Source organism: Oncorhynchus masou, chromosome 7 (genome assembly GCF_036934945.1).
Source record: "Oncorhynchus masou masou isolate Uvic2021 chromosome 7, UVic_Omas_1.1, whole genome shotgun sequence".
NCBI lineage: Eukaryota > Metazoa > Chordata > Actinopteri > Salmoniformes > Salmonidae > Oncorhynchus > Oncorhynchus masou.
Window position 1 is genome coordinate 13,838,981 of NC_088218.1, and position 140,442 is coordinate 13,979,422.

The following is a 140,442-nucleotide window of genomic DNA, read 5'->3' on the forward strand; positions in this document are numbered from 1 at the left end:
TGGGAGCTGTCATAAGAGCTTTGTCACCGAGGAACACTGAACTGAAGGAATCTGATGAATGTGCCACGCAAAACCTTCCAGATCTCTAACTAGGTGATGTTGGGACAAAGCGTGAGTTTTTCCCCAGTTATGGTCTGCTTGGAAAAGACAATAAGTGACAAGGGAGAGAATATATCCAGACTGCAACAACATCACATGGTCAACAAATAACCACAGGAGCTTAGAAACTCTGTGTTGTCTATTGTTTGGCCCGGCCAGTGGACCTGATAAACTCAGTGAATTGTATTGTTTGGCCAGGATGGCCTGCTGTGAGTTCTGTCCCATTGTGCTCCCCTGTTCTCTGGGTCCAACCTCGGGAAAGACACAACTGTTAGGACAAACGTCATTAAGCCATTCAGAAAGTTCCCACACATTGTCATGGGACCTTTAGCGGGTGGGTAGAATTGTAGGCTTCTTTCTGACAAAAGGACAGTTCTTTGTTCATGGATGGAGTTTTTACTTCCCTACTTACTTACTTTCTCAAAGTGGAACTGACAGCATTTTAGCAAGATTACATTTTATTAAAATATGTTCATATACACGCCCAGAAAGAATATAACACTTTTTGAGGGGTTTTCTGACAAGCAAGTACTTAGATGGTAATTTTCAAATTTTCATAAATTCTTAGAATGTTTGGGAATTACATATACTAAGGCATTTGTGAAAAATCTATAGCATTATAGAGTGGGAAAGCGGCCGTGAAGTTTAGACAAATAGTAGACACTGCAGTAAATAAAACTGAATAAAAACAATTGGCAACGCACACCAGTGCGCCATAGCCAATCAGAGCTACAGTAGGTCTTTATGCAAACAAGCCATTTGCCACAACGGCCTGCCATCATTCACTTTGAACTGGACTGTGTGTTTACAGGCAGTAGAGGACCTGCCATCATTCACTTTGAACTGGACTGTGTGTTTACAGGCAGTAGGACCTGCCATCATTCACTTTGACCTGGACTGTGTGTTTACAGGCAGTAGGACCTGCCATCATTCACTTTGAACTGGACTGTGTGTTTACAGGCAGTAGGACCTGCCATCATTCACTTTGACCTGGACTGTGTGTTTACAGGCAGTAGGACCTGCCATCATTCACTTTGAACTGGACTGTGTGTTTACAGGCAGTAGGGCCTGCCATCATTCACTTTGAACTGGACTGTGTGTTTACAGGCAGTAGGGCCTGCCATCATTCACTTTGACCTGGACTGTGTGTTTACAGGCAGTAGGACCTGCCATCATTCACTTTGAACTGGACTGTGTGTTTACAGGCAGTAGGACCTGCCATCATTCACTTTGGACTGGACTGTGTGTTTACAGGCAGTAGGACCTGCCATCATTCACTTTGAACTGGACTGTGTGTTTACAGGCAGTAGGACCTGCCATCATTCACTTTGTGTTTAACTAGGGGCCATCATTCACTGTAGGGTGTTTCACTTTGACCTGGACTGTGTGTTTACAGGCAGGGACCTGCCATCATTCACTTTGAACTGGACTGTGTGTTTACAGGCAGTAGGGCCTGCCATCATTCACTTTGACCTGGACTGTGTGTTTACAGGCAGTAGGACCTGCCATCATTCACTTTGAACTGGACTGTGTGTTTACAGGCAGTAGGACCTGCCATCATTCACTTTGAACTGGACTGTGTGTTTACAGGCAGTAGGGCCTGCCATCGTTCACTTTGAACTGGACTGTGTTTACAGGCAGTAGGGCCTGCCATCATTCACTTTGAACTGGACTGTGTGTTTACAGGCAGTAGGGCCTGCTATCGTTCACTTTGAACTGGACTGTGTGTTTACAGGCAGTAGGGCCTGCCATCGTTCACTTTGAACTGGACTGTGTGTTTACAGGCAGTTGCAACAGCTCGACGTTAGATCATTAGAATGCATTTGACAAAAGCCACAAAATTCAATGGATTTCTGCAATTATGTAAATACCACAGGAGTCCTCTTATATTTGAGAACTTTACAGTCCTATTGATCAAACAACCATGAACAGGCAGTCTATCTTTCCCTATGTGCACATCAACAACAACAAGATCAACATCTAATGCTAGCAAGAGCAAGATGATGTCAAATCTAACAAAGGAAAATCAGATAAACCCTCTCAAACTTTTTCAGCTAGTTGACCTTCAAAATTGCACTGATAAACAATGGGGAATAGCCTGCCCTTCCTTCTGCAGCTTGCCTGCCAATGTATGCTTGTCCCAAACAAGCACCCAAGTTAACTGGCTAAAGTTGGCTAGCTTGCTAGCTAGCTACTTCCAGACACAAATGAGAGAACACCTCACTAAGCATTTTACTCGCCCTAGCAGAGCTGGTTAGGCTGTTGATATGATATCTAGAGCGTTCGCGGCAAACTCTAACTTTTTTGGCCTGCGTTTACTGACATATTCAACGGGTTTTGCATGTTTGTAAATGTACACATTCAGACAAGAGTGCTCTGACATTGGAGTAGATAGCTAGCCAGAGTTAATTTGCGAATGCAAGAGATATGTTAACTGGATAACAATCATTCAGCATAGCTAGCTATCTAACAAGGCGATTCACATTTCTTGCTAGCTAACCAATTGACACCTGGCTCTCTAGCTGTGTAGCCACCAGGCTCTCTAGCTGTGTAGCCTCACACCAAACGGTGTGAGGGGAAAAAAGTCAGTCACTCACCAACTTCTCCAATGAGGTCCTCCTAGAAGCTAGCTAAAGTCAGGGTCTGTGTTTTTAGCTTGTTATACACATAGATACACTAACATATTAGCCACATTATGACTGACTTGTGATCATTTCCCTTGCTAGTTTGATTGTATTGTCATTCCCAGCCTTAATTACAATTGTCAGTTTTTGACCAAAATATTAAGTCATTGAAACTGAAACAGTGCATCCCAAACGGAGGCAGGAAACAATGTACCAGGCCAGCTGTGATTTACAACATGATAGCAATGTCTTTTAGACTACCAAGAAATTTATTGGTGAATTATATTAATCATGTATTGAACTGCATCCATCTATTCTATTCTAGTCTGTACATCATGGAATGTTGAGTCAAATAGAACCTACTTTTAAAACCTCTTATGAGGTTGGTTTTGTAACATCAACTGGGAATTTGATATTTTTGACTGATATTATGATTTTCATATCTGCTAAGTAGTTAAAATGCTGTCGGGTCTACTTTCATTTCTTCATAATTACTTAATTACCTAATTACTTAATTACTTGCCTGCTTGATTACTTACTTACTTACTTACAACAGCAAGTAGCCATAGATGAATCCAAGGTGTTGACTGTAATGGAGGAAATGGGAAATGTCTTCCATGGAACCTGTCTGTTGAGTTTGGCCCAAGAGAGTGGACATAACCCATACCTGGGTGTTTTCCTTTTCTGAGGTTAACCAAGCATTTTCACCAAACTTTTCCATCCAGGGATGGAGAGTGAGTCATCCAAGAATCAGACTCCCCTGAAACTAGGACAATGTTCAATCATAAAGAACTCAAACAGTCTCAGCAACTGTCATTGGCAACGGGGATTCTTGTCAAAACAGTTCTTAGATTTGCTTTCAGGAGATCAAAGTATTAGATAATGAAATGTTGCTGTGCTACAACAAACCATGGTTCTGTTTTGAATCTTCTCTCTCCTCTACTCTGTGTTTAAAAGTTGTTGTTACTGTGTTCCTCTTCTCCAATCCTCCAGAGACATTGACTAATTCTCAGTTCGTTGGCAGCTCACCTGTTGAAAACAACCGTCCCAGCTGTGTTGCATTATGATGCACTGGTGGAAAAAGTACCGCATTGTCATACTTAAGTTCAAGTAAAGATAGAAAATGACTTAAAAGTGAAAGTCACCCAGTAAAATACTACTTGAGTAAAAGTCTTAAAGTATTTGATTGTAAATATACTTCAGTATCAAAAGTAAATGGAATTGCTAAAATGCATTTATTTAGTATCAAAGTAAAACTATATATATTTTTTTTAATGTACGGATAGCCAGGGGCACACTCAGACATAATTTACAAACTCAGCATTTGTGTTTGGTAAGTCCACCAGATCAGTGGCAGTAGGGATGACCAAGGATGTTCTCTTGATAAGTGTAATTCTCCTGTCCTGCTAAGAACTCAAAGTGTAACGAGTACTTTTGGGTGTCAGTGAAAATGTATGGAGTAAAAAGTACATTATTTTCTTTAGGAATGTAATGAAGTAAAAGTAAAAGTTGTCCAAAATATATATAGTAAAGTACAGATACCCCCCAAAACGACTTAATAAGTAGTACTTCAAAGTGTTTTTACAACATTATGATCACTTCACAGAGGAGGGGGTCAGTATATCAGGCCACACTGCTGGAATGGACAACCATGGTTGAATGGATGATGTCACTGTCCACGGAGCTGACCCATTAATCAGCTGACACCCCAAATCAGCAGGGCACAACCTATGTGTTGCACTTCCAAGCAGGAAGTGCAATCAGCTAGAAATAGCAGAGGTTAAATTCTGTAGGCGCTTTCCTGGTATAAGGCTCGCTTGTGTAACTAACACTGTCCTAACATAGTTAACAGGCTGGTAGAGCCCTTTCCATTTGCTCCTCCTATAAAAGCATATCCTGGATAATTATGGCGTTCACTTTAAAGTCTGTCATGTTAATCAATGAACCCTTCGTTGTGACAGTTATTTATTGTCTTTTGTTTTAAAATGTAACCAGAAACCAAAACCAAACGCTCTCAGTAATTACTGCTGTTCGCCAATGTCATACTTTGGGCCTGTTGGAGCTCGTATGACAGACGTGCCGTGTTCAGTGTGACAGTTAGTCTGCACAGTGCTCCAATGTCCTTCAGACGTCAAGATGACAGCCTAGCATGAGAAACTAACCTATTCTTATGTGTCCTGGCTACGGTATCTATGCCCTGTCACTGTTTCGCTTGAGTTGAGTTTATATTCATTTATTTTTTTAACCACAGGGGCTGGATACAGATCCTAATGGAACCTTGGAATACACAGCAAAACAAGGATAGTTTCAAAATGAACTTTACAATGGAATTCCCTTTGTGCAACTTTCAAGACTTGTCAAAAGTCCCCAATGACTCAAACATGACCCATTGCGTAAAATGACCTGATACAATACAAGTCACAAAGTATCTGTTCCCTCCGTTATTTCACCAAACATCTCTCTGCAGTGAAAATCAGCAGACCTGAACAGTATCTGGACGACGTCTGTCTCAGGTTTTAGGGAAGTATATCGTTGTGGACCTGTTTGACTTGGACAGGGCACAGAACTGTTTCGGAGGTGTTATTTCAAAAAGGATGGATGTGCAATTGGACTTTGGTGAGGCTTCACATGTGGGTCTTTGAAAAGCCTGGCTACTGAGACCGGCTGCCACACACATGAAAGACGTTTTCCTGCTCTCCCTCTCTCTGTCTTTTCTTTCCTTTCTCCCTCGTTCTTTTCCACAGGAGGGAATACTTGGACCCTGGCTCAAAGAGCTTCCCAGAGGGGATGGAGCCCACCCTGACGTGGAGCTCAGTTTACCCCTCTGACTCCAGCAGAACCTGGCCTGGGACTCTCCAGCAGAACCTGGCCTGGGACACAGCTCCTCCTTCCTCTGACTCCAGCAGAACCTGGCCTGGGACACAGCTCCTCCTTCCTCTGACTCCAGCAGAACCTGGCCTGGGACACAGCTCCTCCTTCCTCTGACTCCAGCAGAACCTGGCCTGGGACACAGCTCCTCCTTACTCTGACTCCAGCAGAACCTGGCCTGGGACACAGCTCCTCCTTCCTCTGACTCCAGCAGAACCAGGCCTGGGACACAGCTCCTCCTTCCTCTGATTTCGTCAGAATTTTTGCTTTTCCCCTCCTTGCAAGTTAGTTAGGAGGGTAAATGCTAGATCTATAAAATAGTCATTGTGGAGTCAGTGGAATCTACTGCAAATAAGTATCTACAATAGTTAATGCATATGGAATCTCCCCACGACCACAATAAATCTCTTCTTTTATACCCTATAATCAGTGCTATAAAATAATCAGGGTATAGAAGGCTCCTGGTAGTGGGTAGCATAGGTGCAGGGCTGAGAGAGAGAGAGAAATACTTGATTTGTGCTCATAGCCACCATCGTTGATATAGAGGATGGCAGCCATAACAGAGAAAACATGAATTCCGTATTCATTGGCCTGCTGAGGAGGATAGAATCTGCTGTGCTGGGTGCTGCGTTCCAGAACCTCTTTGGTGGGTTGTAAACCATGACGTTGTGATTTAATGTCTATGAAGTCTGTGCACATAAAACATTATAGGGTTTTCATTCCCCTCGCAACAGTATATACTAGAAGACATGAACAAAGACACATTCAGACCTACATCCAAGAGAAACATCTGCACCTCATCCAAATCCACAATGAAGCACCCAGAAAAAATTTGCTCTGACAGCAGTACATACTCTGGGGATGTTACAAGTATGATATTGTTTCCTGTCCTCTGCTGTTTTCCCCTCTCCTCTCCAACAGATCCATCGCTTTTCCAGGATGAAGTCAACAGATGGAGAACTCTCTTTCTTTCTCTCTGTCTCTCTCTCTCTGTCTCTATCTCTCTCTCTCTCTGTCTATCTCTCTCTCTCTCTCTCTCTGTCTATCTCTCTCTCTCTCTCTCTGTCTCTCTCTCTATCTCTCTCTCTCTCTCTCTGTCTCTCTCTCTCTCTCTCTCTCTCTCTGTCTCTATCTCGGTCTCTCTCTCTGTCTATCTCTCTCTCTCTCTCTCTGTCTCTCTCTCTCTCTCTCTCTCTCTGTCGATCTCGGTCTCTCTCCCTCTCTGTCTCTCTCTCTGTCTCTCTCTCTCTCTCTCCCTCTCTCTCTCTCTCTCTCTCTCTCTCTCTCTCTCTCTCCACAGACTTCTAAGGAGGAAGAGTAAGACATTAAGATGTCAGTACTAGTCAGAAAGAATTGAAGGAATTTTATTGAAATGATGTGGAAACAATGTTGATTCAACCAGTATGTGCCCAGTGGGAATGCTCTTCAGATTGATACATCGCCTACATAAGAACGCCTGAAATAATTCAACCATACAATAGACCGGGTGCTCCATCTCCAACTCTGTATCGGTTTGTCTTCCCTTCTTAACATGAGCCATACGTCTTGTCCCAACTGTTCTAATACGATTACTCCTCAGAACAGTGGACAGACAGATATATTTGCCCCCGTGTTGGGAATGAGAAGTGATGAACAGCAGCGAAAAGACAAATCCCGCGTACTTCAGATACACACATTGTTCCACCTCCGGGCTTTATTATCAGAGGAGTTATTAGCTCCCCAGTCGCCTAAGATTCTGCCGTGGCTTGTAATGTGTATTTTGATAGTGTTCCTGCAAGGCCAGCAGTGTGAGTCTCTCTGACAGGCCAGACTGCAGTAAGAACACAGTGTATCAGAACCAACCCTGCTTCCTTAAACACAGGAGCAACGGTCAGTGACAGCATGCTGATGGATGACAAAAATGTTTCAAGGAAAAGGGGGATGTGATGGGGAGCAATAGGGTGGGAGGGGGGAAGGAGATGTCGGACCGTGGAATCCCTCCCAAACCTTTGTCCGGTCTGCCCAGATGGACAACTGGAATTACATAAGAGTAGTGTTGCGGCCTGGGACCCTGGCCCATGGCTTAACAGAGGGGAACTGCTGCTGGGCTGTCCGGGGGGAGGGGGGGAGGGAGGGAAAATCCAGAAAGAGCCATCGTTTTTATTGTTTGATTTGCAAAAGTCCAGCAATCCCTTCTACTCCCTTCAGGTGTGTAAATCCTATTCAGCCCTCAAGCTGTAAAAACTATTTTGACAGACTCTTACAATGTTGCAATCCTGCAATCCTACCATTTCTCAACTGACAACTGCAATGGACAGACCACAGAGCAACGGTTTGAACCTGCATTCACAGAATATTTTTTTGCAAATGCTCTGAGTGATGCAAGTCGGTCTCCCTAGCCAAAGTCAACAACACGGACATTCTTCTCAGCAAAGCCTAAATGAGAAGAAAGATGGCCGCCCTGGGTGTTCCTGAAAGTCCCATTGAGCAAAACTGTGTGTCACACAACAACATCTTCAAGTCATACTGCACTGTTATTGCTTTTTCTGAACACAAACGTATGCTTGTTTTTGATTCACATGCACAGTTGCATACATTTGCTGTCCATGTCTGTCATCTACCGATCAGATCATGTTGAAACTGATTACGTACGTACTTGAAAACACACCGTAAAAAGGAGGGTTGCATGGCAACTCTTAGGGTCCAATAACATAAATACACTACCTTACGGTTAGACAAAGGGCAATACATGATTGGAGTAAAAATGTTGCTCTGTATGAAGGTGTCTGCCTGATGACAATATGATCATCAACTATGCAATTTTAAGTTCATGTCTACAGCTCTTCAAAAGGAGAACATTGCGCTCTCCCAGAAGTTTGGTTGTTGCATAAAATCTGTGAGTTCAGATAAGCAAAAAGGATATCGCATAAACTTAACTTTAAATATATATATTTTTTTTTCCACTGCGTCAGGGACAGCGTACACAGACGTTTCTGCGTTGCAGCCTTTTGCAGTGTGTTGGTACCTATCTTTTTCATTCAAAATAGCTCTGAAAAAGGCCTCAACAAACCTACAACTGAGAGAGACCCTCTAGAGAAGTGTACACAGAAACCTCACAGGGAGAGAGAGATGTACAGACTCAGTGAGCACAGCCTTGCTATTGAGAAAGGCCACCGTAGACAGACCTGGTTGTCAAGAGAAGACAGGCTATGTGCTCACTGGCCACAAAATGAGGTGGAAACTGATCTGCACTTCCTAACCTCCTGCCCAATGTATGACCATATTAGAGACACATATTTCCCTCAGATTACACAGATCCACAAAGAATTTGAAAACAAACCCAATTTTGATAAACTCCCATCTACTGGGTGAAATACCACAATGTGCCATCACAGCATCCTCAAGGTGTTTTTTCACATATCTCTTCATTGACATGCAGTTCTTGGAAGCTTGCTTCTCTCTCTCTGCAAGATTTGTGGCCTGTTGCCAACCATTGGCAAAACGATTTCTGAAAGAAAAGGTCAACCAGTGAAGAAGAAACACCAATAAATAAAATCATTTGTAAATACAACCCATATTTATGTTTATTTATCTTTCCGGATTTTTCCAAGGTGTTTTTTCACATATTTTTTTTGTACTTTAACCATTTGTACATCGTTACAACACTATATATAGACATAATATGACATTTGAAATGTCTTCATTCTTTTGGAACTTCTGTGAGTGTAATGTTAACTGTCATTTTTTATTTATTTTTTCACTTTTGCTTATTATCTACTTCACTTGCTTTGACAATGTAAACATATGTTTCCCATGCCAATAAAGCCCTTAAAATTGAAATTGAATTAAGAGAGAGTAGTACTCTTGAGGCAGTCCATCAGAGTGCTGTTGGAAGTGTGCACTAGGACTCTAACACAGGTTATGTTGGAGGCCAGTCCTTCAGAGTGCTGTTGGAAGCGTGCACTAGGACTTTAACACAGGCTATATTGGAGGCCAGTCCTTCAGAGTGCTGTTGGAAGTGTGCACTAGGACTTTAACGAAGGTGGACTTTAACACAGGCTATATTGGAGGCCAGTCCTTCAGAGTGCTGTTGGAAGTGTGCACTAGGACTTTAACGAAGGTTATGTTGGAGGCCAGTCCTTCAGAGTGCTGTTGGAAGTGTGCACTAGGACTTTAACACAGGTTATGTTGGAGGCTAGTCTTTCAGAGTGCTGTTGGAAGTGTGCAGCTGCAACGTTGCTCTCTGTTTGTGTTCCCTGGCGGGCCGTGCCGTTGCTCCTCACATAATTACATTGGTCTTACAGGACATCAATGGGCTGTAAAGCCTGGCATTGTTTAGGGAGTGGCCCTTGGCTTGGTTCTAGTCCGGCCCTCAGGGGCCAAGCCATGGAGATTCCAACCAAGTTGTATAATTTTGGAGGTGAAACGTCAGGAAATTTATCCTAGGTTGCGTCCCAAATTTCACCAAATTCCCTATGAAGTGCACTACTTCAAATTAGTGCACTATGAATTAAACAAGGTGCAATTTGATACTCGGGCCCTAACTTAATGGTATCATACCCTGGTTGTCAACACCTGCCTTCCAACGTCAGTACTGTACTTACGTGTTAACCAAACAGCTGCTTCCAGTCTATGGACGACAGTTGACTTTCCAAGTCTAAGACGAGGCATTAGCTACAGTGGGCCACCAATTGTGCAAGTTCTCCCACTTAAAAAGATGAGAGAGGCTTGTAATTTTCATCATAGGTACACTTCAACTATGACAGACAAAATGAGAAAAAAAATCCAGAAAATCCCATTGTAGAATTTTTTATGAATTTTGCAAATTATGGTGGAAAATAAGTATTTGGTCAATAACAAAAGTTTATCTCAATACTTTGTTATATACCCTTTGTTGGCAATGACAGAGGTCAAAAGTTTTATGTAAGTCTTCACAAGGTTTTCACACACTTTTGCTGGTATTTTGGCCCATTCCTCCATGCAGATCTCCTCTAGAACAGTGATGTTTTGGGGCTGTTGCTGGGCAACATGGACTTTCAACTCCCTCCAAAGATTTTCTATGGGGTTGAGATCTGGAGAATGGCTAGGCCACTCCAGGACCTTGAAATGCTTCTTATGAAGCCACTCCTTCGTTGCCCGGGCGATGTGTTTGGGATCATTGTCATGCTGAAAGACCCAGCCACGTGTCATCTTCAATGCCCTTGCTGATGGAAGGAGGTTTTCACTCAAAATCTCACGATACATGGCCCCATTAATTTCCAATAGATCAGTTGTCCTGGTCCCTTTGCAGAAAAACAGCCCCAAAGCATGATGTTTCCACCCCCATACTTCACAGTAGGTATGGTGTTCTTTGGATGCAACTCAGCATTCTTTGTCCTCCAAACACGATGAGTTGAGTTTTTACCAAAAAGTTATATTTTGGTTTCATCTATGACATTCTCCGAATCTTCTTCTGGATCATCCAAATGCTCTCTAGCAAACTTCAGACGGGCCTGGACATGTACTGACTTAAGCAGCGGGACACGTCTGGCACTGCAGGATTTGAGTCCCTGGCGATGTAGTGTGTTACTGATGGTATGCTTTGTTACTTTGGTCCAAGCTCTCTGCAGGTCATTCACTAGGTCCCCCCGTGTGGTTCTGGGATTTTTGCTCACCATTCTTGTGATCATTTTGACCCCACGGGGTGAGATCTTGCGTGGAGCCCCAGATCGAGGGAGATTATCAGTGGTCTTGTCTGTCTTCCATTTCCTAATAATTGCTCCCACAGTTGATTTCTTCAAACCAAGCTGCGCACCTATTGCAGATTCAGTCTTCCCAGCCTGGTGCAGGTCTACAATTTTGTTTCTGGTGTCCTTTGACAGCTCTTTGGTCTTGGCCATAGTGGAGTTTGGAGTGTGACTGTTTGAGATTGTGGACAGGTGTCTTTTATACTGATAACAAGTTCAAACAGATGCCATTAATACAGGTAACAAGTGGAGGAAAGAGGAGCCTCTTAAAGACGAAGTTACAGATCTGTGAGAGCCAGAAATCTTGCTTGTTTGTAGGTGACCAAATACTTATTTTCCACCATAATTTGCAAATAAATTCATTAAAAATCCTACAATGTGAATTTCTGGAGAAAAAAATTCTCATTTTGTCTGTCATAGTTGAAGTGTACCTATGATGAAAATTACAGGCCTCTCTCATCTTTTTAAGTGGGAGAACTTGCACAATTGGTGGCTGACTAAATACTTTTTTGCCCCACTGTATACTGTAAATGCACTTCCTCTGGTACAGAAACCAACTAAATGAAGCACTGGTAAAAACAAACAGCGAAAATGGAAGAGGATTTACAGTAGAAAGCGAAGTTCTGAGTTTGTTTTCAGAGCGTGAGGTTTTCCATGTTGATTCAGGAGACGTTGAACGGTAGTGCGACTAAAACCAACATTTAGACACGAGGTCTGAGGAGGGAGAGGAGAGGAGGAGAGTTGGGCTCAGTGGGATGAGAAGTGTTTGTTGCCGTTTCTGAGAGGCCAGATGTTTTGGCCACAGCAAATTTCAAGAAAGGAAGACAGGGTTTGCCTCTCCACCAGGGAGAGAAGATGATAAATTCCTGTGCGATGTGTGAGGTGGAAGGACACAGACAGGCCAGACAATTACACAAAGGTGAAAAACTTGTGTGTGTATGGGTGTTATGTCTTCCACACTAGGATGGACTAGAGTGCCCTGTTGATGGACGTGTACTGTAAGTAGTAAAGTACAGATAAACCCCAAAAACTACTTTAAGTAATACTTCAAAGTATTTTTACTTAGCAACTTTACATCACTGACCTTTCACATTTTCTACACACACACACACACACACACACACACACACACACACACACACACACACACACACACACACACACACACACACACACACACACACACACACACACACACACACACACACACACACACACACACACAGGATGTCCTTTTCTTTGGTTTGCAGTGAATGTTCCAGGTATAATGGTTATTTATAGGAAACCACAAGGCTGATGCTTATGGACAGTAATGTGTGGTCATTTAGGGCTGCCTTCCTCATGGGTTTTAAGCTGTAAATTGATGGTTTGGGCCATTGGAGGTCCGCTCGCTCTCACAGTCTCACATCAGAATTAGACAGTCATGCGTCGTTCTCAAATGTCAAATTTTGAAGTTGTTGCAAACATCAAATTTCAAAGTGTTTAAGGTTAAGCTTAGGCATTCACCCCTAAATCTTACGCTTAGGCATTAACTCTGAATGGTTAAGGTAAGGGTTAAGGTTTGGGATAGCAAAAGTCAAACTGAAATCTACTTGAAGGTAACAGCGTTCACTGTTGCCCCTAGTTGCCGAGTTCCACGTCATCTCCCGGGGTCCTCAAACATGGATGGACGTCACATACGGACTTTGTTGGAGGTATGTAGATATGTGTGTGATGGGAGCAAAAGACTGGTTGGATATGGACACCTGCTGCTAACGGTCATCCTTTCCAAACTTGTAAATTCACCACCTTGTTATAGAAATACAAACTTCATACACAAATCAGTATCTTGCACCACACCCAAATTTTCTGAAGAACCTCTACTCATTCCTTTTTCACCTTTATTTAACTAGGCAATCATACTAATAATAAGTCTCTCTCTGCCTTCTCTCTCTCTGCCTTCTCTCTCTCTCTGCCTTCTCTCTCTCTCTGCCTTCTCTCTCTCTCTGCCTTCTCTCTCTCTCTGCCTTCTCTCTCTCTCTGCCTCTCTCTCTCTCTGCCTTCTCTCTCTCTCTGCCTTCTGCCTCTCTCTCTGCCTTCTCTCTCTCTCTGCCTTTCTCTCTCTCTGCCTCTCTCTGCCTTCTCTCTCTCTCTCTCTCTCTCTCTCTCTCTGCCTTCTCTCTCTCTCTGCCTTCTCTCTCTCTCTGCCTTCTCTCTCTCTCTGCCTTCTCTCTCTCTCTGCCTTCTCTCTCTCTCTGCCTTCTCTCTCTCTCTGGCTCTCTCTGGCTCTCGCTCTCTCTCTGGCTCTTTCTCTCTGCCTTTCTCTCTCTCTTCTCTCTGCCTTCTCGCTCTCGCTCTCTCTCTGCCTCCCTCTCTCTCTCTTTCTCTCTCTGGGTCTCTCGAATGGGCCTGGATCTGGTATACAGTCAGGGCACCATTACTGCCAGTTCACTATTTGCTTTGGATACTACTGCTATGGAGTATCTCCCACAAAGGCTAATATTTCTTGGTAATTATTAGCAGCCACTGTTGTATTTGTCTCCAGATGATGTCCTGGAGAAAGGGTGAGGATGCAGGCTTCTTCACTCTTTTTAAATGTATCATTTGTACATTAGACACTTTATTTAGACAGTTGGAAACAGAGGGGGAAACAGTAAGGGGGGTGCAGGAATTGAACCGGGAGCTCTAACCCTAGATCACGGGCTCCTCACCTGAACACTCTGAAATTGTATTGTACGATACCGTACTGATGGACATTTTGGAACATTTGGCTACTTTAGTCCGGTTAGCATTTGCCCAATCGAGAGCACATTTAAAAAAAATGTTTTACCCCTTTTTCTCCCCAATTGGTAGTTCCAATCTTGTCCCATTGCTGCAACTCCCATATGGACTCAAAAGAGGCGAAGGTCGAGAGCCATGCGTCCACTGAAACACGACCCTGCCAAGCCGCACTGCTTCTTGTCACACTGCTCACTTAACCTGAAAGCCAACCGCACCAATGTGTTGGCGGAAACATCGTACAACTGGTGACCGAAGTCAGCGTGCACGCACTCTTCCCGCCACAAGGAGTCACTAGAGTGCAATGGGACAATGACATCCCGACTGGCCAAACCCTCTCCTAACCCGGACGACACTGGGCCAATTGTGTGCCGCATCATGGTTCTCCCTGTCATGGCCAGAGGCGACACATCCTGGGATCAAACCCAGGTCTGTAGTGACACCTCTAGCACTGTGATGCAGTCCCTAAGACCTCTGCGCCAATCGGGAGGCTCCAGGCCTAGCTAGTGATGTTAGTACATACAGTTTAAAGTCACCACTTCAATGCTCTACGTTCTCTACTCTGTGACAGCCCTGCCTTTGTAGTAACACGAAAGAAGCGATTATCCCTAGTATTATGTCTGTCTGTCCTGTGTGTGTGTGTGTGTGTGTGTGTGTGTGTGTGTGTGTGTGTGTGTGTGTGTGTGTGTGTGTGTGTGTGTGTGTGTGTGTGTGTGTGTGTGTGTGTGTGTGTGTGTGTGTGTGTGTGTGTGTGTGTGTGTGTGTGTGTCTGTGACCAGGTTCAATCTAACCCATAGTCACACTGACACAGCCTGGCACAGAACACTTGGTAAAGCCCTGCTAGGAGAAAAGACAGTTGGAGGGCTGAAGTTAGATGGAAATCCCAGGTAATAGGAACTGACATTCATGTTGGGTCAGGGGTTCATGGGAAGCATTAAGAAGTAGCACATGCAGTATTCCACTCAATAAAAGCTGCATTCATGGAGCACATCTTTGTTCAGAACCAAGTTAAGGTGTTTGCCAGCTTGCTGGGAGAAAATTGCCCGAATATCACCATGGAAACGCAAAAATGTGTTATCGCAACAGCAACATAACAGAAGTTGGAGTTAATGACATCATTGATGACTGCAGAGAGTGAAATAACAGTACAACACACATCATCTTTATTGAGACAGACAAGGTAGAGGCTGGCAGGCTGCACACTGTGAGGTCATTTTGTCTATAAACCAAGTAACTGGTTCACCACTCAACAAAGGAATGTTCAGTTACAATGCAATTCATATAGCCTTCAAGAAGGAGTTGTAGCAGTAGCCTACATCAATATCTCTACTGTGCAGAACAAACTATGTGAGAGAGGAGTGATATGCCAAGTGAGGAAACATTTTATGTCCTTCATGACAGATGGGCTTCCTCCTGCCAACTGGAAGGTCATACCAGGATGGCACAGTACTGTAGGTATACACTGTAGTGTGGAGAGATGATGAATCCATCCATAGACATGTTTAAAACATGATTAAAGGGACTGCGGGTCAAACTGAGGGAGGCAGGTAATACTAATTACAGGCAGTCTAAAAACACAACATGACAGGCTCCTGATCTTTGTTATGGTGTCCTATTCACAACACAACACTGACTCAGCAACAGCTGATAAGAGCCTCCTGTCTTCAGGTCATCATCATGTCTGTCTGTCTACCTGTACAATGTGTGTGTGTGTGTGTGTGTGTGTGTGTGTGTGTGTGTGTGTGTGTGTGTGTGTGTGTGTGTGTGTGTGTGTGTGTGTGTGTGTGTGTGTGTGTGTGTGTGTGTGTGTGTGTGTGTGTGTGTGTGTGTGTGTGTGTGTGTGTGTGTGTATAAGTGTGTGTGTGTTGTTGCAGAATGTCCGATGTGACACTAGCGTATCTATCCAATCTCCTTCATGTGTCTAAACTTGCAGAATCGGTCAGATACAGATCTGCCACATCAGTGGAAACTTCTCCTCTTGTCCCTCACTTTTCTCCTATTTTGTTTCTCTGTTTTCTCACTCTATACTTTCTCACAGCCAAGATAGAGAACTTTCAAGGTCACTGGCATAGTAGGAACTCTTAAAACGCTGAGATTTTGGCAACTGGCTCATTTGACATTGTTTGTACTGTTTGGAGGTAGTTAAATCTTCACATCCGGTATCCCTGATAGTTTGCTGACACTTTTCAATGTCAACCGAGCTCCAGAGGCTGTCACTGTCAGGTATTCATCTGAGCGGAACCTTCCAGCCCACCAACACCATGCAGAGGTCAATGTCACCAGCAGAGGTCACTCTAATGTCGGTGAGGTGTGTGTGTGTGTGTGTGTGTGTGTGTGTGTGTGTGTGTGTGTGTGTGTGTGTGTGTGTGTGTGTGTGTGTGTGTGTGTGTGTGTGTGTGTGTGTGTGTGTGTGTGTGTGTAGATGATTCTGGTGGGAGGACCTATAGCAGGACGGGCTCATTGTTAAGACTAATAGTATAAACGGAACGGTGTCAAACAAATCAAACACATGGAAACCACATGTTTGACTCCGTTCCATCGAGCCCATTGGAGCCATTACAATGAGCCTGTCCTCTTGTAGCTCCTCCCACCAGCCTCGTCTGGCGAACGGGCATTAGAAGGAGAAACAACAGCTCCTTGGATAAGACATTATCTCATGGATGAGACGATATCTCTTGGATAAGACTTTATCTCATGGATAAGACGATTTCTGTTGGATAAGACTTTATCTTATGGATAAGACAGTCTGTTGTACCATTGACTGATATTGGTATCAGTGAAACAGTAAACAGTCAACACACTATTATTTCTCCATAGTTCAATAGGTGACACCAGGACACGGTGTTGCATCTGTACACATCCCCCCTTTAATCACATACCTTTGGTTCCAGGCACATTCTTTCTGATGACAGAGGCCAAATGTCCTGAAGGAAGGTGATTCACCCTCAACATGATATATTATGCTGCAGTCAAATACCACTAAATAAGTAGTGTTACTTTATGAGATTTCTCCTCTGACATATTTATCCTTTTGATTAAATGCTGATTAAAGGGTGCAACCTGGTATACAATGGTTGCTTGTTTAACACATTTGATAGTATATGATTCAGTGCTTATGTGTAAACCAAGAAGTTACACGTGGTTTCATCAAGACAGGGTCAAACCTATCCAGAATAGGTTCATTACATTTTTATTGCAACGTCTTAGACTTTCAGTTATGCAAACAGATTCTTGTCAAAAAAATGAAGCTCCTGGCTATACCTAGTTGGAACCAGTGCTACCAACCAGTAACCAGTGAGGATGGTGTGGATGAGGGTTGAGAGACAGTAACCAGTGAGGATGGTGTGGAGGAGGATTGAGATAGACAGTAACCAGTGAGGATGGTGTGGAGGAGGGTTGAGAGAGACAGTAACCAGTGAGGATGGTCTGGAGGAGAGTTGAGAGAGACAGTAACCAGTGAGGATGGTGTGGGGAGGGTTGAGAGAGACAGTAACCAGTGTGGATGGTGTAGAGGGTTGAGAGAGACAGTTACCAGTGAGGATGGTGTGGGGGAGGGTTGAGAGTGACAGTTACCAGTGAGGAAGGTGTGGAGGAGGGTTGAGAGACAGTAACCAGTGAGGATGGTGTGGGGAGAGTTGAGAGACAGTAACCAGTGAGGATGGTGTGGAGGAGGGTTGAGAGAGACAGTAACCAGTGAGAATGGTGTGGAGGAGGGTAGAGAGAGACAGTAACCAGCGAGGATGAGGTGGGGAGAGTTGAGAGACAGTAACCAGTGAGGATGGTGTGGAGGAGGGTTGAGAGAGACAGTAACCAGTGAGAATGGTGTGGAGGAGGGTTGAGAGAGACAGTAACCAGTGAGAATGGTGTGGAGGAGGGTTGAGAGAGACAGTAACCAGTGAGGATGGTGTGGAGGAGGGTTGAGAGAGACAGTAACCAGTGAGGATGGTGTGGAGGAGGGTTGAGAGAGACAGTAACCAGTGTGGATGGTGTGGGGAGGGTTGAGAGAGACAGTAACCAGTGTGGATGGTGTGGAGGAGGGTTGAGAGAGACAGTAACCAGTGTGGATGGTGTGGAGGAGGGTTGAGATAGACAGTAACCAGTGTGGATGGTGTGGAGGAGGGTTGAGATAGACAGTAACCAGTGTGGATGGTGTGGAGGAGAGAGACAGTAACCAGTGAGGATGGTGTGGAGGAGGGTTGAGAGAGACAGTAACCAGTGAGGATGGTGTGGAGGAGGGTTGAGAGAGACAGTAACCAGTGAGGATGGTGTGGAGGAGGGTTGAGAGAGACAGTAACCAGTGTGGATGGTGTGGGGAGGGTTGAGAGAGACAGTAACCAGTGTGGATGGTGTGGAGGAGGGTTGAGAGAGACAGTAACCAGTGAGGATGGTGTGGAGGAGGGTTGAGAGAGACAGTAACCAGTGAGGATGGTGTGGAGGAGGGTTGAGATAGACAGTAACCAGTGAGGATGGTGTGGAGGAGGGTTGAGAGACAGGGAGAGAATGTAAAAGAGGAACACTGGAGAAAAAAATAATAACTCAGCATATTTTACACACACACACACACACACACATGCGCGCGCGCGTACACACACACACACGCACATGCACACACACACACACACACACGCGCACATGCACACACACACACACACGCGCACACACACACACACGCGCACATGCACACACACGCGCACACGCACACACACACACACACACTCTTGTATAACTAACCTTGTGGGGACACACAATCATGTCCCATTCAAACTCCTATTTTCCCTAACCCTAAACCTAACCCTAATCCTAAAACTAACCCCTAACGTAAATCTAACACTAATTCTAACTTTAACCCTAAACCCCATAGAAAGAGCATTTGACCTACACATACACACACACACACACACACACACACACACACACACACACACACACACACACACACACACACACACACACACACACACACACACACACACACACATACACAGGGTAGCTCTGAGCGGCAGGTTGAGTCAGCTGTAATTAGGGCATATCTGGCCCCAAAGCCATTTCATGGTGGTTGAAACCAAGTCACCCATGTTCTCATGCACTACCTTAGGGATTTTAATCAGCACAAAGTTTCCAGGGTTTTCTGCAGATGTAGGATCTTAATTTGAGCCAGTTTGCTACAGAAGGAAAATAATCCTGCAGCATCAGGAAATGTGGATTATAATTCATTTATATTTTTCGCAAGGGAAAAACAAATCTGAAACTTCAGATGCTGAAAGTGAAAGTTCTCTTGCAACAAGGTGATCAAATTAAGATTCTACATCTGTTATCTACAATAAATACTATGATGTTTTGTTCAATTTCCAGGATAACATTTCTTCAGGTATACAGCAGTAAAAGTATAAAATCCAGGTTTCTGTATGTTGAAACTTGTCATCAAACTACAGAACTCCAAAAAACAATAGTGTTCACTACATCCAGATGAAACTGGAGTTGTTGTTTGGGGGGTTAAAGGGTTCAGACAGCCTGACACAGATAGTATGAAATGAGACAATGTTTGGCTTTTCATGTATTAAAACCAAATCTCAAATGCAGCTATCAATCATCTCATCATGCACCGCCACCAAGGGGAATAGATGGGAGTTTAGGACAACTTGACCACAAGTTCAAAGTTCAGAAAGTGAAAGAAAGAACCAGCAGAGCAGTAAGTGATGGGCTCAGCCAAGAAGCTTGTCATATTTTCTTGGAAAATCTTGTGACATGTTGGAAAACTCTTTAGACATGCAGTACTGACTATTCTGAGAAAGCAGTCTTTTTTTTAAATAGGAAGTGAACGGAAATTCAATGTATTCCAAGTCTTTGCAGTTTCACACTTTGCAGTTTCAAGAAAGAGCCAAGTTTGGATACAAAGTATGCCACTTGCATTTTGTCTCTTTTCTTGTTAGATGTTCAAATAATTATCTCACCTCTCTCTTTCTCCTCTCCTCTCCTCTCTCTTCTCTCTCTCTCCTCTCTCTTCTCTCTCTCCTCTCTATCCTCTCTCTCTCCTCTCTTTCTCACTACCTCTCTCTCCCCTATCTCGCCTCTCTCTCTCCTCTCTGTCCTCTCTCTCCTCTTCTATCTCCTCTCCCCTCTTCTCCTCTCCTCTTCTCTACTCTCTTTCCTCTCCCCTCTTTTCTCCTCTCCTCTCTCTCCTCTCCTCTCCCCTCTCCTCTCTTCTCTTATCCCCTCTCTCTCTCTCTCTCTCTCTCTCTCTCTCTCTCTCTCTCTCTCTCTCCTGTTCAGATCTGATGTCTAGCTCTTCCCCTGCTGTGCTCTCCTTGGCTGTCCTGCCTGGGCCTTGCGTGCAGATCCCTGCCTTCCCCTGCTGATTTGAGGTTAGTGTTACTGGACTGGAGCTGCCATATTGGCCAATTTAGTACTGTCTCCGTACTATATTTTGACAAATACACTGCATCATGAGTAAAGTGGACCGTCATCCTAATGAGTTAGTGAATACACTCTCAGATTAGTTCCAGGCCATTCTATTCGCATGCACAGTATGAGTGAGTTGTGATACACCCACCAAATATGACTTTATTCTCTGAGAATCAGGAGGAAAAGTAAGTAACTATTGTCTCAGCACATTCTCAGTGGTTAGATCCCAGTAGTGCTGTTTACATTAAGTGCTGAGTGTGTCAGAGAGGAGAAATACAGCAGAAACCCCCCTCTGGGCTTGATAAAGAGGGGCCATGATGAACTCATTGACACACACTGAGGGGATACAGTAGGACATGAAAACACCACAGAGCAGCAAAACAAAGGTCCATATGAGAGAGAGAGAGAGAGAGAGAGAGAGAGAGAGAGAGAGAGAGAGAGAGAGACAGCAAGACAGACAGAAACAGAGTAAAGTCAAGGCATTTGAGAGAACTGAACCATATCAGGAGAGGGGGATGGTTAGTAGTGTGAGTGGTGGAGGAGGATGAGGCAGAGAGAAGACTTATTAGACCTGCGTCTTTCCTTACCTTCTACCTGAACACCTCACTGTGATCCCAGGACTAAGAGAGGTCCTGAACACCTCGCTGTGATCCCAGGATTAAGAGAGGTCCTGAACACCTCGCTGTGATCCCAGGACTAAGAGAGGTCCTGAACACCTCGCTGTGATCCCAGGACTAAGAGAGGTCCTGAACACCTCGCTGTGATCCCAGGACTAAGAGAGGTCCTGAACACCTGTGATCCCAGGACTAAGAGAGGTCCTGTGATCCCAGGACTAAGAGAGGTCCTGAACACCTCGCTGTGATCCCAGGACTAAGAGAGGTCCTGAACACCTCGCTGTGATCCCAGGACTAAGAGAGGTCCTGAACACCTCGCTGTGATCCCAGGACTAAGAGAGGTCCTGAACACCTCGCTGTGATCCCAGGACTAAGAGAAGCCCCAGAAACAACCAGTATCGGGTGGCATTTTAGCGCATAAACCTCACAACACACATGCTAGTACACACACATACACCTCACACACATACACACACACACACACACACACACACACACACACACACACACACACACACACACACACACACACACACACACACACACACACACACACACACACACACACACACACACACTCAGAAACATCATGCCTTCACTGAGCAGAGCTGAGTTGAGTTGTCAGAACAGCACCTCCATAGCCCCTATCCTCAGTCCATGTCTGTCAGAACAGCACCTCCATAGCCCCCTATCCTCAGTCCATGTCTGTCAGAACATTACTTCCATAGCCCCTATCCTCAGTCCATTTCTGTCAGAACAGCACCTCCATAGCCCCCTATCCTCAGTCCATGTCTGTCAGAACAGCACCTTCATAGCCCTTATCCTCAGTCCATGTCTGTCAGAACAGCACCTCCATAGCCCCTTTGCTCAGTCCATGTCTATCAGAACAGCACCTCCATAGCCTCTAGCTTCTGTCCATGTCTATCTGAACAGCACCTTCAAAGCCCCTCGCCTCAGTCCATGTCTGTCAGAACAGCACCTCCATAGCGCCTAGCCTCAGTCCATGTCTGTCAGAACAGCACCTCTATAGCCTCAACATTTTGACCAGCCAGGACCACCAGTGCAGAAGAGAACATCAATGGGTCTTGCTTAGTTCAACAAACATTAGAACATCGACACCAGTTTGACAGAATCTGAAATGGAATGCCAAGGGGCTCAATCTATACGTGTAATACTATCTCTCCTACACACTGAAGAAGGCTGCAAAGCCAAAACGTCTGTGTACGCTATCCCTGATTTTTACGTCGAAAAATAAAGGTAAGCTTTATGAGACATCTTTTTGAGTGCGGACCAATCACACCTTTTGTTTGTCTGAATTCCGGGGGTTTAAGCACCAGCCAAGCTTGTGGGAGAGTAGCTCTCCACTCTCATATCAACCTGCGCTATATTAGCCACCTCGTGTTTCAACTGACACGACACCAGGCGTGTCCACACTAACCCAATGAACACAACGACAGATTTGATCAATTTAATGTCCTCCACCAGCATTTAAATCTCATTCCTAATTTCAAATCCGGATGAAATGAATAGTGGGTTGGTTGACGTTGTATCACAGTGACATCCATGCACTCCGGGCCAGGAGCATATTCAAATCAAATCCCCCAAAAAGATTTTGTCAAATTCGCCGAATCCAACAGGTGTAGACTTTAACGTGAAATGCTTCCCAACGATCCAGAGTTTCAAAAACAATAGTAACACAAGAGGAATAAAATACACAAGAATGAAGCTACAGTGCCTTGCGAAAGTATTCGGCCCCCTTGAACTTTGAGGACCTTTTGCCACATTTCAGGCTTCAAACATAAAGATATAAAACTGTATTTTTTTGTGAAGAATCAACAACAAGTGGGACACAATCATGAAGTGGAACGACATTTAGTGGATATTTTAAACTTTTTTAACAAATCAAAAACGTAAAAATTGGGCGTGCAAAATTATTCAGCCCCCTTCAGTTAATACTTTGTAGCGCCACCTTTTGCTGCGATTACAGCTGTAAGTCGCTTGGGGTATGTCTCTATCAGTTTTGCACATCGAGAGACTGAAATTTTTTCCCATTCCTCCTTGCAAAACAGCTCGAGCTCAGTGAGGTTGGATGGAGAGCATTTGTGAACAGCAGTTTTCAGTTCTTTCCACAGATTCTCGATTGGATTCAGGTCTGGACTTTGACTTTGCCATTCTAACACCTGGATATGTTTATTTTTGAACCATTCCATTGTAGATTTTGCTTTATGTTTTGGATCATTGTCTTGTTGGAAGACAAATCTCCATCCCAGTCTCAGGTCTTTTGCAGACTCCATCAGGTTTTCTTCCAGAATGGTCCTGTATTTGGCTCCATCCATCTTCCCATCAATTTTAGCCATCTTCCCTGTCCCTGCTGAAGAAAAGCAGACCCAAACCATGATGCTGCCACCACTATGTTTGACAGTGGGGATGGTGTGTTCAGGGTGATGAGCTGTGTTGCTCATCTGAAGGCAGGGTAAAGTGACTAGGTATCAGGATAGATAATAATAAGGTATTTGAGGTAGATATGTACATGAAGGCAGGGTAAAGTGACTAGGCATCAGGATAGATAATACTAAGGTATTTGAGGTAGATATGTACATGAAGGCAGGGTAAAGTGACTAGGCATCAGGATAGATAATAATAAGGAATTTGAGGTAGAAATGGACATTAAGGCAGGGTCAAGTGACTCGGCATCAGGATAGATAATAATAAGGTATTTGGGGTAAATATGTACCTGAAGGCAGGGTCAAGTGACTAGGCATCAGGATAGATAATAATAAGGTGTTTGGGGTAGATATGTACCTGAAGGCAGGGTTAAGTGACTAGGCATCAGGATAGATAATAATAAGGTGTTTGGGGTAGATATGTACATGAAGGCAGGGTAAAGTGACTAGGCATCAGGATAGATAATAATAAGGCATTTGAGGTAGATATGTACCTAAAGTGAGTGTGAAAGTGTATGTGTGTATGTGTGAGTGCGCGTGTGTATGTGTTTGTGTGTGTTGTGTCGGTATGCGTGTGAGTGTGTTATGTCTGTGATGGGGTATGCCGAGAAAGAAGTAGAGAGAAAGAAAGGAAGAAAGAAAGAAACAAAGAGAGAGAGAGAGAAACAAAGAGAGAAAGAAAGAAAGAGAGAGTGAATGAAAGATAGAGAGAGATAGAAAGAATGAAAGAAAGAGCGAAAGAATGAGAGAAAGAAAGAGAGAAAGAGAGAAAGAAAGAGAGAAAGAAAGAGAGAAAGAGAGAAAGAAAGAGAGAAAGAGAGAAAGAAAGAGAGAAAGAGAGAAAGAAAGCAAGCAGAGAATGGGTTAATATTTCCTGGAGCTGAAAGGACCGGAGATTAAATTTGGCAACATCACACACGCATGCGCATGCGCACACACACACACACACACACACACACACACACACACACACACACACACACACACACACACACACACACACACACACACACACACACACACACACACACACACACACACACACAGACACACACAGACAGGCACAGGCAATGTTACAAATATTACACAGTAAGATGCCATAGCATCTTCTGGCTGAAGTACACTCTTGTCTACTTGTTATTATCTGACATTGTCAAATCAAGGTCACATCGACCTTGGTGAACTATACTGACCATAGGCTTATCTTGACCACATGCTGTCATATTACAGACAACCACAGCTCACAGTGACCCCAGTGTAGCTGGGAGAGCTTCCAGGAAACATGTTGCAGAGGTGGGGCTAACATCATCTGCCAAATATTTAACCTCAGTTGGTCAACTTTTTATCTCCTCAAAGAGTTGCAGATGTTGCTTTGAAGCAAATAACTTTATTTATTTATTTCACCTTTATTTAACCAGGTAGGCAAGTTGAGAACAAGTTCTCATTTGCAACTGCAACCTGGCCAAGATAACGTTTGTAATGTAGACACAGTCTCGTCCACTGGTCCTAAAATCAGTCCATACAACTCAAGGGTGGATCACTAGTGTTACTTTATTCATTAAAAAAAACACCTCCCCACCTGATTACAAAAAAACACCAGAAAAGAACACCAGAATAGTGTATTTCAAAGAGAAATTGTAGCCTACAAATAGATAGGCCTATTTATTCCCTGTCAATGTCCATGATTGATGCAGGGGTCATCCAGCACATGCAGATCCTCCCCAAAACATTGTGGTCCCAGTCAGTTGGTTTTATTTATTTGCCCTCAGCATCGCCTTGTACACAGCGGTAGAAGTCAGGGACTTGCCAGGACCCGCCCTGTTCAATCAACAGCACCGCATGGAGTTGACAAGTGCGCCCTCCCCCATCAACGTCGTTTGACATATAGCCATCGTTACAGGAATCGCCTCTGGCAGTTTTTAAAAAGGCAAGCTCAAAGCCACATATTATACTGTATGTTCAGAAAACGTGCGGAGAGGACAGCCTACAGAGATTGGTTCTTCTACAAGACAATCCCTGCTTTTTTCTTCTTCATTTGGAGACAATTGATGTGCATGCGTAAAAGGACATTTGAAAGCCCAAAAGGAGAAGACTCGGGTTATTACTCGGTAGACAATCTAAACTCGAATATAATTGGACATTTGACACAATAAAGACAACGCAGACACTTCGCCCGCGTGAAGAGTGGAACCTTAGCATCTGATACAGTGATTGAGGGACTTTTACGCACTCAGGCAGTGGCCACCTGTGGATGGTGACTCTTTCAAGGACTTTTGCCCCAAAACCCCAATGATCGAAAGCATTGCAAGCGTTCCATGCAGAACACATAGTAGTTGATTATAGTTGTTTTATGTTTGTAATCATTTTAATTTGAAACAATATGCTGGTTAGTTTTTCTGTCCTGGCAACGCTTCTCCTAAGCGAGTCGGGTTGTTTGGGCTCGTTCGTACCGTGCGAACCGTGTGACCAGAAGGTTATGTCGATGTGTCCGCCAGTGCCGGTGGGATGCCAGCTGGTGAAGGAGCCTGGCTGTGGTTGCTGCCTAACTTGCGCGCTCCCGGAGGGACAGTCGTGCGGGGTGTACACGGGGACTTGCACGCACGGGCTCCGATGTCTGCCTAAGAGCGGGGAGGAGAAACCGCTGCACGCGCTCCTCCACGGGAGAGGAGTGTGCGCCAACGAGAAGATGTACAAGCCGCTTCATCCAGGCAGGGGTAAATATGAGTCTTCATTTACTGATTTATCATATTTTACCATTTACCATTTGTATTTCTTTAAAATGTTCAATATGTAGACGCGCATATCTTTATTGGAACTACATCGGCAGATTATCCCATTTGTTAGACGTGGACACACACACACACACACACACACACACACACACACACACACACACACACACACACACACACACACACACACACACACACACACACACACACACACACACACACACACACACACACACACACACACACATAGTGTATTCCGAATCCACCACATGTATTGCCAAGATTGTTTGATTGATAACACACAGCTGAGAGCTGAAAATCAGGGGTTTTCAAGGGCATCATCTTGGCATGAGTGACCTAGTGCCTGGTACATGAAACAAGGTGAAGAAGATTACAAACATTTTAGAGCCTCCTGAGCTCTTTAGAGGGCCATTTGAAGGACAGTCACTGTGTCTGAATGCAGAATGTTGGCTGAGCGTGCCTCTCTGACTGCCAGCCTCCTGCTGGGTAAGATTTACCACCTCTTCTCATTTCCTGCAGGGTGTGAAAATTTAGAGAGGACAGAGGGCAAGGGGGAGGAAAGAGAGAAAGAGATTAAGACAGAGCAAGACAGACAGAGAGAGAGAGAGAGAGAGAGAGAGAGAGAGAGAGAGAGAGTAAAGAGGTAGATGGAGAGAAAAAGAGATAGACAGATGAAGACTGAGTGAGAGAGAGAGAGAGAGAGAGAGAGAGAGAGAGAGAGAGGGGGGGGGGTCAAGAGGGATACAGAGAGATAGACAGATACAGAGGGAGAGAGATCGACAGAGGAAGTGGAAGGTAGAAAGAGAGAGGAAGGGTCTTTTCGTTACAACTAAATCTGTGGCATTTCGAGAGCATCAAATTCGCCCAGATCAGGAAATACATCATAACCCACTGAATCCCTCAGTCAGCAGCACTGGCAAGATTAGAGAGGGCCAGATTAGGAAGTGAGGACCTGAATGGGTTCTATTCGCTGACTGGGCTATGCTGCCTACGCGCCAGCCTCGGGAGAGAAATAGTGTCAGCGGAACCGGTGGACAGAAGAGGGAATTCTCTTTTCTGAGAATAATCTAGGAAGGGTGCCGGGAGCGATGACGTCACAAGATATATTCTCAACCTAATGGATCCTCATTAGCTAATGCACATGCAGCAGCTACTCTTCCTTGAGTCCAAATGAAACATACAAGTACATGACAAAGTAAAGAACAGTAATAGACAAGAACAACAGAAGATATTACATTCAAATAAAAAAATAAAAAATATTTAATCATATTTAACTCATAACTCTTATATAATATATAACTACTCTATCTCTTATATAATATAAAACTCTTATAAATCATATGTTTTATGTAACTCTTACAACTATCATACAACTCTCATATATTATATAACTCTTGTAACTCTTATATATTATATAACTCTTATAACTTATATAATACATAACTCTGATATAAAATATAGAACTCTTATAACTCCTATATAATATATAACTCTTATAACTCTTATATAAATATAACTCTTATAACTCTTATAACTCTCATATAAAATATAACTCGTATATATTATACAACTCTTATAACTCTCATAAAATAAAATAAAAAGTTATATCATATTTAACTCATAACTCTTATATAATATATAACTACTCTATCTCTTATATAATATAAAACTCTTATAAATCTTATATTTTATGTAACTCTTACAACTATCATACAACTCTCATATATTATATAACTCTTATAAATCTTATATAATATATAACTCTTATATAATATGTAACTCTTATAACTCTTATATATTATATAAGTCTTATAACTGTTATATAATATATAACTCTTATCACGCTTATATAATATATAACTCTTATAACTCTTATGTAATATATAACTCTTATACCTCTTATATAATATGTAACTCTTATAACTCGTATGTAATATATTACTTTTATAACTCTTAAATTCTATTCATTTGATCCTATTCTATAACTCATAACTCTTCTATAATATGTAACTGTTATAACTCTTATGTATTATATAACTCATAACTTTGTTGTAATGAAACATTCCTTATGCTTATTGATCTGTCCCTGCTGCATATGGTCTATCTTTAGTCAGTGTTGATATCTTTATGGCAGATGAAGTGGGTTGCTGAAATATGCTTGTAGAGATGTGGACATTTGGATTTGGCAAGACCCAGAGATTCTTGGCAGTTTTATAGGAGCTGTTCGCATTTGTCATTCACAGCCAAGGGGTAGAGAGAGAGGAGAAAGGAAGATAGGGGAGGAGAATGAGAGAGAGTGAGAGAGAGAGACAGAGAGAGAGAGAGAGAGAGAGAGAGAGAGAGATACAGAGAGAGAGAGACAGACAGATAGAGAGAGAGAGAGAGAGAGAGAGAGAGAGAGAGAGACAGACAGATAGACAGAGAGAGAGAGAGAGAGAGAGAGAGAGAGAGAGAGACAGAGAGAGAGAGAGAGAGAGAGAGAGAGAGAGAGAGAGAGAGAGAGAGAGAGAGAGAGGTGTAGAATGCTGTATGTTCATTGGATGACCCAGTTTAAAAGTCATGTCTTCCATTGCATGTGCCTAGCATTGACTTGAGAGGTCTGTTGCAGTGTCATGTCATGATAGACCACACCACTCTCTTGGCCCTAATCCAGCTATGTCACAGTTTACATTTAGCTCCCTCTTAGCTCCAGCTACAAGCCAGGGACTCTGCAAAAGGAAATCTCCACCTCGCATGCAACAACTCCAGTGTACAACTCCAGTACAAATCTTGTATACATACAGTATTAAGTACTACTTAAGTAGTTTTTTGGGGCATTTGTACTTTACTTTACTATTGCTATTTTTGACCACTTTTGACTACTTCACTACATTCCTTAAGAAAATAATGTCCTTTTCACTCGATACCTTTTCCTTGACACCCAAAGGAAGTCGTTACATTTTGAATGCTTAGCAGGACAGGAAAATAGTCCAATTCACGCACTTATCAACCGAACATCCCTGGTCATCCCTACTGCCTCTGATCTGGCAGACTCACTAAACACAATTGCTTTGTTTGTAAATTATGTCTTAGTGTTGGAGTGTGACCCTGGCTTTCCGTAAATACATATATTTTTTTAAATGGTGCAATCTGCTTTGCTTAATATAAGGAATTTGAAATTATTTATACTTTTATTTTTGATACTTAAGTATATTTGAAACCAAATACTTTTAGATTTTTACTCAAGGAGAATTTTACTGGGTGACTTTTACGTTTATTTGAGTCATTTTCTATTAAGGTATCTTTACTTTTACTCAAGTATGACAGTTGGGTACTTTTTCCACCATTTCAATTCACTCACTTCTCAAGAGAACGTCCCTGGTCATCCCTACCTCCTCTGATCTGGAGGACTCACTAAACACACATGCTTTGTTTGCAAATGATGTCTGAGTGTTGGAGTGTGCCCCTGGCTATCCATACATAAAGAAATAAAAATGCAAATGGTGCCGTCTGGCTTGCTTAATATATGGAAATTGAAACAATTTACAGTTTTACTTTTGAAACCAAATACTTTTAGACTTTTACTCAAGTAGTATTTTACTGGGTCACATTTACTTAAGTCATTTTCTATTAAGGTATCTTTACTTTTACAACTGTATGACAGTTGGGTACTTTTTTCTCCAATGGGTGGGGCAAAGAGAGAAGAGGATCAGATTAAGAGAATGGAGAAATGCTTGTAAATGCACGGTGGCGAATAACTCCCTTAACCACTGACTGACCATGTGAGAAGTAGGCACACATTGTATGAGTCAGCTGGAGATTTTTTGATTGGGAAAAACCTCAAGGTCTCCCTCCAGTGTTAGGAGTGGCTCTGTCTAAACCCACTGCCTCTCTTCAACTCTTTTCCTTCATCTGCACCGATTTGGAAGACCTTGACAGTATCCCACTCTTCCTACTTCCTCCTCCTCTTCCTCTTCATATTCCTCCTCCTCTTCCTCGCCCTCCTCTCCCTCCCCCTCTTTTTCCTCCTCCCCTTCACCTCCTCCTCCTCTGCTTCCTCCTCCTCCTGCTCCTCTTCCTCACCACCATCATCATCCTCTCTGACTCTCTGTCTCCCCAGACGGTTATTCTCCAGAGGAAGCTATGTTAGCAGAGGTTCCAGAGTCCCTGCTGCCCCAGGCCAAGGTGCCTCTGTACGGGGGCAGAGACCACATCAGCAGCCGCAAGGCTCAGGCCATGAGACAGGCTAAAGACCGCAAGAGACAGCAGGCCAAGCTCCACTCTGTCAGCAGCCTTGACTACTCAACCCTCGCCCTGGACAAACTGCAGCCTGAGTTTGTAAGTTGAACATATATACAGTGTATATGCAGACAAACACGCAGACACACACACAAACACACACACCATTCTTGCCCTAAGCTATGACCCTGTATGTGTGTAGGGACCCTGCAGGAGAAAGCTGGACGGGATCATTCAGAGGATGAAAAACACATCTAGAGTCCTAGCTCTGTCCCTATACCTTCCCAACTGTGACAAGAAGGGATTCTTCAAGCACAAGCAGGTACCCATAGACTATTCTATCCTATACTATTGTATCCTATTCTATTCTATCATATTCTATTCATTTGATCATATTCTATCTTATTCCATTCTATCTTATACTATTATATCCTATCCTATTCTATCCTATCATGTTCTATTCATTTGATCCTATTATATCCTATACTATTGTATCCCATTCTATTCTATCATATTCTATTAATTTGATCCTATTCTATCTTATTCCATTATATTATTCCATACTATTATATCCTATCCTATTCTATCCTGTTCTATTCTATCCTATTGTCAATGGTGTGCGTACTGGGAGCGGAGTCAGGTGCAGGAGAGCAGAGAGTTGTGAACAGGCGCACACTTTATTTAGGCAGGAGAAACCAACAGATGGACACTGCATCGAAACCTCCAGCCAATTGGCAAAAGTGCAAAATGCGCAAACAGTCACAATAATTATGTTCAAACAAATTAACATACCTCGTGAAAATAAAACACGGAATAAACATATACCAGTATAGTGCATCAAAATAGACACGTAACACAAAACAATCTCACACAAAGACATGAGGGGGAACAGAGGAATAAATACATGTAGTGTGATTGGGGAATGAAAACCAGGTGTGCAGGGAATAAGACAAAACAAATGGATAAATGAAAAATGGAGCGGCGATGGCTAGAAAGCCGGTGACGTCGACTGCCGAACGCCGCCCGAACAAGGAGAGGAGCCGTGGAAGTCGTGACACCTATTCTATCCTATTCTATTCTATTTTATTGTATCAGATTCTTTCCTGTTCTATTCTATCCTATTCTATTCTATTGTATCCGATTCTATCCTATTGTCACGATCGTCTAATGAATTAACGGACCAAGGCACAGCGTATGTAGAGTTCCACATTTTTATTAAATGAAAATCACAAAACCAATAAAGAGCAACGAAACGTGCCGTTCTGTAGAGCTCACAGGCATCAACATAAAAACAATATACTGTCACGGTCGTCCTCCTCTTCATCTGAAGAGGAGAGGCGAGATGGATCGGAGGACCAAAATGCGGCGTGGTATGTGTTCATCATTAATTTTAATAAAGAAAACACTGAACACTGAAACACTATACAAAAACACTAAACGAAATAACAACCGTGAAGCTAATGCGAACTGCTCTAAAACAAGCAATCAACATAGACAATCACCCACAAACAAACAGTGCAACCCAGGCTACCTAAGTATGATTCTCAATCAGAGACAACTAATGACACCTGCCTCTGATTGAGAACCATACTAGGCCAAAACATGAAAATCCCCAAATCATAGAAAAACAAACAGACTGCCCACCCCAACTCACGCCCTGACCATACTAAATAATGACAAAACAAAGGAAATAAAGGTCAGAACGTGACAGATACCACAAAGCACAATGGGGAAATGGCTGCTTAAATATGATCCTCAATCAGAGACAACGATAAACAGCTGCCTCTGACTGGGAACCATACCAGGCCAACATAGATATAAACACACTAGATCACCCACCCTAGTCACACCCGACCTAACCAAAATAGAGAATAAAAAGGCTCTCCATCGTCAGGGAGTGACACCTATTCTATTCTATCCTTTTCTATTCTATCCTATTTTATTCTACCCTATTCTATTTCATTTAATTGTATTCCATCTTATTCCCTGCTATTTCCTCTCCTCCTGCAGTGTAAACCATCACGTGGGCGGAAGCGGGGGATCTGTTGGTGTGTGGACCGTTTTGGCGTGCAGCTCCCTGGCACGGACTACAGTGGAGTAGACATCCAGTGCAAAGACCCGGAGAGCAACAGCAACAAAAACGAATGAGAGATGGCCAATTTGGTCACCTGACATGAGCCAAGGCCCGCCTCCCTTTACCCCTACTCCTGCAAATCACATGTACATGCAAAATATGCAAAAGCCAATCAAATCAGGAAAGCAGAGCACAGATACAGTACATACACATGGTTTTAAACTATACATCTACCTATACTGAGATGACCTATAACCTCTCTTTGAAGCACATATAACAATGTTCTCTGATTTAAATTATATTAGATTCTGTTTAAACAAAATTTTAAGGCTAAAGAGTAAAGCTAATCTTTTTCACCTACTGTATGTTGTTATCGTGATGTTGACAGAAACTTTTTACTGGGGAGCACAGTAATCTGGGGTCATATTTAAACGTAACTCTGTTCCCTTGGTCCAAGTGTTTGTCCCTTCAGAGCACTTCCCCTACAAGAGAACCTCAGTGACTGAAAGTACTTTATTGTCTGAGTTTGGGTCTATGTCCTTATATGTCTTTCTGAGTACGGTGAGATGAGCTTTTTTCAGTCCTGCCTTTCTTCCACTTTGTCTCCCAGATTGTTCTGAGTTGAGGGTCTTAAGAACTAGTAACTGCTCGTATACAGTAGGTTGTTACAGAGTAGTTACAGTAGCTATCTTAATAAACCCATCAACTGCTACTTCTGATGGGTTGTGTCTCAATATAGTGTCATATGGGTGACTGTATGAAATTACTGTGTGTGTATGTGTGTGCCTCCTATACTTTCTCCTTTAGTAGTCTGTATTGTGCCTTACCTTCCGTGAAGTATATAAAAAAAAGATCACCTCAAAAACACATCATGACAGTCATTTTCTTGTTTTGTCATTTATAAATGACAGCCAAGAAAGTACAGGTGCTTTGAAAAGTCCAACACAGGCTCAAATCGCATGCAAATGCTGCACAGCGTTTCTATTGACTTCTCGTAGCTTCCTGTCTGACCACAACACAGTCTTCTGCCTAGGACTCTACTGTATGACCCCTGGAAAGGTGTGGCTCTTTGGGTTTCTATGGAAATCTCAGTGCCTTCTCTCTCTCTCTCTCATGACTTTGAATCCAGATTTACATCCAGATTATCAGGCCTTGTCGTGGAACAAGGACATTTTGGCAGTATGTGGATGTGGAGATTGGTCACGGAAGGCCGTGATGACACTTTTTGATCCTACGTCCCGTTTGTGAACATTATGTTAAATCAGACGTCAACTGATTTTATTGAAGCTCAAAACATTTGCCAGATATTTTGTTGACATTCCTTGACATAGACATCCCTTTTTTCAGGGTATGGTAACATGCCGATAGCTTTGACAGGGGCTGTGTGTACAGCCTATGCCTGCCACTAGAATGCATAGGAGACTTGGAAAGGTTTCTCAACTCAGTCTTAAGCTTGCTTGTATGAAAGACCATGAAATCTCAAACATTTCATATTCGTGATAAAAAAGCATGTAGGAAACTAATAGGTAACAGTTTACTTAAAGCCAAACGGTACAATGCTTCTTTGCTGCAATTTACTAACATGCTGAAAATAGCTGTTTAGTCAGGGTCCATCAGAGACGATGGTAAGACGTTATAACAGGGTCATACATGCTTATGACAATTCTTACAACGCAATACACCTGTTGGCTTTAAGTGAAGTGTTACTAACAAATCCATGTGAATATTACAAATATGTCATATTTATTCACTGTGTAATTGATATACTTTAACCTTGTCTTTTTTGTAACGACAAAGCATTTATTTAAATAAAGTTATGTATTGATGTATGGGAAGGTTTGTTCTGTCTTTTGTTTGCTCGATGCTGTGGAAGTAGGGTTGCAAAATTCCGGTAACTTTCCTCCAATGAGGATTTCTGGAAAAACTGCCAATTTTGGGTAAAGTTACCGGAATTTTGCAACGCTATTTGTAAGCCTTAATGCAAGTTCCCTACTCACCTGCTGCTGGCTTCAAATTATTGTCTACCAGAAGATCCAGTTACCATAGCTACCATACCACATAAAGAAACGAAGAAGAATTTCCATACATACAAAGCAGTGTCTGCCAACCGCCATGAAACACCTGAACATAGGCAATCATGTGGGTTTAGCTTTGAACTGGGTTGTACCATGAAATGGGTTGTACCATGAAATGGGTTGTACCATGAAATGGGTTGTACCATGAAATACGATGGCTTATCTGCACCTAGACCTCCAGTAAGAAAATGAGACACAAGATACCAGGGCATACGCCCCAATGAATACACAATCAACGTACAGGAGGTTACCATCCATTTAATCATGTACTTCATCTTATAGCAAGATGTTCCTTATCACAAAACAATTATACATTTCTATTTGTGTTCCTGTTAACGAGGAAATCTAAAACGTGTATTTGTGTTTGGAACAACAAGACCCTGCCTATGTGATTTTCCTACAGTGTATAGAAGACATATGTGTATTCCAAAGGCTATAGAAGGTAGGTTTCATAGTTTTAGTAGCCTACCAACCTGAAGGCGTAGAACACTGTAAAACAAACAAACGGTAGGCGGAGTTGAGTACATAACCACCAAACATTTGACATGTTCACTTCCCTGCATCAGAACGTAAGACATTTGGGCTGCGTTTACACACGCAGAAGATCTGATCTGACTGGTCAAAAGACGAATCGGTGGCAAAATATCAGAATTGGGCTACCAGTGTAAACACAGCCATCCAAACACTAAGTAAGTAAGACACTAATCCCTTAAAGCGTCAATTCGCCGTTTTGTTTTTTGCTTCACATATTCACCTTTCAAATAAGTAAAATCATTTTTTCATGACAACATTTCTCTAGATACCCTACAACAGATACATTGAATACAAGAGGTCCATAGCGGTGAATACTAACTGCCAAATGTGCATATAATTGGAATTTACGTGCAAATCGCCCATTGACATCAATGCTTGAATTTTACACAAAAGTCTGAGATGGATTTCTAGTTAGAATTCAGCCCATAGTAAACATTCTTCTCATTAGACTTTGTTCACCACAGAAAAGCTTCGAGAGGAGGGAAAGAGAGAGAGAGATCAATGAAAATACCAGTTAAACACTGACTTCCTTTGAAATTGCAAAGAAGAATGGGTTTCATCTTTGTTGCCTGTCACATCCTATGCCTTTGCAGTGGAATTTGTTCTCAAGCCAAGACACATTATGGTGGTTACATTGTACGATATCGCTGAGAATTGATTTAATACCAAACAAAACTATACACAGAAACAGACGCACAAACATTTTGATAGCTTACTTAAGTGTTTAGAGTACTGCTTCCTCTGTTGTGTTTTAAGACTCGATCAAAGGGAGAACCAGGGCCGTACTATTTCTGGGCTGAGGCGAGGGTGTCCATCTCTGGCCCTCTAAGGTACTGGCTGCAGTTTGGGTCTCCCCTCACGGTCGGTGCTGATGGGATGGGCCGACCGGTGTGTGGATTGACGCACCAGCACTCCCCCCTCTGGCCGTGCAGAGACATCTTACACTGAAACACAGAATGAACATGTGTTTGTGTGTGTGTGTGTGTGTGTGTGTGTGTGTGTGTGTGTGTGTGTGTGTGTGTGTGTGTGTGTGTGTGTGTGTGTGTGTGTGTGTGTGTGTGTGTGTGTGTGTGTGTGTGTGTGTATGTATGCTCCTGGGCCATGAAGTAAGAGTGAGCAGTCACCTGTTTGAGGTTATACTGCCCCCTCTGTCACAGTTGGGGATGTGCAGGGTGTAGTCACCCGTTTGAGGTTATACTGCCCCCTCTGTCACAGTTGGGGATGTACAGGGTGTAGTCACCTGTTTGAGGTTATACTGCCCCCTTTTGTCACAGTTGGGGATGTGCAGGGTGTAGTCACCTGTTTGAGGTTATACTGACCCCTCTGTCACAGTTGGGGATGTACACGATCGTGTTAGTCACCTGTTTGAGGTTATACTGCCTCCTCTTGTCACAGTTGGGGATGTGCAGGGTGTAGTCACCTGTTTGAGGTTATACTGCCCCCTCATATCACAGTTGGGGATGTGCAGGGTGTAGTCACCTGTTTGAGGTTATACTGCCCCCTCTTGTCACAGTTGGGGATGTACAGGGTGTAGTCACCTGTTTGAGGTTATACTGCCCCCTCATATCACAGTTGGGGATGTGCAGGGTGTAGTCACCTGTTTGAGGTTATACTGCCCCCTCATATCAGGGTGTAGTCACCTGTTTGAGGTTATACTGCCCCCTCATATCACAGTTGGGGATGTACAGGGTGTAGTCACCTGTTTGAGGTTATACTGCCCCCTCATATCACAGTTGGGGATGTGCAGGGTGTAGTCACCTGTTTGAGGTTATACTGCCCCCTCGTGTCACAGTTGGGGATGTGCAGGGTGTAGTCACCTGTTTGAGGTTATACTGCCCCCTCATATCACAGTTGGGGATGTGCAGGGCATACAGGTCTTCCAGTGGGCCTCGGTTGTCTCTGAAGGGCATCTTAGATATCCTCTCCAGTACCTGGTCCAGCTCCTGCTGACACTGAATCTACAGTACACAACAGGCAACACCAGTCACATGATTAATAGCCTGGGAAATCTCAGACCTTGGAGCAACAGGCAACACCATTCACATGATTAATAGTCTCTGACTATTACACTGGGGCCGAGCTCCCTGCCATCCGGGACCTCTATACCAGGCGGTGTCAGAGGAAGGCTCTAAAAATTGTCAGATTCCAGCCACCCAAGTCATAGACTGTTCTCTCTGCTACTGCACGGCAAGTAGTGCCGATGCACCAAGTCTGGAACCAACAGGACTCTGAACTTCTACCCCCAAGCCATGAGACTGCAAAATAATTATTTGAATAGTTAACCAAATAAAGTAAATTTTATTTGCATGACTAATTCTATTCATGGATTATTGCCAAAGTACCTGATCGCCCTCTTTCTGTAGGTTTTATGGCTTCATCAATAGTAAAACCGATTGGAATGTTCATTTCTTTGCACTTAGTCTCTCCTGATGGGTTTTGATGTGTTGCCAAGACTCGCTAATATCCGGGGCAAATGGTTCTAGTTTAAACTTGGCATCCGTGAAATGCCAAAATCATTATCCTCAAGGAAAATCACTCAATGTGGGAAAATAGGTACTGGTAGTAGTTTATAATAACATCTTGAAATAAAGCGTTTATAATAGATTAGTAAACCGTTTATTCAGGTACTGCTGGAATGCCTACCAATGGCATGTCCATCTTTTTGTGACAAATTACAGCGGTCACTCAGAACATTTACAAAGCATTTATAAAGTATAAACAGCGCTCACTTTAAATGAGGCCACGCAAGAACACTTAACTAATGATTAGTAGATGGTTTATAAGGACCGATATTAAACATCTTATGAACGATCGTGTTAATTATTATGACATAGTTATTCATAAATATGTGAATACCTGGCTTACTAACATTTACATATGTGGGTGTAATGATGAATAAACTATTTATTAATCCATTATAAATGCTTCATTACAAGGTGTTATTATAAAGTACTACCAAAGTATTGTCCTAGGTCAGTCTACAACAGGACGCCAGGCCCGACTTCAAGGAAACAATACAGTTTTCAACAGTAGGGTCTTGTACTGTCATGTGTGAAACATTTACACCTTCCCCGTGGTCACGTTCAGTACGCTTCAAATGGGGGCAAACGTTATCAAACGGAGGGCTCTCTTGTCCAATAGAAATGCTTATCTACATTTTCCGATTGAAAAAGCTGGCCTTAATTAACTGTCCAAATTGGCAGTAAGACATTGTTAGCTGCTGGACACCATCAGGTCGGCTCCAGAAGATGGCAGCAGTGCACTAGGTTCTGATAAGACTGACTCCTTCCTAAAGGGACATGGATACTGCTAATCAGGATCCCAGGTTCACTAACTGTTTACTAACAGATGCGACCCACTAATGGTCTCGGTTTACCAAGGAAGCGTCTCAAATGGCATCCTGTTCCCTATATAAGGCACTACTTTTAACCAGGGCCCATATTAAGGGAATAGGGTGCTATTTGGGATGTAGCCTAACTGTTTAGTACTAGGTGTTTACTAACCTGCTTGCCGCGGGGAGTTTTGGGGTCCTCCGGCTTGTTACTCTTCATCTTGGTCTTCATCTCCTGTCGGTGCTGGCGCATAGCGTTCTCCTTGGGCCCCAGCCATGGGTTGTCCTTAGTGGCCTTCCTCACTGGGGGGATCTCTGTCAGGCTCGTGTCTAGGAGGTCCACCACCTCCCCTGAGGGACAGACATGCACGCAAGACACAGGATACATGCACATATACACACACACACACACACACACACACACACACACACACACACACACACACACACACACACACACACACACACACACACACACACACACACACACAAATACAAACACAATCAAAACAGCTCTATGGAAACCAGTTCCATTAAATCAATTGATCGTTCATTACATCACTGTCATAACATTGTTACATTGTTATAACATATTGTCATTACATCACAGAAAAGCTCAACCATGTGAATGATTAAGTATACTGCACCTTCCTTCATGAAATGAGAAATGATAGGGCCAGCAGGTTGGCTTTAGTACATTTGGCAATGGCATGCATGGTGGATCTTTCAGCGGAAATAGATACATCTTTAAAGGTGCAATATTTATTTGCAAAAATATTGTGAAATATTATTATTTGTTTATTTTTCCATTTTAACTTCCAAGAATGAGAACCAATAGTGAACATATGATTCTGTCTGTGTACACTTTTCTGTTAACTCTGGTGCACCTTCACTTGATATGACTAGTGTCCTCCTCACCTCCAATGTCAAGGCATGTCATGAAAGGGCACTAGCTCATTTTCATGTCCGACTGATTAGAACGAAAGCTTGAACAGCAACCACCCAGAACTAACACACCACACTATCTGGGGAAGGGAGGTAGAAGTCCTCAGCTGTTTGACCAGATAACCTGTGGTTAAACATCAACCAAACAATGCAGGGGACCTGGCCCTGCGAGTCCTTCTAGCTGTCCATGCTATTCCTGACAACAGACAGAGCGGTGGCTGAGGGCCCACTAGCAGCTCTCCCAGGGCTCTGGGACCGTCAAAATGGAAGAATAACAGAAACGGCAGGGGAGAGGAAACAGTTGGCTGGACCTTGTTTTAAGGAAATCTTAGATGAATAAACTTTCAGAGTAATGTATTGTTTACAAACGCTCTGTACTGTCAGGCTGTCCAGTGACATACCACTATTAACGACAGAGGTTATAAGGTTATAGGTTATAAGATAGAACAGGCTTGGCCTGCCCTTAAGTGAAGTGTATTCTACACTAAGGAAGGAGCAAGAGGGGTCCCTCTGACGTTCACAATCCAATAGATTTATAATATGCAATACCTACATGTTTCAAACAGACCACCATAGTCCCTGTGCCTAAGATAGCGAAGGTAACCTGCCTAAATGATTACCGCCCTGTAGCACTCACGTCGGTAGTCATGAAGTGCTTTGAAAGGATGGTCATGGCTCACAACACCGTCATGCCAGAAACCTTAGATCACTCCAATTTGAATACCACCCCAACAGATGCAATCTTAATCGCACTCCACACTTCCTTTCCCACCTAGACAAAAGGAACACCTATGTGAGAATGCTGTTCATTGACGACAGGTCAGCATTCAACACCATAGCGCCCACAAAGCTCATCACTAAGCCAAGGACCCTGGGACTAAACATCTCCCTCTGCAACTGGATCCTGGACTTCCTGATGGGCTGCCCCCAGGTGGTAAGGGTAGGAAACAACACATATGCCATGCTGATCCTCAACACTGGGGCCCCTCAGGGGTGTGTGCTTAGTCCCCTTCTGTACTCCCTGTTCACCCATGACTGAGTGGTCAAGTACGACTTCAACACCATCATTAAGTTTGCTGACGACACAACAGTGGCAGATCTAACTTCAGCTCTCCTCATGAAACTATCAGATCTAACTTCAGCTCTCCTCGTGAAACTATCAGATCTAAACATCTAACTTCAGCTCTCCTCGTGAAACTATCAGATCTAACTTCAGCTCTCCTCGTGAAACTATCAGATCTAACTTCAGCTCTCCTCATGAAACTATCAGATCTAAACATCTAACTTCAGCTCTCCTCGTGAAACTATCAGATCTAACTTCAGCTCTCCTCGTGAAACTCTGTGCTCTCAGTGTCCTTTGCAGAACAGAGGGCAGAAGTCAACTGAAATCAGGTGTGAGACATGCACAAAAAAAAAAACACACACACACACACACACACACACACACACACACACACACACACACACACACACACACACACACACACACACACACACACACACACACACGCACACACACACTTATACATCCCTAAACACACACACACAGACACAGACACACACAAATTATGTTGTTTTCATCTAATAGATAATCCCAACTGTCTCCAACTGTAATATACTGATTCCAGCTTCATGGAGGAAACCTAAGAAGGTTTGAGTCTATTAAAAACCACACACACACACACACACACACACACACACACACACACACACACACACACACACACACACACACACACACACACACACACACACACACACACACACACACACACACACACACACACACACAGAGACACACACGGACAGGGTCAGGACCCCACTCTAAGGGGGCCCCGTTCCTGCAGTACACTCTGTTCCACCGATCCACAGAGGTGGGCCTGGGCTTTGCAACGTCAACAGAGCTGCGCTCCATTGTTTTTACTTTGTTGTCCGGTCCACTGCTTGAATTAACACAGCAGACAAAAGGGATGAGTGGCTTCCTTGCTTTTTTAATAGCTGATGCTTGTCAAATTCCCAGAACAGCACAAAGGAGAGAAGGTTCATGTCTGACAGTCTAGACTCTAGTAAACTGAGCAGATGGCCCATGGATGGAGAAGGGGAGACTGGATAGGTCAAACCAACACACATTCATAGTTCAAATGATCCCTTTAATTATCCCCTTTAATCTCAATGTGACTTATTGTGTAATAAATGATTATTACCTTACTCTAGGGCCAGCATAGTGATAATGATACTGCATTTCCCTGTGTTTATGTGTATATATAACGTATCACCTTCACAATTGACTGTACAGTCGTGGCCAAAACTTTTTAGAATGACACAAATATACATTTTCACAAAGTCTGCTGCCTCAGTTTGTATGATGGCAATTTGCATATACTCCAGAATGTTATGAAGAGTGATCAGATTAATTGCAATTAACTGCAAAGTCCCTCTTTGCCATGCCAATGAGCTGAATCCCCAAAAAACATTTCCACTGCATTTCAGTCCTGCCACAAAAGGACAAGCTGACATCATGTCAGTGATTCTCTCGTTAACACAGGTGTGAGTGTTGGCGAGGACAAGGCTGGAGATCACTCTGTCATGCTGATTGAGTTCGAATAACAGACTGGAAGCTTCAAAAGGAGGGTGGTGCTTGGAATCATTGTTCTTCCTCTGTCAACCATGGTTACCTTCAAGGAAACACGTGCCGTCATCATTGCTTTGCACAAAAAGGGCTTCACATGCAAGGATATTGCTGCCAATAAGATTGCACCTAAATCAACCATTTATCGGATCATCAAGAACTTCAAGGAGAGAGGTTACATTTTTGTGAAGAAGGCTTGAGGGCACCCAAGAAAGTCCAGCAAGCGCCAGGACCGTCTCCTAAAGTTGATTCAGCTGCTGGATCGGGGCACCACCAGTACAGAGCTTGCTCATGAATGGCAGCAGGCAGGTGTGAGTACATCTGCACGTACAGTGAGGCGAAGACTTTTGGAGGATGGCCTGGTGTCACTACTGAGGACTGGGGTAAAGTCATTTTCTCTGATGAATCCCCTTTCCGATTGTTTGGGGCATCCGGAAAAAAGCTTGTCCGGAGAAGACAAGGTGAGCGCTACCATTAGTCCTGTGTGATGCCAACAGTAAAGCTTCCTGAGACCATTCATGTGTGGGGTTGCTTCTCAGCCAAGGGAGTGGGCTCACTCACAATTTTGCCTAAGAACACAGCCATGAATAAAGAATGGTACCAACACATCTTCCGAGAGCAACTTCTTCCAACCATCCAGGAACAGTTTAGTGACGAACAATGCCTTTTTCAGCATGATGGAGCACCTTGCCATAAGGCAAAAGTGATAACTAAGTGGCTCGGGGAACAAAACTTTGATATTTTGGGTCCATGGCCAGGAAAATCCCCAGACCTTAATCCCATTGAGAACTTGTGGTCAATCCTCACTCAAGAGGTGGGTGGACAAGCAAAAACCCACAAATTCAAAAACCCACAAACTCCAAGCATTGATTATGCAAGAATAGGCTGCCATCAGTCAGGATGTGGCCCAGAAGTTAATTGACAGCATGCCAGGGTGGATTGCAGAGTACTTGAAAAAGAAGGGTCAACACTGCAAATATTGACTCTTTGCATAAACTTAATGTAATTATCAATAAAAGCCTTTGACACGTATGAAATGCTTGTAATTATACTTCAGTATTCCATAGTAACATCTGACAGAAATATCTAAAGACACTGATGCAGCAAACTTTGTGAAAATGAATATTTGTGTCATTCTCAAAACTTTTGGCAACGACTGTACAGTAAAGCACTTTGGGGAGCTGTAGTTAAAAAGAGCCAGCTCCATAACTGCTTCCCATTATCCTTTACAAGGCCTGCTAGGACACTCCTCCTAGAATCACACAGTCAGCACAGAGCAAGTGTGTTTACCTCACAGCCAGGCTATCTGGCCTGAGAGGCTCCTCCACAGCGTGAAGCTAGCTGGGGCTGGGCAGGTCCTGACACGTAGACACTGGCTGCTCCCAGCCAGGCATCTATCCACCCCTGAACTGACTGACTGCAGGCTAAACCTGGGACTCTGGATGCGTCCCAAACAACACTGTATCCCTATGTGACTCTGGTTTAAAGTAGTGCACTATATAGGGAAAAGGGAGTATTTTGCCATTTGGGACACACACACCTGGCTCAGGAGGACAGAGAGACAGGGAGACGGAGGCAAGCCAGAGCCCATCGAACCTGCAGGGCAGCACGGACAATTACAGCACACACATACAGAGAATAGAGAGAGAGGGGAGAGAGATGGTGCCCATCTTTCCCATTCCTATGGGATTGAGGCCTGTAGACGTGACCTTGACATTAGGCCACTTTTGAGGTCTGAAAAGACCAGATTAACTTTGAAGAGTGAACATATCCATTAATTAATTATCCATTTATTAACAGAGACGATAGGACACCAGATTAGGGTTGCATTTCCGGGACTTTCAATAAATTCTCTGGTTCGCACGAAATCCCGTTTGGAGGCTCCCCCGGAGTCAGGAGGGAATAACCAGGATATCCAGAATCCTCCAACCAGGATTTCTGGAAAACCAGGGAATTTGTTGAAAGATGAAAATGAATTTAGCAACCCTACACCAGACATGTGATCCAAGTCATGGCATCAATGTAACAAGTCAACTGGCCTTGATACACAAACCACCATCATACAAGGATCAATTCCTAAGACAGTAGCTCTGCCTGCAGCCATCGAGCTAGCCATGAACAACAGATCTTGGGTGATTGCAGCAGCCAAATGCATTGGCCTCCTTCTGTACACACATACCCAGCACTTAAATCTCCTTCAACTCCATTATCTTCGTTGAAGAAACATCAAACCATCTGTCGAAGCCAGCCCTATCCCCTGCAAAGCCCTTTCACAGGTCCCCTTCCAACCCCACTCAGCTCAGTAACATTTCAGACATAGCTTGTGTTTTTCCAAACACTGGAGAGAGAGGGGAGTGGAAGGAGGGAGGGAGGGAACCAGCGAGAGAAAGAAAGAAAGAAAGAAAGGGGGAGAGAGAGAGAATGAAAGGGAGAGGGAGAGAAAAGCAGAGTGAGAGAGAAAGAGAGGGAGAGAGAGAGGGAGTGAGATAGAGAGAGAGAGAGAGAGAGAGAGAGAGAGAGAGAGAGAGAGAGAGAGAGAGAGAGAGAGAGAGAGAGAGAGAAAGAATGAAAGGGAGAGGGAGAGAAAAGCAGAGTGAGAGAGAAAGAGAGGGAGAGAGAGAGGGAGTGAGATAGAGAGAGAGAGAGAGAGAGAGAGAGAGAGAGAGAGAGAGAGAGAGAGAGAAAGAATGAAAGGGAGAGGGAGAGAAAAGCAGAGTGAGAGAGAAAGAGAGGGAGAGAGAGAGGGAGTGAGATAGAGAGAGAGAGAGAGAGAGAGAGAGAGAGAGAGAGAGAGAGAGAGAGAGAGAGAGAGAGAGAGAGAGAGAGAGAGAGAGAGAGAGAGAGAGAGAGAGAGAGAGAGTGAGAGAGAGAGAGAGAGAGAGAGAGAGATAGAGAGAGAGAGAGAGAGAGAGAGAGAGAGAGAGAGAGAGAGAGAGAGAGAGAGAGAGAGAGAGAAAGAATGAAAGGGAGAGGGAGAGAAAAGCAGAGTGAGAGAGAAAGGGAGGGAGAGAGAGAGGGAGTGAGAAAGAGAGAGAGAGAGAGAGAGAGAGAGAGAGAGAGAGAGAGAGAGAGAGAGAGAGAGAGAGAGAGAGAGAGAGAGATGAAAGGGAAAGGGGAGGGAGAAAAGCAGAGTGAGAGAGAAAGGGGGAGGGAGAGAGAGGGAGTGAGATAGAGAGAGAGAGATAGAGAGAGAGAGAGAGAGAGAGAAAATATGAAAGGGAGAGGGAGAGAAAAGCAGAGTGAGAGAGAAAGAGAGGGAGAGAGAGAGGGAGTGAGATAGAGAGAGAGAGAGAGAGAGAGAGAGAGAGAGAGAGAAAGAATGAAAGGGAGAGGGAGAGAAAAGCAGAGTGAGAGAGAAAGAGAGGGAGAGAGAGAGGGAGTGAGATAGAGAGAGAGAGAGAGAGAGAGAGAGAGAGAGAGAGAGAGAGAGAGAGAGAGGGAGTGAGATAGAGAGAGAGAGAGAGAGAGAGAGAGAGAGAGAGAGAGAGAGAGAGAGAGAGAGAGAGAGAGAGAGAGAGAAAGAATGAAAGGGAGAGGGAGAGAGAAAGGGAGCAGGTTTATTCTGGACCGCGTCTGAGGCACGCTGAGATTCTTAGCATGGCTTCGGGTGAAGTTGCAGCCCCAGGGGTGGATGGCAGTGATGCCTGTGTTTTAGAGAAGCAGGAGGGATTATCAGGGGCTATTTCGGGCCTGCGGGCACCGTCTAGAGGCCTGGGCACCCCAGCAGTGGATCCATGCAGGTACAGATGAATACCCCTCGTTAGGGAGCCGTGTTATTCCACCGCCCAGTTGCAGCCAGATGGTCAGGATCTGTTTTCCTTGTAAAGCTTTGAGAGTTTTTTTTGTTGGTCTTTTGTTGGGTTGTGGGTGGGGTAACCCTCCCTCTGTTGGATAAGTGGCAGCCCAACGATGTGATCTTGATGAGAGGATGAGTGATGAACCTTTGTGTGTCTCAAATAGCACCCTATTTAGTTAACCTTTATTTTAGCAGGGTCTCTTTTGCAAAGGAGTGCACTACTTTTTCCCAGGGCCCATTATAGGGAACCATTTGGGACGCTACCCTTCTTTTAAATATATATTTTTAATAGTATGTCTTTGTATTCACGTGATGTACTATTGACTACGACGTGTCTTTAGGTAATAATATGATATACTCCCCGTCTGCCTGTTGTGGAATCAATCTCGCCCCAACGTCTCTATTTACATCATTCTCTGACGCGTCACAGTAAACCGACTGTAGCTGTACCACTTGATATTGACAATGAGGGGCTACTGTCTAGGCGTAGGCTGGTGGGCTAATAAAGATGCCCATGCACCACAGGGTTCAGGTAAGGAGGAGACACGGGGTGCACCACAGACACTGAGGAGGCTTTTCATATCACGTCTTCCATGGATGAAAGGCTACATGCCAGTCATGCATTAAGGCCTGTATAGCATGAGATGAGTAGCATGAAGGAATGCATATAGGGTGCTCTGCATTTCCCAGTGATCCAATCTTGGAGAATGCAGAACACGTATCCCTTGGTTATAACATGTGTTCACATAATAACAGTAAGAAGTCAGCTTTATGCGACAACTCATTGCAGTTGTGTGTATTACGTGTGTTCTGCCAGATGAGAAAGAGGTAAGTTAAGAGATGATTATTTTGATACATGAGCGGATGTGACTGTTAAACAATGCGTTTTATGTTTGACTTATAAACTGATCCTATAAACTCCTGACAAACTCTTTATTACACAAGCCCTTTATTACACAAGCCCTTTATTAATCAATCCCTTTATTACACAAGCCCTTTATTAAACAAGCCCTTTATTAATCAAGCCCTTTATTAAACAAGCCCTTAATTAAAGTGTTACTGCTATTAATTATCCCAAGGTTTACTCTGTTTCAACAAGCAGGAAATGTGATGTAGCTACCATGGCCTGAGTTGTCATAGATTGTGGTTTCGCACATCTGCCTATTTAGACAATGAAAATGTGTAGGAAACGTGTGTAACGGGGCTGCTTAATGCACAATCTCGTGGACACACCAGATTGTGTCCAGAAGTTTATATCACTCTGTATACTGGGATGCTTAAACCTGCAAGAAAGTGGTTAATAAGGGACTGTTTGAAAGGGAGTCATAAACATTGCCTCATTTTGTTTTTACAGGTAACATACTGTGAATTCTGTCCGAAGTACATTATAGAACTGTATACCCCAGGTGTACATAATAGTACTGTGTAACCCAGGTGTACATAATAGTACCGTATAACCCAGGTGTACATAATAGTACCGTGTAACCCAGGTGTACATAACAGTACTGTGTAACTCAGGTGTACATAATAGTACTGTGTAACCCAGGTGTACATAATAGTACTGTGTAACTCAGGTGTACATAATAGTACTGTGTAACCCAGGTGTACATAATAGTACTGTGTAACCCAGGTGTACATAATAGTACCGTATAACCCAGGTGTACATAATAGTACCGTATAACCCAGGTGTACATAACAGTACTGTGTAACTCAGGTGTACATAATAGTACTGTGTAACCCAGGTGTACATAACAGTACTGTGTAACCCAGGTGTACATAATAGTACTGTGTAACCCAGGTGTACATAATAGTACTGTGTAACCCAGGTGTACATAACAGTACTGTGTAACCGAGGTGTACATGGTAGTACTGTGTAACCCAGGTGTACATAACAGTACTGTGTAACCCAGGTGTACATAATAGTACTGTGTAACTCAGGTGTACATGGTAGTACTGTGTAACCCAGGTGTACATAACAGTACTGTGTAACCCAGGTGTACATAATAGTACTGTGTAACTCAGGTGTACATAATAGTACTGTGTAACCCAGGTGTACATAACAGTACTGTGTAACCCAGGTGTACATAATAGTACTGTGTAACTCAGGTGTACATGGTAGTACTGTGTAACCCAGGTGTACATAATAGTACTGTGTAACCCAGGTGTACATAATAGTACTGTGTAACCCAGGTGTACATAACAGTACTGTGTAACCCAGGTGTACATTATAGTACTGTGTAACCCAGGTGTACATAATAGTACTGTGTAACCCAGGTGTACATAATAGTACTGTGTAACCCAGGTGTACATGGTAGTACTGTGTAACCCAGGTGTACATGGTAGTACTGTGTAACTCAGGTGTACATAATAGTACTGTGTAACCCAGGTGTACATGGTAGTACTGTGTAACCCAGGTGTACATGGTAGTACTGTGTAACTCAGGTGTACATAATAGTACTGTGTAACCCAGGTGTACATAATAGTACTGTGTAACCCAGGTGTACATAACAGTACTGTGTAACTCAGGTGTACATAATAGTACTGTGTAACTCAGGTGTACATAATAGTACTGTGTAACCCAGGTGTACATAACAGTACTGTGTAACCCAGGTGTACATAATAGTACTGTGTAACTCAGGTGTACATGGTAGTACTGTGTAACCCAGGTGTACATAATAGTACTGTGTAACCCAGGTGTACATAATAGTACTGTGTAACCCAGGTGTACATAACAGTACTGTGTAACCCAGGTGTACATTATAGTACTGTGTAACCCAGGTGTACATAATAGTACTGTGTAACCCAGGTGTACATAATAGTACTGTGTAACCCAGGTGTACATGGTAGTACTGTGTAACCCAGGTGTACATGGTAGTACTGTGTAACTCAGGTGTACATAATAGTACTGTGTAACCCAGGTGTACATGGTAGTACTGTGTAACCCAGGTGTACATGGTAGTACTGTGTAACTCAGGTGTACATAATAGTACTGTGTAACCCAGGTGTACATAATAGTACTGTGTAACCCAGGTGTACATAACAGTACTGTGTAACTCAGGTGTACATAATAGTACTGTGTAACCCAGGTGTACATAATAGTACTGTGTAACCCAGGTGTACATGGTAGTACTGTGTAACCCAGGTGTACATGGTAGTACTGTGTAACTCAGGTGTACATAACAGTACTGTGTAACCCAGGTGTACATAATAGTACTGTGTAACCCAGGTGTACATAATAGTACTGTGTAACCCAGGTGTACATAATAGTACTGTGTAACCCAGGTGTACATAACAGTACTGTGTAACTCAGGTGTACATTATAGTACTGTGTAACCCAGGTGTACATAATAGTACTGTGTAACCCAGGTGTACATAATAGTACTGTGTAACCCAGGTGTACATGGTAGTACTGTGTAACCCAGGTGTACATGGTAGTACTGTGTAACTCAGGTGTACATAACAGTACTGTGTAACCCAGGTGTACATAACAGTACTGTGTAACCCAGGTATACATAATAGTACTGTGTAACCCAGGTGTACATAATAGTACTGTGTAACCCAGGTGTACATAACAGTACTGTGTAACCCAGGTGTACATAACAGTACTGTGTAACCCAGGTGTACATGGTAGTACTGTGTAACCCAGGTGTACATACTAGTACTGTGTAACCCAGGTGTACATGGTAGTACTGTGTAACCCAGGTGTACATGGTAGTACTGTGTAACTCAGGTGTACATAACAGTACTGTGTAATCCATGTGTACATAACAGTACTGTGTAACCCAGGTATACATAATAGTACTGTGTAACCCAGGTGTACATGGTAGTACTGTGTAACTCAGGTGTACATAACAGTACTGTGTAACCCAGGTGTACATGGTAGTACTGTGTAACTCAGGTGTACATAACAGTACTGTGTAACCCAGGTGTACATAATAGTACTGTGTAACCCAGGTATACATAATAGTACTGTGTAACCCAGGTGTACATGGTAGTACTGTGTAACTCAGGTGTACATAATAGTACTGTGTAACCCAGGTGTACATAATAGTACTGTGTAACCCAGGTGTACATAATAGTACTGTGTAACCCAGGTGTACATAATAGTACTGTGTAACCCAGGTGTACATTATAGTACTGTGTAACCCAGGTGTACATAACAGTACTGTGTAACTCAGGTGTACATAATAGTACTGTGTAACCCAGGTGTACATTATAGTACTGTGTAACCCAGGTATACATAATAGTACTGTGTAACCCAGGTGTACATGGTAGTACTGTGTAACTCAGGTGTACATAATAGTACTGTGTAACCCAGGTGTACATAATAGTACTGTGTAACCCAGGTGTACATAACAGTACTGTGTAACCCAGGTGTACATTATAGTACTGTGTGACCCAGGTGTACATAATAGTACTGTGTAACCCAGGTGTACATGGTAGTACTGTGTAAACCAGGTGTAACCCATCCCTTACATGCCAGCCTGTGAATACATAGAAACAGTCAGAGTAGAAGAGAAACAGTTTGAGCAGAGAAATATAGGATGGCGTCATGGCAATTCACTGTACTGTAGGCTCGGACTGTGGCATCTGGCTGTAGCAAAGCAGACTGCAAGTAGCTATTTCAGGAAGAGTTCCACCATAGAAATAGTATTAGAACAGCACTACCTCCTAAGACCCAACTTATCTCTGGCTACATGTGCAAGTGTAGGTTACTCCAGGTGCATGTCTAGTGCTCCTGTCTGTGGTGACCTGGTCCTAATCCATTTCAACTGTTCAGGAATCACAGCTTCTCCTTCATAATCTAATCAAATGTTACATTTGGCAGATGGGGACATTGACATTAGGTTTAGTAGAAATCACAGCATACTGAACAAGCTTCAACAAACACTCCAGTTGACACTAGTTGACAGTGGTTGGGGTCAAAGTACAAAGTCCAAATTGCCAATCAATGTGGCATTATTTTACTTCTCTCTCCTCTCTCATGTTATCCAATTCAATATGAATGTTTTGGGATTTCTGTGTAAAACACAAGCTGGGAATGTTATTTCAGGGTATAATCAAGCATACAGTACATCTTACAGTATAGGCTTGCTTATACAGTGTATGTTATACAGGAATAATATTGATAGGTAAGGGAGTCTATTGGATTCCAGGGTCCAATAAGTCAACACATGGAGGTCAATAAGTCAAACTAGTCCGGTGTAGTTCTGGTTGTTGTTGGAGACTGATGGATGATACTACCTGCAAACGTTTCTTTCATTTGTGATTAGGACATATAGCCCAATGCCAAATACAGGCTTATGCCATTTGCAGTTCAATTCGGTACATGTAAAGGCAAAAGTACCTTGATAAAATGGTGTTATAAAAGTGTTATACCTGTGTAATAACAAATAATTCAAATAAATAGGCGTTTTAGAGCGGGTTAATTACATTTTCAATGTTTCTAGGAGCAAATGGACGCCAAAATCATTAGTTTAGACTGCTGCGAATTAAATACATCACAATACGGTCCATGCTAAAGGCTGTAAACCACCCCAATGACAGTGCAATTATAGATTAACGCCTACTAATGATCATACTTCCCAAACTTCCTCTCTGTTCCATTACAACATTGCAAATGTATCAAGCTTGTTGAAACTGACCACTAAATTTCTCCCGGTGCTCCTGGCTCCCCGTGGGCTCGGTGACCACTTTGTGTCCGCACAGCCCCAGCCCCTGGACCAGCTGCTCGAGAGGCAGATCGGAGTCCGGCTTCGGGTAACACCGGAGCCCGCTGGAGCATCTCGGGGTGTACACGCCGCATAACTCGCCCTCTTGCCGGGCGCACACCGGGCAGCAACCGCAGCCCGGTTCGCGCACAATCTCTGCACAGGTCTCGGTGAGCTTCGGGCACGCAGCCTGACGTTCGGCGGTGCAACTCGGGCAACGGAAGACCATCTCCGCGAAAGAAGCTCCCACGAAAGCCACCGACAGCAGCAGCAAGCTGCAGCCTGAATACGATAACATCCTCGGCGTGGAACGTCTTGTCATTTAGTGAGGCGATGGAACGCAACTCCAGGTAAAATAACTGTGCATGCGAACAGGTGAAGCCAGCGGATGGGTTGTGTTCTGCAGGGTCCTACCAACCGCAGATTAATTGACAGCTCGTCAGACCAGTGGTGCGTATGGAAGAGCAGCAGGCAAACCCTAACAGGCAATTTTGTGCTATGACGAAAATATTATATAGCCTCTCAAGTTTTCATGCACAAGTATACCTAAGACCAGTCCAAATGACTGTTTGTAATCAACTTACATTATGTCTCTGGCCAACTGTTGATGTTGATGAGGCCTGTATATAGATAGATTTGGTGATTTATTACAACAAGCAGAAATAACTGTCAGACAAACCCAAACACACATAGGATACACTGAAGTGATGCCCTAGAAACGTTCTATTTAAAATGATTCTGATCAATGGAAACTAAGAAATGTAAGATCTAGATACTATCCGTATTATAGGCTATGCAGCCTATTTGTAATAGTACTATTGTTGGAAATGTGCAAAAAATACACTGTACAATAGGGAAAGGCAAAAAGAGAATGATCTATGTGTTAGTATCATGCAACTCAATGGAGGAAAATGAGGCAGCATTCCCTTGGCTGGGCCTGAGACTGAGAGAGGCAATATTCCATACTGTAGCATGTTTATTTTTATCAGCATGCACCCTCTCCCAGAAAAAAAAAACATAAACAAAAAGTATTCCTTCCATGTCCATTGACACTTAATGAAAGCCCTGCCCAGAGGCGGCATGCCATTCCCTACCCGGTGGGCGCTGTGCATGTTGCCTATTGATCAGCTGGGGCCAGGCGCTGAGGTGTCGTGCTTACATACCAAACAAGCTCCCATTAACCCGTCCAGTGACTGCTGTGGTTGCCTGGGAGACAAATTGCTGTTTATTTAAGGGCACAGAAATAAACATTGCATATATACTGTAACCATACTCTTCAGCCAGGCAGGGAGTCACAGATATAAATGTGGATTATTTTGTTTTGTGGGTGCCCTCTGATTTCATAGTATTTCACCTATTTATGGTCGACATCCCGGCTCGGCCTTGAGGGCGGACGCGAGGAGAAAGGGCCCTTCTGAAGGGGCCAGTATCTTGGGGGGCATCTGGATGATGCTGGGGGTGTTTGCGTAGAACCTCATGTCATTTTATAAAAAGCAACATTGGGGAGAAGAAGCAGAGAAGGCCTGGTTTATAAACAAGGCCTGGGGCTAGAGTTTGTCCAGTGTCTGGGGACGGCCACCAGGTAATGGGGTAACATGCCACAGTATCTGGCCAGCGGTTATTGCAATGCCATTCCCATTAAGTTCAGCTACCTAAAATTCCCCCCAGAATTATTAAGTCAATATACACACTAGATAAAGTACAGGTCCACATTGATAGTAAGCGCTGGGTGAGATCTCCTCATGCAGTGAATGAATACATTATCTGTTTCTCTGCATATGTAAAGAGCTATAGTTCATTTCAATATGTGTAAGTAGGCATTTCACTGTTAGTCCACACCTGTTGTTAACAAAGCATATGACGAATAACATTTGATTGATATGAAGTGAAACATTACAACACTGAGCAGAAATCCTTTTGATTAGAAAAGGGCATATTTCCAATATGGGCCTAGGACAGTTGGATGACCTGTTTATATTTGTATATATTAGAACAGTATCCTGGCTATACTGACTATAATGTATTAGAACAGTGTCCTGGCTATACTGACTATAATGTATTAGAACAGTGTCCTGGCTATAATGACTATAATGTATTAGAACAGTATCCTGGCTATACTGACTATAATGTATTAGAACAGTATCCTGGCTGTACTGACTATAATGTATTAGAACAGTATCCTGGCTATACTGACTATAATGTATTAGAACAGTATCCTGGCTGTACTGACTATAATGTATTAGAACAGTATCCTGGCTGTACTGACTATAATGTATTAGAACAGTGTCCTGGCTATAATGACTATAATGTATTAGAACAGTATCATGGCTATAATGACTATAATGTATTAGAACAGTATCCTGGCTATAATGACTATAATGTATTAGAACAGTGTCCTGGCTATAATGACTATAATGTATTAGAACAGTATCATGGCTATAATGACTATAATGTATTAGAACAGTGTCCTGGCTATATTGACTATAATGTATTAGAACAGTATCCTGGCTATAATGACTATAATGTATTAGAACAGTATCCTGGCTATAATGACTATAATGTATTAGAACAGTGTCCTGGCTATAATGACTATAATGTATTAGAACAGTGTCCTGGCTATAATGACTATAATGTATTAGAACAGTATCCTGGCTATAATGACTATAATGTATTAGAACAGTGTCCTGGCTATATTGACTATAATGTATTAGAACAGTATCCTGGCTATAATGACTATAATGTATTAGAACAGTAGCCTGGCTATAATGACTATAATGTATTAGAACAGTGTCCTGGCTATAATGACTATAATGTATTAGAACAGTATCCTGGCTATAATGACTATAATGTATTAGAACAGTATCCTGCTATAATGACTATAGAACAGTATCCTGACTATAATGTATTAGAACAGTATCCTGGCTGTACTGACTATAATGTATTAGAACAGTATCCTGGCTATATGACTATAATGTATTAGAACAGTATCCTGGCTATACTGACTATAATGTATTAGAACAGTATCCTGGCTGTACTGACTATAATGTATTAGAACAGTGTCCTGGCTATAATGACTATAATGTATTAGAACAGAATCCTGGCTATAATGACTATAATGTATTAGAACAGTATCCTGGCTATAATGACTATAATGTATTAGAACAGTATCCTGGCTATAATGACTATAATGTATTAGAACAGTGTCCTGGCTATAATGACTATAATGTATTAGAACAGTATCCTGGCTATAATGACTATAATGACAGACTATAATGTATTAGAACAGTGTCCTGGCTATATTGACTATAATGTATTAGAACAGTATCCTGGCTATAATGACTATAATGTATTAGAACAGTATCCTGGCTATAATGACTATAATGTATTAGAACAGTGTCCTGGCTATAATGACTATAATGTATTAGAACAGTATCCTGGCTATAATGACTATAATGTATTAGAACAGTGTCCTGGCTATAATGACTATAATGTATTAGAACAGTATCCTGGCTATAATGACTATAATGTATTAGAACAGTGTCCTGGCTATAATGACTATAATGTATTAGAACAGTATCCTGGCTATAATGACTATAATGTATTAGAACAGTATCCTGGCTATAATGACTATAATGTATTAGAACAGTGTCCTGGCTATAATGACTATAATGTATTAGAACAGTATCCTGGCTATAATGACTATAATGTATTAGAACAGTAGCCTGGCTATAATGACTATAATGTATTATAACAGTAGCCTGGCTATAATGACTATAATGTATTAGAACAGTATCCTGGCTATAATGACTATAATGTATTATAACAGTAGCCTGGCTATAATGACTATAATGTATTAGAACAGTAGCCTGGCTATAATGACTATAATGTATTAGAACAGTATCCTGGCTATAATGACTATAATGTATTAGAACAGTAGCCTGGCTATAATGACTATAATGTATTAGAACAGTATCCTGGCTATAATGACTATAATGTATAAGAACAGTATCCTGGCTATAATGACTATAATGTATTAGAACAGTGTCCTGGCTATAATGACTATAATGTATTAGAACAGTGTCCTGGCTATACTGACTATAATGTATTAGAACAGTATCCTGGCTATAATGACTATAATGTATTAGAACAGTAGCCTGGCCTGATGCCTTGGCACACCCTATGTTTGTATTGTGATGAATTGTGACCTGAGAAGTTTACTGACTCACATGTTATATTTTACTAGTGAGGTTTCGCTCTCTCTCTGACATACAGCACAGTACAGTCCAGTACAGTCCAGTACAGTCCAGTACAGTAAGCTGCTACAACAGATCCAAGAAAGCTTTAATTCAACCTGCCGAAGCCTTCTATCAGGCCTGATTTGTTCAGGGCTAAAAGTAAACCGCACTGGTTCACTTGCAACAGTTAAAACAAGCCCTTGGAATGCAGTGAAGACAAAAGGGACAGTGATATGGTCCTTTGACCTTGTTCTGGAAGAAGAAAAGCCTTGACTTGACATGTCCCGATCCTGAATCATCCCTCTGTTCTCTGCCAATTATGAGCCAATAGAGGAATCGTTTTACAACCATGTTGTATTTACATGTAGCCTACTGTGCAAAAGGCCACAAAGGAGGTGGAGGTTTTCCGTAGCCTGGTCCCAGATATTTTTGTGCTGTTTTGTCAACCCTTTTGGTAAGTGTCACACAAAAAAATAGCCCAAACAGATGTGGGACTAGGTTAGGTTTCAGGCTAGGTTCCAGGCTAGGTTTCAGGCTAGGTTCTAGGCCAGGGTCTAGGAGTTCCAGGCTAGGTTCTAGGCCAGGGTCCAGGAGTTCCAGGCTAGGTTCCAGGCTAGGTTCTAGGCCAGGGTACAGGAGTTCCAGGCTAGGTTCTAGGCCAGGGTACAGGAGTTCCAGGCTAGGTTTCAGGCTAGGTTACCTGTGCTCGCTGGGGGATGGTCAGGTATTGTTCTTCCATTTTGAGAGCAGCGTTTGGACAGTGTAGGAGCATGGTTTATTTTGTGTGTTGATTAGACTTAATTGACATTCATTTGACTGAGTCACTGATTGGATAAATAGAGAAATGTTGAGGATTGTGGAAAACTTTTTATTCCCAGATCTATGGGCCAATATAAACGTAATCCAGCACTTCATACACACAAAGACATCTAAACATCTAAACATAACCTAAGCATTGTGTATTTGTTTACTTCTGTAACCATATGATCATACATTGAGAATCCCAAACAGAAGATGGCAGACTGAATGGTCTAAACTGAAATGGAAAATCAAGGTCACACAATTAGAGATTTTTTTAGAAGGCATTTCCACCCATAAAAATGCAACCAACTAATCCACAATGTTTAGTTGGTCCATGCTTTCTATAACATAAATCATATTGCTTGATGTTAATGCAATCCCAAAAATCGGGGAATTTGAAACAGTCCCAACATGCTTTCAGTGCATGCTTGGTCTGCAGAGAACCTTTCCTGCCAGAGCATCTCAGTGGATGGAAATGTTTACCAAATTACCGTACATAAATCCTTACATGGAAACATCCCCAGTCCCGAATGGAAAAAGATTGTCTTGTGTGTGCGTGTGCGTGTGTGTGTTGCCTAGCAACAAGACATGAATGGTACAGGCTTATATTAGAGAAACCACTTAGTTTTGGACATTTGGTATAAAAGGTGGAAACTTAAAGGATCCCCGCAAAGGCATTGGTAGTAGGCCTATTTGTAAAAATGCTTACTTTACTTAAATACTCACAATTACAAATTTGTTAAAAGTCTTTAGTAGGCTAAACGATACTGTTTTGCGTGCCTTGCATAGTTACATCTGGCTACTTCTTGCAGTGTTGAAAACTGTGTATTGCCCTTCCACTCCACTGTAAAGATAACATCCAGAACAGTTTAAAAGGGCGATAAAGCATACCCGAAAGATGTGCTGCGTGTTCTCAGAATGCACTTAATAAAGATGAACAAATGAGCAAATTGGAAATGCCCCATTGCGTTGTCACTGTCATAAAGTAAATATTGTTGATCCCCTATGATTTGATCCTGCTTCTTAAGGTAGGGAGCCATCTAGTGGTGGCTATGGCCAAGAAATCAGACTGAATCTGAAATTTGAGTCATATTTTGTAAAAATTTTTTTAGAGATGTCTCGCTAATTTATAACATTTCAATATCCATTGATTGGCACAAGTTACGAAAACGCCTGTTTCAGCCTTTTGAAATTTGGTTTCTCCGGGCCACTGTATATTTTTTTCGAAACTTCCTCACGTGACATCAGTCCAAGTGAAGATGTCAACATCGACAACCGAGTACACTTGAAGTTATTTGACTGATGTTTTTGTCGTATTGCTGGCAATCGGAAGGGAATGTCGATGTTGACCACTGCTTGACTGTCACATAAGATAGGTAAGGTATATTGGTGTCTCAAGAAATAGTCTGTGGAATGCTATTCAAGACGAGCTACAACAGCTAGCTAGAGATAGATTCGTGTTGGCTTTGTGAGTTGCCCAGTTTAACGTTCACAAACAACTGCAGGTCCTGCGTTGCAATGTAGCTAACAAGCTAGCTGGTATTTAACCAGTATTCTACAAGTTAGCGTCCATCGTCTCTATACTGTAAGTTGAGAACGTATTTTTATTTTAACAATTTCTGCTATTGTTTGGGTTGTTTACACGTGTCACATTTCCCCAGAATCATTTGTCTCGGTGTTCTCATCTATTTTATGGCGCATTGTTTACCTGCAGGATGGCTGGATGTCACAATGGCCAATCCACCCTTGTCAACAGCTTGGCCACTCTGCTTCGGAATCATGGTATAGTAACATCACCACCCTCTCTTGAAATCATGTCTGTCTCCCAAAACATATTCTGGACATAGCCCCTGTTATCCCAGACCTGCTAATCTGTTCTTTTGACGTTGTTCGAAATGATTAGGGCCTCATAGCTATACTGTAGCTACATGCTTCATATATTTTATGTTGCATTATAACTGCTGGTTTTAAGTGGTGTGTTAACATTGTCTCTCCTCTCTCCAGGTGCATCTGTGCTTGATGGCAGCAGTACCCTGACTCTACAGGCAGACTCTCTGCAGCACCTCGGTCGTCTGTTTGAGCAGTACCTCCTCTCCAGGACTCACCAACATGGCTTCCTGGCTCTGCCCTCACACCCTGCTGACACCACCTCCCTACTGCAGCTCCAGTTCCTGTTCGACGTGCTGCAGAAGACTGTCTCCCTCAAGGTGTGTGTGTGTGTGTCCTGCTCTATTTGTGAACAGTTTTGTAATAGATGTATGCATAAATTTCTCAGCACTTCATAAACAAAAATGTTCCAACTATAAAACTGAATTAAGTGGGCATCTTAGGGAATTCCATTGAGCCACTAGGTGGCGCTATAGCATTCTATATAATGTTCTTTGGCCTTTGGTTTTTCATTCCTAGCTCATCAATCCACCAGGGTCGAGGCTTCAGTCAGTGGTCAAGATCTTTCCTTTCAAGTCTCTCAAGTCTTTAGAGGTATGGGAGGAAAATGTGTGCACTTCTCCTTTGTAACAAAACAGTATAAATGTTGTATATAGAAGAATCTGGCTTACTCTGGGCCTGTTGTTCTGTCTCCCAGTTGAAGCGTATCCCCCCTCACTGTCTGGAGGACCTGAGGGGAGTCTACTCTCAGTTAGAGGTCTTCACCTGCTCCAAGAGCCTCAGTTCCCTGGAGGTAACACACACACTTCACCATTTTCTCTTTCTGAATAACAGACCCCTTTGTGTTGGAGTTTGAGCCACTGTTATTGTTACAGGAGCTACTGTCTCTGTGTGGAGGAGACCTCAGCTCTGCACTGCCCTGGCTGGAGCTGCACACCCTCAACTTCAGCTACAACGCTATAGTCTGCCTGGATGAGTCACTGGTAAGACATGCTCCTGCTCTCTGGTTTATTTATTCACTGATGTTGACATTTGTTTTTAATGTTGGCCATGTTTTAATGTGAGTCACTGTCTTTTTTAGAGTTTACTGAATGTTCTGAAGTCTCTGGATCTTAGTCACAATAAAATCCAGGAGTGTGCTGACTTTCTCAAGGTAATTCTGGATAGGTTTTGTGTCTGTGTGTTGAGAGGGGTCAGAGTTGGAGACATGCAGTAAGTTACTGCACTGGGCTATCTCCATATCTACTGTCTTTCTCCTCCTTCTCTCTCAGCCTCTGAGTGAGCTAGAGCACCTCAACCTGGGCTTTAACAATCTCCAGAGAGCACCAACGCTGGGCTTGAGCTCCAGAGCCAAACTCCTCACTCTCATCCTCAGAAACAACGAGCTGGAGACCATCAACGGTACTGTAACACCTCTGATAGACACCATCTGGTCATGCTTTAATGAATGATAGTATGGTGGTTTCTCTACGGATAATGGGATATTTAAAAAACATGATTTTTTTTACCACAGCCCTAATATTGATTTTATCCCTAAACGTATGCCAAAAATCATCAATACCAAACAGTTAGCAATAGTATTCCATCTGCAAATTCCCTCAAGACTATCTGTTATGCATGACCCCTTGAACTGACCTCTATCAGTATTGGAACAGAGAGGGACTTCAGACAATCAAAGCCTTGTACAAGACAAGAACATCAGCCAATCAAAGCCTTTGATCTGTTTACAGACTTGTGTCCACAAACAGTTGGGGGCTATAGATAAACAGGAAGCTAGGAATATATTAATATACTGGCATACTCCAGCGTTTGTTTGCCAGTACTGCCTATCTGCCCATCTCTCTCCCCCAACCGTCTCCCTATTGTTCAGTGTACTCTCTAAGTCTCTGTTAGTCTTGGATGGCTGACTCTGCCCCCGTCTCAGTATGAGATGCCTAGATGTCTGATTTGTGTGTGACTGTGACCCTATGCAGGAGTGGAGCAGTTGTCGTCCCTACAGCATCTGGACTTGGCCTACAACCTGCTACTGGATCACTCCCAGCTGGCTCCTCTGTCTATGCTGCACAGTCTCAACATGGTGAAGGAGAGAGAGAACTTAGAAGTGTGCTTATCAGTAGTTTACTGTGTGACAGCCTCTGTGTTATCCCAGACCCACTGACCTGTAGCCTCAGTGTTATCCCAGACTCGCTGACCTGTAGCCTCAGTGTTATCCCAGACTCGCTGACCTGTAGCCTCAGTGTTATCCCAGACTCGCTGACCTGTAGCCTCAGTGTTATCCCAGACTCGCTGACCTGTAGCCTCAGTGTTATCCCAGACTCGCTGACCTGTAGCCTCAGTGTTATCCCAGACTCGCTGACCTGTAGCCTCAGTGTTATCCCAGACTCGCTGACCTGTAGCCTCAGTGTTATCCCAGACTCGCTGACCTGTAGCCTCAGTGTTATCCCAGACTCGCTGACCTGTAGCCTCAGTGTTATCCCAGACTCGCTGACCTGTAGCCTCAGTGTTATCCCAGACTCGCTGACCTGTAGCCTCAGTGTTATCCCAGACTCGCTGACCTGTAGCCTCAGTGTTATCCCAGACTCGCTGACCTGTAGCCTCAGTGTTATCCCAGACTCGCTGACCTGTAGCCTCAGTGTTATCCCAGACTCGCTGACCTGTAGCCTCAGTGTTATCCCAGACTCGCTGACCTGTAGCCTCAGTGTTATCCCAGACTCGCTGACCTGTAGCCTCAGTGTTATCCCAGACTCGCTGACCTGTAGCCTCAGTGTTATCCCAGACTCGCTGACCTGTAGCCTCAGTGTTATCCCAGACTCGCTGACCTGTAGCCTCAGTGTTATCCCAGACTCGCTGACCTGTAGCCTCAGTGTTATCCCAGACTCGCTGACCTGTAGCCTCAGTGTTATCCCAGACTCGCTGACCTGTAGCCTCAGTGTTATCCCAGACCCGCTGACCTGTAGCCTCAGTGTTATCCCAGACTCGCTGACCTGTAGCCTCAGTGTTATCCCAGACTCGCTGACCTGTAGCCTCAGTGTTATCCCAGACTCGCTGACCTGTAGCCTCAGTGTTATCCCAGACTCGCTGACCTGTAGCCTCAGTGTTATCCCAGACTCGCTGACCTGTAGCCTCAGTGTTATCCCAGACTCGCTGACCTGTAGCCTCAGTGTTATCCCAGACTCGCTGACCTGTAGCCTCAGTGTTATCCCAGACTCGCTGACCTGTAGCCTCAGTGTTATCCCAGACCCGCTGACCTGTAGCCTCAGTGTTATCCCAGACTCGCTGACCTGTAGCCTCAGTGTTATCCCAGACTCGCTGACCTGTAGCCTGTGTTATCCCAGACTCGCTGACCTGTAGCCTCAGTGTTATCCCAGACTCGCTGACCTGTAGCCTCAGTGTTATCCCAGACTCGCTGACCTGTAGCCTCAGTGTTATCCCAGACTCGCTGACCTGTAGCCTCAGTGTTATCCCAGACTCGCTGACCTGTAGCCTCAGTGTTATCCCAGACTCGCTGACCTGTAGCCTCTGTCTCTTCTTAGCTGAATCTGAAGGGCAACCCACTGTTCTTCCAGAAGACCCACAGAACCCGCACTGTCCGCCACCTCTCCCCCAAGGCGGCCTACCTCAGAGTGAGTGAGAGGGGGAGGGAGGGAGGGAGGGAGAAAAATTGGAAAGCTGAATTTGGACCCAGTCTTTTTTTCATGATTCTCTGTCTCCTCCTCAAGTTTAATATTGTCTCTCCCCCTCTCTCACCTCTAGCTCAGACTGGACAGCAGCCCTCTCTCCTCTTCAGAGTTGTCAGTGAGTAGACCACTCCTGTGGGTCAGCAGGCATATACTCAACACTTCTCTAGTCTTGTTGGGTCACTTGTTGATGTCCACTTTAAGTTAATTTGTGGGATTCGCCACTTTTGTACCACCTTCAGGTGCTACCCAAACCGGGACAGCTGATTGGGCAGCTTCAGTCCCAGGCCTCGCCTTTGATCACCAGGGCTCCAGAGCGGGGTAACCAGGAAGTAGTGTCCAGCGGGGGCGGGGAGTTGAGTGACAGCCTGTCGGTCAGCGAGGTGGGAGTGACACGACAACGCAAGAAGAAAGCCAAAGTAAGTCAGCTACACAGCTCACTGAGAGGCTGGGGGTCTGTTCTCATCCCCTAGCCACTCTGTATACCTCTTAAAACCCGGACCAGCTAGAAAAAATACATGTTAATAGCTTTAACTAACCCTCTGATAGGATCAAGATCCTACAGGGTAAGGGTCTAGGAGGTACCTACGGGGTAAGGAGGCTAGGGGGTACCTACGGGGTAAGGAGGCTAGGGGGTACCTACGGGGTAAGGAGGCTAGGGGGTACCTACGGGGTAAGGAGGCTAGGGGTACCTACGGGGTAAGGAGGCTAGGGGGTACCTACGGGGTAAGGGGGCTAGGGGGTACCTACGGGGTAAGGGGGCTAGGGGGTACCTACGGGGTAAGGGGGCTAGGGGGTACCTACGGGGTAAGGGGGCTAGGGGGTACCTACGGGGTAAGGGGGCTAGGGGGTACCTACAGGGCTAGGGGGTATCTACGGGGTAAGGAGGCTAGGGGGTACCTACGGGGCTAGGGGGTATCTACGGGGTAAGGGGGCTAGGGATGTCTATGGGGTAAGGGGGCTAGGGGTGTCTACGGGGCTAGGGGGTGTCTACGGGGTAAGGGGGCTAGGGGGTGTCTACGGGGTAAGGGGGATAGGGGGTGTCTACGGGGTAATGGGTCTAGGGGGTGTCTACGGGCTAGGGGGTGTCTACGGGCTAGGGGGTGTCTACTGGGTAAGGGGGCTAGGGATGTCTATGGGGTAAGGGGGCTATGGGGTGTCTACGGGGTAAGGGGGCTAGGGGGCGTCTACAGGGCTAGGGGGTGTCTACGGGGTAAGGGGGATAGGGGGTGTGTAAGGGGGCTAGGGGGTACCTACGGAGCTAGGGAGTGTCTACAGGGTAAGGGGGCTAGGGGGTGTCTACGGGGCTAGGGGGTGTCTACGGGGTAAGGGGGTGTCTACGGGGCTAGGGGGTACCTAGGGGGTACCTACGGGGCTAGGGGGTACCTACGGGGCTAGGGGGTACCTACGGGGCTAGGGAGTGCCTACGGGGCTAGGGAGTGTCTACGGGGTAAGGGGGCTAGGGGGTACCTACGGGGCTAGGGGGTACCTACGGGGCTAGGAGGTACCTACGGGGCTAGGGAGAACATACGGGGCTAGGGAGTGTCTACGGGGTAAGGGGGCTAGGGGGTGTCTACGGGGCTACGGGGTGTCTACGGGGTAAGGGGGCTAGTGGGTGTCTACGGGGTAAGGGGGTGTCTACGGGGCTAGGGGGTACCTACGGGGTAAGGGGGCTTGGGGGTACCTACGGGGTAAGTGGGCTAGGAGGTGGCTATAGGGTGCCTACGGGGCTAGGGGTACCTACGGGGCTAGGTGGTGTCTACGGGTACCTACGGGGTAAGGGGCTTGGGGGTTCCTATGGGGATAGGGGGTGTCTACGGGGTAAGGGGGCTAGGGGTGTCTACGGGGTAAGGGGGCTAGGGGGTACCTACGGGGCTAGGGGGTACCTACGGGGCTAGGGGTACCTACGGGGCTAGGGGGTACCTACGGGGCTAGGAGGTACCTACGGGGCTAGGGAGAACATACGGGGCTAGGGGTGTCTACGGGGTAAGGGGGCTAGGGGGTGTCTACGGGGCTACGGGGTGTCTACGGGGTAAGGGGGCTAGGGGGTGTCTACGGGGTAAGGGGGTGTCTACGAGGCTAGGGGGTACCTACGGGGTAAGGGGGCTAGGGGGTACCTACGGGGTAAGTGGGCTAGGAGGTGGCTATAGGGTGCCTACGGGGCTAGGGGGTACCTACGGGGCTAGGTGGTGTCTACGGGGTACCTACGGGGTAAGGGGGCTAGGGGGTTCCTATGGGGATAGGGGGTGTCTACGGGGTAAGGGGGCTAGGGGTGTCTACGGGGTAAGGGGGCTAGGGGGTACCTACGGGGCTAGGGGGTGTCTACGGGGTAAGGGGGTGTCTACGGGGCTAGGGGGTACCTACGGGGTAAGGGGGCTAGGGGGTGTCTACGGGGCTAGGGGGTGTCTACGGGGCTAGGGGGTGTCTACGGGGTAAGGGGGCTAGGGGGTACCTACGGGGTAAGGGGGCTAGGGGGTGTCTACGGGGCTAGGGGGTGTCTACGGGGTAAGGTCAATTTTGAAATGAGCAAATCAATACAGGCAGAGGAGAAGGAGCATGTTTCTGGAATGTCGTGTGTATAATATATATATATATCCATCTGTGTTGTTTCAGAGTAAGGTGAGGGTGAGACGGGCTAGCATCTCAGAGCCCAGTGACTACGACTATGAATATGAACCCAGACCACAGTCCTCTATACAAGGTAAACGTTTACAGTGGGGAGAACAAGTATTTGATACACTGTCGATTTTGCAGATTTTCCTACTTACAAACCATGTAGAGGTCTGTCATCTTTATCATAGGTACACTTCAACAGTGCGAGATGGAATCTAAAACAAAAATCCAGAAAATCACATTGTATGATTTTTAAGTAATTAATTAGCATTTTATTGCGTGACATAAGTATTAACCATTAAGAATTCCGGCTCTCACAGACCTGTTAGTTTTTCTTTAAGAACCCCTCCTGTTCTCCACTCATTACCTGTATTAACTGCACCTGTTTGAACTCGTTACCTGTATAAAAGACACCTGTCCACACACTCAATCAAACAGACTCCAACCTCTCCACAATGGCCAAGACCAGAGAGCTATGTAAGGACATCAGGGATAAAATTGTAGACCTGCACAAAGCTGGGATGTGCTACAGGACAATAGGCAAGCAGCTTGGTGAGAAGGCAACCACTGTTGGCGCAATTATTAGAAAATGGAAAAAGTTCAAGATGACAGTCAATCACCCTCGGTCTGGGGCTCCATGCAAGATCTCGCCTCGTGGGGCATCAATGATCATGAGGAAGGTGAGGGATCAGCCCAGAACTACACGGTAGGACCTGGTCAATGACCTGAAGAGAGCTGGGACCACAGTCTCAAAGAAAACCATTAGTAACACACTATGCCGTCATGGATTAAAATCCTGCAGCGCACGCAAGGTCCCCCTGCTCAAGCCAGCGCATGTCCAGGCCCGTCTGAAGTTTGCCAATGACCGGAGAAGGTCCGGAGAAGGTCATGTGGTCTGATGAGACAAAAATATAGCTTTTTGGTCTAAACTCCACTCTCCGTGTTTGGAGGAAGAAGAAGGATGAGTACAACCCCAAGAACACCATCCCAACCGTGAAGCATGGAGGTGGAAACATCCATTCTTTGGGGATGCTTTTCTGCAAAGGGGACAGGGCGACTGCACCGTATTGAGGGGAGGATGGATGGGGCCATGTATCGCGAGATCTTGGCCATCAACCTCCTTCCCTCAGTAAGAGCATTGAAGATGGGTCGTGGCTGGGACTTCCAGCATGACAACGACCCGAAACACACAGCCAGGGCAACTAAGGAGTGGCTCCATAAGAAGCATCTCAAGGTCCTGGAGTGGCCTAGCCAGTCTCCAGACCTGAACCCAATAGAAAATCTTTGGAGGGAGCTGAAAGTCCGTATTGCCCAGCGACAGCCCCGAAACCTGAAGGATCTGGAGAAGGTCTGTATGGAGGAGTGGGCCAAAATCCCTGCTGCAGTGTGTTCAAACATGGTCAAGAACCACAGGAAACGTATGATCTCTGTAATTGCAAAAGGTTTCTGTACCAAATAATATTAAGTTCTGCTTTTCTGATGTATCAAATACTTATGTCATGCAATAAAATGCTAATTAATTACTTAAAAATCATACAATGTGATTTCTGCATTTTTGTTTTAGATTCTGTCTCTCACAGTTGAAGTGTACCTATGATAATAATTACAGACCTCTACATGCTTTGTAAGTAGGAAACACTGCCAATTTTGCAGGTTTTCAAATACTTGTTCCCCCCACTGTGTGTGTGTGTGTATATATATATATATTTGTGTATGTGTGTGTTGTGTGTGTGTGTGTGTATATATACACACAACTCCAAAAAATAAAGGGAACACTTAAACAACACAATGTAACTCCAAGTCAATCACACTTCTGTGGAATCAAACTGTCCACTTAGGAAGCAACACTGATTGACAATAAATTTCACATGCTGTTGTGCAAATGGAATAGACAACAGGTGGAAATTATAGGCAATTAGCAAGACACCCCCAATAAAGGAGTGGTTCTGCAGGTGGGGACCACAGACCACTTCTCAGTTCCTATGCTTCCTGGCTGATGTTTTGGTCACTTTTGAATGCTGGCGGTGCTTTCACTCTAGTGGTAGCATGAGACGGAGTCTACAACCCACACAAGTGGCTCAGGTAGTGCAGCTCATCCAGGATGGCAAATCAATGCGAACTGTAGCAAGAAGGTTTGCTGTGTCTGTCAGTGTAGTGACCAGAGCATGGAGTCGCTACCAGGAGACAGGCCAGTACATCAGGAGACGTGGAGGAGGGCAACAACCCAGCAGCAGGACCGCTACCTCCGCCTTTGTGCAAGGAGGAGCACTGCCAGAGCCCTGCAAAATGACCTCCAGCAGGCCACAAATGTGCTTGTGTCTGCTCAAACGATCAGAAACAGACTCAATGAGGGTGGTATGAGGGCCCGATGTCCACAGGTGGGGGTTGTGCTTACAGCCCAACACCGTGCAGGATGTTTTGGCATTTGCCAGAGATTGTTAAGTTTGCCACTGGCGCCCTGTGCTCTTCACAGATGAAAGCAGGTTCACACTGAACACATGTGATAGACGTGACAGAGTCTGGAGACACCGTGGAGAACGTTCTGCTGCCTGCAACATCCTCCAGCATGACCGGTTTGGCGTTGGGTCAGTCATGGTGTGGGGTGGCATTGCTCGTCAGAGGTAGCCTGACTGCCATTAGGTACCGAGATGAGATCCTCAGACCCCTTGTGAGACCATATGCTGGTGCGGTTGGCCCTGGGTTCCTCCTAATGCAAGACAATGCTAGACCTCATGTGGCTGGAGTGTGTCAGCAGTTCCTGCAAGAGGAAGGCATTGATGCTATGGACTGGCCCGCCCGTTCCCCAGACCTGAATCCAATTGATCACATCTGGGACAGCATGTCTCGCTCTATCCACCAACGCCACGTTGCACCACACTGTCCAGGAGTTGGCGGATGCTTTTGGCCAGGTCTGGGAGGAGATCCCTCAGGAGACCATCCGCCACCTCATCAGGAGCATGCCCAGGCGTTGTAGGGAGGTCATACAGGCACGTGGAGGCCACACACACTACTGAGCCTCATTTTGACTTGTTTTAAGGACATTACATCAAAGTTGGATCTGCCTGTAGTGTGGTTTTCCACTTTAATTTTAAGTGTGACTCCAAATCCAGACCTCCATGGGTTGATAAATTTGATTTCCATTGATAATTTGTGTGCTTTTGTTGTCAGCACATTCAACTATGTAAAGAAAATAAGAATAAGAATATTTAATTCATTCAGATCTAGGATGTGTTATTTTAGTGTTCCCTTTATTTTTTTTGAGCAGTGTATATATAACATAAACCTCCTCTCTCCCCTCAGACATTGTTCTCCCTCACCAGAAGGAGATTGAACGCATGGACAGTTTCAGGGACCAACTGGGTGAAGATTGGCTGCGCTACCAGCATCACCTAGAGGGGGCGCCAATCGCCACACTAGACAAGGTGTACAGGCCAGCTCCTCCACACCTCAACAACAGTCTCTGTGCCACCCCCTCCCCAACCAACAACAGCCCCATCCAGGCGAGCCCCGCCACCTTTAAGCCTCCTTCTCCAGAGCTGGAAGTCCCGGAGGTTCTACCCCCACCGCTGCTCTTGTCTGAGCCCAAGGAGGAGGCCTCAGACTGGGATGCAGATCTGGAGACAGAGTCCACCCTCCAGTGGCCTGACCACAGCCTCGGGCACACAGAGTCCACCCTGGAGACTACTATGGCAGAGGGACTGGGTCAGGGGTTAGAGGGGACACCGGCGACACCCACGGACACCAGAGAAGAAGAGGAGGAGGACTTGGGAGGTAGGAGCACTTCAGAACTAGCAGTAGCACACCTGATTGAAGTAGACAACTTATCATCCAGCCTCAACTAGTCCAACCAGCTGTGCTAGAGCGGGAATACAACCAAAATGTGCAAAGACTGGGGGGTTCCAAAGGAACTGATTGGGCAATGCTGAGCCAACCTTTGACCTCTCTTTCGTCTGTCTCTAGTTGACCTGTGTCACCCCCTGCTTGTGGGAGTACTATCATCATCATCATCAGAGGAGGAGGAGGAGGGGCTGAGGAGGAAGAACAGGGCCCAGTGTCCTGTGTTCCTCAGGGTCAAGCCAAGACACGTCCTGGAGGTGGACATGAGCAGGGGTCAGTTGAAGGCCCGGCTAGAGTTGGACAGTCTGGGGAGGTTCACCATGTCCCAGGTCACCTGGACTGAGAGGGTGAGGAGCGGGAGGGGAATGGGGGAGGGAGGGAAGATGGAAGGAAAGAGAGGGAGGGGAGGAGGGATGGAAGGAGAGGAAACGTGAGTGGTGGGAGACATGGTTGGGGAGGGGAATTGTGCCAAGAGGAAGGGAGGTGATTTATTTATTTTATTTTTGTTGTTGCCTGAAATGATGAAAGAAGTGTGTTTTGTATTTGTTCTAAAGAAAGTTCTCTCTCTAGGAGGTGGAGCGAACTCTTCCTGCGGTAGAGCTTCACTTCCATTACATCAGCAGAGAGAGGAGGAGGAGACGCTATGTTATGCTGGATGATGACCCCCAGGAGGCACTGCAGGTAACACAATAGGGATGTGACAAATGGAAAATGTTCTTACCGGTTAAACAGACATTTTTTTAAAGTCTGTTTTCCATTTAAACTCCACCATGAATTCACAATGCAGCTACTCTGCTGCTCGCAACGCTTTGGGTCTCCCGGTACGTCCCTTTCAGATGGTTAAGCATTGCACCTGTACTACCATTACTGCACCTCAACTCCACCTCTGTCTGCATTTCCTTCTCATTTAACTTATGAAAGTATTGCCATCCAGGACTACGCTGCTGTCGCTTGTCTTTCTCTGACATTTTGCGAACTGTTAACGATGATGACGTAGTGTTGGAGAGTGTCGACTCCAATAGAATCGATACCTCGACTCCTTGCACGTCAATTCCCGACGTTGACTCCCATTTCTGAGTTTCAAGATTGACTCCTAAGATTCAGTATTCTTGGAACGGAGGAGACTGATAAGTTGCCGTACTTCTGAGAACACAACCACTCACATCTTTCATAGCGAGGGACAGACGGAGAGAGAGGAGAGGGGCACAGTATTTGTAGGTCGGCCACCAGGCAGACGGAGTCAGAACCGGGCACTAGGCCTATCTGCAATCAAAAACAGCATTCTATTGTGAGATACTGTGTCTCGCAATTTCTTGGCTTGCAACTTCAGTAAAGCGGGGCCTATTATCAATGAATGGGTTAGGATGTTCTACTGGCAGCAGACCGGAGACTGATCACACACATAATTAGCGAAGAGAAGGATCCGTCCAAACAGTTGTAAAACGTCCACAAGGCTGTGGTCAGTACTCCATGGATGTTGCCATCAGTCCTACAGGTCAGGCCTAGCTCATAAAGCCCAATGATATCTATCTTGTTGTTTGTGTGTTTTACGTAAGCAGCCATTGGAATGTTCTGTATTCTGAATGTTCTGTTTTCTTGTTTGGACTTGCATTTGGGTACAATACAAATTTGAAGTAGCCTGTCATCATACAACTGTTCTATCGGAAAATACATGGACTGTTATTAAAGTTTCAAAGAATGTCTTGGAAAATACATGATTGTAAATACGGCGGGTGTTGTTGCTAGGCACTGACAGAGGTCCTGTCGCGGGTGGTGGAGGAGAATGAGCGGCGGGTCATGGAGGGTCGTCCCAGCTGTGTCCGCCTGCAGTGTCTACGCTGTGGGTCAGAGTTCACACAGCGGGGAGGGAAGGAGCAGGAGGACGGAGGGAGATTGAGAGGATGGACAGGACTGGAAGAGCAGGAGGAGGAGAGGAAGAACAAGTGCAGAGAAGATGGATTGGGTGAGAGAGGCACACTCGTACAGGAACACACATGCACGCATGCTAGGGACCGGCACAGTTATTACAATATCCAAACCGATGTCAGTTATTTATTTATTTATTTTATTTAACCTTTATTTAACTAGGCAAGTCAGTTAAGAACAAATTCTTATTTTCAATGACGGCCTAGGAACAGTGGGTTAACTGCCTTGTTCATGGGCAGAACGACAGATTTGTGCCTTGTCAGCTCGGGGATTCAAACCTGCAACCTTTCAGTTACTAGCCCAATGCTCTAACCACTAGGCTACCCTGCTGCTGCCCCAATGGGTTAGTATTCCATTTTTTTTCTTCTGTGCCACACACAGACCATCACACAGACACAGACCATCACACACACACACACAGACCATCACACACACACACACAGACCATCACACAGACACAGACCATCACACAGACACAGACCATCACACAGACACAGACCATCACACAGACCATCACACAGACACAGACCATCACACAGACACAGACCATCACACAGACCATCACACACACACACAGACCATCACACACACACACAGACCATCACACACACACACAGACCATCACACACAGACACAGACCATCACACACACACACACAGACCATCACACACACACACACAGACCATCACACACACACACACAGACCATCACACACACACACAGACCATCACACACACACACACAGACCATCACACACACACACACACACACACACACACACACACACACACACAGACCATCACACACACAGACCATCACACACACACACACACACACAGACCATCACACACACACACACAGACCATCACTCACACACACACACACACAGACCATCACACACACACACACACACAGACCACACACACACACACAGACCACACACACACAGACCAACACAGACCATCACACACACACAGACCACACACACCATCACACACACACACACAGACCATCACACACACGACCATCACACACACACACACACACACACACACCATCACACACACACGACCATCACACACACACACACACACACACACACACACACACACACACACACACGACCATCACACACACACACACACACGACCATCACACACACACACACACACGACCATCACACACACACACACACACACACGACCAACACACACACACACACACACGACCATCACACACACACACACACACACGACCATCACACACACACACACACGACCATCACACACACACACACGACCATCACACACACACACACACACGACCATCACACACACACACCACCATCACTCACACGACCATCACACACACCACCATCACACACACACACACGACCATCACACACACACGACCATCACACACACCAGACCATCACACACACACACAGACCATCACACACACACACAGACCATCACACACACACACAGACCATCACACACACACACAGACCATCACACACAGACCATCACACACACAGACCATCACACACACACACACACACAGACCATCACACACACATACCATCACTCACACACAGACCATCACTCACACACACACACACACAGACCATCACTCACACACACACACACACAGACCATCACACACACACACACAGACCATCACACACACACACACACACACACAGACCATCACAGACCATCACACACACACAGACCATCACACACACGACCATCACACACACACACACACACACACACGACCATCACACACACACACACACACACGACCATCACACACACACACACACACGACCATCACACACACACACACACACGACCATCACACAGACACACACACACACACGACCACACACACACACACACGACCATCACACACACACATCACACACACACAGACCACACACACACACACGACCATCACACACACACACGACCATCACACACACCACCATCACACACACACACACGACCATCACACACACACCAGACCATCACACACACACCAGACCATCACACACACACACAGACCATCACACACACACACAGACCATCACACACACACACAGACCATCACACACACACACAGACCATCACACACACACACAGACCATCACACACACACACAGACCATCACACACACACACAGACCATCACACACACACACAGACCATCACACACACACACAGACCATCACACACACACACACACACACACAGACCATCACACACACACACACAGACCATCACACACACACACACAGACCATCACACACACACACAGACCATCACACACACACACACACACACACCCAGACCATCACACACACACCCAGACCATCACACACACACACACACAGACCACGACACACACACACACACACACAGACCATCACACACACACACACACACAGACCATCACTCACACACACACACAGACCATCACTCACACACACACACACACCATACCATCACTCACACACACACACCATCACACACACACAGACCATCACTCACACACACACACACACACACACACAGACCATCACACACACACACACACACACACACACACAGACCATCATCACACACACACACACACACACACACAGACCATCACACACACACACACACACACACACAGACCATCACACACACAGACCATCACAGACCATCACACACACACACAGACCATCACACACACACACACACACGACCATCACACACACACACAGACCATCACTCACACACACACACACACAGACCATCACACACACACACACAGACCATCACAGACCATCACACACACACAAACCATCACACACACACACACACACACACACGACCATCACACACACACACACGACCATCACACACACACACACGACCATCACACACACACACACACGACCATCACACACACACACACACACACACGACCATCACACACACACACACACACGACCCACACACACACACACACACACACACGACCATCACACACACACACACACACGACCATCACACACACACACACACACGACCATCACACACACACACACACGACCACAGACCACACACACACACACACACACCACACACACACACACACACACGACCATCACACACACACACACACACGACCATCACACACACACACACACACACACGACCACACACACACACACACACACACACACACAACCATCACACACACACACACACGACCATCACACACACACACACACACACACACGACCATCACACACACACACACACGACCATCACACACACACACACACACACACACGACCATCACACACACACACTCACACACGACCATCACACACACCACCATCACACACACACACCACCATCACACACACATGACCATCACACACACACGACCATCACACACACACCAGACCATCACACACACACACAGACCATCACACAGACCATCACACACACACACAGACCATCACACACACACACAGACCATCACACACACACACAGACCATCACACACACACACAGACCATCACACACACACACAGACCATCACACACACACACACACCATCACACCACACACACACACACACACAGACCCATCACTCACACACACACACACAGACCATCACATCACACACACACACACACACACACACACATCACACACACACACACACACACACACACACACAGACACACACACACACACACACACACACACACACAACCATCACACACACACACACACACACTACCACAACACACACACACACACACACACGACCATCACACACACACACACACACACACGACCATCACACACACACACACACACACGACCACACACACACACACACACACACGACCATCACACACACACACAGACCATCACACACACACACAGACCATCACACACACACACACACACACACGACCATCACACACACACACAGACCATCACACACACACACAGACCATCACACACACACACAGACCATCACACACACACACAGACCATCACACACACACACAGACCAACACACACACACACACACACACACACACAGACCATCACTCACACACACACACACAGACCATCACACACACACACACACACACACACGACCATCACACACACACACACACACACACACACACACACGACCATCACACACACACACACACACACACACACACCATCACACACACACACACACACGACCATCACACACACACACACACACGACCATCACACACACACACACACACGACCATCACACACACACACACACACACACACACGACCATCACACACACACACCACCATCACACACACACACACACACACACACCATCACACACACACACCACCATCATCACCATCACACACACACACACACACGACCATCACACACTCACACACTCTCACACACGACCATCACACACACCACCATCACACACACATTTACATTACATTTACATTTAAGTCATTTAGCAGACGCTCTTATCCAGAGCGACTTACAAATTGGTGAATTCACCTTCTGACATCCAGTGGAACAGCCACTTTACAATAGTGCATCTAAATCATTAAGGGGGAGGGGGGGGGGGGGTGAGAAGGATTACTTATCCTATCCTAGGTATTCCTTGAAGAGGTGGGGTTTCAGGTGTCTCCGGAAGGTGGTGATTGACTCCGCTGTCCTGGCGTCGTGAGGGAGTTTGTTCCACCATTGGGGGCCAGAGCAGCGAACAGTTTTGACTGGGCTGAGCGGGAACTGTACTTCCTCAGTGGTAGGGAGGCGAGCAGGCCAGAGGTGGATGAACGCAGTGCCCTTGCTTGGGTGTAGGGCCTGATCAGAGCCTGGAGGTACTGCGGTGCCGTTCCCCTCACAGCTCCGTAGGCAAGCACCATGGTCTTGTAGCGGATGCGAGCTTCAACTGGAAGCCAGTGGAGAGAGCGGAGGAGCGGGGTGACGTGAGAGAACTTGGGAAGGTTGAACACCAGACGGGCTGCGGCGTTCTGGATGAGTTGTAGGGGTTTAATGGCACAGGCAGGGAGCCCAGCCAACAGCGAGTTGCAGTAATCCAGACGGGAGATGACAAGTGCCTGGATTAGGACCTGCGCCGCTTCCTGTGTGAGGCAGGGTCGTACTCTGCGGATGTTGTAGAGCATGAACCTACAGGAACGGGCCACCGCCATGATGTTGGTTGAGAACGACAGGGTGTTGTCCAGGATCACGCCAAGGTTCTTAGCGCTCTGGGAGGAGGACACAATGGAGTTGTCAACCGTGATGGCGAGATCATGGAACGGGCAGTCCTTCCCCGGGAGGAAGAGCAGCTCCGTCTTGCCGAGGTTCAGCTTGAGGTGGTGATCCGTCATCCACACTGATATGTCTGCCAGACATGCAGAGATGCGATTCGCCACCTGGTGATCAGAAGGGGAAAGGAGAAGATTAATTGTGTGTCGTCTGCATAGCAATGATAGGAGAGACCATGTGAGGTTATGACAGAGCCAAGTGACTTGGTGTATAGCGAGAATAGGAGAGGGCCTAGAACAGAGCCCTGGGGGACACCAGTGGTGAGAGCGCGTGGCGAGGAGACAGATTCTCGCCACGCCACCTGGTAGGAGCGACCTGTCAGGTAGGACGCAATCCAAGCGTGGGCCGCGCCGGAGATGCCCAACTCGGAGAGGGTGGAGAGGAGGATCTGATGGTTCACAGTATCGAAGGCAGCCGATAGGTCTAGAAGGATGAGAGCAGAGGAGAGAGAGTTAGCTTTAGCAGTGCGGAGCGCCTCCGTGATACAGAGAAGAGCAGTCTCAGTTGAATGACTAGTCTTGAAACCTGACTGATTTGGATCAAGAAGGTCATTCTGAGAGAGATAGCGGGAGAGCTGGCCAAGGACGGCACGTTCAAGAGTTTTGGAGAGAAAAGAAAGAAGAGATACTGGTCTGTAGTTGTTGACATCGGAGGGATCGAGTGTAGGTTTTTTCAGAAGGGGTGCAACTCTCGCTCTCTTGAAGACGGAAGGGACGTAGCCAGCGGTCAGGGATGAGTTGATGAGCGAGGTGAGGTAAGGGAGAAGGTCTCCGGAAATGGTCTGGAGAAGAGAGGAGGGGATAGGGTCAAGCGGGCAGGTTGTTGGGCGGCCGGCCGTCACAAGAAGCGAGATTTCATCTGGAGAGAGAGGGGAGAAAGAGGTCAGAGCACAGGGTAGGGCAGTGTGAGCAGAACCAGCGGTGTCGTTTGACTTAGCAAACGAGGATCGGATGTCGTCGACCTTCTTTTCAAAATGGTTGACGAAGTCATCTGCAGAGAGGGAGGAGGGGGGGAGGGGGAGGAGGATTCAGTAGGGAGGAGAAGGTGGCAAAGAGCTTCCTAGGGTTAGAGGCAGATGCTTGGAATTTAGAGTGGTAGAAAGTGGCTTTAGCAGCAGAGACAGAGGAGGAAAATGTAGAGAGGAGGGAGTGAAAGGATGCCAGGTCCGCAGGGAGGCGAGTTCTCCTCCATTTCCGCTCGGCTGCCCGGAGCTCTGTTCTGTGAGCTCGCAATGAGTCATCGAGCCACGGAGCGGGAGGGGAGGACCGAGCCGGCCTGGAGGATAGGGGACATAGAGAGTCAAAGGATGCAGAAAGGGAAGAGAGGAGGGTTGAGGAGGCAGAATCAGGAGATAGGTTGGAGAAGGTATGAGCAGAGGGAAGAGATGATAGGATGGAAGAGGAGAGAGTAGCGGGGGAGAGAGAGCGAAGGTTGGGACGGCGCGATACCATCCGAGTAGGGGCAGTGTGGGAAGTGTTGGATGAGAGCGAGAGGGAAAAGGATACAAGGTAGTGGTCGGAGACTTGGAGGGGAGTTGCAATGAGGTTAGTGGAAGAACAGCATCTAGTAAAGATGAGGTCGAGCGTATTGCCTGCCTTGTGAGTAGGGGGGAAGGTGAGAGGGTGAGGTCAAAAGAGGAGAGGAGTGGAAAGAAGGAGGCAGAGAGGAATGAGTCAAAGGTAGACGTGGGGAGGTTAAAGTCGCCCAGGACTGTGAGAGGTGAGCCGTCCTCAGGAAAGGAGCTTATCAAGGCATCAAGCTCATTGATGAACTCTCCGAGGGAACCTGGAGGGCGATAAATGATAAGGATGTTAAGCTTGAAAGGGCTGGTAACTGTGATAGCATGGAATTCAAAGGAGGCGATAGACAGATGGGTAAGGGGAGAGAGAGAGAATGACCACTTGGGAGAGATGAGGATCCCGGTGCCACCACCCCGCTGACCAGAAGCTCTCGGGGTGTGCGAGAACACGTGGGCGGACGAAGAGAGAGCAGTAGGAGTAGCAGTGTTATCTGTGGTGATCCATGTTTCCGTCAGTGCCAAGAAGTCGAGGGACTGGAGGGAGGCATAGGCTGAGATGAACTCTGCCTTGTTGGCCGCAGATCGGCAGTTCCAGAGGCTACCGGAGACCTGGAACTCCACGTGGGTCGTGCGCGCTGGGACCACCAGATTAGGGTGGCCGCGGCCACGCGGTGTGGAGCGTTTGTATGGTCTGTGCAGAGAGGAGAGAACAGGGATAGATAGACACATAGTTGACAGGCTACAGAAGAGGCTACGCTAATGCAAAGGAGATTGGAATGACAAGTGGACTACACGTCTCGAATGTTCAGAAAGTTAAGCTTACGTAGCAAGAATCTTATTGACTAAAATGATTGAAATGATACAGTACTGCTGGAGTAGGCTAGCTGGCAGTGGCTGCGTTGTTGACTTTGTAGGCTAGCTGGTAGTGGCTGCGATGTTGACACTACACTAATCAAGTCGTTCACACACACGACCATCACACACACCAGACCATCACACACACACACAGACCATCACACACACACACAGACCATCACACACACACACACACAGACCATCACACACACACGACCATCACACACACACAGACCATCACACACACACACAAGACCATCACACACACACACACGACCATCACACACACACACAGACCATCACACACACACACAGACCATCACACACACACACAAGACCATCACACACACACACACACGACCATCACACACACACACGACCATCACACACACACACGACCATCACACACACACACACACACACAGACCATCACACACACACACACACACACACACACACACACACACAGACCATCACACACACGCACTCTCACACACGGCCATCACTCACACCACCATCTCACACACGACCATCTCACACACGACCATCACTCACACATGACCATCACTCACACACGACCATCACTCACACACGACCATCACTCACACCACCATCACACACACCACCATCACACACACCACCATCACACACACCACCATCACACACACCACCATCACACACACCACCATCACACACACACACACCACCATCACACACACACCACCATCACACACACAGACCATCACACACACACACTCACACCCTCTCACACACGACCATCACTCACACCACCATCTCTCACACCACCATCACACACACACGACCATCACACACACACGACCATCACACACACACGACCATCACACGCACACACACACACGACCATCACACACACACACACACACGACCATCTCGCTCACGCACACACACACACCACCATCACACACACACCACCATCACACACACACCACCATCACACACACACCACCATCACACACACACCACCATCACACACTCTCACACACAAGACCATCACACTCACACACACGCACACACGACCATCACACACACACCACCATCACACACACACCACCATCACACACACACACTCACACTCTCACACAAGACCATCACGCACACGACCATCTCGCACACGACCATCACGCACAAGACCATCACGCACACGACCATCACACGCACACGACCATCACACGCACACGACCATCACACGCACACGACCATCACACACACACACACGCACACACACACACACGACCATCACACACACACACACGCACACACACACACACGACCATCTCACTCACACACGCACACACACACGACCATCTCACTCACACACGCACACACACACGACCATCTCACTCACACACACACATGACCATCTCACTCACACACGCACACACAACGACCATCTCACACGCACACACACACGACCATCTCACTCACACACACACACACACACGACCATCTCACTCGCACACACACACGACCATCTCACACGCACACAGACCATCACACACACACACGACCATCACACACACACGACCATCACACACACACACAGACCATCACACACACACACAAGACCATCACACACATCACACACGACCATCACACACACACACGACCATCACACACACACACGACCATCACACACACCACCATCACACACACACGACCCATCACACACACACACGACCATCACACACACACACACGACCATCACACACACACACAAGACCATCACACACACACACAAGACCATCACACACACACACACAAGACCATCACACACACACACACGACCATCACACACACACACGACCATCACACACACACACACGACCATCATCACACACACACACACACACACAGACCATCACAGACCATCACAGACACACACAGACCATCACACACACGCACTCTCACACTCTCACACACGGCCATCACTCACACCACCATCTCACACACGACCATCTCACACACGACCATCACTCACACATGACCATCACTCACACACGACCATCACTCACACACGACCATCACTCACACCACCATCACTCACACCACCATCACACACACCACCATCACACACACCACCATCACACACACACACACCACCATCACACACACACCACCATCACACACACAGACCATCACACACACACACTCACACCCTCTCACACACGACCATCACTCACACCACCATCTCTCACACCACCATCACACACACGACCATCACACACACACGACCATCACACACACACACGCACACACACACACGACCATCACACACACGCACACACACGACCATCTCGCTCACGCACACACACACACCACCATCACACACACACCACCATCACACACACACCACCATCACACACACACCACCATCACACACTCTCACACACAAGACCATCACACTCACACACTCTCACACACGACCATCACACACACACCACCATCACACACACACCACCATCACACTCACACTCTCACACACGACCATCTCACACAAGACCATCACGCACACGACCATCTCGCACACGACCATCACGCACAAGACCATCACACGCACACGACCATCACACGCACACGACCATCACACGCACACGACCATCACACGCACACGACCATCACACGCACACGACCATCACACGCACACGCACACGACCATCTCACTCGCACACGCACACGACCATCTCACACGCACACGACCATCTCACTCGCACACGACCATCTCACTCGCACACGACCATCTCACTCGCACACGACCATCTCACTCGCACACGACCATCTCACACGCACACGACCATCTCACACGCACACGACCATCTCACACGCACACGACCATCTCACTCGCACACGACCATCTCACTCGCACACGACCATCTCACTCGCACACGACCATCTCACTCGCACACGACCATCTCACACGCACACGACCATCACACACGCACACGACCATCTCACACGCACACACACCATCTCACACGCACACGACCATCTCACAAGCACACGACCATCTCACACGCACACGACCATCTCACACGCACACGACCATCTCACACGCACACGACCATCTCACACGCACACGACCATCTCACACGCACACGACCATCTCACACGCACACACACCATCTCACACGCACACGACCATCTCACACGCACACGACCATCTCACACGCACACGACCATCTCACACGCACACGACCATCTCACACGCACACAGACCATCATCACACACACAGACCATCACACACACACACACACGACCATCTCACACGCACACGACCATCTCACTCGCACACGACCATCTCACTCGCACACGACCATCTCACTCGCACACGACCATCTCACACACTCACACACGCACACACACACGACCATCTCACACACACGCACACGACCACACACCATCTCACACACTCACACACGCACACGACCATCACGCACACGACCACACACACCATCTCACTCTCACACACGCACACGACCATCTCACACGCACACGACCATCTCACATTACACGACCATCTCACACGCACACGACCATCTCACTCGCACACGACCATCTCACTCGCACACGACCATCTCACTCGCACACGACCATCTCACTCGCACACGACCATCTCACTCGCACACGACCATCTCACTCACTCACACACGCACACGCACACGACCATCTCACTCACACGCACACGCACACGACCATCTCACTCACTCACACACGCACACGACCATCACGCACACGCACACGACCATCTCACTCGCACACGCACACGACCATCTCACTCACACACGCACACGCACACGACCATCTCACACACCACCATCACACACGCACACGCACACGACCATCACGCACACGCACACGACCATCTCACTCACTCACACACGCACACGACCATCTCACTCACACACGCACACGCACACGACCATCTCACTCACACACGCACACGCACACGACCATCTCACTCACACACGCACACGCACACGACCATCTCACTCACACACGCACACGCACACGACCATCTCACTCACACACGCACACGACCATCTCACTCACTCACACACGCACACGACCATCTCACTCACTCACACACGCACACGACCATCTCACACACACACGCACACGCACACGACCATCTCACACACACATCTCACACGACCACTCATCACACGACCATCTCACACACGCACACGACCATCTCACACGCACACGACCATCGCACACGCACACGACCATCGCACACGCACACGACCATCTCACACGCACACGCACACGGCCATCTCACACGCACACGCACACGGCCATCTCACACGCACACGCACACGACCATCACACACGACCACACGCACACGACCATCACACACGCACACGCACACGACCATCTCACACACACGACCATCACACACACGACCATCACACACACACACACGCACACACACACGACCACCATCACACCACACGCACACACACACACGACCATCTCACACACACACGACCATCACACACACGACCATCTCACACACCACACGCACACCACACACGACCATCTCACACACACACGACCATCACACACACACGACCATCTCACACACACACACGCACACACACACGCACACACACACGACCATCTCACACACACACACGCACACACACACGACCATCTCACACACACACACACACACGACCATCACACACACACGACCATCTCACACACACACACACACACGACCATCACACACACACAACCATCACACACACACATGACCATCACACACACACACAGACCATCACACACACACACACAGACCATCACACACACACACACACAGACCATCACACACACACACACGACCATCACTCACACCACCATCTCACACACGACCGTCACTCACACACGACCATCACTCACACACCACCATCACACACACCACCATCACACACACCACCACCATCACACACACAGACCATCACTCACACACAGACCATCACTCACACACACACACACACACACACACGACCATCTCACACACACACACACACACACACACGACCATCTCACACACACACACACACACACACCACCATCACACACACACCACCATTACACACACACCACCATCACACACACACCACCATCACACACACACAGACCATCACTCTCACACACAGACCATCTCACACAAGACCATCACACACACGACCATCACACACACACGACCATCACACACACACACGACCATCACACACACACACCACACACACACACCATCACACACACACGACCATCACACACACACACGACCATCACACACACACACGACCATCACACACGACCATCACACACACACACACACACACACACACACACACGACCATCTCACACACACACGCACACACACACACACGACCATCACACACACACACACATCACACACACACACACGACCATCTCACTCACACACGACCATCACACACACGCACCATCCATCTCACACACGCACACACACACGACCATCTCACTCACACACGACCATCTCACACACACGACCATCTCACTCACACACGCACACACACACGACCACACACACACCACCATCACACACACACACCACCATCACACACACATGACCATCACACACACACAACCATCACACACACACATGACCATCACACACACACACAGACCATCACCATCACACACACAGACCATCACACACACAGACCACACAGACCATCACACACCATCACACACGACCATCACTCACACCACCATCTCACACACGACCGTCACTCACACACGACCATCACTCACACACCACCATCACACACACCACCATCACACACACCACCACCATCACACACACAGACCATCACTCACACACAGACCATCACTCACACACACACACACACACACACACACACACACACACACACACACGACCATCTCACACACACACACACACACACGACCATCACATCACACACACACCATCACACACACACCACCATCTCACACACACACCACCACACACACACACCACCATCACACACACACAGACCATCACACACACACACAGACCATCTCACACAAGACCACGCACACACACACGACCATCACACACACACACACCACCATCACACACACACACCACCATCACACACACACACACACACCATCACACACACACCACCATCTCACACACACACGCACACGCACACGACCATCTCACACACACACGACCATCTCATCACACACGACCATCACACACACACACACACGCACACGACACACACACACGACCATCACACACACACACGCACACACACACACACGACCATCTCACACACACACTCACACACACACACGACCATCTCACACACACACGCACACACACACACACGACCATCTCACACACACACGCACACACACACGACCATCTCACTCACACACGCACACACACACGACCATCTCACTCACACACGCACACACACACGACCATCTCACTCACACACGCACACACACACGACCATCTCACTCACACACGCACACACACACGACCATCTCACTCACACACGACCATCTCACACACACACACGACCATCTCACACACACGCACACACAACGACCATCTCACTCACACACACACACACACACACGACCATCTCACTCACACACGCACACACACACGACCATCTCACTCTCGCACACACACACACGACCATCTCACACGCACACGCACACGACCATCTCACTCGCACACGCACACGACCATCTCACACGCACACGCACACGACCATCTCACTCACTCGCACACGCACACGACCATCTCACTCACTCGCACACGCACACGACCATCTCACTCACTCGCACACGCACACGACCATCTCACTCACTCGCACACGCACACGACCATCTCACTCACTCGCACACGCACACGACCATCTCACTCACTCGCACACGCACACGACCATCTCACTCACACACACACACGCACACGACCATCTCACTCACACACGCACACGACCATCTCACTCACACACACACGCACACGACCATCTCACACACACACACGCACACGCACACGACCATCTCACACACACGCACACGCACACGACCATCTCACTCACTCAAACACGCACACGACCATCTCACTCACACACACACGCACACGACCATCTCACTCACACACGCACACGCACACGACCATCTCACGCACACGCACACGACCATCACACGCACACGACCATCGCACACGCACACAACCATCACACACGCACACGCACACGACCATCTCACACGCACACGACCATCTCACACGCACACGCACACGACCATCTCAGACGCACACGGCCATCTCACACGCACACGCACACGACCATCACACACACACACGACCATCACACACGCACACGCACACGACCATCACACACGCACACGCACACGACCATCACACACGCACACGACCATCACACACGCACACGCACACGACCATCACACACGCACACGACCATCACACACGACCATCGCACACGACCATCACACACACACACACGCACACACACACGACCATCTCACACACACACGCACACACACACGACCATCTCACACACACACGCACACACACACGACCATCTCACACACACACGCACACACACACGACCATCTCACACACACACGCACACACACACGACCATCTCACACACACACACGCACACACACACACGACCATCTCACACACACACACACGCACACACACACGACCATCTCACACACACACACACACACACACACGACCATCTCACACACACACACGCACACACACACGACCATCACACACACACGCACACACACACGACCATCTCACACACACGCACACACACACGACCATCTCACGCACACACACACGACCATCTCACACACACACACGCACACACACACGACCATCTCACACACACACGCGCACACACACACGACCATCTCACACACACGCGCACACACACACGACCATCTCACACACACACACACACACGCACACACGCACACACACCATCTCTCACACACACACGCACACACACACGACCATCACACACACACGCACACACACACGACCATCTCACACACACGCACACACACACGCACACACACGCACACACACACGACCATCTCACGCACACACACACGACCATCTCACACACACACACGCACACACACACGACCATCTCACACACACACGCGCACACACACACGACCATCTCACACACACACGCGCACACACACACGACCATCTCACACACACACACGCACGACCATCTCACTCACACACACGCACACGCACACGACCATCTCACTCACGCACACGACCATCTCACTCACGCACACGACCATCTCACTCACGCACACGACCATCTCACTCACGCACACGACCATCTCACTCACACACGCACACGACCATCTCACACGCACGACCATCACACACGCACACGACCATCTCACACGCACACGACCATCTCACACGCACACGACCATCTCACACGCACACGCCCATCGCACACGCACACGACCATCACACACGCACACGCACACGACCATCACACACGCACACGCACACAACCATCACACACGCACACGCACACGACCATCACACACGCACACGACCATCACACACGCACACGCACACGACCATCACACACACGCACACGCACACACACGACCATCTCACTCACACACGCACACGCACACGACCATCTCACACACACGCACACGCACACGACCATCTCACTCACACACGCACACGACCATCTCACACACACACGCACACGACCATCTCACTCACACACGCACACGACCATCTCACTCACACACGCACACGACCATCTCACTCACACACGCACACGACCATCTCACTCACACACGCACACGCACACGACCATCTCACACGCACACGACCATCTCACACGCACGACCATCGCACACGACCATCTCACACGCACACGACCATCACACACGCACACGACCATCTCACACGCACACGACCATCTCACACGCACACGACCATCTCACACGCACACGACCATCTCACACGCACACGCACACGACCATCTCTCACGCACACGACCATCGCACACGCACACGACCATCTCACACGCACACGCACACGACCATCTCACACGCACACGCACACGACCATCACACACGCACACGCACACAACCATCGCACACGCACACGACCATCACACACGCACACGACCATCACACACGCACACGCACACGACCATCACACACACGCACACGCACACGACCATCTCACTCACACACGCACACGCACACGACCATCTCACACACACGCACACGCACACGACCATCTCACTCACACACGCACACGACCATCCATCACACACACACACACGCACACGACCATCTCACTCACACACACGCACACGACCATCTCACTCACACACGCACATGACCATCTCATCACACACGCACACGACCATCTCACTCACACACGCACACGACCATCTCACGCACACGACCATCTCACACGCACACGACCATCTCACACGCACACGACCATCTCACACGCACACGACCATCTCACACGCACACGACCATCTCACACGCACACGACCATCTCACACGCACACGACCATCTCACACGCACACGACCATCTCACACGCACACGACCATCACACACACGCACACGACCATCTCACACGCACACGACCATCTCGCACACGCACACGCACACGACCATCGCACACCTCACACGCACACGCACACGACCATCACACACGCACACGCACACGACCATCTCACACGCACATGCACATCTCACACGCACACGACCATCACACACGCACACGACCATCACACACGCACACGACCATCTCACACGCACACGCACACGACCATCTCACACGCACACGACCATCACACACGCACACGACCATCTCACACGCACATGCACATCTCACACGCACACGACCATCTCACACGCACACGCACACGACCATCACACACGTACACGACCATCACACACGCACACGACCATCACACACGCACACGACCATCACACACGCACACGCACACAACCATCACACACACGCACACGCACACGACCATCACACACACACACACGCACACGACCATCACACGCACACAACCAACACACACACACACACGCACACGACCATCTCACACACACACACGCACACGACCATCACACACACACGACCATCACACACACACGACCATCACACGACCAACACACACACACGACCATCACACGACCATCACACTCACACCACACACAGACCATCACACGACCATCACATGCACACACCACACACAGACCATCACATGCCCATTATTTTGGTTACCATGGCGAGAAGAAGATATCTGAGTGACTTTGAAAGCGGTGTCTCAAAGGAACATAAGGGGTTTGAAGGGTGGGTGTGTGTCTGTCACCAAATCTCAACCCAATCGAAAACGTATGTAGGGCAGGACGATTTATATTGAATGAATTTGATTAATTCAAATGTATGTTTTCGCAGGATATTCCAAATGCCTGTATCGCAAGAATCAAGTTTTTATTTGAGTTTTTATGAGCGTTTTATGTCTGCTTGTTCTCGTGTATTTTTGGTCTTGTCTCCTTCGCTCCTCTGTGCTGTGTTCACCTTCCTATTTACACCAGAGATCAACAAAGATGAGCTCACTACCTCCTCTGATAAGCGGTTACAACTCGCAATTTCGTTTTGAGGCTTAGTCCAACAGAATCTGTTATGTGGAAACCGAAAACGCATTGAGACATTATTTTACTGTAATAGAGAAGTTAACCTGTCTCAACTCCTCAAATTGCGTACACTATTTAAACAAGAGTATCGATGAACATTGATTCTGGAAAATGGTCAGTTTGGTACCATGTTCCGCTTGCAGCATTTTATTCAAAGACCGTTATACATGCTGTCTAGTCTGTTTTATAAATGTGCAATAAGCATAAAGCACAATTACACAAGGAATTGGCAGCTCGTTCTCATAGCTGTCTAGTCTGTTTTATAAATGTGCAATAAGCATAAAGCACAATTACACAAGGAATTGGCAGCTCGTTCTCATAGCTGTTTAGTCTGTTTTATAAATGTGCAATAAGCATAAAGCACAATTACATAAGGAATTGGCAGCTCGTTCTTATTCTGAGAAATAAGATAGGCCACTTGATTTCAACATCTGAACAAAGTGGACAGGCTAGCATGCTGTTCAAACAGTTGGAGATGGACAGAAGAGTGTTTTATAACAATTCAACTGTTCTACCTTGTTGGCTAGCAAATAAACTCAGCAAAAAAGAAACATACCTTTTTCAGGACCCTGTCTTTCAAAGATAATTCGTAAAAATCCAAATAACTTCACACATCTTCATTGTAAAGGGTTTAAACACTGTTTCTCGTGCTTGTTCACTGAACCATTAACAATTAATGAACATGCACCTGTGGAACGGTCGTTAAGACCCTAGCAGCCTACAGACGGTAGGCAATTAAGGTCACAGTTATGAAAACTTAGGACACTAAAGAGGCCTTTCTACTGATTCTGAAAAACACCAAAAGAAAGATGCCCAGGGTCCCTGCTCATCTGTGTGAATGTGCCTAAGGCATGCTGCAAGGAGGCATGAGGACTGCAGATGTGGCCCGGGCAATAAATTGCAATGTCTGTACAATGAGACGCCTAAGACAGCGCTTCAGGGAGAAAGGGCAGACAGCTGATCATCCTCGCAGTGGCAGACCATGTGTAACAACACCTGCACAGGATCGGTACATCCGAACATCACACCTGCGGGACAGGTGCAGGATGCCTTTCCTGTGTTGGTCCTCATGAGAGCCAGTTTCATCGTAGCGCTTTATGGTTTTTGCAACTGCACTTGAATAAACTTTCAAATTCTTGAAATGTTCCGCAGTGACTAACCTTCATGTCTTGAAGTAATGATGGACTGTCATTTCTCTTTGCTTATTTGAGCTGTTCTTGCCATAATATGGACTTGGTCTTTACCCAAATAGGGCTGTCTTCTGTATACCACCCCTAACTTGTCACAACACAACTGATTTGCTAAAAAGCAATAAGAAGGAAAGAAATTCCATAAATTAACTTTTATCAAGGCACACCTGTTAATTGAAATGCATTCCAGGTGACTACCTCATGAAGCTGGTTGAGAGAATGCCAATAATGTGCAAAGCTGTCATCAAGGCAATGGGTGGTTACTTTGCAGAAACTTAAATGTAAAATATATTTTGATTTAACACTTTTTTTGGTTACTACATGATTTTATGTTATTTCATAGTTTTCATGTCTTCACTATTATTCTACAATGTAGAAAATAGTAAAAAATAAAGACATCCTTGAATGAGTAGGTGTGTCCAAACTTTTGACTGGTACTGTAAGTCTTCAGACCCTTTACTCAGTACTTTGTTGAAGCACCTTTGGCAGAGATTACAGCATCGCGTCTTCTTAGATATGACGCTAGAAGCTTGGCGCAAACCATTCAGAGACTTGTCCCGAAGCCACTCTTGTGTTGTCTTGGCTGTGTGCTTAGGGTCATTGTCCTGTTGGAAGGTGAGCCTTCACCCCAGTTTGGTTTGAGGTCATGAATGCTCTGGAGCAGGTTTTCATCAAGGATCTCTCTGTATTTTGCTCCATTCATCTTTGCCTCAATCCTGACTTGTTTCCCAGTTCCTGCCGCTAAAAAACGTCCCCACAGCATGATGATGCTGCCACCACCATGCTTCCCCATAGGGATGGTGCCAGGTTTCCTCCAGATGACGCTTGGCATTCAGGCCAAATGTTCACTCTTGGTTTCATCAGACCAGAGAATATTGTTCTCATGGTCTGAGAGTCCTTTAAGTGCCTTTTGGCCAACTCCAGATGGTTGTCCTTCTGGAAGGTACTCCCATCTCCACAGAGGAACTCTGCCAGAGTGACCATCGGGTTCTTGGTCACTTCCTGACCAAGGTCCTTCTCCCCCGATTGCTCAGTTTGGCCGGGTGGCCAGCTCTAGGAAGAGTCTTGGTGGTTCCAAACTTCTTCCATTTAAGTAAAATGGAGGCCGCTGTGTTCTTGGGGACCTTCAATGCTACAGAAATGTTATGGTACCCTTTCCCAGATCTGTGCCTTAACACAATCCTGCCTCGGAGCTCTACGGACAATTCCTTCGACCTCATGGCTTGGTTTTTGCTCTGCCATGCACTGTTAGCTGTGGGACCTTATATCAATTGAATTTACCACAGGTGGACTCCAATCAAGTTGTAGAAACATCTCAATGATGATCAATGGAAAGAAACAAGATGCATCTGAGCTAAATTTCGAGTCTCATAGCAAATGAATTTATGTTAATAAGATATTTCTGTTTTTTATTCCAACCTGTTTTAGAATAAGGCTGTAACTTAACAACGTGGAAAAAGTTGAGGGGTCGAAATACTTTCCAAAGGCACTGTATGAGACCTGTGTTAATTTAATGCCTGCCACAAGAAGTTAGTCATTATTAGTGAATGTGCGTTATGCTTAGTTTTGGTTAAAAAAAATATCAAAAATTACATCTTACTAGACAGACTTGAACACCAGATCACTGATTATTGCAAAAAAAAATGCGGGTTTTGATAAAATAATTAAGTGATTAGTGGGTCTTGGTTGTGGAAGGCTTATAGTTACATAGGTATAATTTCACTAACCCTGAATTAATTAGATTATTACTGACTGTTTGAAGTGCAGTGTATTTGACTGTTTAATTGTACAAAAAAAATTTGAGAATATAGATTTAAAAAATCAAGCTATATATTGTTACTCAGCCCATGAGTTTGAAAATATTGTAGGCCATATCGCCCATCCCTACACTTATCGGAGATTCTGGACCGGTGTCTGAGACAGTGTTTTTCTACCACCATCAACAACACCAAATGATGGAATGTCTCATGGAAGAATGGTGTCACATCCCTCTAATAGAGTTCCAGACACTTGTAGAATCTATGCCAAGGCGCATTGAAGCTGTTTTTGCACATCGTGGTGGCCCAACGCCATATTCAGACACTCTGTTGATGTGTCCTTTTATTTTGCTCATGTTCAGTCATCTCCATCTCTCTGATAGAGATCTCCAGGTCTGATCTTAAGGACAGGGCTCTACTGGCAGCGTGCAGGATCACCTTATCTTCCAGCCCTGACAGACGTCACACAGATGTGGGCGGAGGTCCGATGACAAGTCGTTCTAAAAACTCTTGAAGTTACTATGGCAACAGACCTAACGGCTATGGTAGATAGCTTGAAGCACTTGGTATCAGCTTAGCCCTCCTCTCCTGGTCCTCAACAACCCAGACCTGAAATGACTACATGCTCTGACATGCCCAGAGCTCAGGGAGAGTTTGTTCTACAGATTTCTATGGCTTTTGACAGTTGTAACTTCTAGTTGGAATGTAGTTAGTCATATCCCTTCAATCCCTCATGTTGCCCAGCAACAGCCCCAAAACATCACTGCTCTAGAGGAGATCTGCATGGAGGAATGGGCCAAAATACCAGCAACAGTGTGTGAAAACCTTGTGAAGACTTACAGAAAACGTTTGACCTCTGTCATTGCCAACAAAGGGTATATAACAAAGTATTGAGAAACTTTTGTTATTGATCCTCATCTTGTCTGTCATAGTTGAAGTGTACCTATGATGAAAATTACAGGCCTCATCTTTTTAAGTGGGAGAACTTGCACAATTGGTGGCTGACTAAATACTTTTTTGCCCCAGTGTATATGCTGAGTACGACATCTGCACCAAGGGAATGCTGAAGTGTCTAGTCATTAACTCTGTTTTTAAAGAGCAGATTATGGACAGAATTTTGCCTTTTTAAAACAAGTATTTTTGTGTACAAGAATGAAACCATTACAACACACTTATTTACCAATACGTACGTATTCACATTTTAATATAACACGTTTTTGAAACAATGTATTTATTTTCTGTTACTTGTCAATTTACACAACGTCTTCAGGAAGTACCGTCATCTGTCCTGCGTGTGGTAGTGATCATGTGGTCCAGCTGGCTGGCCAATCAGCTCCCTCCACCAGTACGCCCGTCCATGGTTCCTCATGCCAAGACGGGACTGACCGACACTTTACCTTCAACCACAGAGATACACCTCTACCCAGTCACCCTGGCAACAAGGTTTGAGATTTGATAGTCTTTATGATGTATTTAAATATGTTGTTGTATGATGAACATGTTTTTAATGTCTAGGGCAGTGGTTCCAAAACTTTTTATAGTCCCGTACTACTTCAAACATTCAACCTCCAGCTGCGTACACCCTCTAGCACCAGGGTCAGCGCACTCTCAAATATATATATTTTTGCAATCATTGTAAGCCTGCCACACACACACTATACGATACATTTATAAAACATAAGAATGAGTGAGTTTTAGTCACAACCCGGCTCATGGGACGTGAAAAGAGCTCTTATAGGACCAGGATGATGATGATGATGATAATAAAAAATAATTTTGCTCTTTATTTAACCATCTTACATAAAACCTTATTTGTTTCTTGAAAATGGTGAAGAACTCGCCACAGGTTAATGAGAAGGGTGTGCTTGACAGGATACACACAACTCTGCTATGTTGGGTTGTATTGGAGAGAGTCTGTCTTAAATCATTTTCCACACAGCCTGTGCCTGTATTTGTTTTCATGTTTGTGAAGGCTGAGAATCCACTCTCACATAGGTACTTCGTTGCATCAGTGTCTTAAGGCAGGATACTCTGAGTGCAGCCCAATCCAGAAATCTGGAAGTAACTTCTGATTAAAATGATATTTTCACAGAACCGCTTGTTGCAATTTTGACGATGCTCTCTCGTTCAGATATCGGTAAGTGGACTGGAGGCAGGACATGAAAAGGATAGTGAATCCAGTTGTTTGTGTCGTCCGTTTGGGAAAGTACCTGCATAATTGCGCACCCAACTCGCTTAGGTGCTTCGCTGTATCAAATTTGACATTGTCCGTAAGCTTGAGTTCATTTGCACACAAAAAAATCATACAATGATGGAAAGACCTGTGTGTTGTCCTTGTTAATGCAGACAGAGAAGAGCTCCAACTTCTAAATCATAGCCACAATTCTGTCCCGCACATTGAGTATAGTTGCGGAGAGTCCCTGTAATCCCAGATTCAGATCATTCAGGCAAGAAAAAACATCCCCCAGATAGGCCAGTCGTGTGAGAAACACGTCATCATGCAAAAGCAGTCAGACAAGTGAAAATGATGGTCAGTAAAGAACTTTAAGCTCGTCTCTCAATAAAAAAAACTGTGTCAATACTTTGCCCCTTGATAACCAGCACACTTCTGTATGTTGTAGAAGCGGTACAAGGTCACTGCCCATATCATTGCATAATGCAGAAAATACACGAGAGTTCGGGGGCCTTGCTTTAACAAAGGTAACCATTTTCACTGTAGTGTCCAAAATGTCTTTCAAGCTGTCAGGCATTCCTTTGGCAGCAAGAGCCTCTCGGTGGATGCTGCAGTGACCCAAGTGGTGTTGGGAGTAACTGCTTGCATGTGCGTTACCACTCCACTATGTCTCCCTGTCATGGCTTTTGCGCCATCAGTACAGATACCAACACATCTTGACCACCAAAGTCCATTTGATGTCACAAAGCTGTTCAGTAGCTTAAAAAAAATATCCTATCCTGTTGTCCTGGTTTCCAGTGGTTTGCAGAAGAGGATGTCTTCCTTAATTGACCCCCCATAAACGTAACAGGTCGGAGGAGCTGTGCCAGGTCTGCCACGTCTGTTGACTCATCCAGCTGTAACGCATATAATTCACTGGCTTGTCTGCGAAGCAGTAATTGTTTCAAAACATCTCCTGCCATGTCACTGATGCGTTGTGTTGTTTATTAATGCATTGTCTGTATAGTTTTTTTGGTGGCCTTTCCCCCAGCATTGTCCCAGCAATATCCGTTGCAGCAGGAAGAATTAAGTCGTCCACAATAGTATGGGTCTTGCCTGTCCTAGTCACTCGGTAGCTCACCATGGAAGACGCTTCGCCCCTTCTTATTAATGGTATTTGTTGCTTTTACTAATCAAACCTCTTAACTCCTGTGGCTTTTAGTGAGAATTATCTTTCAAATAGGCATGTTCTGTTTCTAAATGTCTGCGCAAGAGTGGAGGTTTCACCGAGTTGTGAGATAGTACTTTTGCACATATAACACAAAAACTACGTTTGTCTACATACGGACCGTTAGTGGAATTCCCGTGAGAGAGTAACCGTTAATGTGATTGGATGTTAATTATTTGACTAGGCTACCTGTATTTGACAATGTGTTGTCTCGCTGAACATGAGATCGTTACATTTTTTGGCAGTGAAACTAGGCTACTCAGGTGGGGGAGGGGAGGGTGGACTCGCCTAAATGTATAGCCCCGTTGGAAAATCTAAATGAACTGTTTGGAAATGTATTTTAAAATGTGAATCACATTTTTATTTGTCGTACCCCTGACGGCATTGCGCGTACCCCAGTTTGATTACCCTAGACCAAGTATTCCCAATCAGCTTTCAGGCCCCGCCGTAGTGTCAATAAATCTTCCATATTCCCCCTCCCTCTGTTTTTAGGACCCCACCATGGAAGATCCTTCCTCTGCCAGGGCCAGACACTTCGGCAGCCCTGCCATGAATGCCTCAACCCAGGACACTATCCAGACCAGCACCTCCATGGAGGACCCCACCTCCTTCTTCTCAGCCAAGGGAAGCTCCTTCTCCTTGGGGGAGACCTGGGAGGACCAGATCCGTGACCGGAGCCTGTCCCAACCTGCCAGCTTCTACAGTACAGAGGGCCAGAGTAAAGGAGTTATAGCAGGAAGCTACAGCTATGCTGTTAGTGCTACCTCACCTGGACCCCAGGATCAGCATGCAGAACAAGCCAGTCCAGGTGGGTCCTGGAGAAAGTTGCATCCTCCTCCCTTTGCATAGACATAATTGTGTAGTCATAATATATAATTTTTAATATTTCTGCAATAACCAATGTACAAAATAACATTGATTGATTGGGACCTTTTGGTTTTTATCAGCCATCAGATAGTCATAAAATGGTTATGATCCTGAAATAGAAGTGATCACATGACCTGGATTTTAACCTTTTTATTTAAAGATTTTTCATCAAATGGCCCCCTTTTTTTCTTTTTATGTTAGTCGGTCCAGCACCATCCTCAGACAATTGCTTTCATTTTTGGTGTAATTCACATTTCTGGAAAAGGTTTAAAATAAAGGTTCAAATCCAGGTCATGTGAGGTGATAGTCCAAAACACAGGCCCCTAGTGATAGGAGACAAGGAGGAAATGCATATTTTGATTTTGCAAGAACGAGTATAACACAACAATCCATAGGAGGTTATTTGACATTGGTGACAGTCTCCCAGGCTGGCCCCTTGAGTCTCTGTCTGTGGGTCTTACAGTAAGATCTCATATGGTTTAGTAAGACCGTTACTATTAGAGCTGATGGGAGAGGAAGGAATGCTTTCGCCTCCACAGAGAAGACAATGGAATGGAGAAAGAGTGATCTTAGAGGGGGTATAAATGCTGTATATACACAGTATAATAGACCTTTATATTTCCCTCTGTGGTATACTGCAGCAGCCAGAGATGCTGAATGACTGACAACATGGAATCCTTGTATAAAAACCACACGCCACTGCAGAGACCCATCCCAAAGCCGCTGAGCTGAAGCTAATTTGAGACTACTTCTGAGAGGATGAAGTCACAGCTATTTTGTTGAACAAGTCCTTTAGTCTAACACCAGTTTACTACGTATAGATGAAAAACCACTCTGATCTGATTTCCATGTATTTGGGACACATTGATCTGAATATCGCTCATCAAAAAGGGAATGTTAGACGCGTTGAGATGAACTGAGAGGAAAGACTCAGGTGTAAATGCAACATTTGAATACTCTTGCTTTAGCTATAGACACAGCGACAGCATAATGCTCCATAAACTACAGTTCAGAGACAGTTTAGATTTAGTGTGAGGGTGGGTTAAATCTATATGTTCAATTGTGAGACACCCATCCCTTTTATCAGTTTTTCGTGTGATCTGCCAAGGTAATAACTGGAAAATATATTTGTTTAAAAGGGGAAGTAGGGAGACTACATAGCCAAAATGTTATTGGGTCTGTTAGCTGTTGCATACTAACTGTATTGTTTGTAAACTAGTACTGTGTGTCTGTGTCGGTTATGCTAAGCTAACAGCTTTCCCTGTGTGTGTTGGTTTGCTAACCTAACTGCTGTCTGTGTGTTGGTTATGCTAAGCTAACAGCTTTCCCTGTGTGTGTTGGTTTTGCTAACCTAACTGCTGTCTGTGTGTTGGTTATGCTAAGCTAACAGCTTTCCCTGTGTGTGTTGGTTTTGCTAACCTAACTGCTGTCTGTGTGTTGGTTATGATAAGCTAACTGCTGTCCCAGTGTGTTGGTTATCATAACCAAACTGCTGTCCCTGTGTGTTGGTTATTATAACCAAACTGCTGTCCCTGTGTGTTGGTTATGATAACCTAACTGCTGTCCCTGTGTGTTGGTTAGGATAAGCTAACTGCTGTCCCTGTGTGTGTTGCTTAGGATAAGCTAACTGCTGTCCCTGTGTGTTGGTTAGGATAAGCTAACTGTGTGTGTTGCTTATGATGTCCCTGTGTGTGTGTGTTGCTTATGATAAGCTAACTGCTGTCCCTGTGTGTGTTGGTTATGCTAAGCTAACTGCTGTCTGTGTGTTGGTTTGATAAGCTAACTGCTGTCCCTGTGTGTTGGTTGATAACCAAACTGCTGTCCCTGTGTGTTGTTATTATAAGCTAACTGCTGTCCCTGTGTGTTGGTTGATAACCTAACTGCTGTCCCTGTGTGTTGGATAAGCTAACTGCTGTCCCTGTGTGTGTTGGTTAGGATAAGCTAACTGCTGTCCCTGTGTGTTGGTTAGGATAAGCTAACTGCTGTCCCTGTGTGTGTTGCTTAGGATAAGCTAACTGCTGTCCCTGTGTGTGTTGCTTAGGATAAGCTAACTGCTGTCCCTGTGTGTGTTGCTTATGATAAGCTAACTGCTGTCCCTGTGTGTGTTGCTTATGATAAGCTAACTGCTGTCCCTGTGTGTTGCTTATGATAAGCTAACTGCTGTCCCTGTGTGTGTTGGTTATGCTAAGCTAACTGCTGTCTGTGTGTTGCTTATGATAAGCTAACTGCTGTCCCTGTGTGTGTTGCTTATGATAAGCTAACTGCTGTCCCTGTGTGTGTTGGTTATAAATGTTACCCTAACACTATTCTGACCTGTGTGTCTGTAGGCCAGTTGGACCTTCTCTCAGAGGACTATGAGGCGGTGGACCATCGGCTGAAGCTCTTCCTAGATGTGGAGGTGTTTGAAGAGGAAGAGGAGCTCCACTCCTTTCTCAAGGTTAGCAGAACCAATGTTCTGACAACGGTTAACAGTTCAGTGACGTGGCTGAATCCGGTCACAGCAGTTCTGCTCAGAAGTTCCATGAACTGCTAACCCAGCCAAAACCGGTCGACTCCAGCTCTTGTGATCTGCTCCTGGCTGCTTTTTTCCCCCTCAGCTGTTCTCTCGCTGTCCTGCACCACCCCCCCTCTCTCTTCATCGCCACCCCCACCCACCACACCATGACCTTGGATGAGCTCCTCCATGTGTAATGCATGCTGGGAGCCCTGTGGAGCGGAGGGGTATTGGTTTACTGCTCAGGACACCTGGACAAGGAGAGGGAGCCAAGAGGACACAAGCAACCCCAGCAGGAGACAGGACATCCAGCTCATAACATGCTCATTCATCTGATGTTTATTTATCTTGTCACTCGTGCTTCTCTCCCCTCTGGCTCTCTTTCTCTTTCAACAGCTCAACTGTTTTATTTTTGGGCCTACACAGTATTCAATGAAGATTGATGTGACTTTGTTGCTAGACCTTTCTCTTTAGGTGTTTTTTAAACAGGAACTGATCTGTTCTTATACAGTCTGTTTAAGAAGAGCTCTGAATGCAGTCATTTTCCTCAGGGAAAGTTATTTGCAGCAGTTAAGTGTTGTGGAATCTTTAACGTGTGTACATCTTATCTTTGTTGTAGGTGTCGACCGTGAAGTTTGGTGATCCGGTGGAGTTCCCCTCGTTCCTGGTGGTGTCTGACCAACGCATCTACTTCCTGGAAGTGACATCCGACATGGAGTAAGTTAACCACCTGACCTGTCACACTGAGAAGGCTGGAATAAAAATGAACATTCAAGTACCTATTCTGTGGTCACAGAAATGGTTGTGCCTGTCATGAAGGTATTGTCTGTAGAGGCATTTGGTCTGTAGACTACAGTTTATTCTATAAAGCTATATATGGCATTTATGGGGACAGCAGCAACAGGTGTGGTAGGAAGCAGACCAACACTATAGGATCACCACAGCTTTATGTAACCCACCACATCCCAATACTAACAGACTTTCTGGGCCACATCTTCAAACCCATTACAGCCCTGGTCTTTGTGGTGGCCCTACACATCTCCCCAGCCACTGCTCCCATGTCCTATATCAGTGGCTCCACGTTCCCTCTGATATAGTGCAAACACTATATCAAGGACTTTGTAAGCCCTGTATCAATGGCTTTTTTTTTGTCCTCCTCAAAAGCATGTTGGCTTGCCTCCGCTTCCTCCCAGGAGTGTGAGTAGTACGGTGTTGGACAGGCCTGAGTCTCATGCTGCGACGGTCCCTATAAAGTTACTGGGATTCTGACCCCAGAAGGCCACACCCCCGCTACCCTGAGCCACCCCTGGAAGTTGTGTAACGGCCAAGTTTGGTTGCGCAACAGTGTGATATTCTTATGATGACCTTTCGCTGCTTTTTAAAGGTGCAATCTGTGACTTGGTTGTCTGACAAATTGCAGAAACAAACAATGCTCAAACAAAAACATATACACCTTAAACGTGAGTCGACTCAAGGAAACAAAGGTAATAGGCGGGATACATGCAAGTAAAATAATAATAATATTTCTTTCACACTTTCCCGTCTTCATTGTTCTCTTCCTGGCAGAGGGCAGCCTTGTGATTGGCTGCAGAAGAGGGACAGCCGTGGAATCACAGAGCTGAGTTACCTGGAGGTGGGACTGGGCTCCCAGAGTATCCACATGGAGTTTGAGGACGGGCCTGTGGCCTACACCCTGCTAGTACGGGACAGCGTGTGTTGCAAACGTTTCTTCAGCCTCTTCACAGGCAAGACGCAGCCACACACACACACACACACACACACACACACTGCACATGTGTTGCATGCATCTGTATCTCATGAATTAAGGGCCTTCCTCCTGGGGATATTAGAGTGGAGCGTACTCGTTCTTAGGACAATATGTCCCTCTCTTGCTCTCTCTCCCTCCGTCTCGCTCTCTCTCCATCCGTCTCGCCTTTTCTTTCTCTCTCTCTTTCCCGCTCTCTCTCTCGTCTCTCTCTCTCTCTCGTCCCTCTCAGTATGTTAATCACATGCTCCTCTGCTCACAGTGACTACACCCTGCTTAGCCTGTCAGCAAGGCAAGACCAGAAGCAGAGAGAGAGGAAAGCTGAGTTTTATTAGATCAACACTCCCATCTCTGACTCTCACAACTTCTCCTCACTACTTCACTAGAGCACTCTTTTAATGGAGTCCCTTTGGTAGCAAGGGGAAGCACCATGGCCAAACGGTCTTCAGCTAAGGCTCTGTGGACCTGAGTCTGTCCTGTCTTATCTGTGGGGACTCCATGTTTTCATTCAGTCGTATCAATAATCACTCAGATCCAGTCATTATTTGACTGTTTTCCAGATCAACTCTTTAGCTAATCTTGTACGGTCCAGATGTCCTCAGATCTTTATTTGGAATTCCCTCTGCCTCTGAAAGTGATGGTACGGTCTAGATGTCCTCAGATCTTTATTTGTAATTCCCTCTGCCTCTGAAAGTGATGGTACGGTCTAGATGTCCTCAGATCTTTATTTGTAATTCCCTCTGCCTCTGAAAGTGATGGTACGGTCTAGATGTCCTCAGATCTTTATTTGTAATTCCCTCTGCCTCTGAAAGTGATGGTACGGTCTAGATGTCCTCAGATCTTTATTCGGAATTCCCTCTGCCTCTGAAAGTGATGGTACGGTCTAGATGTCCTCAGATCTTTATTCGGAATTCCCTCTGCCTCTGAAAGTGATGGTACGGTCTAGATGTCCTCAGATCTTTATTCGCAATTCCTCTGGCCTTGAATGTGATTGTCTAGAATCGAAGATTAATTTCTGGCCTCAAAAGGGGTCATATTTTCAAAGTGAGTCTATGTTGTGTAGATCCATTGTAAATCCTAGAGCATAATAGACCTCATTAGAGTTCTCTTCTCTTCCAAGTCTATGCTCTAGGTTCCCTAGAGGTGGTCCTTTTTCTTGTACTGTGAGGCCTGTTGGAATAATTGTTTCTGCAGTTATGTCCTTGTCTGGATTCGTTAAAGATGATTTTTCTCCTTCCTCTCAACGACTGAGGACGGGTCCAGCTTTTCAGTCACTGGGACCACATAGCCGGCTAGGCCAGTCCAATTCTGGGCTTGGACTCTGTATTGCAAAGCTGAACGGCCCCATAGAGAGAGGCTGTCACAGGGTTCTGCTATAGCCTGCCAGTTGGATCATCTCTTATACGTCTTAAAATATCCTCTGTTGTGTTCCTGAGGATGGAGGAGGAGGAACAGGAGAGTTGAGCCTGGTTCTGAGGTATGTGCTACAGACAGACAACATGGCTGGTCCTGTCCAGTTGGCAGAGGGAGAGAGGGGGTGGGAGAAACACGGGGGGGTAAATAACTAGGTGCCTTCTCAGTGCTCCACTCGCTGGTATGAGGCTTTGGCACCATCCTTCATCTCCGTCTTTCACTCCTAGTCTGCCCTGCTCTTCCTCCCCTTGATGAAACTGGAATTATTTATTATGTGCCTGAAAACTCGGTCCAGAGCTCTGATATTGCCCCCATAACAGCTGTTACAATATTTGACTCAGGGAAAGGACCAAAGGATACCTTTACTATAACAGAATCAGTTTTCAGACGGGCTGGCATTCCCAGAACAGATGTGGTCACGCCTGGCTTGGTCAGTGGTGAGGGCTACAAACATGGAGAAGGATAGGGTCTGGTGGTTTTACTACCCCAAGGAGAAGAAGCTAGAAGGGACAGATCTGTCCATTGCTCAATGGGTTTGAAAATCTTTTATTGAAATGAGGAAGAAGGCTGGACAAGTCTGAACTTGATATTCCGGCGGAGTCAGTACAGGTCACCATGTCAATCAAAGACTTGTCTGAACAATGTCTCGGCTTTTGCTAATTTAAATGCCCTTATTGCCCCGTACAGACCGACAGTGGGTAAAAATATGTGGTCTGTCTGGTAAGTAGTTTGGTGAGGTTTGCAATGCTCGTAAATGGTCATGGAAGGAGTGTTTTGGTTTGGTTGTGTGGGTTGGATCCAGACACTGCATTCCTGAAAGGTAACGGAAAACTGTTCCTGTCTCCTTCACTAACTATCAAGTTAAGGGGTAGTGCTCCCAAATTACAAACGGACCTCATCTATGGATACCAGGCAACATAATCAACATTTTATGTTTTGTTTACTTATCAACAGCAGCAATTAGCATCTTGAGTGATATTTGGGTGAAGAGTCCCTTTAACTGCATAGTAAACTCAGTGTCTTCTCTTGTAAGGAGATGGATGATATAAGCAGATGTCATATCTCAAGTTTAACCCTGTCAGATACCCTTGCAATACCAACACAGTGTCACTTCCCACTGTCTCAGACCTGGGCTAAACTCTGCCCTGTTTTCCTTGGAAATCCATTTTCCTTCCCGGCCGTACTGCTCCCACTCCCGCGCTCTCCCTTCCCCGTGGTCTGCTGTTCCGACAGGGCCGAGAGTGTTCTGTTTCGCCCGGATGGATGCTGAGGGTCCAACTATTCCTTGTGAAAATAAGCTAGAGTATTTGAGAAGGTTGGAAGTGGTTAACCTAGTGGAGAGGGTCCTGTGATTGAACCGGCAGGAGAGAGACTAACGTTATTCGCCAGGACAGATCCCAGACGCCGACACAGATCCGCTCTCCTTTTACAGCTCTAGGCTCTTTCAGCCAGGCCTGTCGCCATGGGCGACCGAGCCCTGTACTTGTTTGTCCTCTCGTCATGGTGACGGTGGTCCACTAAATCACGCAACACATACATACACAGAGTGCACAAAGCATTAGGATCACCTTCCTAATTGTGAGTTGCACCTCCTTTTGCCCTAAGAACAGCCTCAATTCATCAGGGCATGGATTCTACAAGGTGTTGAAAGCGTTCCACAGGGATGCTGGGCCATTTTGACTTCAATGCTTCCCAGAGTTGTGTCAAGTTGGCTGGATGTCCGTTGAGCGTGAAAAACCCTACAGCGTTGCAGTTCTTGACACACTCAAACCGGTCCGCCAGGCACCTACTACCATACCCTGTTCAAAGACACTTCAATATTTTGTCTTGCCCGTTCACCCTCTGAAAGGCACACAGACACAATCCATGTCTCAAGGCTTCTTTAACCTGTCTCCTCCCCTTCATCTACACTGATTTGAAGTGGATTTAACAAGTGACATCAGTAAGGGATCATTGCTTTCACCTGGATTCACCTAGTCAGTCTATGTCATGGAAAGAGCAGGTGTTCCTAATGTTTTGTACACTCTGTGTACACCGCCAGGAGGGTATGTTTAGACTAAAAAGGGTGACGTGCTTGACTGCCGCACGTGCAGCTTAAAGATGGCAGAAGTTGGTGTAGCTCACAAGATGTTATTCTCTGGGATCATAAAACAATATAGGCCCAAACTTGCCCTGTCCTGTCCCACCGTGTCCTGCCCTGTCCTGCAAGCTCCACCTTGTCTTCTGCTCCAAAAGGAATTTAGTGTTATTGAGTTTAGAGGCTAAATCTGCATTGCTTCACCTTGAATAATGTCCTGAATAGAGGTGTGTGTGGTCTCCTATTGGTTCAGTAGAACCCACCAGAAGATAAGCGGTTAAAGGGGAGCTCAAAGAGGGACAACAATACCGTCCCTTTAATGGTTGTTCTTTTTAATCCAGCACCTTGCTTCGTCCCGTAGGCTTCACTTTAGATGTCCTGGTCTGGAACGTTAGTGTGGCAGATCAGTTTCCTCCGGGAAGAAAGGGAAAGAAACAATGGCAAAAGAATTGAGGTTGAATCTTATCCAGGCATTGAGAGCCAGAATAGGCCACTGGTGCCACGCAATGTCTTTATTTCTCATCCCTGTTGTTGTTGAACTTGGACATTGATAGGGGCAGGGTGTTCCTACTCTGTTTTTCTTCACATTTGTTGTTTCACTCTTTTCAGTGTGTCTCCCTTTTAAACTCAACTTCCCTTTCAATTCCACCTTTTTAACTTTGGCATTTGCCTGTGGCCCTGTGTTCCCCTATTGCTACCACCCCACAGGGAAGTATTTTGTCGTTGTGAGTGTGACCTAGCACATTGTTCTCCTGTACCTTTTCCAACCTGTGTTTTTCACCTGCTGCCATGGAGATGTAATTCTAGATCTGAAATCAGAGACCTGTCAGCTTTCTAGTCCTAACCCACCACAGACTGTAATAGTCTAACATTAGCTCTGTCTATTGTCCCTAGGGCTGCAAAGCTACCGGTAGCTTACCAAAGTTACCGGAATCTTCAGTAATTATGGTAATTTAACAGAATCTATGGCAATCTATCATAACCTTGGTAATTTATACTTGAATAAATGCTTCTTTTTAATCATGTATAGTATTCATTTTTATATAAAATAACAGTTTCTGGTAGATAGACTATATGGTTCAAGAGAAAATAGCCTAATTAATGAAAAAAACATGTAATCAACAATGCCATTATTTTCAGTTAACTCTACAGCTCTTCCAACTATTTACTTTTTTCACAGCTGCTACCAGTTTGATGCTGAGACATTGGCAACAAATACATAGTCAAATAAGTGTGTAAAAAAATGTCAAATAATATATACAGTGGGGCAAAAAAGTATTTAGTCAGCCACCAATTGTGCAAGTTCTCCCACTTAAAAAGATGAGAGAGGCCTGTAATTTTCATCATAGGTACACTTCAACTATGACAGACAAAATGAGAAGAAAAAATCCAGAAAATCACATTGTAGGATTTTTAATGAATTTATTTGCAAATTATGGTGGAAAATAAGTATTTGGTCAATAACAAAAGTTTATCTCAATACTTTGTTATATACCCTTTGTTGGCAATGACAGAGGTCAAATGTTTTCTGTAAGTCTTCACAAGGTTTTCACACACTATTGCTGGTATTTTGGCCCATTCCTCCTTGCAGATCTCCTCTAGAGCAGTGTTGTTTTGGTGCTGTTGCTGGGCAACACGGTCTTTCAACTCCTTCCAAAGATTTTCTATGGGGTTGAGATCTGGAGACTGGCTAGGCCACTCCAGGACCTTGAAATGCTTCTTACAAAGCCACTCCTTCGTTGCCTGGGCGGTGTGTTTGGGATCATTGTCATGCTGAATGACCCAGCCACGTTTCATCTTCAATGCCCTTGCTGACGGAAGGAGGTTTTCACCCAAAATCTCACGATACATGGCCCCATTCATTCTTTCCTTTAAAAACAGCCCCAAAGCATGATGTTTCCACCCCCATGCTTCACAGTAGGTATGGTGTTCTTTGGATGCAACTCAGCATTCTTTGTCCTCCAAACACGATGAATTGAGTTTTTACCAAAAAGTTATATTTTGGTTTCATCTGACCATATGACATTCTCCCAATCTTCTTCTGGATCATCCAAATGCTCTCTAGTAAACTTCAGATGGGCCTGGACATGTACTGGCTTATGCAGGGGGACACGTCTGGCACTGCAGGATTTGAGTCCCTGGCGGCGTAGTGTGTTACTGATGGTAGGCTTTGTTACTTTGGTCCCAGCTCTCTGCAGGTCATTCATTAGGTCCCCCCGTGTGGTTCTGGGATTTTTGCTCACCGTTCTTGTGATAATTTTGACCCCACGGGGTGAGATCTTGCGTGGAGCCCCAGATCGAGGGAGATTATCAGTGGTCTTGTATGTCTTCCATTTCCTAATAATTGCTCCCACAGTTGATTTCTTCAAACCAAGCTGCTTACCTATTGCAGATTCAGTAGTCCCAGCCTGGTGCAGGTGTAGAATTTTGTTTCTGGTGTCCTTTGACAGCTCTTTGGTCTTGGCCATAGTGGAGTTTGGAGTGTGACTGTTTGAGGTTGTGGACAGGTGTCTTTTATACTGATAACAAGTTCAAACAGGTGCCATTAATACAGGTAACGAGTGGAGTGTTGGGGAATAATCAGAATTGGTGGGTAACATAGATAAGATGTTTTATTTTCATGATATGCTTATGAGTTATTTCTCATAAGAATGTATTTTGTTGTACTATAGTGGTGGCCATGGGCAGTTATCTGGTCTATGTCAAGACTAAGTTGCATGGGCCGCAGAGAGGGGAGAGGTCAAGGTGTCATCATGTGTAAACATATCTTTTGCTCCACTGTGTCTGTGTGCCAGTCACTCCCTACTTTTCCCATCGGGGAGAGGAGGATGGCAGTGTCTGGAATCATTCTATGCTCCCCGTGATCTTGTCCAGGATTGGATTTATCTAAATGACAATTTGATATATGCCTGTTGATATGGAGGATTGGTTTATGGTTCTGGGTTTGAGTAAGGAGACAAAGCTGAACGATTTATTATGTCTATGCTGTCTGACTATGTGTGTTCTTTGCTATTAAAGGATCTCAGTTGCAATGTAGAGGGGGCTCTCAGAGAATTCATTGATAGACACTGAATTGATCTGAGAGTCACAGGGTTGTGATAGAGCTCATATAATTAAAGATGGACTTTGATAACTAACTCTGACTTGTGTGTGGTTTGCGCTCATGATTTGGTAAATAGTGGAAATTTCCACGACAGGAGGACAGAGGAGCCTCTTAAAGAAGAAGTTACAGGTCTGTGAGAGCCAGAAATCTTGCTCGTTTGTAGGTGACCAAATACTTATTTTCCACCATAATTTGCAAATAAATTCATACATTTTTTCTCATTTTCTCTGTCATAGTTGAAGTGTACCTATGATGAAAATTACAGGCCTCATCTTTTTAAGTGGGAGAACTTGCACAATTGGTGGCTGACTAAATACTTTTTTGCCCCACTGTAAAATATATTTCATGCTGAAATCCTCATATTAAACAATGGTTTTCAGTAAGTTTATGGTTATATTTAAGATAATATTTTCAGCTTTGTCATTCAATTATTTTTCTGAAAATCAACTTATTAAATGAGTTCATATATTTTACATGTGACAAGGCCACACAGAGGGCCAGTGATGATTAGACACCTGTCAAATCTTAAGTACCCAAAAGGACCACTAGATGTATTGTGATAGAGTACATAAAATCCTTGAAACATACCAACATTCTTTACAAGTTTCCAGTAAGATACCCTCCCTTTGCAACCCGAATTGTCCCTAGTCCTCATCCGATCTGCTTGGGTGTGACTGTCTTACTCTCTGGCTGTGTTTACACAGGCAGCCCAATTCTGATCTCTTTCATTTAAATTTTATTTATTTATTTATATTTAACCTTTATTTAAACAGGTAGGCCAGTTGAGAACAAGTTCTCATTTACAACTGCGACCTGGCCAAGATAAAGCAAAGTAGTGTGACAAAAACAACGCAGAGTTACACATGGGATAAACAAACGTACAGTCAATTACACAATAGAAAAATATATACAGTGTGTGCAAATTAAGTAAGGTGATAAGGCAATAAATAGGCCATAGTGGCAAAGTAATTACAATTTAGCAATTTACACTGGAGTGATAGATGTGCAGATGAGGATGTGCAAGTAGAAATACTGGTGTGGAAAAGAGCAGAAAAACAAATATGGGTATGAGGTAGGTAGTTGGTTGGATGGGCTATTTACAGATGGACTGTGTACAGCTGCAGAGATCGGTAAGCTGCTCTGACAGTTGACACTTAAAATTAGTGACGGAGATATGTCTCCAACTTTAGTGATTATTGCAATTTGCTCCAGTCATTGGTAGCAGAGAACTGGAAGGAAAGGTAGCCAAAGTAGGTGTTGGTTTTGGGGATGACCAGTGAAATATACCTGCTGGAGCATGTGCTACCAGTGAGCTGAGATAAGGTGGTGCTTTACCTAGCAAAGACTTATAGATGACCAGGAGCCATTGGGTTTGTCGACAAATATGTAACGAGGACTAGCCAACGAGAGCATACAGGTTGCAGTGGAGGGTAGTATATGGGGCATTGGTGACAACAGATGGCACTGTGATAGACTGCATTCAGTTTGCTGAGTAGAGTGTTGGAGGCTACTTTGTAAATGACATCGCCGAAGTCAATGATCGGTAGGATAGTCAGTTTTACGAAGGTATGTTTGGCAGCATGAGTGAAGGATGCTTTGTTGCGAAATAGGAAGCCAATTCTAGATTTAACTTTGGATTGGAGATGCTTAATGCGAGTCTGGAAGTAGAGTTTACAGTCTAACCAGACACCAAGGTATTTGTAGTTGTCCACATATTCTAAGTCAGAGTAGTGATGCTAATTGGGCAGGCGGGTGTGGGCAGCGATCGGTTGAAGAGCATGCATTTCGTTTTACTAGTATTTAAGAGCAGTTGGAGGCCACGGAAGGAGTGTTGTATGGCGTTGGAGCTCGTCTGAAGGGTCCAAAGAAGGGCCAGAAGTATTCAGAATGGTGTCGTCTGCGTAGAGGTGGATCAAATAATCACCCGCAGCAAGAGCAACATCATTGATGTATACAGAGAAAAGAGTCGGCCCCAGAGTTGAACCCTGTGGCACCCCCATAGAGACTGCCAGAGGTCCGGACAACAGGCCCTCAGATTTGACACACTGAACTCTATCTGAGAGGTAGTTAGTGAACCAGGCGAGGCAGTCATTAGAGAAACCAAGGCTGTTGAGTCTGCCGATAAGAATACGGTGATTGACAGAGTCGCAAGCCTTGGTCAGGTCGATGAAGACTGCTGCACAATTGTTCTTTTGACCAATCACAGCAGATCATTTTCAAAGCTGATCCAATTGGTCAAAATACCAATTAGTGAAAAAAAAACATCAGAATTGGACTGCAGGTGTAAACCCAGCCTGTGTCCTGTGTGATTTCTAGTAGGTTACATACGGTTACATACAGTATAGATTTCGAAGTGAGGTGTTCTGTCTGTGTAAGTTCTGATTTTACTTTTAATCAATCAATCAACATATTTATCGTCCCAGTTCATTGAAATTAATTGTGCTGATGTTCCAATACACTGCATGGAAAAACCATAAAACATGAATTAACTCTATTTAAAGGGATACTTTGGATTTTTGCCAACATCTCCAGAGTCAGATTAACTTGTCTATATCATTTTTATGTCTCTGTGTCCAGTATGAAGGAAGTTAGTTTCACGAGCATATGCTAAGTAACGTTAGCGCAATGACTGGAAGTCTATGGATATCTGCTAGCATGCTACTTCCAGTCATTGTGCTAACGCTAGTTAGCAACTTCCTTCAAACTGCACGCAGAGTCATAAAAATAGTATCCACGAGTTCATCTGACTTCATTACTAAAATCTCAAAGTATCACTTTATATCGAGTTGAGAGAACCATTGATAGGGACGCATCACTAAACTTAATTCGTATCTCCTATTCTTTTTCCCCTTGCTCCACTCTCTCTCTCTCTCCCTCAGGAGTGGTGCGTGAGTTGGCTACCAAGTCAGACAGCAAGCTTAAGTCTATCTCCACCACCAGGCTCAACCCACAGCATCATCTCTGGTACGAACTGCCCAGATTTATGTTATAATTGCCATGAATGACTTGCATGTGTCCTGGATATGTTGTCATTTCCTCACCATCTCCGCTCGATGGTATTGAGCCAAGCCATAGGCCCATCTGTCTCTTGCCCCCACAATGACACTGACAAGGCTGTGGTAACTTCTGTCTGGTGTTACTAAACCTCCACATTGTCGAAATTGGGCTCTAAATTAGTGGCTAAACCACATACTAATGTCTTACATGTGTTGGCCTCAAGATGCTAAGAAAGCGCTAACGATGCATTACCTTTTAACTAGAGAGCTGATCCTGCAGGGCCATGTCCTTAGGGGCTTCATCCCAATACCGTGAAGTGGCTTCCTCCCCTATGATCTTGGTCCTTAGAGGGTTTATCCCAATACTGTGAAGTGGCTTCCTCCCCTCTGATTTTCTTGTATCCTTGCTCACCTGAAAGGGCTGGAAAGTGAGGACTAGCAGATGGGAAAGGAAACCATTTTTAGTATATGGATTTACCATACACCCTTCCCTTGTTTCTGTGGTAATGATGGAACACGCTGTACATTCACTGAGATAATTCATGGCTCAGTTAGTTATTATACAGACCTTTTTTTTGTGTAGCTGAAAACCACAGCTACTCAGGGAACAGACTCACTGTTTGAACAGGACCATAGGATGACTCAGGACTGTTTAATTGTTTATCATGCCTACCATTTCTGTGTAGCTTTTATAATCACACTATCGTGGATATAGTTGGAATAACTATTAACACATGGTCACTTTAAAGTCAACAAGAGACTTAGAAACCACAAAATACTACACAGAATTAGTATTACCTCTGTCTGCTCACTTTCGAAAACAAACTCACCCAGGAGGCCATTTTGAAACCATAGACATTTACATTACATTTAAGTCATTTAGCAGACGCTCTTATCCAAAGTCTTCTTTATGTGTCTGTGATACAGATATGAATCAGGAAAAATAGACATATCTCCACACTTTTGAGATCTGCCCCATCTCAAAAGCACTTAGATTCAGAGTCTGATGTGGTGTATGTGCCTGATGTACAATGTGACATTGTGAATATTAACCTGGTTGTCTCTTATGTAAGCCTTTCCTCTGTGTCTCCCCAGGCCCCTTGTGTGTGAAGACATGCAGACTGATGTGGAGGATGGCCAGCTACAGTTCTTCTACCTCCTGTCCTTTCTACATCAAGGTACATTAGGTGTGTGTGTGTGTGTGTGTGTGTGTATATATATATATATATATAATGTGTTGAGTTTCCCGATAAGAATACGGTGATTGACAGAGTCGAAAGCCTTGGTCAGGTCGATGAAGACGGCTGCACAATTGTTCTTTTGACCAATCACAGCAGATCATTTTCAGAGCTGATCCGATTGGTCAAAATACCAATTAGTGGAAAAAAAACATCAGAATTGGACTGCAGGTGTAAACCCAGCCTGAATATACTGAACAAAAATATTAACACAACATGTAAAGTGTTGGTTTCATGAGATGGAAAAAAAAGAACCCAGACATTTTCCATATGCACAGAAATCTTATTTCTCTCATTTTGTGCACAAATTTGTTTATATCCCTGTTGGTGAGCATTTATCATTTGCCAAGATAATCAATCTATCTGATAGGCCCCTTTTTTCTCAATTTCTGCCTGAATGACATGCCCAAAGTAAACTGCCTGTTGCTCAGGCCATGAAGCCAGGATTTGTATATAATTGGTACCATTAGAAAGAAAATGTTAAAATAATGTAGGAGAATATAACACAATAGATATGGTAGGAGAAAATACAAAGAAAAACCAACCAGAATTTTGGTTTTTGATAGACTATGCTCTTACAATGGCAAGTATAAGGGCATACTCAGTTCTAGCTCCCAGGATGCAATTCCTATGGCTTCCACATGGTGTCAGCAGTCTGTTCAAGGTTTCAGACTTGTAACTTCCAAATCGAATAAGAAATATCAGTTTTAGTACAGGGACACGGTCTTGGAAATTTGTGTTTGCGGGCGCCATGAAGACAAGTCGCATCTGCTAAAATCGGTTTCCTATAGAACATACTTCTTTCCGTAAGAAATATTATAGTTTGATTATATTTTAGGGTATCTGAGGAGTTGATAGAAATGCATTTTGAGATTTTCGGATTCCTTTCTCTGCATGTTGAATGAGTGGATTACTCAAATCGATGGCGCCAGCTAAACGGACCTTTTGGGATATAAAAGAAGGATTTTATCTAACAAAACGACACTACATGTTATAGCTGGGGCCCTTTGGATGACAAATCAGAGGAAGATTTTCAAGAAGTAAGTGAATATTTGAATCGCTATTTGTGAATTTATGAAACCTGTGCCGGTGGAAAAATATTTTGATGATGGGAGCCTTCCTCAAACAATCCCTTGGCATGCTTTCGCTGTAATGGCTACTGTAAATTGGACGGTGCAGTTAGATTAACAATAATTTAAGCTTTCAACCAATATAAGACACTTGTATGTACCTAAATGTTTAATATTCATAATTTGTATGATTTATTTATTTGAATTGCGCGACCTCCAGTTTCACCTGAAGTTGTCTAGCTAGCGGGACGCCTAGCCCTAAGAAGTAGCATGCTCATTACACATGTGCAACTTGTGCTGGGGACAAATAAAGGCCACTTCTAAAAATGTACCACAGATGTCTCATGTTTTGAGGGAGCGTGCAATTGGCATGCTGGCTGCAGGAATGGCCACCAGAGCTGTTGCAGGAGAATTGAATGTTCATTTTTGCACCATAAACCGCCTCCAATGTCGTTTTAGAGAATTTGGCAGTACTTCTAACCGGCCTCACAACCGCAGACCACGTGTAACCACGCTACACCAGGACCTCCACATCTGGCTTCTTCACTTGGGGATTGTCTGAGACCAGCCACCCATACAGCTGATTAAACTGGGGAGTATTTATGTCTGTAATAAAGCCCCCAGTGGGCGGGCCTGGCTCCCCAGTGGGTGGGCCTATGCCCTCCCAGGCCCACACTTGGCTGCGCCACTGCTCAGTCATGTGAAATCCATAGATTAGGACCTAATGAATTTATATTAATTTACTGATTCCCTTCTATGAACTGTAACTCAGTAAAATCGTTGAAATTGTTTTCATTTTGCGTTTATATTTTTGTTTATATTTATTGTTTCTCTGTGTAATTGAGTGTATCTGTGTGTCTCTCCCAGCCTGTGGCTGCAGACTTTGCATCCGTAGCCAAGCATGGCTGCAGGCTATGGGCTGTGCAGGTGAAAAGAATGTTAACTACTGTAATTGTAACATGCACTGACCTGCCTCTGCTGATGAATTTTAAACTGGGTTTAAACATCAGAAGGATGGAGGATTTGTTTTAAACTGGGTTTAAACACCAGGAGGTTAGAGGAATAGAAGGGTTTTAAACTGGGTTTAAACATCAGGAGGATGGAGGAATAGATGGGTTTTAAACTGGGTTTAAACATTACTTTGCCACTATTGGCCTATTTATTGCCTTACCTCCTTACTTCATTTGCACACACTGTATACAGATTTTTCTATTGTGTTATTGACTGTACGATTGTTTATCCCATGTGTAACTCTGTGTTGTTTTTGTCACACTGCTTTGCTTTATCTTGGCCAGGTCGCAGTTGTAAATGAGAACTTGTTCTCAACTGGCCTACCTGGTAAATATAAAAATAAAGTTGAGTCAGATCCAGTGTTGCAGGACTCCAGTGTTGCAGGACTTATTTATCACCCTATACCCCTGGTGATTGATTGTCGACTGATCAAAGCTGGCCAGTTCCTTTTTGGTTTAATGGAGAGGAGGAGATGGAGAGGGGGGGAGAGAGAGGCAGCTGTTTCCCAGTGGGAGTGCCTGGGAGATGAGAGCTCTTTGTCTTATCACACCACAGTACCGACATCCCACTGATATGGCTCTGCCCGTGTCTGTTAACCAGACGGTAAAACACTTTGAGACGTGCCATAAGGCCCCCGGTTAGATAAATACAATACAAGCCAAACTATTTAGATGCAAGTATATGGTTATCATTTGTACAGGGGGGAGGGGGTTTAAACATCAGAAGGATGGAGGATTCGTTTTAAACTGGGTTTAATGCATATTTTCTGTGTGTTCTCTCTGCCAGAAGACCGTGTGACCCCTCTGACAGTGCTGGCCACCCGGGAAACCCTGTATCTGCTCAACGAAGACCACCAATGGAGCAAGAGCTTGCCCCACCCATCAGCCAATGAGAACGGGGGACCCTGCAGTGGGCGGGTCACTGTTCAGGAGACCCAGCCAATCAGCTGTGTCAGCTCTGTCCATCTATGGTCGTCTGACCCGTGCAGAATGGACATCAAGCTTTACGATGAGGTGAGACTGAGGGAGGAAAGAGACGTGATTGGTCTTAAATTAGGAAGGACTTCTCCAAGTTCTCAAGGGTAAGCTGGATAAGCTAAATGCTATCATGAGCAAAGCTGGACACACATTTGTATGTTTTATTAGACATTTTTCAGGATGAAATCTCTTGAGATGCACCATCCTGTTTTCAAGAGTGTCCAGATGAAAACAACAAACAAACGAACAATACTTAGTAAGAAGAAGAATGTGGCAACTACTGTCTAATAACAATGAAATCTAATTTTATTTGTCACATGTGCCAAATCCAACTGTGAAATGCTTACTTACAAGCCCTTAACCAACAAGGCAGTTATAAGAGTTAAGAAAATATTTACTAAATAAACTAAAGTAAAAAATTAAATCTATAACACTATAAAATAACAATAACAAGGCTATATACGGGTTGTTTCATTACCATGTCAATTTGTGGGGGTACAGGTTAGTCGAGGTATTATGTACAGTACCAGTCAAAAGTTTGACATTCAAGGGTTTATTTATTTACTATTTTCTACATTGTATTTCAAACCTATGATTAACACATATGTTAAAGAAATAAAAATATATTTGAGATTCATCAAAGGAGCTACCCATTGCCTTGATGACAGCTTTGCACACTCTTGGCATTCTCTCAACCAGCTTCACCTGGAATGCTTTTCCAACAGTCTTGAAGGAGTTCCCACATATGCTGAGCACTTGTTGGCTGCTTTTCCTTCGCTCTGCGGTCTAACTCATCTCAATTGAGTTGTTGGGTGATTATGGAGGCCAGGTCATCTGATGCAGATCTCCATCACTCTCCTTCTTGGTCAAATAGCCCTTACACAGCCTGGAGGTGTGTTGGGTCATTGTCCTGTTGAAAAACAAATGATAGTCCCACTAAGCTCAAACCAGATGGGATGGCGTGTCGCTGTGCTAGCCATGCTGGTTAAATGTGCTTTGAATTCTAAAATCACCAACAGTATCACATGCAAAGCACCATCACACCTCCTCCATGCTTCATGGTGGGAACCACACATGCTGAGATGAACCCTTCACCCACTCTGCGTCTCACAAAGACACGGCGGTTGGAACCAAAAATCTTACATTTGGGCTCATTAGACCAAAGGAAAAATTTCCACTTGGCTAATGTCCATTGCTCGTGTTTCTTATTATTGGTGTCCTTTAGTAGTGGCTTCTTTGCAGTGAATTGACCATGAAGGCCTGATTCACGCAAAGGGTGGCTACTTTAAAGAAACTCAAATGTAAAATATATTTAGATTTGTTTAACACTTTCTTTTGGTTACTACATGATTCCATATGTGTTATTTCATATGAGGTGTTCCTTTTTAATAAATATACACAACACGACAAAACGTGTTTTTTAAGTTGATCCATTTAAAAAGAAATGGGTTCTAATGCAGTTGTCTTCTGTTTGGGAGTGACAGTCCGTTTAGTGATTGACATTGTGCAATGATGTCTTATAATAGCATACAGGAATGAATCTGCAAAGATTATGACATCGAATTCTCAAAGTAAGGTCTTGGTTGTGAATTGAAAGATGTCACTATAGTCTAGGATAGGAGCAGCAGATGGTTTACTACGGTCTTTCTAATGGATACAGTAAAACAACTCTGTATTGTAACCCAGGCTTATAGTTCGTTGTTTTTTAAAATATAATCTATATGCGGTCCAAAAGATCATTCAGAATCTATCCTCAAACCCAGATATTTCAAACAATCAACACTTTCAAGCATTGTTCCATCACTTCCAAAAAATTTGAAATGGTCAGAAACTCATTCTTTGCCGTGTACCAAACCGCATGATATAGGTGTGTTTCAAGCAGACCACCATAGTCCCTGTGCCCAAGGAAGCGAATGTAACCTGCCTAAATGATTACCGCCCCGTGGCACTCATGTCGGTAGCCATGAAGTGCTTTGAAAAGCTGGTCATGGCTCACATCAACAGCATCCTCCCGGACACCCTAGACCCACTCCAATTCACATACTGCCCCAACAGATCCACAGATGACGCAATCTCAATCACACTCCACACTGCCCTTTCTCACCTGGACAAAAGAAACACCTATGTGAGTGCTGTTCATTGACTACAGCTCAGCATTCAACACCATAGTGCCCATGAAGCTCATTACTAAGCAAAGGACTCTTGGGCTAAACACCTCCCTCTGCAACTGGATCCTGGACTTCCTGACGGGCCACAACCAGGTGGTAAGAGTAGGAAAACAACACGTCAGCCATGCTGATCCTTAACACTGGGGCCCCTCAGGGGTGTGTACTTAGTCCCCTCCTGTATTCCCTGTTCATCCATGACTGTGTGGCCAAACACGACTCTAACACCATCATTATGTTTGCTGACGACACAACAGTGGTAGGCCTGATCACTGACAACGATGAGACGGCCTATAGGCCCTCTCTCAATATGAGCAAGACAAAGGAGCTGATTGTGGACTACAGGAAAAGGCGGGCCGAACATGCCTCGCTCAACATCGACGGGGCTGTAGTGGAGTGGGTCGAGAGTTTCACGTTCCTTGGTGTCCACATCACCAATGAACTAGCATGGTCCAAACATACCAAGACAGTCGTGAAGAGGGCATGACACAACCTTTTTCCCCTCAGGAGACTGAAAAGATTTGGCATGGGTCCCCAGATCCTCAAAAGGTTCTACAGCTGCACCATTGAGAGCATCCTGACCGGTTGCATCACTGCCTGGTATGGCATCTGACCGTAAGGTGCTACAGAGGGTATGGCAAACAGCCCAGAACATCACTGGGGCCAAGCTTCCTGCCATCCAGGACCTATATAATAGGCGGTGTCAGAGGAAAGCCCAGAAAATTGTCAGAGACTCCAGTCACCCAAGTTAGAGACTTTTCTCTACTACCGCACGGCAAGCAGTACCGGAGCGCCAAGTCTTTGACCAAAAGGCTCCTCAACAGCTTCTACCCCCAAGCCATTAGACTGCTGAACAATTCATAAAAATTGCCACCGGACAATTTACATTGACCCCTCCCTCGCTGTTTGTTTGTTACCTATGCATAGTCACTTCATCCCCACCTACATGTACAGATTACCTCAACTAGCCTGTACCGCTGCACACTGACTCGGTTCCGGTGCCCCTGTATATTACCTCGTTATTCTTATTGTGTTATATTTTCTTCTTCTTGAACTGCACTGTTGGTTAAGGGCTTGTAAGTAAGCATTTCATGGTAAAGTCTACACTTGTTGTATTCGGTGCATGTGGCAAATAAAGTTTGATTTGAGCATATGAGTGTATGTATGTGTTTCCTGTGCAGATAGTGAAGGAGGAGAAGACGTGGTCGTTGCACTCTGACAGTGCAGAGCTGGTGCAGGGCCTGCTGGTCTGGGTCAGAACACAATGGGAGAACATGTTCGGAGTCAAACTCGCCATCACCAACCTCACCCTACCAGCCTGAGGGAAAACACCCACCCTTCCAACTGTGTGTGTGTGTGCACCTGTGTGAGTGTGGGTCTGTCTGTCTTCACTGTCAGACTTGACCGTCAATAGGACAGTATGTTTACCTGGTTTGTAGCCAACTATGATTTCCTCATGTTTGTTCACTTTTACAAAAGCACTGATCTGTTAACGCCTCATCTGAATCCCGTCCATTTTCTAACCCTGCCAGTATAGCCAGCCAGGGAGAGTGCCTTGTGGTGTTGCCAGTCCTGCTACGTTCTAAAGCACCTTGAATATGTGAAAGGGGTGAGGGGGAATCGTGTGTTTCTTTCAGGGGGGTGAGGACAGGATAAGGAGGGAGAAAGGGGTAAGCAAAAATGTGAGTTGGGGGGTAATGTGTGTGTGTGTGTGTTATCAGGGTAGTTAGTCCATTCCTCTGAAGCTCAGTGGACTGTGACTTCATCAGGAGTCCCGGGACTGGAGCAGTGAGTTGTGACATCACACGCACGGCACAAGGCTCGCTAGCCGTCCCGTGAGGCTCCGCTCCGGACACCTCTGACGTGACACCTCTTAGTTATTTTCTTTTTAATCAGGGTCTTTGATGTCTCTAAACACTGTGATTATGTAAAAGAAAAAGGCAACCGAAGGCCAAAGTAACCCAAGTGAAGAGTTGCAGCCAAGGCAATGAACCGGGACAGTATCTGTGTTCTGTATCCTTGGGAAAAGTGCAGAATACGCATGATAGGGAAAGGTTCTGACTGACCTGTTTTAAAGTGTGAGATGTTAGTTGGTTTGTGGCTGTCTGTTAAAATGTGTAGTATTATGCTAATACCTCTAGTGCAGTTTAAATATATTATGGATGTAAAGTGAATGCTATTTTTGATGTAGACAGATGAAAAGATGTGTAGAAGTGGACGACAAACAGATGTGTGTAACTTAATTTATTTACCGTCAGCAAATCAATGATAAAAAACTATAGCTTTTTATACTTTAAATAAAAATGCATATCTGTGGTACAAATACATCCTCTTATGACACTGTATTTCCACATGTTTTTCCAACTCTTTCATTTTCACAGTGAGAAAGTTCCAATAGCTACTTTTCCCTCTGTAATCATGTAGTTCCAGAGTTTTTTTATTTATTGTTCTCACAGTCAGTCCAACCTCAACCACAACCGCAGCAATGCACCCCCATCCCCCCCCCCATCCCATCCCATCGTCACGCTAATCCTCCAGTCATCTACGTGGCCACACAACTACCAATAATCATCACTTTCTGCCCCATCAGACCCCCTTGCGGTTCTTCAATGAAACATTTTGACAATTCCTAAGATTTTATTGTGTAATACAAGAACATTTCCACACCAAGTGACATTTTTCATAGGAGGAAAAAAATTCTGAAAAGTTAAACAAAGCTTTGAAATAGATTCATGTGTACTATAGGCTTAACCTTCACACTGATAGTCTATCTATCCATTCATGCCATGTCAGGGCTCACAAAGGAAGGAAGCACTTTAAAACCCTCTAGATGTTAAATGATTTCCTTTCAGGGAGAGTTTGGTCAGGACCAAATCTCTGAAGAGAAAGCAGCACAACTGGGGACGGCAGTTCTCTTCTGTCTGGGCCGAGTGGGGAGTTAAGAGTACATGTGGCCATTCATTCCAGAAGTTCAAACGTTCATAGATCACCAGCAGGGTCATATAATAACCATGGTGGCTATAGAGAGGGCAACAGTTCAACAACTCGGGGAGTCAATGTCAGTTGGCTTTTCATGACCAGGTGTTCTGAGAGGAGAGAGTGGCCGGTGAGGGGTCAGGGGTCAACAGCAGCAGTCAGGACCGCAGAACAAACTGGATCAGTACGATCAGGTGGACGGGACAGGAACCGCCAGGAGTCGTCAGGCCAGGTAGTCCTGAGGCATGGTCCTCCAGGATGGGAGACATAGAGAGATGGAGGAGAATTAGAGAATGGAATGCTACTAAACACATGGAAACAATACTAGGGGCCTGTCCTCCTATAGCAGCCTCCCACCAGCCTCCTCTGATAGCATGCCTAAGAACACACAGTACATCAGATAAGGCAAGACAGACTGATGATAGTCCCCTGGCACATAGGCTATTGCAGCATAGATCCTGGGGACTGAGACAGGTCGCAAGACACTGTGACCCCGTCCAATGTTACACCTGGATGGGGCCAATCAGGCAGGATATAACCCCACCCACTTTGCCGAAGCACAGCCCCCACACCCCTGTACACACCGATTCAACATTTTCAAGTAGTTCTTGTTTGCTCAGTTAGTAGAGCATGGTGCTTGCAATGCCAGGGTTGTGGATTCAATTCCCATGGGGGACCAGTACGAAAAAAAGTATGAAAACGGATGCACTTGGTACTATAAATCAGTCTGGACAAGTGTCTGCTAACTGACTAAAATGTGAAATAAAACATCTGTGACGCACAACTCTATTAATCAACCTACCACATGGCTAATGAAGAACTTTTATTTGATGTCCTACCCCCCCCCCCCCCCCCCAAATGGTAAGGAACACAGGGGAACACAGCACCAGATAAGTAATACATCCGATCTACCTGGCAGGCACATACGTCAAAATGTTAAGGCTTCATTTGTGCGGATCAACAGTTGCCCAAAGGAGACACTAATTCAACTGACTGCCTAAAAGACCCAGAGGTGATAGACTGACATTCACGTGGAGATGAAGATGTGGGGACATTTTCTCTGCTTGTGTGAGACAGATTGGAATAGTAGTGTTAAATATCACAACATACACACTTCCTGCAACATTCTTGGGGCCCTTGACACTGCTCTGGCAATGCTACTCAAGCGTTGCCCACCCCTGGGAGAAAACAGCAGTGTCCCAGTTCTGCTGTCACTGCCATGCAGGGAGGGGGCTTTCTTCTGTTTGTTTTTCCAGAGTAAAGACCAACAGTTCCTTATTGAGCACTGTGAATGACACCAGAGAGAGTCAACATACCACCTGTAAGTAGTAAATACACCCCCCCCCCACGAAAAAATATTGCAGTGAGAGTGCAATATAACTGCACTATGCTGCAAATAATGCATTCAAAATAAAAAACATTTACTGCAGTAATTTTGCAGTGTAACTGCAGTTAAGAGTGCAGTAGAACTGCAGTTATTCTGCAATTACTGTGTTTAAAATACCACAGTCAACTGCAGTTACTGCACTTTTACTGCAGTTTCAAAACTGCAATCATTTTTTGGAAGGGCTTTGTTGATGGCAACGAGCCCTTCCTGGCTGTGAAGATGGGATGGGACCCACAGGGTAAAAACGGGTTGTATCAACGTATCGACCTACCAAAAAATACATCTAAGTGAAAACCTATTGGATTTGCAAAAAGTAATCACTGTAAAGGGAAATTCCTCCTAACTTATAACATAAATCCAATAACATGGTGACATGCTTTGTTGATTTCATGTGGAATTCACATTAGTTGACAACTCAACCAAATGTAAATCAAAACTAAACATTGAAAACTAAACATTGAACTGCTGTCTTTACCCAGTGCCCTTAAGTAAGAAAAAAGATTGCAGTCAGAATGCAGTACAATGCGGTATAACTGCAGTTAAAGTGCAGTCTAACTGCAGTATGCTGCAAATACTGCATCCAAAATATCAGTTTTTTTTTACTACAGTAATTTTGCAGTGTAACTGCAGTTACAGTGCAGTATAACTGCAGTTATTCTGCAAGTACTCTATCCAAAATACCTCAGTCGACTGCAGTTACTGCAGTTTCATAACTGCAATGTTTTCTTGTAAGGGTGGGGAGGGTGTTTTAAAGAGATTCAGTAGGAGTGGATTATGCTTTTGATTATCACACCTATTGCATAATAAACCAGCGGTAGTAAACCACATTAGCGGACCTGTTTTGTCTTGCATGACGCCCACATGTTTGACGTAGGTACTCTGTATTGTTCCAATAAACTCTAGCAGCACTTACCCTATTAAATCTGTCTCCTGTTAATTCAAACAATGTTTTTGTTTGGCAAATAAGCCTGTGATAGATGGGTTCCGGGTTTGTGGACGTTACAGTGGGACCGGTCTATTACCATACCATATATGACAAACATCGGATGTTGGCACCACTATGCAAGCTGTTATGTGTGAATTTAAAGGTTTTAACAGTGGAGGAATGTGTACACACAGCCCATTTTAATTGTGAGAGCATGTGCGCTGAGACCAGCCAAAATACCAAGCTTGAGTTCAGGTGCTTCGACTCAAGATTGGAATTTTCTATTCTACTTTTATCAAACTCACTTGGGAGGTATGCTTTTGGGTTTAAGATGCTGTAGACGTTGAATCACTGGCATCTTGCTATGTATGACACACAAATCACAATCTTATCAATAAGTGGAGGCTGCTGAGGGGAGGACGGCTCATAATAATGTCTGGAATGGAGCAAATGGAATGGCATCAACCACATGGTAACCATGTGTTTAATGTATTTGATACCATTCCACTTACTCCGCTCCAGACATTACCACGAACCCGTCCTCCCCAATGAAGGTGCCACCTCCTGTGCTATCAATAAGGATATTGTTAGTTATACAAGTGACAGAAAGGCATATTCCATTTCCCCAGTAGACTTCCAATACATATTAGACATAGCTACATAACTAGAGTGGACATTCTTTGGCCATCTGGACATAGGCACACAGCTGGGCTGGTGTGGAATACCACAGCCATTCTCTCACAGTGTTGAGTCGGTCTGGCTCTGGTCCAGCTCTACAACTGTGTGATAGGGACAGCAGGGGGCATGTTGTTATAGCATACTCTTTCTCCCTATCTACACAACCAACAAGACAGACAGGGAGTAGCTGGGGCAGGGTAGCCTAGTGGTTAGAGCGTTGGACTAGTAACCAAAAGGTTGCAAGTTCAAATCCTCCAACTGACTTGCCTTGCCTATAAAGGTAAAAAAAATGTGACATAAATTGTGACATATGTATAACTAACTACCTCAAAATAAGTACCTCATAAAGTTAAAACAGATCCTTAACTGCACCTATTGTGTTTTTTGATTGTAGAGGCTATAAAAGGATATTTCCTAAATATCTTGCTTTCTTTGATTAATCTGAGAATAGCAATGAAATGATATTTTGAAAAGTGTGAAAACTTAATTACAGTAAACAGCAAACAGTATCTAGTCAGCTAGTATATCTCACGTTTCAGTTAAGGGCCTCCTAAACGGGGCAGGGTTACGTGGAGGTATGGTAGGAGGAGAAAAGGGATTTCGACGCTCTTCTTTTGTCCTGCATGAATGTGTTTGGGGCCCCGACATGGATGCAGGGGTCACATGGTACCGCAAAACGCCGAATGGGTTAAAAAAGAGGGGGTTGTAGTTTATGAAAGAGCGGCGGAGGAGAAAGAACAGTTGTTGATAGTTTGGAGAGGCTACGAGGGGAATTAAGGCTGAAAACAAGAAGGACAGTTTTGAGCCTTAAAGGTGAGTTTTTGCGAGGAGACCCATAATCCTTTGAGACGTTTTTTTTTACCAGGTTCACAAACGCTCAATGTAACTTTACTTGCAGTTTAATTTACTAGTGTCAATGTATTACTTCCACAAGTTGTTGCCTATCAACCCTTGCTCAAAGTTTAACGATATTTGTTTGTCCCCTAAATTACCACCGTTGTGTGCGCGCAGTCAGCGAAGCTACAATCGTGTGATCTTTAGCTTTTCTTGGGCAATTTGACTCCAGGCGCGTAGGTTTGCTACTTTTGTATTAATCTAAATTCAGAATTTACAATGAAATGGTTGTTCGGAATCAAGTTTTTTAATATTGTTTGCTGAGTGTATCAACAACTGTTACGGGCCAATATTTATGGTGGATTTTTCCATCACTTTTTTTTTTTACCACTTTGTTTAGACCTTAATTATCTTGATTATCTTAATCTTAACATCAGCTATTTTTATCAATCGATATATCAACCCCTCGTTAAGCAGTTCATTGTAACACGCGTGTAGCCAATTTAGTCGCTAATGAAACGCTTGATGGTGAGTAAACAAGCCTAATCTAAATTCTCCGGCTCATTGGCCTTCTACACAGTCCACTTCATACAGTCACCGTTCTATAAGTGATATAGTGAAGTTCAATGACTGGGGTTTGTAGGTTTATTGGTTGCCATGTGTCACGGACAGCATGCAGTCAGTGGTTTCATGCATGTGCCCTCGGCCTACACCATGGGCCATCTCTGTTTTTGGTTTGAGGCCAAGGAATGTTAACACGCTGTACCTTGACCGGATACCTTCACTACCAGGCCTTCTGCACTGCTCAACTCCCATCCCCCTCTTTACTTCACTGACCTGTAATTAACCACATTCCTTTGCTGGCTCAGAAGCCTAGGATGAGCTTTGGTCCAGATGAGAAGAAGCTACTGTCTTGGTCAGTTGTTGTTTTTGAGGACTTGAAGTGTTTAGTAGGCTTATTTGCCCTCACATGCTCAACTGTTTTTACATTTAAGTCATTTAGCAGACGCTCTTATCCAGAGCGACTTACAAATTGGTTTTTGTCAGTTAACCTTTCAAATATCACCCACATGTTAGCCTATCAGGTGGCCATCTTTACTGGTCCATTTAGTCTAGTGTTCTCTTGCTGTTTGGGTTTAATTTAAATGCCAGGCCTAGGTTGTCCGGGTTGCCTTGGTGGAAGAAGTTTGTATCGGGTTAGAAGTGATTACATTGGTCTTGGAACCGGTTGCCACCTGAGCGTGAGCCAAGTGCCCAGCTCTGGCATCTGAAGATGTCTCAAAACCAAGGTCATGTAGGTGAACACATGGAGTAACGAGTAGGATTCTGTTTTCACGTGCAAAAGTGATTTATCAAAATCAATGCTTTATCTGCCTCACCAATAAACTACACTAAACAAAAAATATAAACACATGAAAAGTGTTGGTCCCATGTTTCACAAGCTGAAATAAGATGCCAGAAAAGTTCCATATGCACAAAACGTTTATCTTTCAAATGTTCTGTACAAATGTTACATCCCTGTTAGTGAGCATTTCTTCTTTGCCAAGATATGCCACAACTGTCAGGTGGATAGATCATTACACTGGTGAAACTTGTGATGGGGCAAAAGGCCACTAAAATGTGCAGTTTTGTCAACACAATGCCATAGATATTTTGGGGGTGTGTGCAATTGGTATGCTGACTGCAGGAATATCTACCAGAGCTGTTGCCAGAGAATTTAATGTTCATTTCTCTACCATAGGCCACCTCCGTTTTCAAGAATTTGGCAGTACGTCTAACCAGCTTCACAACCGCAGACCATGTGAATGGCATCATGTTGGCGAGTGGTTTACTGATGTCAACATTGTGAATAGAGTGCCCCATGGTGGGGTTATGGTATGGGTAGGCATAAGCTACAGACAATGAACCCAATTGCATTTTATTGATGGAAATTTTGAATGCAGAGATACCGTGAAGAGGTATTGAGGCCCATATGCGTCTGTGACCAACAGATGCATATCTGTATTCCCAGTCATGTGAAAACCGTAGACTAGGGCCTAATTTATTTCAATTGACCGATTTCCTTATGAACTGTAACTCCGTAAGGTCTTTGAAAGGTCTTTGCCTTTATTTTTGTTCAGTGTAGTTTTATTTTTTCGAACAACACTACCATTCAAAAGTTTGGTCACTTAGAAATGTCCTTGTTTTTAAAAGAAAAGCAAATGTTTTTGGTCCATTAAAATAACATCAAATTGATCAGAAATATAATGTAGGCATTGTTAATGTTGTAAATGACTATTGTAGCTGGAAACGGCAGATTTAATGGAATATCTACATAGGCGTGCAGAGGCCCATTATCAGCAACCATAGACGGATGATTTTTAGAAGACAGGTCTTTGTTTCTGGCCATTTGAGCCTGTAATCGAACCCACAAATGCTGATGCTCCAGATACTCAGCTAGTCTAAAGAAGGCCAGTTTTATTGCTTCTTTAATCAGAACAGCAGTTTTCAGCTGTGCTAACATAATTGCAAAAGGGTTTTCTAATGATCAATTAGCCTTTTAAAGTTATAATTGGAACACAGGTGTGATGGTTGCTGATAATGGGCTTCTGTACAACTATGTAGGTATTCCATAAAAAATCAGCTCTTTCCAGCTACAAAAGTCATTTACAACATTAGCAATGTCTACATTGTATTTCTGATCAATTTTGTTATTTTAATGGACAAAAATATGCTTTTCTTTCAAAAACGAACATTTAAGTGAACCCAAACTTTTGAACGGTAGGGTATATTTTATAGGAAATATGTTTCTGAATGATGCACCATGCTGCTGCCTTGACAACATGCCTAAACGGTGCAGATCACTGTTTGAGTTGAGAACGGCGCTCCTCTCTCACCCCTTTTGCCGTTCACGTCACGGGCCATAGACCGGTGCACCGTGGTTCAGCTTAATCAAACTCCCTGACTGCCCACCTGTTTACATCTCTCTTCACTAGATATCCTAGATGGCCTTTTTGCTGTATAGGATGCCAGTGTTTCTTTGGCCTGGTTTAATATTCTCTCCTGTGTTGGAGGAACTTAACTGGACACATGGCTTTTGCTGGCATGAGCAGTGTAGCATGCCTGTTAGCTGTGGGCTAGGCTTCAATTGACTAAAGATGAAATGGTACGCATTGGGAAGGTGGTACCCACTGCTTTTCAAAGCCAGAAGGAAATTCAGAAGAAAGCTGGCTGACCCATTTTCTTGCACAATTCTTAGGCTGCTGGGACAGTGTTTTTTTGTTTTGAAGAGCGGTTTGATTACATGAACCATTATGTGACATTGGATGTTCTAATTACCTGAGACATTTTCGACAATGGCTAGATAATACCTGTCATCTTCAATGGCTGTTGTGTTCTCAAAGTACACTGTGAAATGGAGAGGATCCAGTATCAGATCACTGAGGAGATTGTCACTGAACATATTCATAGTGTCTCAGAGTAGGAGTGCTAATCTAGGTTCTGTTTAGCCTTGTTAAATGTGCTGGGTCCATTGCATATCTACTAACAGGAGATCACTTGCATCTGTGTGTTAAAACAAACTTGCTTCCAACCAAAAACCCAGAAGAATAAACCAGCCGATCTCATATTGTTATCGTGTCAAGAGTCTGATACCACTACTTCTGCATCAATGATCTAAAATATTTATTGTAACAATATAGGATTATATTTCCTACAGAATGTTTAATCTTTAATGTTATAAATAAATAATATTCTAAAGTTATTTGAAACTACAATTTTAAATTATAACTGATTTATAAACTCAATCTTGATTGGCTTGATTTAGGTACATTTTAGATGTGAACAGTTCAGGGAGTTTTTCCTCCAAGTATTTACCTTACTGTGTTCATTCAGGATCTTCCGTAATCCTGGTAACACATTAAGACAAGTTGATACTTTTTCCATTTCATGTGATCTTTTAGAACATTGTCCAGTGACAATGTGTAGGGTTAATTGCCACAGATTTGCAGCGGTAAACTAGGAAAGACATTGCTTCAGTTGTACGGCATGATAGTCAAATAGGCCTGTAAAATCGGCTTACTGCACCCATTCTGGAAAAGCAGGCAGCTTCCTCCCTCCCTCCCAAGGTCAAGTTGAGAGGACCTGGCAATCCCATGGATGGCAGATTGGCGAGGTATGCCCTCAGGTACTGGCACTAGATCAGGACTTTGTCGTGTCACCTCACCCACATGTATTCTGGGATATTTGAAACCAGAGATGACTAGTGTGGGAAAGAAGGGCTAGTTCTTGTTTCTTGGAACAACTAGAAAGTCAGCAAGGTAAATGGAGGTCTTTGATGAAGATGAGTAATGTTGATTTTAGATGAACACTCCTAGACAGGTTCATCATGTTGAATACAGTGCTAAAGGTTTTGGGGCAGTGGTACGTTTTCTTGTTTTGCTGCTGTACTCCAGCACTTTGGACTGGGAATGATGGAATGACTGAGGTTAAATTGCAGATGATGTGCATTACATTTCTCTCTCACTCATCATTATTCACGATTCATTCAGGATTTTCCGTACTCCTGGTATCATACACATTAAAGAAGCGCTTTAGAAACATATCATATTAGTATTTATAAAAAGTGACTCAAATGGCACAGTGCACTTTTGCCATTCATTAATATTTGGCGCAAAATAATCTGAAACAACCAAAAATAAACAGCAAATGCCTCCAACACATTTCTAAAGTCACAAGCTTGATATCGTCATTGTGTGCAATTATTTATTTTTTTTACCTTTATTTAACTAGGCAAGTCAGTTAAGAACAAATTCTTATTTTCAATAACTGCCTAGGAACAGCGGGTTAACTGCCTGTTCAGGGCAGAACAACAGATTTGTACCTTGTCAGCTCGGGGATTTGAACTTGCAACCTTCCGGTTACTAGTCCAACGCTCTAACCACTAGGCTACCCTGCCTCCTCTACACTCTAACCACTAGGCTACCCTGCCATGAATATAGGGCAAAATACTTAACCTTTTACTAATTTAATACACATAAGTGCATTTGTCCTAATACTTTTGCTCCCCTTAAATGGGGGGGGGGGGGTACATAGCGCTGCTATGTACAAAAAGTACTGTGATTTCTAAACGGTTCACCCAATAATACCCTGAAAGTAAAGCTGACATCTGCACTTTAACCTCAGTCATTGTATCTTTTCATATCCAAAGTGCTAGGGTACAGAGCCAAAACCATCCCACTATCCTGATGCTTCTGGAGCTCAGTGTACACAGTATGCCATTGAAATGTCTGTACACATTTTACTGGGGACAATTTATTTCCTTGCAGTAGCTTCTATCTTGACCTGCCGCCTCATCAAGCATAATTCACTGTCCTGGTAAATACTGTGACTCTACAGGCTGACCCCTCCGGTCCTTAGTCTTCCTACCCTGCTGCTGCTAAGCTTTCCCATCTGGACTGCCTTGCTTCGCTGACCTGCACCGTCCTCTCTCCCCAGTGTGAAGTCCCAGCTTGCTGTGACTTGCCGACCCGTCTTTAGAGGTGGTAGTGAGCAGGCTGGGGCTTGGAATGACAGGGCGTTGTAAGAATGTAGGTGGGAACCACAATCCACTAGGGTTCCATGTGATACAGTATGGACTGACCTGTGTTAGGTCTTTTTCAACTGTCAAGAATCTATTTTTGTTGGGCCGGTCCACCGGACAGTATACATGGTTCACTAGCAGTTCAGTCTATAAAAAATACCTTTAACGTTTTTTTATTGTGCTTCCAAATGAACAACCTCCTTTTTACATCAGAGCAAAAAGCATATTGTGAAACCAGAAACCACACTTGTTAAATCCTTCACAAGGAAACCTATGGCCATAGATCTGAAGCCTGGGTGTGAGACATGGACGTTGCAACACGTTCATCTCGTGGTACTTCTACCACAGTACTCCCACTAGGTCATTATAATCCACCTTGCGCCTGCTCTTCTGGTTCCTATAATAATATTTAACCTGGGAGTGTGTCATCATCCAACCCTCCCTGTGCCCTCCTTATATGCATGTATGGCTCATCATTTATGAACCTTGTGGATGGAGTGGTGCCCCCTATTGATCAAATCAAATATTGCTCAAGTGTCATTTTTCTGGAGAGTGGTTTTGGGGTCAATGAGGCCATTTTTAATTAGTCATGTCAGAAAGGCAATTAAAATTATCTTTCAGGAATAGGAAGTAGCCTTTTCAGTTAACTGTTTTTCAATTCATAATTCATGTTCAGGGGTCAATAAGAACTGGTTTAGCAGCATCTGATTTTAAATGCATGTATGGATGTTTTGGTTTAACTGAAGAGCCAGGCTTGGTTGAATCGTGATAAAGAATCAAACCTTGCAAGCGGATTTCCAGCAGTATTGCAGTAGGTACTTGTAAATAATTTGAGTGGAAGTTTGGACCTCCCCTGTAGTTCACACAGTAAGTAAAAGATTAGAGGCTTAATGCTAAGTTATGATTGACTGTATTAGCACTTTGTAGTATGGATGGCTTGGTTTTATCTGTACCTCTCACAGGGTGACATATCCACACATGTGTATCGCATGGTGGTTTTCTCTGATCTACAGTCTAGTGTGTCGCTGGATCTGGACAGGAGCTCTAGTGTCTATCGCCGTACAGGGGGCAGCCAGTTCTCTCTGCTGACATCTCTTCACTTGAATGGCATAATTTGTTTACCTTGCTGGATGGTGTGTTGACTTGAGATGTGTTTTTTTTAAAGAAGTTGACCCTTTTGCTCCTCACACTCGTTCAACCCCACCTCCATAACTGACATGATGAACAGGGTGTTCTTCCTCTCTTTGAAAATTAAAATCACACTGAAGATAACCCCCCCCCCCCCAGAGCTGAGGGCTCCTGGCCAGGTGTCTGCTGAGGCCTCATCATGAGCTGGAGCTTCCTGACGCGTCTCCTGGATGAGATCTCCAACCACAGCACGTTCGTGGGGAAGATCTGGCTGACTGTGCTCATCATCTTCCGCATCGTGCTGACGGCCGTGGGGGGCGAGACCATCTACTACGATGAACAGGCTAAGTTCGTCTGCAACACGCAGCAGCCCGGGTGTGAGAACGTCTGCTACGACGCCTTCGCTCCTCTCTCACACGTCCGCTTCTGGATCTTCCAGGTGAGACTGAGTCAAGCAAGCATATGTACATGTTTTCTCAAGGTAGGGTGAAGTAGCTATAAGGTGTGTGTGTGTAGCCATAACAGATGGGATGGATAACCTTTTGACACAAACAAACCATTAACTGCTTATGTACTTGTAAGCAATCGCTCAGGGACTGTGAATTCCCTGTCTACCATCCACTCCCTCCCTCGCTCCTCTAGGTGATCCTGATCACCACCCCTACCATCATGTACTTGGGCTTTGCCATGCACAAGATCGCCCGCATGGACGATGTTGAGTACCGGCCTCTTCATCGTGCCGGGAAGAAGAGAATACCCATCGTGACCCGGGGGGCACAGCGGGACTACGAGGAGGCAGAGGACAACGGAGAGGAGGACCCCATGATCACTGAGGAGATCGAGGTGGAGAAGGACAAAGAGAAGGTGACAGAAGGTAGGGCGAGGCACAGCTTCTCCTCAATCTCTTTTCATTCACACTGGTTATGTAGTTGTCGCCAGGGAAATTACTTTTTATTTGACTTTAAAGCTTTACTGTGACTTGCCCTGCTTGCTGTCAGTGAGTGAGTTTGTCTCTGCCTCGTCTCCAGGCTCTGTGAAGAAGCACGACGGTCGGCGGCGGATCGCGCGTGACGGCCTGATGAAGGTGTACGTGTGTTCGCTGATCTCACGCATCGCCTTCGAGGTGGCCTTCCTGTTAGGCCAGTATGTCCTCTACGGCTTCGAGGTGGCGCCCTTCTACGTGTGCACACGCTCTCCCTGTCCGCATACGGTGGACTGCTTCGTCTCGCGGCCCACCGAGAAGACCATCTTCCTCCTGGTCATGTACGTGGTGTCTCTCCTCTGCACCACACTCACCCTCCTGGAGATTCTCCATCTCGGTGTCGGTGGAGTCCGTGACACCCTCCGCGGGCGCGCCAGACGCCACCCCACCCCAGCTCTTCCCCCCGTGGCCCGGGGGTCCCTCTGCAGTTCCCGCCATGGACCCACGGCCCCGCCAGGGTACCACACGGTCCTGGGGAAGAAGGACCCGTCTGGCAAGCTGAAGGCAGAGTTCAGAGATCCGTTGGCGGGGGACTATGGGAGGGAGAGCCTGGGGGACGAGGCGTCCAGCAGAGACCTGGAGAGGCTGAGGAAGCACCTGAAGATGGCCCAGCAGCACCTGGACTTGGCCTACCAGAACGAGGAGGGCCAGGGGTCCCCGTCACGGAGCAGCAGTCCTGAGAACAACACCACGGCAGCAGAGCAGAACAGACTAAACTTGGCTCAGGAGAAACAGGCGGCGGCCAGGGAGAAAGGTAAGGATGTCAAATAGTATCTGACTGCTGAACGGGTCAAAACAATATGAAGGAAGGTTTCTAGCTTTATCAGTCCTACAAAAAGAGCGATTGAAGAAGGCGCCATATGTATTTTTCAGATATTGTGTTTATTTGAACCTGCTCCACGTGCCGTAAGCCATTTTGAATGACTGTACAGAATGACATTACCCTATGTAACCCCACAGTACTGTTTGTTCCCATGAAGTAGTAGAGAAACCTAGAGATCCCTCTATTCCCTGTCTAACTTGTTGTTCCCTCAGGAGTACATGCCTGAATCCTGCTTAATGCCTGCTCGACTGCCTGCCTGCTTTCTCTTCTCAACTGGCCCTCCACGGATGGGGAAGCACATGGGAACACAGCCAGACAGCGGAGAGACTGAAGAGTGTGGATGTGTGAGGGATGGAGGGCCTTGCAGTATTAAGGGCCAGGGACAACTTAAATGTAAAGCTGCCCAAGCTTCCGTAAAGCTACAGTACAAATCTCCTTAAGCGTCTGACTCGTTCAACTTGAGTGCCTCCAAATACTTTGGTGTGAAGTTTCAGCTTGCCCAAACCCCACACCCTACTTTGGCAGTGCCTGTCGCTGAAGCACAGCCTTCTAGATGTAGTCGACACCCCGTTTTGGTTTGTCCATTTTAGTTTTAATATTTTTTTTCGCAGTCATTCTTTTCCGCAGTGTTCTCCGGTCAGTTTCTGTGGTCTGTCAGGTGACTGGCTCTCATCCAGTTTAAGCTTTCATTTACCCCCCTCCTCTCTATTGACAAAGTTTACTAGTCCTTCCAATTTTAAGAGTGAGGCTCAACAAAGTCTTAAAAGCATTTACTGCACATGTTGTTATGCCAGGGCTTGTTGTTGCTGGATACAGAGTGAACCGCAGTGAACACTTGCCTGCAGGGATGTCCTTTTGCACAGACATTAAGAGGATGTTTGTGCGTCCGTGTGGGTGTGTTGTGTACAAGGTGGTGGGAGGGTTTCTGAAAGTGCAGTTCTTTAACGAACGCTTTCAACTTAATCTTGGACGTTAACTGTACTGCTTTTTTCAGAGGATGAGTAATTAAAAATGAATTGTTTTGACATTCCATGAGACTCCTCATTGTTAAAGCGTTGTATATTAGTCATTCCAACAAATTGGCCAAATGTGATAAATACCTGGGAAATGCTTGAATCCTGTGATGCCTATAAATGTTCTTCCATGCTGTTGAAACACTCCTGTAGTCCTCCTGTACCTGTCATTTTGCTCCGGTCCTGGTTTCTTTTGTTCATGCTAGTCGGTGAGTTGTTTTGTTTCAACTTTTTTATGTTTCTACTGGAATTCCAAGGAGGCAAATGCACCAACATTTGCTTATCTGTCATAATGTGATGGTTCTTTGAAATGGTTGAGCTGGAAACGATTGTGTCGTGCGCTGTGTTCATTTCATTTTTCCTTTCATTTTTTAAATTCGGTACAAAAATAACATTCAACTTTTTCAATATTTGTAGTATTTTTGTTACATTTTTGTGGTTTTTGTAACTGTAGAGTTTAGTTTCATAGAAATTCATGAATAAATATATTTGAACAGAATGACTTTGCAATGTCTTTGTTTGGAATGATTACTTCACTGTAGACCTCGGTACTTCTTCTAAAACGCCTTCATCGGAGTCTGCATTGCCCTCTTGTGGCAAGAAGGAAGAACACACTGCACACCCATTTCAGTTTCTTACATTATTTGGATGTATCAATAACAAACTTTATTTTGCTCTATAATCTTGGTGTATGACAAATACAGGCCTATCAGTTATAGATCTAGACTAGGTAATCTTACTTGGAAAAACTGAGCCCATCTCAGAGGTTTTAGGCCTAGATGCAGGTGCACTCCTCTGGTATGACGTTGGGCAGGGTCTCGTATTTAAAGGAGTACCCTCCGTCAGACGTAGTGGTAAACTGTAGTGACCTCATGGTCCCGGGGACCGGAGCGCAGCACTGTTTGATCCCCAGCATAGCAGTGGTGCGGTCCAAAGCCGAGCAGGTGCCATGACAGTAGTAGAAGTTGAGAACCTTTGGGTGAACGATCCAGTTGTCCCAGCCCAGCTCCTGGAACGAGATGTTGATCATCTCCCGCTGACAGTCACTGTACTCTGGCTTCTGCTGCGATGGCCGCATCAGGAGGTCGATGGACGATGGGAACCAAGGAATGGTGGCGGCCGCTCGCCGCGGGGAGCGGTCTGGGCTGTGAGGTCGGGTGTGCAGGTGGAGGAATGGCATTTTGTCGGCTTCGTTTGCGTGGCATTCGCAGCCGGGGCAGCGCACCTGGAGTACGAAGGGGCCTTGGGTCAGGGAGGTGAGGAGGTGATGCTCGAAGTGGTAGGTGGTCCAGCCATCAGCGGTGGTCTTGGCCGGAAACTCTGCCACCTGGAGGAGCTGCTGGTCTGAAGTGAGGAGGAAGAGAGGGGTGATGTTCCTGCTGGCCCCCTCGCCGGCGTAGAACCAGAAATGGGCTGAGGTGATGGCTGACTCCTGGTTGTCTAGGGAGGATTGGAAGTAGTAGGTGAAGTGGCTGGTGGCTCTCTCCTCTGATGGGGAGTCTGAGCTATCACAGGTAGAGTCTGGAAAAACAAGGCAGGCAGTGGAAATAAGACCAGGTCACTGGATGGGGAAACGAGTAACCTACAGTTGTTGTCTGGAAAAACATCGGACAAACTTCACGTTTGGAGTGAACTAGTGAAGAGAGATTGACTAAAGAGAAGGGAAAAGGAACAGGGCATCAGAGCTTGAGAAAAAGAGAGAGGGATATGGACTCTCTCACCAGAGCTGGGGAAGAGGATGACTTGCTCATGGCTCTCCTGGTGATGCCTCCTGTGGTCCTGTGCCCAGGCTGCCCTCCCTACCCTGGTGGACCTCCGGTGACCTCGCCCCGCCTCTGCTCTCTCTCTGCCCCCGTCAGGGGCCTGGTGGCTGGGCTCGGGGGGCTGCTCCAGCCCTAACCCATCCAGGAGGCGCTGTTTGAACCAGTCCAACACCACGTCACGGGGCAGCTCGTCCCCCTGGCAGGCCTGGGTCAGGGTCTGGGTCCACAGGAGTAGCAGGGCACAGGAGAGGACGGTAGAAGGACCAATCTGCATGGTTCAGATCTCTTCAGTCTATAGGGGAGGGTTGTGAAGCATGTAGATCGAGGTGGAAAAGTGCTTTGAGTTTGAGTAATCCAAGTAGGTGAAATATCCCTGTCAAATAATTGGTAAGGTGACCTAATAGGTCGATTGATTGTACCAGAACTTCTAGTAGATGAGGTGAAGTAGTGTAGATCCTCCTCTGTCCGGCGCCGGTGGGAAAGTGGTGTCAATGAAGTCCTGTATTATTTGAAGGTTCCATCTCTGCCAATGCGGAGCACTGTGTCTCTCTTATCCATTGTTTTGTCATGGAATAATATTGCCTCCTACCCATGCCTATCTCGACACTGGAGAAAAAGGGAGTGAGAGAGAGACCTATGTTATTGTTATGCAGTCATTATCCAGAGGAAAGACTTCAGAGTATGACCTTGTGGGTGATTGGAAGTTACAATGTATTTGATCACAGTTTCGTGGTAAGGGCTGCTTTGTTCTTGTACTGTACTAGATTTGTCTTTTGTGAAGTGGACTGTAGCAAAACTTTGAAACCATTTCTGAGGTATTTTTCCTTTGTGTTAAGGTTTCCTTTAATACACATAGTGTGTGTATTTAGTGTCGGAGGTGTGAGGAGATTTCAGCAGAGGAGAAGTATTAGACAAAACACCAGGGCCAGATAAGACACGATTGAAAGAGGTGTCTGAAATGGAACGGTGTACAGGCTCTAAGTGCAGAAGATGTGGTTGTCTCACCTAGCTATCTTAAGATGAATGCACTGTAAGTCACTCCTGATAGGAGTGTCTGTTGAATGACTCAAACGTAAACAGATATTGGGCTCAGTTATTGAATATGAACCACAGTTTGAAATAATGTATTATAACTGTTTATATAAACGACTCATGAACCCTTTGCAACCCCTTTAGAAGATACGAAGTGTTACGAATAGACGACAACAGTAATCACATGTGAACTCAGTGCTGCTGTAGTCATTTCATAAGGCTCATCTGTAGATGACACCTTGGTCTCAGTAGGACTCCCTGATCAATTAAAGGTTCATTATGATTTATTTTTCATCATAATGAACCCAACAGATGTGTACAGTGGGGCAAAAAAGTATTTATTCAGCCACCAATTGTGCATGTTCTCCCACTTAAAAAGATGAGAGAGGCCTGTAATTGTCATCATAGGTACACTTCAACTATGACAGAAAACACGAGGGAAAAAATCCAGAAAATCACATTGTTGGATTTTTAATGAATTTATTTGCAAATTATGTTGGAAAATAAGTATTTGGTATCACCTACAAACAAGCAAGATTTTGGCTCTCGCAGACCTGTAACTTCTTTAAGAGGCTCCACTGTCCTCCTCTCATTACCTGTATTAATGGCACCTGTTTGAACTTGTTATCAGTATAAAAGACACCTGTCCACAACCTCAAACAGTCACACTCCAAACTCCACTATGGCCAAGACCAAAGAGCTGTCAAAGGACACCAGAAACAAAATTGTAGACCTGCACCAGACTGGGAAGACTGAATCTGCAATAGTTAAACAGCTTGGTTTGAAGAAATCAACTGTGGGAGCAATTATTAGGAAATGGAAGACATACAAGACCACTGATAATCTCCCTCGATCTGGGGCTCCACGCAAGATCTCACCCCGTGGGGTCAAAATGATCACAAGAACCACACAGGGGGACCTAGTGAATGACCTGCAGAGAGCTGGGACCAAAGTAACAAAGCCTACCATCAACAAGGGCATTGAAGATGAAACGTGGCTGGGTCTTTCAGCACGACAATGATCCCAAACATACCGCCCGGGCAACGAAGGAGTGGCTTCGTAAGAAGCATTTCAAGGTCCTGGAGTGGCCTAGCCAGTCTCCAGATCTCAACCCCATAGAAAATCTTTGGAGGGAGTTGAAAGTTTGTGTTGCCCAGCAACAGCCCCAAAACATCACTGCTCTAGAGGAGATCTGCATGGAGGAATGGGCCAAAATACCAGCAACAGTGTGTGAAAACCTTGTGAAGACTTACAGAAAATGTTTGACCTCTGTCATTGCCAACAAAGGGTATATAACAAAGTATTGAGATAAACTTTTTTTATTGACCAAATACTTATTTTCCACCATAATTTGCAAATAAATTCATTAAAAATCCTACAATGTGATTTTCTGGATTTTTTTTCTCATTTTGTCTGTCAAATCAAATCAAATTTTATTTGTCACATACACATGGTTAGCAGATGTTAATGCGAGTGTAGAGAAATGCTTGTGCTTCTAATTCCGACAATGCAGTAATAACCAACAAGTAATCTAACTAACAATTCCTAAACTACTGTCTTATACACAGTGTAAGGGGATAAAGAATATGTACATAACGATATATGAATGAGTGATGGTACAGAGCAGCATAGGCAAGATACAGTAGATGGTATCGTGTACAGTATATACATGTGAGATGAGTATGTAAACAAAGTGGCATAGTTAAAGTGGCTAGTGATACATGTATTACATAAGGATGCAGTCGATGATATAGAGTACAGTATATACGTATGCATATGAGATGAATAATGTAGGGTAAGTAACATTATATAAGGTAGCATTGTTTAAAGTGGCTAGTGATATATTTACATCATTTCCCATCAATTCCCATTATTAAAGTGGCTGGAGTTGAGTCAGTGTCAGTGTGTTGGCAGCAGCCACTCAATGTTAGTGGTGGCTGTTTAACAGTCTGATGGCCTTGAGATAGAAGCTGTTTTTCAGTCTCTCGGTCCCAGCTTTGATGCACCTGTACTGACCTCGCCTTCTGGATGATAGCGGGGTGAACAGGCAGTGGCTCAGGTGGTTGATGTCCTTGATGATCTTTATGGCCTTCCTGTAACATCGGGTGGTGTAAGTGTCCTGGAGGGCAGGTAGTTTGCCCCCGTTGATGCGTTGTGCAGACCTCACTACCCTCTGGAGAGCCTTACAGTTGAGGGCGGAGCAGTTGCCGTACCAGGCAGTGATACAGCCCGCCAGGATGCTCTCAATTGTGCATCTGTAGAAGTTTGTGAGTGCTTTTGGTGACAAGCCAAATTTCTTCAGCCTCCTGAGGTTGTTGTGTCATCCGCAAACTTGATGATTGAGTTGGAGGCGTGCGTGGCCACGCAGTCGTGGGTGAACAGGTAGTACAGGAGAGGGCTCAGAACGCACCCTTGTGGGGCCCCAGTGTTGAGGATCAGCGGGGAGGAGATGTTGTTACCTACCTTCACCACCTGGGGGCGGCCTGTCAGGAAGTCCAGTACCCAGTTGCACAGGGCGGGGTCGAGACCCAGGGTCTCGAGCTTGATGACGAGCTTGGAGGGTACTATGGTGTTGAATGCCGAGCTGTAGTCGATGAACAGCATTCTCACATAGGTATTCCTCTTGTCCAAATGGGTTAGGGCAGTGTGCAGTGTGGTTGAGATTGCATCGTCTGTGGACCTATTTGGGCGGTAAGCAAATTGGAGTGGGTCTAGTGTGTCAGGTAGGGTGGAGGTGATATGGTCCTTGACTAGTCTCTCAAAGCACTTCATGATGACGGAAGTGAGTGCTACGGGGCGGTAGTCTTTTAGCTCAGTTACCTTAGCTTTCTTGGGAACAGGAGTTAGTAGTTGAAGTGTACCTATGATAGTTGAAGTGTACCTATGATGAAAATTACCGGCCTCTCTCATCTTTTTAAGTGGGAGAACTTGCACAATTGGTGGCTGACTAAATACTTTTTGCCCCACTGTATGTCCCTCATCATAGCACCTGCTTTCCCACCAAACAAATGTGTGTGTGTGTGTTAATGTGCCTTTGAAAATAATAACAATTATGCTTTTCTTTATCCAACTCCAGCCTTGGGGCTCTGCTTGCCTGCATCTGTGCAATTATAGAATACAGTTTCATAGACAAGGTCAGATATTACAGCTTGTCTCAGTGGGGAATAAACATACCAGACCGAGATACAATAACCTCGGAAGCACACAATCGTTCTCTTGCAAACACGTCCTTCTCTCTATACAGAGAGAGTTAAGTTAAGCCCCAGGTTGTGTTGGCCAACTCTGAAAGTGGTCCTGGCCAGGCAGACGGGCAGTCTTCTGCATAACTCACCAACTCTCTGACAGATTATCTGTACCATTGTCAGCTCTCTCATGTGACTAGAATAGAGTCATGGAGCCACACATGTCTCTAGTCAGGCCTGGGGAACTAGTTTATAGACCGCAGCCAGGGTACATATCTTTACATATCTCATAGCTACTGTAGTTCCCATGCTGCTGTTCTTATCACCACTGTCCTGTATTTTTGTCCTATGATGCATTGAAATCCCAACATGATCCTCTAGAACATTTCAAGAGGACAAGTAATCTAGGATAGAAAGTAGGAAGTAACTTTGGGGCCGGCAAGTAGCCTAGTGGTTAGAGCATTTTAACATGAATTTAACACTTATAAATGCAAGGTTGCTAGTTCGAACCCCCAATCTGATATGGTAAAAATCTGTCGTTCTGCCCCTGAACAAGGCAGTTAACTCATGTTCCTAGGCCGTCATTGTAAATAAGAATTTGTTCTTAACTGACTTGCCTAGTTTAAAAAAATATATATATATTTTCATGGGGCTGTTTCAAGGGCTCTTGCAGTACAACAAGGTGGCCAGAAGATGGTCTGAACTCACCAGTTGTCTTCTAGTTTACCACAGCTGGGGCTCAGCTGCATGAGGGTGCTCTGTTCATAGTCATGAGTGTTTGCAAATTGCCAGGTTTTCATTATCCCGCCAAAACTTCCGCCCAACCTCAGTGTTATTCTATGTGTCTAGGACATTGAGAGTGGGAGATAGATATAGACTGAGTGTACAAAACATTAAGGACACCTCCCTAATATTGAGTTGCCCCCCCCTTTTTTTGCCTTCAGAACAGCCTCAATTTGTCGGGGCATGGACTCTACAAGGTGTCAAAAGCTTTCCACAGGGATGCTGGCCCATGTTGACTCCAATGCTTTCCACAGGGATGCTGGCCCATGTTGACTCCAATGCTTTCCACAGGGATGCTGGCCCATGTTGACTCCAATGCTTTCCACAGGGATGCTGGCCCATGTTGACTCCAATGCTTTCCACAGGGATGCTGGCCCATGTTGACTCCAATGCTTTCCAAACTTGTGTCAAGTTGGCTGGATGTCCTTTGGGTGGTGGACCATTCTTGATACACGGGAAACTGTTGAGTGTGAAAAACCCAGCAGCGTTGCAGTTCTTGACAGAAACCGGTGCGCCTGGCATCTACTACCATACCCTGTTCAAAGGCATTTAAATATTTTGTCTTGCCAATTCACCCTCTGAATGGCACACATACACAACCCATGTCTCAATTGTCTCAAGGCTTAAAAATCCTTCTTTAACCCGTCTCCTCCCCTTCATCTACACTGATTGAAGTGGATTTACCTGGCCAGTCTATGTCATAGAAAAAGCAGGTGTCCTTAATGTTTTGTACACTCAGTGTAGATAGAG

General features: G+C 45.2%; 5 protein-coding genes across 6 annotated transcripts; 3 read left to right on the forward strand and 2 right to left on the reverse strand.

Annotated features, from left to right (window-relative positions):
* The first annotated feature begins 25,310 nt into the window (after window positions 1-25,310).
* On the forward strand, window positions 25,311-34,393 carry LOC135543318 (insulin-like growth factor-binding protein 5). Its single transcript, XM_064970495.1, has 4 exons — window positions 25,311-26,227; window positions 30,366-30,583; window positions 30,687-30,806; window positions 32,495-34,393. The coding sequence occupies exons 1-4, from the start codon at window positions 25,894-25,896 to the stop codon at window positions 32,630-32,632; spliced, it is 810 nt and encodes a 269-aa protein (XP_064826567.1). The 5' UTR covers window positions 25,311-25,893; the 3' UTR covers window positions 32,633-34,393.
* A 482-nt stretch (window positions 34,394-34,875) lies between these two features.
* On the reverse strand, window positions 34,876-52,000 carry LOC135543319 (insulin-like growth factor-binding protein 2-A). The gene is made up of 4 exons (XM_064970497.1): window positions 51,514-52,000; window positions 38,671-38,849; window positions 36,985-37,125; window positions 34,876-36,111 (listed from the first exon to the last, which is right to left on the reverse strand). The coding sequence occupies exons 1-4, from the start codon at window positions 51,899-51,901 to the stop codon at window positions 35,953-35,955; spliced, it is 867 nt and encodes a 288-aa protein (XP_064826569.1). The 5' UTR covers window positions 51,902-52,000; the 3' UTR covers window positions 34,876-35,952.
* Window positions 52,001-57,835: 5,835 nt separating this feature from the next.
* Window positions 57,836-119,969, forward strand: LOC135543320 (serine/threonine-protein kinase 11-interacting protein-like). Of its 2 annotated transcripts, XM_064970499.1 has the most exons (27): window positions 57,836-57,991; window positions 58,121-58,200; window positions 58,330-58,397; window positions 58,620-58,822; window positions 59,022-59,096; window positions 59,200-59,295; window positions 59,378-59,485; window positions 59,584-59,655; window positions 59,774-59,903; window positions 60,476-60,579; window positions 62,036-62,125; window positions 62,256-62,297; window positions 62,422-62,598; window positions 64,793-64,880; window positions 68,093-68,563; window positions 68,753-68,976; window positions 69,200-69,310; window positions 70,376-70,592; window positions 93,341-93,513; window positions 95,943-96,258; window positions 98,645-98,754; window positions 99,431-99,528; window positions 100,378-100,556; window positions 110,049-110,133; window positions 111,261-111,343; window positions 114,271-114,497; window positions 117,808-119,969. In XM_064970499.1, the coding sequence occupies exons 3-27, from the start codon at window positions 58,331-58,333 to the stop codon at window positions 117,946-117,948; spliced, it is 3,687 nt and encodes a 1,228-aa protein (XP_064826571.1). In that variant the 5' UTR covers window positions 57,836-57,991; window positions 58,121-58,200; window position 58,330; the 3' UTR covers window positions 117,949-119,969. The 2 variants fall into 2 exon arrangements, with proteins under 2 accessions (XP_064826571.1, XP_064826570.1); XM_064970498.1 differs by lacking the exon at window positions 58,121-58,200.
* A 3,222-nt stretch (window positions 119,970-123,191) lies between these two features.
* On the forward strand, window positions 123,192-133,431 carry LOC135543321 (gap junction gamma-1 protein-like). Its single transcript, XM_064970500.1, has 5 exons — window positions 123,192-123,405; window positions 130,274-130,553; window positions 130,757-130,988; window positions 131,143-131,850; window positions 132,132-133,431. Exons 2-5 carry the CDS (start codon window positions 130,314-130,316, stop codon window positions 132,143-132,145), a joined length of 1,194 nt encoding a protein of 397 aa, XP_064826572.1. The 5' UTR covers window positions 123,192-123,405; window positions 130,274-130,313; the 3' UTR covers window positions 132,146-133,431.
* A 161-nt stretch (window positions 133,432-133,592) lies between these two features.
* On the reverse strand, window positions 133,593-135,253 carry LOC135543016 (inhibin alpha chain-like). The gene is made up of 2 exons (XM_064970120.1): window positions 134,654-135,253; window positions 133,593-134,453 (listed from the first exon to the last, which is right to left on the reverse strand). The coding sequence occupies exons 1-2, from the start codon at window positions 134,967-134,969 to the stop codon at window positions 133,708-133,710; spliced, it is 1,062 nt and encodes a 353-aa protein (XP_064826192.1). The 5' UTR covers window positions 134,970-135,253; the 3' UTR covers window positions 133,593-133,707.
* Between the last annotated feature and the right edge of the window lie 5,189 nt (window positions 135,254-140,442).

Excerpts from the sequence above, each read along its gene's own strand:
- LOC135543318 (XM_064970495.1), top strand. The coding sequence starts at position 25,894 with ATGCTGGTTAGTTTTTCTGTCCTGGCAACGCTTCTCCTAAGCGAGTCG. Across the intron at positions 26,228-30,365 it reads GCCGCTTCATCCAGGCAGGG|ACGGTTATTCTCCAGAGGAA; the intron begins GTAAATATGAGT and ends CTGTCTCCCCAG. Across the intron at positions 30,807-32,494 it reads GATTCTTCAAGCACAAGCAG|TGTAAACCATCACGTGGGCG; the intron begins GTACCCATAGAC and ends CTCCTCCTGCAG.
- LOC135543319 (XM_064970497.1), bottom strand. The coding sequence starts at position 51,901 with ATGACAAGACGTTCCACGCCGAGGATGTTATCGTATTCAGGCTGCAGC. Across the intron at positions 38,850-51,513 it reads GCACCGGGAGAAATTTAGTG|GGGAGGTGGTGGACCTCCTA; the intron begins GTCAGTTTCAAC and ends TCTGTCCCTCAG. Across the intron at positions 37,126-38,670 it reads AAACTCCCCGCGGCAAGCAG|ATTCAGTGTCAGCAGGAGCT; the intron begins GTTAGTAAACAC and ends TGTGTACTGTAG.
- LOC135543320 (XM_064970499.1), top strand. The coding sequence starts at position 58,331 with ATGGCTGGATGTCACAATGGCCAATCCACCCTTGTCAACAGCTTGGCC. Across the intron at positions 60,580-62,035 it reads TGCTGCACAGTCTCAACATG|CTGAATCTGAAGGGCAACCC; the intron begins GTGAAGGAGAGA and ends GTCTCTTCTTAG. Across the intron at positions 62,298-62,421 it reads TCTCCTCTTCAGAGTTGTCA|GTGCTACCCAAACCGGGACA; the intron begins GTGAGTAGACCA and ends TACCACCTTCAG.
- LOC135543321 (XM_064970500.1), top strand. The coding sequence starts at position 130,314 with ATGAGCTGGAGCTTCCTGACGCGTCTCCTGGATGAGATCTCCAACCAC. Across the intron at positions 130,554-130,756 it reads TCCGCTTCTGGATCTTCCAG|GTGATCCTGATCACCACCCC; the intron begins GTGAGACTGAGT and ends TCGCTCCTCTAG. Across the intron at positions 130,989-131,142 it reads CAAAGAGAAGGTGACAGAAG|GCTCTGTGAAGAAGCACGAC; the intron begins GTAGGGCGAGGC and ends CCTCGTCTCCAG.
- LOC135543016 (XM_064970120.1), bottom strand. The coding sequence starts at position 134,969 with ATGCAGATTGGTCCTTCTACCGTCCTCTCCTGTGCCCTGCTACTCCTG. Across the intron at positions 134,454-134,653 it reads CATCCTCTTCCCCAGCTCTG|ACTCTACCTGTGATAGCTCA; the intron begins GTGAGAGAGTCC and ends TTGTTTTTCCAG.